At 35.7% G+C, this 144,179-nt stretch overlaps 6 protein-coding genes and 1 long non-coding RNA gene across 19 annotated transcripts in view; 4 read left to right on the top strand and 3 right to left on the bottom strand.

Annotated features, from left to right (window-relative positions):
• Window positions 1-36,106: 36,106 nt before the first annotated feature.
• Window positions 36,107-36,745, bottom strand: LOC115981198. The gene is made up of 2 exons (XM_031103363.1): window positions 36,272-36,745; window positions 36,107-36,145 (listed from the first exon to the last, which is right to left on the bottom strand). The coding sequence occupies exons 1-2, from the start codon at window positions 36,743-36,745 to the stop codon at window positions 36,107-36,109; spliced, it is 513 nt and encodes a 170-aa protein (XP_030959223.1).
• A 24,573-nt stretch (window positions 36,746-61,318) lies between these two features.
• Window positions 61,319-75,813, top strand: LOC115982609 (protein BONZAI 3-like). Of its 2 annotated transcripts, XM_031105252.1 has the most exons (16): window positions 61,319-61,837; window positions 66,972-67,019; window positions 68,274-68,422; window positions 68,541-68,589; window positions 69,508-69,564; window positions 71,061-71,240; window positions 71,335-71,469; window positions 71,585-71,646; window positions 71,768-71,864; window positions 71,959-72,073; window positions 72,205-72,281; window positions 72,907-73,044; window positions 73,780-73,944; window positions 74,121-74,234; window positions 74,368-74,464; window positions 75,076-75,813. In XM_031105252.1, exons 1-16 carry the CDS (start codon window positions 61,670-61,672, stop codon window positions 75,192-75,194), a joined length of 1,770 nt encoding a protein of 589 aa, XP_030961112.1. In that variant the 5' UTR covers window positions 61,319-61,669; the 3' UTR covers window positions 75,195-75,813. The 2 variants fall into 2 exon arrangements, with proteins under 2 accessions (XP_030961112.1, XP_030961113.1); XM_031105253.1 differs by lacking the exon at window positions 66,972-67,019.
• Window positions 75,814-94,365: 18,552 nt separating this feature from the next.
• On the top strand, window positions 94,366-107,069 carry LOC115982610 (protein BONZAI 3-like). Of its 3 annotated transcripts, XM_031105254.1 has the most exons (16): window positions 94,366-94,566; window positions 97,485-97,532; window positions 98,674-98,822; window positions 98,947-98,995; window positions 100,013-100,069; window positions 100,395-100,574; window positions 100,672-100,806; window positions 100,911-100,972; window positions 101,099-101,195; window positions 101,295-101,409; window positions 101,545-101,621; window positions 102,288-102,425; window positions 103,041-103,205; window positions 104,988-105,101; window positions 105,248-105,344; window positions 106,047-107,069. In XM_031105254.1, the coding sequence occupies exons 1-16, from the start codon at window positions 94,414-94,416 to the stop codon at window positions 106,163-106,165; spliced, it is 1,755 nt and encodes a 584-aa protein (XP_030961114.1). In that variant the 5' UTR covers window positions 94,366-94,413; the 3' UTR covers window positions 106,166-107,069. The 3 variants fall into 3 exon arrangements, with proteins under 3 accessions (XP_030961114.1, XP_030961115.1, XP_030961116.1); XM_031105255.1 differs by lacking the exon at window positions 97,485-97,532; XM_031105256.1 differs by lacking the exons at window positions 94,366-94,566; window positions 97,485-97,532; window positions 98,947-98,995 and having other exon boundaries at window positions 98,680-98,822.
• LOC115982611 lies at window positions 103,640-109,769 on the bottom strand. Its single transcript, XR_004089682.1, has 2 exons — window positions 109,468-109,769; window positions 103,640-104,182 (listed from the first exon to the last, which is right to left on the bottom strand). It is a non-coding gene; the product is annotated as an uncharacterized LOC115982611 (long non-coding RNA).
• Window positions 109,770-120,309: 10,540 nt separating this feature from the next.
• On the top strand, window positions 120,310-120,762 carry LOC115981197. Its single transcript, XM_031103362.1, has one exon. The coding sequence runs from the start codon at window positions 120,310-120,312 to the stop codon at window positions 120,760-120,762; it is 453 nt and encodes a 150-aa protein (XP_030959222.1).
• Window positions 120,763-121,407: 645 nt separating this feature from the next.
• LOC115979229 (polygalacturonase-1 non-catalytic subunit beta-like) lies at window positions 121,408-123,364 on the bottom strand. 3 transcript variants are annotated; one of them, XM_031101210.1, is made up of 3 exons: window positions 123,170-123,364; window positions 122,198-123,083; window positions 121,408-121,677 (listed from the first exon to the last, which is right to left on the bottom strand). In XM_031101210.1, exons 1-3 carry the CDS (start codon window positions 123,236-123,238, stop codon window positions 121,664-121,666), a joined length of 969 nt encoding a protein of 322 aa, XP_030957070.1. In that variant the 5' UTR covers window positions 123,239-123,364; the 3' UTR covers window positions 121,408-121,663. The 3 variants fall into 3 exon arrangements, with proteins under 3 accessions (XP_030957070.1, XP_030957068.1, XP_030957067.1); XM_031101208.1 differs by having other exon boundaries at window positions 122,088-123,083; window positions 123,170-123,363; XM_031101207.1 differs by lacking the exon at window positions 121,408-121,677 and having other exon boundaries at window positions 121,811-123,083; window positions 123,170-123,363.
• Window positions 123,365-142,465: 19,101 nt separating this feature from the next.
• Window positions 142,466-144,179, top strand: part of LOC115982606 (receptor-like protein EIX2) — an 11,532-nt gene continuing 9,818 nt past the window's right edge. For 7 of the 8 annotated variants that reach the window (XR_004089676.1, XR_004089674.1, XR_004089675.1 and 4 more), the window contains exon 1: window positions 142,466-144,179. This exon is cut by the window's right edge and continues 1,011 nt beyond it. Coding sequence is in view for 1 of the 8 variants with exons in the window: in XM_031105248.1 (XP_030961108.1) it covers window positions 142,562-144,179 (1,618 nt within the window). In the remaining 7 variants the exon portion in view is untranslated. The other variant, XR_004089679.1, reaches the window with a different exon arrangement.

Genomic DNA, 144,179 nt, shown 5'->3' with positions numbered 1-144,179 from the left:
TTAGGCACTGCAAATTGGGGGCTCCTCCGCGACCAATAAGAAAAGGCTTGCAGCCTCAAGAAAGGATCCAATGAAGGAAGGGATGGCACCACATCCTTAAAAACTGGAGGAATGTCCTGATCAAAACCAAATTGTCGGAGCACCCGGTGTGCTGAATAATGAGTATATTTTGGGCCACTTGAAGAAGGCACAGGAAGCCAGGAAGGGCTAACGCAAGCAAGGTAGGCCAGACTGCCCTCATCACCACGGCGCAAGTCAAAGGTATTACCTGTAGAAGATAAAAAAGAAGACAACACAGAATCACACGCAAAGCCAGGACCAAACTCACGAGGGGATCTCCAACATAAGCTCCCAGCTTGGTCAAACAACTCCACAAGATTGAGACCACCACCCTTCAAGCTGATCCAACGAAAAATAATGGGAAAGGCATCGGTAGAATTGCCACAAAGACCTTTCACTATGTCGGGGGATCCTTGGAACTTGTCTTTCACAAACTTCAAATTCCTGCACTTAGCCAAAGTAGCTGCAGAACGGTCCCACATGAAAATCTGAAGGATAGCACAGTGAAGAGACGAAGTGATCGCATAACAAGAGTCACCCTCAGCCTCATCTCCATGAAGCTGGTCTAATTGAGAATAGACATGACCCAAAAACAGAGGGGCCAAAGGATACTGGGTACCTCGAGCCAACTTGATTGCCAATGGAAAAAACGAAGACTTAACTCCGTACCCAGGGAACTCACTGAACAAAAATTTACTAAGCCAAAAAGCCAGGAAACCGGCCCACCTCACCTCCTTATCTTTTTCACGAGAGAGGGTCATCACCCATCTCCCCATCCTAGCAGGCTTACCACCAGAAGAAGCGGCGCGACCACCAAAATGGCCAAATAATTTCTCTTCTACCATGAGATCCTCACCAGAAAGGTCAATATCAAAGGGATTCTCTTCGCCAAACACCGGGAGGAGGAAGTTATTAACCACATCCTCCAAGGTGACTGTTAATTCACCAGTAGAAAAGAAAAAAGTATGAAGGGAAGGACACCAACGACGTACCAGATGCCTGAGCCCTTTGGCGTCTCTGAAGCCCTCAAGGTTTCTGGAAATAGCCACTGCCTTTAGGATACCGGCGCGCTCCAAACGACCCACAAATTCAGCATCAGACAGTTCTTTGTCTACCCATATAGGCCAGCCCTGAATCTTTCCTGGAACAAAATCAAAGAAAATAGGAACCGCCTCTCGGATTCCTTGTCTGATTTGGAGATCAAAAATCTCTCTAGGGTCAGGAACTTGGGCGGAACCAGCGAAACCCGCTTGACCAGAAAACATCCAAACGTGAGGGGATGGAGGAGCCTCACCATGAGATATATGAGGAAAAAATAAACTGAGAGAATACCAAGGATCCCGTAAAGGGAAGGCCGGACGTTCAGTAACCTCGTGAGAATCACTCGGAGCAGAACCAGAAGAACCTTCACCCTCAGAAGGACTGGGAGTACGCTCTCTCCTCTTTCGAAAAGAAGAAGAAGCCATCAAAAACAACACGCGCTCTGAGAAGAAAAAAAGATTGAAAGTGCGAAAGGGAGGAAGACCAGAGTAACGGAGAAGAAGAGAAAAAAGAAAGAGAAACACAAAGAGTGAAAAACTCAGAGAAGCAAAGTGATAAGGTGAAACGGCTGCAATAAAGGCGCAAATAGCAGTTGGGGAAAACAGTTTGTGGAAAGACGCGCCAGTTGCCATGAAATTTAATTTGAAGTGATCAGCAGTTATTAATGAGGGATAACGGGAAACGAGAAAAGTGGGTAGAGGAGTTTTACCTCAAATACCCAACTGCCACGTCCCGCATGAAGAGGAAATTGCGAAAGGTAATAATTATAAGGGAATGCAACACGCAAAAAGGAGGTAACTAAAAGCAGCAGAAAAGGGGCGGGATCCCAAGTAAAAAGGAAGGGAACCCAATAGAAGTCGAAGAAAAAGGGGGACACCATGAGAGTCCTGGGAAACCTAAATCACTCACGCGTGGGTTTCAGGCAACCCACGAGCTCGGGGGGCTAAATGTTGAGGTCTAAAAAGGGTCATAATAAAATAAGCCCAAAAGAAATGGAAGAGCAAGTCAAGCCCAAAAGAAAGAATCCAGGCTAAGCCCAAAGTAACAGGTACGGATGATCCATGGGGGATAAAAGGAAGGCCCAGAGGATCCTGAAGCCCAGAAAAGGAAAAAGCATCCCAAAGAAGAGACCACGGCAAAATGAAAAGAAGCAAGGATCCCCAAATCCCTTCAAGCACAAATAAAGAGGAAGAATGAGACAAATCGGTGGACAGAAGACAGGAAAAGAAAAAAACAAGAAGCACGAGCGACCTCTCATGGCACAGACAGCAAAAGGGCCTCGGAGAACCAGGACAGGGAAGAAGAATAGCAATGAATGACTTTCAAAAATGGCAGAACAGGATTCCGCCCAAATAGGAAAGAAAGGGAAAAGAGGAATACGCCAGAAATGGGGATGCCGAGAAGGGCATACCTCAGCACGTCCCAAAGAGGATGGCCGACCAGAAGCTTTCGAATGAATCAGAACCAAGAGAAGGAAAGAATGAGAGAAAACGGCAAAGGGACTTACCAAGGCAACAGGGACAGAACATGCTCTGTTTGCAAAAGAACAAAACAGGGGAACCCGGGACACCCAGAAAAACTCCATTATAAAAAGAGGGGGCGGGTTGTGAAGAAGGCAGCGAGAAAAAGAAAAAGAAACACAAAAAGAAGAAATTCTCTAGGAAGAACCATCAGAAAAATCCACCCAGAAAGAAAATACTAAGGGAAGAACAAAATACTGTTTCCCGATATCCTGTAAAGGCCACTAGTGCACATACTTGGATTCAACGGGAATCAAACTTTGCAAGTTTTGAAGGCTGAAATAGCCATTCAAGACTGCAATTTTTGAGCTTGATTGGACCTTGTATCACGTCCTAGTGAGCTTTCTGTAATCAAACAGACAATTTGTTAATAAAATACTGCTTTATAATTCCCAGGATCCCCACAGCACCTTTTCTTTATCGTTTTGCTAATCCTGTCTTTCTTCTGAATTTACGTTGTTAATATTTTTGGCATTCTACGATATCCTCGTTTGTCATTTTTTGTATGATGTCAGGAGTATTCTCTGCACCTACTTGACTCTTAAACAGCTCGTTAGCTGCGGTGAGTCAAGGCTTGGTCCACCAAATCCCTCTTCTTTTTTTCATTTAGGCCCGGGATCCTTGGGCCTGAGTATCCTGAAAAAAAGCACTCTCACAAGCCACTATTACACATACTCGGATTCAAAGAGAATCAAACTTTGCAAGTTTTTGAAGGCTGAAGTAGCCATTCAAGACTGTGATTTTTGAACTTGATTGAACCTTGTATCACGTCCTAGTGAGCTCTCTGTAATTTCATAGACAATGTATTAATGAAATATTCCTCATTAATCCCAGGATCCCCTTAGCACTTATTTTGTACCATTTTGCTAATCATGCTTCCTTCCTTTTTAATTTACCTTGTTGTTTTTTGGCATTCTTCAATACAAATGTCCTTGCTTGTCATTTTTTTTATTGTCAGGAGCATCCCCTGCATATCACTTGATTCTTAAACAGCTTGTTAGCTGCGGTGAGTCAAGACCCGATTCACCAAACCTTTTATTTAGGCCCGGGATCCTTGGGCCTAAGTGTCGTAAAAAAGGCACTCTCACATTTTGGCGACTCCGCTGGGGATTGGGCAAAGAAGAGGGAAGAAGCAATCCCTTTACAGAGTATGCCTCCAAGACAAAGAAACAGCAAAGGAACTAATGTGCCATCTACGACCTCTAACCCCGTAGGAGAAAACGAGGTAGCTTCCAGACGAGGAGGTGGGATACCCCTGGTAGAATAGGAGGTTGTGTCAGAACAAAAACACACAAGACAGGAACCAGACCTCATGGCCAGGATGACAGCAATGTTGAGGATCTGGAGCAAGAAGTTCGTATTCTCAAAGAAGGCAGGACATAGGAAATCAGAGACAATGTTCCCCCTATTGGTCACCAAGATGGAATGCAGCTAGAACGAGGGTCAGCAATGGGAGGAAGAGCCAACCCTCAGTACCTAACATTGGCAGATGTCAATGCCCTCCTGGAGCAAGAAAGGGAAAAACTCTCAGGGATCCCCAAGCAATTCTCTCGGGATCCCCCGTTCCCTCCAGAACTTCTTGGCAAATCATACCTTAAGGGGTACGAACCCCCAAAGTTCCATCCTTTCGATGGAAGAAATGGAAGTACTGTGGAACATGTGAGTAGGTTTATCCACACTATGGGCCCCGATGCAGGAGACAAAGAATTATGTCTAAGGGAATTTGCCAAATCCTTAGTGGATAAGGCGTACACTTGGTACACCACGCTGAGACCCGGGTCCATAAAAAACTAGGATGAGATGATGGAAAAATTCTGCGCCAAATATTATCCTGGTGAAGACAAGATCACTTTCCAGAACCTGCAAATGGTGAGGCAGAGACCTGGAGAGGATCCTGTCTAGTTCATTAAAAGACTTGAAGATGTGTCCTTAGACTGCTATGGGGACCACGAAGAGAAGGAGCTCGTGGAAACCTATGTAGCCAACATGCTTTTTGATTACAGGCTCAACCTTGAAAACCTATGTATCACACAGTTTGCTGACCTGCTACAGAGAACCAGAAGGACGGCACAAATCATGAGGACAAAAAGGCTACCCGTGTCCCAAGCTATGACAGCATCAGGAGGAGAAAAAAGGAAGAGACCAGATGGGAAGGTGTTCGAGGAACCACCAGTGATCCCATGTACAGCTGAAGAACTAAGCCATGTTTTAGATAAATGGATCGGAGATAGGGTTGTTAGGCCATTCATTGTGTCCAGACCACCAATTGAAGAAGTAAGGAAGAACCCTTTATTTTGCAGAATCCATAATTATGTCATGCACTCTACTAAGGATTGTTGGACTCTTCGCAGACTCTTCCACAAAAAGTTAAGAGAAGGAACCCTGAAACTCACTTAGAAGGAGCCAGAAGTGCAGAGGAACTCCTTGCCTAACCACAAAGGGAAAGGAGTGGTAGCAGTAGTAATACATGGGACCTCGGCAGAAGCAAGAGAATTTGAAGGATCCTTCCACCCGAGCACAGTCAGGACCCTCCAGAAGAATCCCAAGTTCAGGTCACTATTCAATCAATTAGGATTCAAACCAGAAGCAAGAAGAGTGGCCACAGAGTCTCTCATGAGCATAGTAGCAGATTCAGGGATGGAATGCTTTACAGCAGAGTCACATGCTAGTCGAGCTTTCCTGGAGACAACCAACGCAATAACCTTCACTGCTGAAGACATGGAGGTTGAGCACCCAGACTACCGTAGACCCTTTTATCTAATGGCTACCATAAACGGTGTTCAAGTCAGAAGAGCACTGGTGGACACGGGAGCATCGCTCAATCTCATAGCCTTGAGTACCCTGGAAGCTGTGGGCTTAGTTGACAGAAGGATCCTGGGGGCTCCCATCGAAATAACAAGATTTGGAGGATCAGTGGAATCAACAAAAGGATACGTGCAGGTAGCCTTAAGGTTAGGGCCAATAGTAGCCCTGACAAGGTTCCATGTGATTAATGCAGAAGTCTCTTATCATGTGTTGCTGGGACGCCCATGGCTTCACAAACATCGCCTTATTCCATCCACATTCCATCAATGCATTAAAGGGAGACTGAACGGGAGGCCTATAAGGATCCCAGCCAACCATAATCCTTTCAGCCAGGGAGAAGTGAACTTTGTAGAAACGATGTTCTATGATGAATTCGAGCCAGATGATGAGAGCCCCGCTCTAGGGACCCAAGGGGCACCCATCCTAGGAAAAGAAGAAGAAGGAAGGGGCACCTATGACCTGAGGGACCTTCTGGAAAGAAAAAGACAAAAATAGGAGCCCAGCTCTTCAGGATCCTGAGAATGTGTGGTGGTACGGGAACCCGGAGGGAGAATAATCTACCGTTTGTGAAGGTGCGCGGGACTCGAATGCATTATGCAGGAAGGTCCCGGACCACCAAGCTGCATGATGGCCTAAGAAGAAATTCCAGAAGAACTAGTTAAGGAGGCCCAGATTCAGCCCGAAGAAGAATTAAAGGAAATAGACTTGAGAACAGAACCGGGATCTCGAAAGCCTGTCTTCATTAGCAGTCAATTGATGGCTCAAGAAAGGGAACAAATAGTAACCTTTCTTCGAAAATACAAAGATGTGTTCACATGGACTTATGATGAGATGCTTGATTTTGACCCAGGATTGGTAGTCCATTCTTTTAATGTGGACCCAGGGATGAGGCCAGTAGTTCAACCGGTTAGGGTCTTCCACACTGAGGTAGAAGCTCAAATAGTTCAAGAGGTCAAAAAGTTGCTAACGACTGGTTTTATCAAACCCATCCAACACCCAAAATGGCTTTCCAACATTATACCTGTGAAGAAGAAAAATGTCAGATCTGTTGCTGTGTCGATTTTCGTAACTTGAATAAGGCATGCCCTAAAGATGAATTCCCCTTGCCCAATATCGACCTCCTTGTAGATTCAGCTATAGGAAGCTCAATGTTCTCATTTATGGATGGATATAGTGGGTACAATCAAATCCGCATGGCTGCTAAAGATGCAGAGAAGATGGCATTCAGAACTCCGATTGGGAACTTTTACTACACTGTAATGCCCTTTGGCCTAAAAAACGTGGGTGCTACATATCAGCGGACCATGATAGCCATTTTCCATAACATGATGCATGAGGAGATGGAAGATTATGTAGATGACATTGTGGTCAAGTCAAAGACTAGAACAGGACATCTCCAAGTACTTGAGCAAGTCTTTCAAAGATGCAGGAAATACAAGTTACGAATGAACCCCATGAAATGCGCCTTTGGAGTGTCTGCTGGAAAGTTCCTTGGGTTCCTGGTACATCACAAAGGCATAAGTGTGGATCTAGCTAAGGCCACAGCTATCGCCACAATGAGAAGATCAATTACTGTTAGGGAACTCAAAAGCTTCCTGGGAAGGGTCTCCTATATTAGGAGATTTGTGCCTGGTTTGGCCTTAACTACAGCAGGTCTATCCAAGCTGTTGAAAAAGGGGAATGATTTTACCTGGGGAACAGAGCAGCAAGAAGCTTTTCAAAGAATTCAGGGCATCATGAATAATCTGCCCACCCTCCAGGCACCAGTACATGGGCAACCTCTGCTGCTATACTTAGCATCAAACTCCCAGGCAATAGGAGTTTTGTTGGCACAAGAAGACGACCAAGGAAACGAGCAGCCTATATATTATGTAAGCAGGACACTGAAGGATACCGAGACCAGGTACCCTAGAATAGAGAAAGCCTGTCTAGTGATCATTTACGCGTCCCAAAGGCTAAAGAGGTACTTCTCAGCTCACCAAATCCTTTTCGTAATCAAGTCCCACCCCATAAAGGCATTCCTACACCAGTCCCTTCTCACGGGAAGAATAGCACAATGGCTAGTTTTGCTCTCTCAATATGATATAGGTATGAGAACTCCCAAGGCTGTCAAAAGCCAGGCCATAGCAGATTTGCTAGCTTAATTCCCAAGAAAGGAGGAAGGCTCGCTAAGCGAAGAAATCCCTAGTGAGGTAGCAGTAATGGAGATCCCAGGGAAGAAATGGACCATAAGGTTTGACGGGTCGGCTACAGCAACTTCAAATGGGATAGGAATTGTACTAAATTGTGAAAATGGGGATATCATGCCCTTGTCTTTCAAGCTTGGTTTCTCGTGCTCTAATAATGTAACCGAATATAAGGCATACTTAACCGGGTTGACTATAGCACTCAGCATAGGAGTGAAACATATGAGAGTGTTGGGAGATTCCAATCTTGTAGTCTCCCAAGTGAAAGGTGACTTCGCGTTACGGGAACAAAGCTTAGCAGCCTACAGAACTTAGGCACAAAGGCTAGAGTTGGAATTTAAGACCTTTAGCATAGAGTACACTCAAAGAAGTGAAAATAGGTTTGCTGATGCGCTCGCCACCCTGGGATCCCAAATACCATTTAATGGGAGAGATATGCTGATAAAAATAGGAAGGCAGGAACATTCTATTGTAAGGATCCTCCAAGGGATGTATCCCGGAGAGTCCAAACAGTGGGATTGGAGGAACGAAGTCAAAGAAAAAATGTAGGAGGCAGGGCCTAGAGGGAATATCAAAGTACTAATGGATTACACTCAGATAGAAGGAGAATTGTATAGAAGGCTACCAGGAGGAATATTGTCCAGATGTATCACCGAGAAAGAAGGAAAGTCAAAGCTAGAAGAATTACATGCCCAAGCACGTGGAATTGCAGAAAAGGTCAGCCTATATAGAAGGATGCAGCGCATGGGGTATTACTGGCCAAATATATACAAGGAAGCAACAATTATATAGGAGAAATGTTAGGAGTGTCATTTGGCAATAGATAAAGAAGAAAGTTACGCGGTGTTTATTACAGAAGATTGGCGGGTTCCTTTCATATGATACCTGGCTCAGGGGATCCTGCCAACCGACTAAAAACTAGCCCACAAGCTCAAGAGGCTAGCGGGCAGGTATTTCTTGCAAAACGACATCTTATTCAAAAAGGGATACCATAGGGATCCCCTAAGGTGTCTAGGACCAAAAGAAGCTAGAGAAGTTGTCAGGGAAGTACATTCTGGAGATTGTGGAAGTCACCCGGGGAATAGAAGGTTGTATAAGCAATTACTGTTGTTGGGATATTACTGGCCAACAATGAAAAGAGACTCTGAGGAGCTGGTCAAAACTTGTCATGCTTGCCAAGTCCTGGGAGATGCAATTCACACCCACCCAAATGTTCTACAGGATATGACGACACCATGGCCTTTTCACACTTGGGGGCTTGATCTCATAGGACCTATAAACCCTCCATCCAACGGTTACATATGGATCCTGGTATTCACCGAGTACTTTACAAAATGGGTAGAGGCCATCCCTTTGAAAAAGGCCACTGGAGCAGCCGTAGCTAATTTCATACGAAACCACATCATTACAAGGTTCGGGATCCCCAGAAGATTGATCAGTGACAACGGAACCCCATTTATAAACAAAGACATGAAGGGGTTAACTGAAGCATACCACATCAAGTATGGAAGATCTACCCCATACTACCCATAAGGAAACAGCCAAGCTGAAGCTACTAATAGGATAATGTTGAAGATCCTTAAGAAAATGAAGCATGAGTATGGAGGGAAATGGAATGATCATCTGGCAGATGTACTCTGGGCATGCAGGAGCTCTGTAAATACAGCCACAGGATTCTCCCCATTCTCCCTAGTCTATGGAACAGAGGCCATCAGCCCCGTGGAGTTAGTCATTCCTACACCAAGGGTAGTTCTGGAAGAAAGCCAAGGAGAAAGTGAGGACACAAACAATGAAAGGAGGCTAGTAGATCTGGAAGGGGTAGAAGAAGAAAGAGAGTTGGCCAAGAAAAGAAGCCAGAGGTACCAGCAAAGAATGACTAGAGCATATGCACAAGCAGTACGCCCAAGAATGTTCACTAAAGGGCAATTAGTACTAAGGATGGCGGAACACGTAAGGAGAAACCTACCAGGGCCTTCCAAGTTCACCCCAAAGTGGGAAAGACCCTACATCATTAGTGCAGCTCATGAGAGGGATATTATTACCTTACCAAAGAAGATGGGGCAGTCCTCACAGAACCCGTAAATGGGAAATGGCTGAAACAGTACTATGCATAAGGACGAGGGGATCCCGGTACATCAGGATCCTTTTACCAGCTTCACAATCTGCTAAGTGTTTTTTTTTTTTTTTTTATCTTTTTTATTTCGTTCAGCCTTTATCATGAATTCTGGTCTAAAATGATTTTGTTCAGGAACCTATGATAGATTGACACTTTGTGGTCAATACTGCACTAAATGATTTTCTTTGTTGCTTAAAAGATGACCATATTTTAATGAAGTTCCTTTTCTTCAATGTTTAAGTCTTTCTTTAAGCACTGCAAAGTCCTAGCTTGGATAGAAGGATACTGGAGTCAAAAAAAAAAAAAAAAAAAGGTATGTAATACCCTTTTACATATGGCCTAGGATTCATCTTACAGATAATTTAGATACCCCACAGATAGTTCCAAGTGCATAGGTCTAGGATCACAGGTAAAAAAAAAAAAAAATGCCCAAGGTACCTAGCCTAGCACTTGGCAAAAGAGGGGAACCTGTCAAAGTCCATGAACTGGGACCACATCAAAAATATATATAGGAAAAGATACCAGTGTACCCAGTTCAGTACTTGCATAATAGATCACCAGGTACCTAGACCAGAACTTACAGTGAAGCCTGTGGGAACCATGGTCCAAGACTCGGGAAAGAAAAGAGAAAAGTCACACATCAAAAAGAAAAGGAAAGAAAAGGCAATGTATCAAAGAGAAAGAAAGATTCATATACTAAGAAATTAGAAGCAGTTTTGAAACACAAGGAAAGAAAGAGGAAAGCAATGTTCAAAAAAAAAAAACTTATACAACCCCAAATTGTTTATATAAATCTGAAATAAGCTAAGGAATGAGGCCTGCCAACAGGGAGGCATCCGGAGGAATAATAGGCATAGTCGAAGCTGAAAGGATCCTCTGCCGCTTGACCCACAAATCTTGTAAAACCCTGTGAGCACGAGCCAAAACTTCCTCAGCAGTAGCTATCTCAATGTCTATGTTCTTGGATGATTGCCTCTGAAACAGCATATGAGCCAACAAACGCAAGTGATCCAACAAAAAGGACAAATTGAACTTGGCCTCCAAAAGGTCTTGGACCACCCTTCTCCACTGCAGAAGCTTTTCTTCAGACAAAGAATCTACAGAAGAATTCCTTAGGGAAACCAGCACAGCACATAGCAACTCCAACAAAATATTACCCAGAAAAACGCCTCCCCTGAAGCCACTGGTGAAATCCCCGTGACTCTTGAGCAGACTCTCTAGCAGCGGCAAGCCTTCAGCAGGAACAGAGAAGCGCAGAAAGCTACCATAAGAAGACCCAAAGGCATGGAAATGGCTGGCAGGAAGACTGTTAAATTCCAATAGGTCAAAGCGAGCTAGGAAGGGAGAAAGCCTTGAATTAAGATCTAAGGCAGCCACTCTCGAGGTGTCCCCCATCGTTGTGTCACCACTTGCAGAGACTGGAGGACTTGTAGCCTTTTGCTCTAGCTGAAGATCAGCTACTCGAACGGGTCTCACAATTCCTTCAGGGATAACAGGCTCAGAATCTTTAAAGCCTGTATCAATATTCAAAAAGAAAAAGAAAAGGAAGAACAGATTTAATCTTTTTTTTTTTTTTTTAAAAAAAAAAGAGAAGAGAAAGAAGAACAAACCAGTACCGGCTTCTTGAGGCAGAGCCTCTTCTCCCTGATCCCCTGATTTCCCCGAAGATTCTGGGAGAGAACATAAGGCAAGTTGAAGAAAGGGTGAAGAACCAATGGCAAAATGGCTAAAGGAAGGAAGAGATGCAGGGGGCTTCGCCATGTAAAAAAAAAAAAAGCGAAGAAAGACAAAGGGAAGGAAAGAAAGGAAAAGGAAACACAGTGGGAGCAGCTCGCACTCACCTTCTGAACTTTCTGATTCTAAGGAAAAGGCAACACTGGGAACAGACTTCTCACTGGCTTGACCTAAAAGGAAAAAGAAAAGAAGCAACTTAAAAAAAAAAATTGGAAAAGAAAATAGAGATGTAACGCTATTTCAAGGAAACATGGCTCACCTATTTGTTTGGATAAAGGAGTGTCTCCTAAAGCACCTTTATTTGACAATGATTGAGGAAACACAGTCCTGATGGGACTAGGAGTGCGTTCAAGATGGGAACTTTGAGATGAAGGGATCTTAGAGGCTTTGGGATCCTAAGAATCCTGGGAACCCTACATCGGTTGCCCGGTTTCCTCAGCCAAACCACCAATGGGGGGCTCCTCCCCCGTAATAGGAAAAGCAACAGAAAGAGTAGTAGCAGTCTCCTCTCCCAAAGTCTTGCCAGTCATAAGAGGAGACACCTCCACCTAAAGGAAAAAGAAGAGAAGCAGTGCCCAGTGAAAACAACGGGGTAATACTAACAACACAGTGCTAGAGCAGAAGGGAGAGAACATAAAAAAAAAAAGGCAAAAAACACATTTTGGTCCTTATATTTTGACTCGATTCCCGTTTTAGTCCCTAAGTTTTTTTTTTACCGCTTTTAGTCCATCTCCAGAAAAAAGGTTCCATTTTGGTCCCTACCGTTACATCATAAACGGATATTGCTGATGTGGCAAACAGCATTGATAGTCAATAATAAAATAATGTCTACAGTGCCACTGTTAGTTACTCCCGCCCTTACTAGTCACTTGCCACTCACGTGACGGTCCCTAACCAAACAAAACCCCAAATCAGTCAGATGAGATCTAATGGCAAACTCGCTGAAAATCCCTAATCTCTTACCTTACCCGTTGCTCATCACAAGATCGATCAAAGAACCCACAAATCGGCAAGCACAAAAATCCCACAAATCGGCAAGCACAAAAAACCCACAAATCGGCAAACTTCAGTGTGTTTGTGCTGAGCAGATTGCGAAAGTTGTATTTCTCTCCAACTCTCTCTCTCTTTAGTTATGTTATGAATGCCATTTTAAGTGCTGGGTAATCGTTCTGGGTTTGAATCTTAGTTTTTGGGTTTTGAGAATTTTGGAATTTTGAGATGTTGTGTTTTGTTATTGCTCTGGAATTTCAATCTATCTCTGTTTCTCTCTTGTTGTGTCTCACTTTCACTCTCTCTCTTCCTCTCTCCCTTTATAGCTTTTGTAGTGGACATAATACTGACCATGATAGTGGAATATTGTTTGGCTGTTGTGTGTTGCTTTTGTTATTTGCGTCTCCCTTTATAGCTTTTGTTTATCAGGGACCACATTATCAGGGATCACATTACTGACTGTATTTTTGTTGGCAATTGCATTGTTTGTCTGTATTATGTGTCACTATTGTTTATCAGGGACCACTATATTGACCTTTGATAAACCATGGAATCTTTGTGTTGGTATTTGCATTGATTGTCTATATTTGCACTGATTGTCTGTATTGTGTCTTGCTTTTCAAGAAGTGGCTGGGTCCATGTGATCCCTTTATCGGTATTATATGCTTTTTTTTATTAGCCTAACAAAGTATTATTAATATATGTTTTCATTTTCATTCTGTTTTCTTCCCGTGACTTGCATGTAGGATGAATGAGCTTTTTACTCTGCATGTCCACCATGGTGGGCATTTCATGTGGAACCCTCAAGCGTATGTGGGAGGGACAGTTGATATAGTGGATAACTGTGACCCAAATAGGTGGTCAAAAGTAGAGATTAAGAGTATATGTAGGGATTTTGGCTACTTTAAAGTAGATATGCTATGGTATAAAATGCCTGGTGTGGACCCAGAGCGATCAAATTTCCATCAGGTGGTTGATGATGATGATGCTACTATGTTCATGACTGACTTGGTGAAGGGATATGGGGAGATTCATGTCTTTGTGGAGCATCCAGTGCATAAACTAGTTGAGTTACCAATGGAGGATTTTGATCCCTTAGCTGCTGGAGTACCTGGTAGTGAAGTAGAACGTGTAGGTGTAGAGTTTTTGCTAGTGACAGAGTGCTTCAAAATGATAATGAAGAGTACAGACCTAATTTTTCACAATTTGGAGGCCATGATAATGCTGAATTTGTTAATGTTGACCATGGTGAGCCACATGAGGTAGATGATGAGGAATTTTGTGCTAGGAGGGCTGGCAAAGCACCAATTGTTGATGACCAAGTTGAGGAGAGTAGTGAGGGCAGTGAGGGTAGTGAGGATGAGAGGAGTGACTTAGAAGAAGAGCCAGAACCAGAAGTGCAACAAATGAATATTAGTGAAGATAGTCCTGATAGTTGGGACAATCAAGCTGAAAATGCTGAGGTTGAAAATGGGTGGTGGTGTCATGAATTTTGACTATGAGAGTGAGGAGTTGCTTAGCCTTGATGAATCATCATCAAGCAGTAAGGGTGATGATGATTCAAGTGATGATGACATCCCTGTTGCTGAGGTTGACAATTCTATTAGGAGCAGCAAATATCCAATCTTTAGGCCAGTAGCCAAAGCTGAGAACCTTAGGTTTGAAAATGATATGTTGTTCATCTCAGCTAAACAATTTAAAGATGCTATAATTGATTATGCAGTCCATGGTGGGTGAGGTATAAAATTTGTGAAAAATGACTTGGTGAGAGTGAGAGCTCGATGCCAGCCAGGGTGCAATTTTGTTGCCTACCTTGCAAAGGTGCCAAGGGAGAAGAGTTTTAGATTGAAAACACTGAACATGGAACACACATGCAGTAGAAGCTATAGAAATCCAAGGTGCACAGCATCATACATTGGGAAGAAGTTAGTGAAGGGGGTTAGGAGACAGCCTGGCATAAAGCTTAAGGATATTCAGGAGGCTGTGCATGAGAAGTATGTGGTTAACATAAGTGCAGGCAAGGCAAGTAGGGCTAGAGAGAGAGCTCAAGATGCTGTTGATGGGACCCACACTGCACAGTTCAACCAACTGTGGGAGTACTGTGATGAGTTGAGAAGGTGCAGTCTTGGGAGCACAATATTGATGAAGGTGCATACTTATGAGGATGGTGATTTGGCAGCTGAGCATGGATTGGCAACCGGGCTGCCATATTTTGAAAGAATCTACATCTGCCTTGAAGGTTGCAAGAAGGGCTTCTTAGCAGGGTGCAGGCCAATCATTAGTCTAGATGCATGCCATCTGAAGACCAAGATAGGTGGTCAGCTGATGTGTGCTATTGGCAGAGATCCCAATGATGAATACTTCCCATTCGCATATGCAGTAGTAGAGGCTGAAACAAAGGACTCTTAATTTATTACTTGCTGACATAGGAGATGACAAGCAATGGGTGTTCATATCTGACCAGCAGAAGGTATGATGGTAGCTTTATTGCTTGTTGAATTATTTGTAGTTAATGGTAGCTTCATTGCTTGCTGAATTAAATGATTGTGCTTTGCAGGGGTTGGTGAACACCTTTGTTGACAATCGGCCACAGTACGAGCACATGATCTGCTGCAGACATTTATACCAAAATTTGAGGAAAAATCATCCTGGTGTCATTATTAGAGACCTTTTTTGGAAAGCAGCCAAGGCTACCTATCGGCAAGCATTTGAGAGGGCAATGAATGAGCTAAAGGAGGTGGATGAAGATGCATTCAAATGGCTGCAATCTCAGTCAACAACTATCTGGGCTAGGCACATGTTCAAAAGTGATGGGCAGAGTGACACAGTCTTGAACAACATGTGTGAAAGTTTCAACAGCACGATAGTTAAGTTCAGGAGCAAACCTATAATCACCATGGTATGCATAATTCTCCCTTTCATGTGCATTATGATCCATAGACTTATGTAATTCATGAATGATTAATTCTCCCTTTCTCTCTATGTGTTTGCAGCTTGAGTGTATTAGGCTATATCTGATGACTAGATTTCAAGCAAACAGTGAAATGATTATGAAGGTGGAATCTGAGTTGTGTCCTAAGATAAGGAAGATGCTGTACAAGGAGAAGTTGGCATGCAGCAAGTGGATAGCATGTTGGGCTGGTCGTATGAAGTTTGAAATGAAGAATGGGCTTGAGAGTTTCATTGTGGACTTGGAAGAGAAGAAATACAGCTGTAGGAAGTGGGACATAGTTGGCATACCATGTTGCCATGCCATTTCTTGCATATTTTTCAACAGAGAAGATGCTGAAAAGTATGTCAATGCTTGCTACAAAAGGACTACCTACATTGATTGCTATGAACCCATTATAGAGCCCATCAATGGCCAGAATATGTGGGGTCCTAGTGGATTGCCACCTGCGCAACCCCCTATCAAGAGGAGACCTCATGGCAGGCCTAAGAAGAAGAGGGCACTGGAGCCTGATGAACCTAGAAGTCACAAAAAAAAAGAGGCCTAGGCATCTCAAAACAATGCAAGTTATGTAGGAAATTAGGACACAACAATAGGAGCTGCAAGGGAGAAGTAGGAGGGAACTCCTCCTTACCTGGGAGTGCATCCCAAGCCAGTAGACCACTAGAAGGGTAAGTATACACTTTGATTTAGATATCCTCATTGTTTTGTTTTTCAGTTGGCAAACTATTAATTGTTATTGTGCTTATGCTTGCAGGCAGCCAAGGATGCTCAGCCAACAGTACACAGGGCACAACCAAGCTCTAATGATGATGTGACCACAAGTGCACCTCCACCCCCCACTGATAACCAGTCCAATCGAAGACCAAAAAAAAGAGGAAGAGAAGTGCAGTCACTACTGAAACCTTGAATGCAAATGGGAATGCAGCAAGATATATGGCAGCAATGAGATCTGCTAAAAGATAGCAAACTGAAGCAGGACCTTTTTTTTTTTTGTTGTGCTATATGTTGAAGCACTCTTCATATATTTATGTAACTACTAGAACAATTGGCATATGTTTATGGGCTGACCAAACACTCTTCATATATTTATGTAACTGCTAGAACAATTGGCATATGTTTATGGGCTGACCAAATCCTTTTTTGTATGAATGTGCTTTGTCCCATATTTTGTAATTATTGTGGTACACCAAAAACTACCATTGGTGTTAAATATTTTGTAATTATTCTCCCATTGTTATGATGATTCAGCTTCCATTATTCAGATTTGCTTTGCTGGTTTGTAGCTTTGGTTTTTAAAATGCTTAAACTCAAATTTGCTGGTTTTTAGTTTTGCTGGGCAGTTTGGTGATTATGCAGATTTGGTAAGTTTTGGAGTTTAATGTGTTCGGAGTAGCCACTTTAATGTGTAATGATGTATGATGTATGAATAAATGTGTAATGATGTATGAATAAAGAGCTGCTGGTTTGGTAAGTTATGCAGAAATATGCAGGTTTGGTAAATTATGCAGGCTGTTGGTGATGCATGCAGGTTTGGTAAATTTTGCAGCCAGCTCCTTTAATACATAAAGAGCTGCCTCTTTTATTTTGCAACCAGTTGCTCTCTAAATTGCAGTATCAATTTGCAGTATCAAATTACTTTGTCAAATTGCTGTTTCCATTCAAAATTGCAGTGTCAAATTGTTGTGTCAAATTGCTATGTCAAATTGCTGTTTCCATTCAAAATTGCAGTGTCAAATTGACAGTTGATGCACAGTTAATATCACAAACTGCTTTGGCACAAACACTTAACAATAATGTAATAAATTGGTACACAAATCATAGACTGATTAAAAAGACCATATTCCATTGCTAAAGTCCTCGATTGCAAAGAGAATTACACCAAAAAATCAGGCCTTTTCCCACTACTACAAACCAACACATTCCAACACAAATTATGGCCTTTTTCCACTAATACATACACCAAAATTCAGGCCTTTTGCCACTAATACATACAACAAAATTCAGGCCTTTTTCCACTAACACCTACCCACCTAATGACCCATTCCCCCCCACCTATTTAGCCAACCAGAAGAAGCATCAAATAAAGTAGCATCCCACTTATCACCAGAGACAGCCCCAGGCAAATGAGCAGCCTCTTCTCTCTCTTCTTGTCGCCTACAATGGCAGCTTCAAGGGTCAAAATCTGTTGCCTCTGCTCCGGAATCAGCACCTTCCCATGCTCGCAGATTTCATCATCAAGCCACTGAAAAAATTTACACTTGCGTCCAACCTGACACCCAAGGACCAAATAAATGATGTTAAATGAACTACCAAAATCATGAAAAACAGTAACAAATAGTATTAGCAAATACTACCTTACCAGAAACTAAAATAGTATTAGCACAATGTTCTTGTATTAGCACAATGTTCTTGTATTAGCACAATTTATATTGTCAGCAACAAGCTGAGTTTTTTTTTTTTTTTTTTTTTTTTCTTTAAAATTTTTAAAATTTTTATTTATTTAAGAAAAGAAATTCTAGGTTTTTTTTTTTTTTTTTCCTTAAAATTTTTAAAATTTTTATTTATTTAAGAAAAGAAATTCTAGGTTAGACTTAGACTAAAGGGGATTACAAGATTGAAGCAAGATTGAAACGAAAATGAACTTGAAGTGCTTCCAAAGTTAAAAACCCAAAAATTTAAAAACATTACAAAGAGAGATACTACCTTACCCAGTAATTTGGACAACCATAGAACCTTCTTCCAAGGTTGTCAGATGTCCACGAAACGACCACAACGGGTCTCTCCGAGCAGAAGCATCGGGCTGGGCCCCTTTTCCTCAAGCTTCCACTCGATGACATCGAGCTTGAATCCATGGAAAGCAGTTGATTTGAAGATGGTTTTCGGCTGTGTGGTGAGCGAGGAGCAATTGATTTGAAGGTGTTTTTGAGTTCGTGACTGGTGAGGGACTTCAATCCGTGTGGTGACTGATGAGCGAGGAGCTGAGGAAATTTGGGGGTTAGGGATTTCTATTTGGGTGATTTGGGGTTTTGCTTGGTTAGGGACCGTCACGTGAGTGGTAAGTGACTAGTAAGGGCGGGAGTAACTAACAGTGGCACTGTAGACATTATTTTATTATTAACTATCAATGTCGTTTGCCACATCAGCAATATTCGTTTATGATGTAACGGTAGGGACCAAAATGGAACCGTTTTTTTGGAGAGGGACTAAAAGCGGTAAAAAAAAAACTTAGGGACTAAAACGGGAATCGGGTCAAAACGTAGGGACCAAAATGTGTTTTGCACCTAAAAAAAAAGGCACACATACCACGTCGTCACCAGAAGATTGGCTTTTGCCCTTTTTGTAATCAGACTTGCGTTTGGACTGCAAAGGAAACCACCACTCATCAGCAAAGAAGAAATAAGTGCAACAAGGTGAACAAGGGAAAAAGAGAGAAGAAGGAAAGAAGTCTTGCCCTTCTCTCTCTCTCTACAGATTCTCTGGAAGTCTGTTGCTTACTACGAGTACGCCCAGAGGGTTCTAAAGGAGGCTGGGATACAAAATCAGAGGATCCTAGGGAACCACGGACTGAAGCAGTCACAGGAACCTGGGAAAAAGAAGACTCTACCTTGGTCTTCTTCTGGGTCCTTGAAGCCAAAGGTTCCTCGACATCCTTGCCTTTCAGAGATGTCAAGTGTGTTTGAGATTTCCCAGTTTTTCTTCTTTTCGTCTCAGGACCTATCTTTGCACCCTTTGTGCTTTTTTCAACATCAACAGTTTTCATTTTTTCCGGTCTGACATCCTTACCTTTACTCGGAGCGGAGGCAACACCTATTGTCTCCACTGCACCTTTCTTGATGGGCACTCCAGGGGAAGTACCAATGACGAGACTATAACCCAGCCAAGTCTCAGGAAAATCTTGTGCATAAGTCACCCAACCTCCCCTGGAGGCATGCCATTCTGTGAATCCAGTCTTGCTACTTATAGCAGCAGAAACAACCCCAGCAGTAGGAAGGGATAAACACCTGTTAGATGTCGAAGCAGAAACAATACTAGGATTCGAAGCTTCCCGAACTATACCGGAGCCAACATAGTCAATAAAAGACTTCTGTACTCTTCTCCAATAACTAGTATAGCCACTAGAAGCAAGGACTCCTCTCTGGGAGCTGGGCACTGCAAATTGGGGGCTCCTCCGGGACCAATAAGGAAAGGCCTACAGCCTCAAAAAAGGATCCAAAGAAGGAAGGGATGACAACACATCCTTAAAAACTAGAGGAACATCCTGGTCAAAACCAAACTGTCGGAGCACCCGGTGTGCTGAATAATGGGTATATTTTGGGCCACTCGAAGAAGGCATAGGAAGCCAAGAGGGGCTAATGCAGGCAAGATAAGCCAGATTGCCCTCATCACCACGAAGCAAGTCAAAGGTATTACCTGTAGAAGATAAAAAAGAAGACAATACAGAATCACACACAAAGCCAGGGCCAAACTCACGAGGGGATCTCCAATGTAAGTTCCCTGCTTGGTCAAATAACTCCACAAGATTGAGGCCACCACCTTTCAAGCTAATCCAACGAAAAACAATGGGAAAAGCATCAGTTGAATTGCCACAAAGACCCTTCACTATGTCAGGGGATCCTTAGAATTTATCCTTCACAAATTTCAAATTCCTACACTTGGCCAAAGTAGCTGCAGAACGGTCCCACATGAAAATCTAAAGGATAGCACAGTGAAGAGATGAGGTAATCACATAACAAGAATCACCTTCAGTCTCATCTTTGTGAAGTTGGTCCAATTGAAAGTAAACATGACCTAAAAACAGAGGGGTCAAAGGATATTAGGTACCTCGAGCCAACTTGATCGCTAACGGAAAAAAGGAGGACTTAACTCCATACCCAGGGAACTCACTAAACAGGAACTTGATAAGCCAAAAAGCCAGAAAACCGGCCCACCTCACTTCCATATTTTTGTCACGAGAGAGGTTCATCACCCATCTCTCCATTCTAGCCGGCTTACTACCAGAAGAGGCAGCACGACCACCAAAATAACCAAACAGTTTTTCTTCTACCACGAGATCCTCCCCAGAAAGGTTAATATCAAAGGGGCTCTCGTCACCAAAAACTGGGAGGAGGAAGTTATTCACCACATCCTCCAAGGTAATCATCAATTCACCAACAGAAAAGAAAAAAGTATGAAGGGAAGGGCACCAACGACGTACCAGATGCCTAAGCCCTTTGGCATCTCTGAAGCCTTCAAGGTTTCTAGAAATAGCCACTGCCTTTAGGATACCAGCGCGCTCCAAGCGACCCACAAACTCAGCATCAGACAGTTCCTTGTCTACCCAGATAGGCCAGCCCTGGATTTTTCCCGGGACAAAACTGAAGAAGATAGGCACCGCCTCTTGAACTCCTTGCCTAATCTGAAGGTCAAAGATCTCTCTAGGGTCAGGAACCTGGGCGGAACCGTTGAAACCCGCTTGGCCAAAAAACATCCAAGCATGAGGAGATGGAGGAGCCTCGCCATGAGATACTTGAGGGAAAAATGGATTGAGAGAATACCAAGGATCCCGTAAAAGGAAGGCCGGACGTTCGGTAACCTCGCGAGAATCACTCGGAGCAGAACCAGAAGAACCCTCACCCTCAGAAGGACTGGGAGTACGCTCTCTCCTCTTTTAGGAAGAAGAAGAAGCCATTGGAACAATGCGTACAATGAGAAGAAAAGAGATTGAAAGTGCGAAAAGGGGGAAGACCAGAGTAACAGAGAAGAAAAGGAAAAAAAAGAGAAACCCAAGAATGAAAGACTCAGAGAAGCAATGTGATAAGGTGAAACGGCTATAATAAAGGCGCAAATAGCAGTTGGGGAAAACAATGTATGGAAAGACGCACCAGTTGCCAAAAAATTTAATTTGAAGGAAGGATTAATCAGCGGTTATTAATGAGAAGTAACGGGAAACGAGAAAAGTGGGTAGAAGAATTTTACCTCAAATACTCAACTGCCACGTCCCATGCAAAGAGGAAACTGCAAAAAGAATAATAAAGGAGCGCAACACACAAAAAGGAGGTGACCAAAAGCAGCAAAAAAGGGCTGGGATCCCCAATAAAAAGGAATGGAACCCGGTAGAAGTTTTTTTAAAAAAAAAAAAAAAAAGAGAAAAGGGAGGGGATCCTACGAAAATCTTAGAAAACCTGAATTACTCACGCATGGGCTTCAGGCAACCCACGAGCTCAGGGGGCTAAATGTTGAGGTCTAAAAAGGATCCTAATGAAAGAGGCCCAAAAGAATGAGTCAGGCCCAAAAAGAAGAATCAAGCTAAGTCCAAAGTAACAGATGCAGGAGAACCATGAAGGAATAAAAAGGCCCAGGAAGCTTGAAGCCCAGACGAAGAAGCATCCAAAAGATAAAAAAAGAGAGAAAGCCACGGCAAGGGATAAAAGGTCAGGATCCTCAGCAACCATCAAGAGGCGCAGATCCTTTCAAGCACAAAGGCAAAGGAAGACTAGGACAGCTCAAAAGAAAAAGAAAGAAGAAGAAAATAAGAAACAAAAAGCAAAAGAGCACAAGCACCAGTAGAAACCAGCGACCTCTCATGGCAAAAGACAGAAGAGAACCTCGGGGAACCAGAACAGGGAAGCACAAAAAAAAAAAAAGAGAATAATAACAAGCGGCTTTCAAGATTGGCAAAACAGGATTCCGCCCAAATGGGAAAAAAAAGGGAAAAGTGGAAACTGCCAAAAAAATGGGGATGCCGAGAAGGGCATACCTCAGCACGTCCCAAAAATTGTGATCGACCAGGAAACTTTCAAAAGATCAGAGCTGAAAGAAGGAAAGAATGAGAAAAACGGGAAATGGGACTTACCGAGTGATAGGAATTGAACGTGCTCTGTTCGCAAAAAAGCAAAACAGGGGAACCAACGGTTCCCCGGGAAGACCAAAACTCCATTATAAAAGGAAGGGATGGGTTATGAAGAGAGGGCAGCGAAAAACAGAGAGGAAAAGAAGAGATTTTCTAAAAGAAAACTATCAGTAAATTTGTAGTGAGAAGAAAGAAAACGCTAAAGGGAAAACGAACATTGCTTCCCAGTATCCTGTAAAAGCCACTATTGCACATACTCGGATTCAAAGAGAATCAAATTTTGCAAGTTTTTGAAGGCTGAAGTAGCCTTTCAAGACTGTAATTTTTGAACTTGGTTGAACCTTGTATCACGTCCTAGTGAGCTCTCTGTAATTTCATAGACAATTTATTAATGAAATATGCCTCATTAATCCCAGGATCCCCTTAGCACTTATTTTGTACCATTTTGCTAATCCTGCTTCTTTCCTTTTTAATTTACCTTGTTGTTTTTTGGCATTCTTCAATACAAATGTCCTTGCTTGTCATTTTTTTTATTGTTAGGAGCATCCCCTGCATATCACTTGATTCTTAAACAGCTTGTTAGTTGCGATGAGTCAAGACCCGGTTCACCAAACCTTTTATTTAGGCCCAAGATCCTTGGGCCTGAGTGTCGCAAAAAAGACACTCTCACAGAATGAATCGCATTTTTGCCTTGAGGAGATTTATGTGACTTGTGCATAACTTGGTTCGTAATCAGCCCCCATTTAGCTGCGGTGAACCAAGCCCAGTCCACCAAATTACAACTATTTGGTCCAGGATCCTTGGACTTGTGTGCTAAGAAAAAAAAACACTCTCACACTATTATAAACTTCCTTTACCTTACCCAGCTGATATATATTGATGAGAGTCAATCTAGCAACTATACAATTCAGTGGAAGAGTTTTAGAGGCACTTTTTCGGACAACAAACTAGCAAAGCCATTACCATCTTAAACTAAACTCTAAATATATGCTTCCCAAAAGAAAATTGCATCTTATCCCAAAAAAAAAAAAAAAAACTCTAAATATAAAGTTGGCTTTGTCAAGATAGCTGAATAAGGAATATATATATATATATATATATATACACACACACCCCACAATCCATTAATCTTTCTATGTGTGGTTTTGATGTCAATAGTACGCTTTGTTGTAACTCTTCCTCACACACCTCACTCCCGACTAATGTGTGGGATGCTCGAAGGAAAGATTTTGGGTCTGTTTCTTCAGTTTAATCAGGCGAAAATACCAAATCTTTGGTTTATTTAGCCAAAAAGAGAGTCATGCATGTGCGTTGACAAAGAAACAACTTTTATTATTATTATTATTATTATTTATTTTTGCTTCTGCTAAGATTGGTAATTGTCAGCCTTAGCTCATATATCTGGGGTAAGGTCGAAATGATATAAGATAAAAAAGATCTACAACCTAAGCATCATACCCTTATGAAAGTGATAGTGACTATTTCATAATAATATGGAGACGCAAGTCACGCAAAGAGAGAGAGAGAGAGAGAGAGAGAGAGAGAGAGAGAATGCTTTAGACTCTCTTTGTTTGCCATTTTGATGGGGGCTTTGATCAGTAGTGCCAGTGGTGGTATATAGTGGTGGAGGGATTGCAATAGTTTTGGCTGATATTGCTCCACACAGCTCAAACATGACTAGAGGGATCTTTGCTCAGTACAACCCCTTCTTTGTCTCCACCTATTGGTCCTATTCCCAGTTCATGAATGCACAGTTCTTCTACCCTCACTCTCTTTAACACCTATAATAACTCCCTCCCCCCAACAAAAAAAGCTGTAGGGAAATAACGACCCAAACCTATATCTATCTATATATATATATATGACACAATGCGAAAAATATCAAATTGCAAGTAAGAAGCACAAGAATAGTGATTGGATGTGAAAATCAAATAGGCTCTGAATTGTATACCAAAGCACATAACGATCAAACAGAAAAGAAAAGGCCAAATTGGGTTTCCCACGTTAAGAGGGAAGCAAACTTTGTCCCCCATTTTTGGGCCTTTTGGGCTTAAATTGTAACTGGGCGGGCCTGTTCCCATCTCCTGAGCCTCTGTTTCGGCAGTAGAAGATAGAGATGACTAAGGCCCTGTCTTTCCTTTGTATCTCCTTTCTGCAATAAAGTGTTTACCATGCATGTTGGTATCATCCTACCATAAATATTATTCAAAAACATACGCACCAAAACATAGATGGCATAAAACAAAAAAACAAAAAAAGTTTAATTAAGTAACCCAACAATTCAATTATTATTATTATTATTTTTTTTTAATGAAAAAGTATTAAGGATAGGAACCATCATAGATTTTAAGGGTCTGTTTGGTACATGTGTTTAAACACATATTTTCAGTTTTTAAACAATATTGTACGTATTTCTACACACTTTTTCACCCACATGTATTTGTAAAAAATACAAACAATGTTACTAGAATAACGTTAAATATTGTACGTATTTCTACATATTTTTCCACTCACACGTATTTCTAAAAAATACAAACAATGTTACTAGAATAACGTTATCAAATGGCTCCTAGGAGTTCAAGTAGTTGTGATAAGTATGAACTCTTACAATCTGTGGGCGGCCTCTTATCCTTATTCCTCAACAAAAGGAATTCAATTATTGATAGTTAAGTAGTGCATGTATATTCACCACCCCCCCACCAAAAAAAAGGGAAGAGAGTAGTGCATGTATCTACTATCGACCACTCTTCTCCAGGAACAACAAAGACTCGAAGGATTTCTTTATTTTTTTAGGTGTTAAATTATATTGATATAAGATCACTTTTAAATGGGCCATGGTTTAGACTATTTTTATTATACATTCTTCACAGTATATCACCTCAACATTTATATGAAAACATTATTAATTTTTTTGTATCACTGGGCTTATCTGTTTCATAATGGCTATTCCCTTCAATTACTAGCCTACTTGCCTGTAACACTGAAAAACAAATGTAATTGCCAATGCTATAAACTGAGTATCCAACTGATTTTATTTTGGCTTGTTAAGCGAGAAATTAAATTAGGCCGTTGGGCGTTGAATTTCTTCTCGACCCCTTCAGAGAAAAATTTTTCAACTTACTACGCGGTATTTCATAAATTATCCAAGTATAATTTTGAGCCCAAGACATATTTAATGAGTTGTGTTGAGAGAAAATTTAGTTAGAATTTGTTTGTTTGTTTAAACCCCTGAACATTCAAATTGTTTAGCCTAATCAATTAACTAAGTTAACACTTAGGTCTATTATTCAGATCTAAGTTAAACAGTAATAAATCATATCATGCAACACAGAAAAATAAATAAGACAACAATATTATTACCCAGGAAAACTAATGAAATTGTCCAGTTTTAAGGTAAAATATATGGGGAGGATTTAACCTGACCTATCCTCAAGGCAAACAAATCCACTAATAGAGAATTGAAGTTTTTACAAAAGATTTAACTCTAAGTCTATTGCTACCTCCAGTAGTAACTTATTGACACAATCATGTGCTAGCTCTGAATCCACGGACTCTTTTTCTTTTGGATTTGCAGCACACAAGCACTCACGCTTGTGACTTTGAGATCTCACTTAAAGGTTTAGCAACACAATCTCTCCAGTTTGTGACTCTAAGACCACCTTTGAAGGTTTAGATCATTGACAGTTGTTGTTCTTGTTACAGCAACTTCAAATCTACTGATTCTAATGGTATAAGAATAATTTCCGGTAGTGACTTTGAAAGAGAAAGGCACCATACCTTTTAGATCTCACAAGAACACCTTCAAAATCTTTTCAAAACGTGTCTTAGGGTTCCCTTTAAATACTATGTGAAATAGATCTGAAACCCTAATCACTTAATGGGCTTAATGAGCAGATGGACTTAATTAAAATTCTGCAGACCCGTATTTCAATTGGTTGAAGTTGTTTTTTGATCGGTCGAACCTGACATATTTCAAATTATTCTTTCTACCGTTTGTATGTTCTTGTGTTTTGACTTGTAACACCTTGAGCATTGTCTAACCAAACCTATAGACTTCAAGTTCTATATCTAGTCAAGTTTGTGCTTACGGTTTGCCAATTATTCTAAACTTTTAGAACCTAACAAAATCAAAATTAGATTTTGCATTTATTTCATACAAATTAAATTGTTTATATATATATATATATATTTGAACTAATAGTATATATATATTTTTTATACTTTTTCTATTTATATATTTTGTATGTGAAGATCTTGAATGTAACTAATTGTAATTGAGCTAAACAATTCCATGTACCTATTCCCATTCAATTTATGAGATATTATTGAACCGATTTTTTTATTTTTATTTTGTGTTGTATTTAGTAGAATTTCACTAATAGTAACAATGGATTGATATTATATATGTAGTGCCCAATAGTGATTTTCAAAATTATATTCATAACAAGAGTGTAATGAGAAATTTGGCATAACTAATATTATTTAAAATTGCAAGGAAAAATCATTTTAATATCTCCAAATGTCATTGTTGAACTAATGTCTTATATATTTAATAACCCAAATTAATATTAATAGCACCACTTCTAATCACCAATCATGTATGTAAGCACGAGTTATATACTAGTTTAAATAATATGTGATAATGATTTTATGAGTTGGCACATAATGGGTTGGAAAAGATTCTCCCACACCATTTGGAGAAAAACTTTCTTTTGTTCTCTAATTGCAAAAGATGGTGTTGGACTAATGCCCTAAAACCCAAATCCTTGAAGGCCCAGGGTGGCATAATTCACAGTTAGAAATCTCATTCTCACCAAAGCCAGCCCCACAAACTAATAATGTTTCTCCTTTGGGGAGTCTTTACCATCATTCATCATTGTGATAATGCAAGAACCCAAAGAGGTGTCCCTGCCAAAGACAATTACTAGTATAAACTTCCTTTACCTTACCCAGCTGGTATATACTGAGAGTGAATCTAGCAACTATACATTTCAGTGGAAGGGCCAAAATGGCCCATTAGCATTAATTTTTGAAATATTTAGCAACAGAGCACTGTTTCGGAAATAATTAGGGAAATACCACTTTTTCCGAAAACGCCGCTATAGGGCCCGAAAACGTCACTATAGGGCTTAAAAAACGCCACTATAGGGCCCCTTGAACCCGTTATGGGGACTTATAAAAAAATTTTTGCAGGGAAACGCCGCTATAGGTCCCAAAAACGTCACTATAGGGCTTAAAAACGCCACTATAGGGCCCCTTGAACCTGTTATGGGACTTATAAAAAAATTTTGCAGGAAAACGCCGCTATAGGGCCCAAAAACGTCACTATAGGGCTTAAAAACGCCACTATAGGGCCCCTTGAACCTGTTATGGGACTTATAAAAAAATTTTGTAGGAAAACGCCGCTATAGGGCCCGAAAAAGTGGTATTTCCCTAATTATTTCCGAAACAGTGCTCTGTTGCTAAATATTTCAAAAATTAATGCTAATGGGCCATTTTGGCCCAGTGGAAGAGTGCTAGTGGCACTTTTTTGGACAACAAACCAGCAAAGCCATTACCCACAAAGCCAGTCCAAAACCTTTTTTTTAGCCTACAATCCTTGTAAACGAGGACCTGGAGTTGGGTGAAATTGGGCTCACAAGATTAGCACCAAGGTCTACTGGATCTTTCATTAGAATGTTTAAATCTCCAGTTAAAGGCCCATGGAAATTGAAGCCTTAATACTGTTCCGAGGTGGTCTCAAAACAATACATGAGCCTCGAAAGGGAACCCACAAATCACAATCCTTGGGATTATCTCAGGTAGTTGATGAGAAGCGAAATTGACATACTCTCAACTGAGCCCAAAAAGGTCAATCCCTGACTATAACATGGCTCTTGATTGCTCTTAGCCTCTCATGCAAACTCAGTAGCAAAGTCAGTCAGTGGCAAACTGAATTAGATAAATCAAAGAGTACCAGTGCTCCCACCTCCCAGTAAGCTTGGAGACAAGGAAAATAAATAACACTGAATAAATATATCACAGCATTTAGGGTCTGTTTGGTAAGAGATTTCTAGTAACGTTGTTTAAATTTTATAAAAATACATCTGAGTGAAAAAGTGTGTAGAAATATGTTTTATAGTGTTTAAATAACAGTTTTCATTGCTTAAATACCGTTATCAAACAGGGGTATAGTGAAATGATACTCTCTTCTCTCATATTCATAGTGGATCTTATTACGAATTTAATGAACGGACACCATTATGAATGTAAGAGGAAAGAGCATCATTCTTCGTGCTTTGAAAGTATCTAAGAATTACTCTCTGGATCCTATTATGAATTTAATGAACGGACACCATTATGAATGTAAGATGAAAGAGCATCATTCTTCGTGCTCTGAAGGTATTTAAAAATTACTCTCTCAATTTAATGAACGGACACCATTATGAATGTAAGATGAAAGAGTATCATTCTTCGTGCTCTGAAAGTATCTAAGAAATTCTCTCTCTCTCTCTCTCTCTCTCTCTCTCTCTCTCTCTCTCTCTCTCTCTCTCTCTCTCTCTCTCTCGGTAGCTTTATTTCAAAAGTCACTAATGACCCTCCAAATAAACTAATGTAATCATCCTTATAATTTATATATATATATATATATACACACACAAGGCGGGTTAATGGGCCAATTTTATCTAGTGGAAGGGGGATGTACTACCCATGTGGTTCTTTTATTATCATTTTATTCACCAAAAAATTGGAAATTACAATTTTCCCATTATTATTTTTTCTTTTTAATATTAATAATTAATTGATTAATATCTCAACTTAATTAGCCAAAAAAAAAAAAGAGAGGCTAATATCGACAACCTTTGCCCCCAACCCTAAGTCTATTCTTAGTTGTGACCATTATGACCAAAGGTTGACTAACTAGTCCCTATAATTTGGTTTGAATTATCTAATTTTTGAAGGAAATTTACGAAATTGGTATTAGAATTTTGTTGTATTAAAAATCTATAGAATGACTTCCATTACTATTTTTTCACCAAAAATTTGGAACTTTCAATTTTCTCATTAGTCTTTCCTTTTATATATATATATATTTTTTATTGAAACTAATTGATATCTTTATGAGACAAAATGGAAAAAAAGAAAAGAAAAAAGAAGAATATAATATTAATGCACTTTGCCCCTAACCCAAGTATGTTCTTACTTCCTAGTTGTTACCAATACAGCCAAAGGTTGACTGACCAGTATCTTGAGTCTCCCTATAATTTTGATTGAATTGTCTAATTTTATAAAAATTTACGAATTTGGTATCAAAATTTTTTAGTGGCAAGAGTCTATAGAAAAAATCTTTTATTACCAGTTTTTTCACCCAAAAAAAATTGAACTTTCAGATTTCCCATTAGTTTTTCCTTTTTCTAATATTGGAAAATGATTAATATCCTTACCTAGTTAAAAAGAAAAAGGCTATTATCAATGCTCTTTGCCCCCAACCCTAAGTCTGCTCTTAGTTGGCACCATTATGGTTAAATTGACATCCACGAAAATTCATTTTATTGGCATTGACCTAAGAGTAGCCTTTTCTCCTTTGCCCCCAACCATAAGTCTATTCTTAGTTGTGACCATTCCGACCAAAGGTTGACTGACCAGTCCCTATAATTTGGTTTGAATTATCTAATTTTTGAAGAAAATTTACGAAATTGGTATTAGAATTTTGCTGTATTAAAAATCTATGGAATGACTTCCATTACTATTTTTTCACCAAAAATTTGGAACTTTCAATTTTCTCATTAGTCTTTCCTTTATATATATATATATATATATATATATTGAAACTAATTGATATCTTTATGAGACAAAATGGAAAAAAAGAAAAAAGAAAAAAAAGAAGATAATATTAATGCACTTTGCCCCTAACCCCAAGTATGTTCTTACTTCCTAGTTGTTACCGATACAGCCAAAGGTTGACTGACCAGTATCTTGAGTCTCCCTATAATTTTGATTGAATTGTCTCATTTTATAAAAATTTATGAATTTGGTATCAAAATTTTTTAGTGGCAAAAGTCTATAGAAAAAATCTTTAATTAACAGTTTTTTCACCAAAAAAAAAAAAAAAAAAATTGAACTTTCAAATTTCCCATTAGTTTTTCCTTTTTCTAATATTGGAAAATGATTAATATCATTACTTAGTTAAAAAGAAAAAGGCTATTATCAATGCTCTTTGCCCCAACCCTAAGTCTGTTCTTAGTTGGCACCATTATGGTTAAATTGACGTCCACGACAGTTCATTTTATTGACATTGACCTAATAGTAGCCTTTTCTCCTTTGCCCCCAACCCTAAGTCTATTCTTAGTTGTGACCATTACGACCAAAGGTTGACTGACCATTCCCTATAATTTGGTTTGAATTATCTAATTTTTGAAGGAAATTTACGAAATTGGTATTAGAATTTTGCTGTATTAAAAATCTATGGAATGACTTCCATTACCATTTTTTCACCAAAAATTTGGAACTTTCAATTTTCTCATTAGTCTTTCCTTATATATATATATATATATATTACTAATTGATATCTTTATGAGACATAAAGGAAAAAAAGAAAAAAAAAGAAAATATTAATGCACTTTGCCCTAACCCCAAGTATGTTCCTACTTCCTAGTTGTTACCGTTACAGCCAAAGGCTAACTGACCAGTATCTTGAGTCTCCCTATAATTTTGATTTTGGTATCAAAATTTTTTAGTGGCAAGAGTTTACAAAAAAACTCTTTTATACCAGTTTTTTCACCCAAAAAAAAAAAAAAAAAATTGAACTTTCAGATTTCCCATTAGTTTTTCCTTTTTCTAATATTGGAAAATGATTAATATCCTTACTTAGTTAAAAAGAAAAAGGCCATTATCAATGCTCTTTCCCCCAACCCTAAGTCTGTTCTTAGTTGGCGCCATTATGGTTAAATTGAAGCCCAGGACAGTTCATTTTATTGACATTGACCTAATAGTAGCCTTTTCTCTTTTTGGCGGTTCTACTCACCTATTAGTTATTTTAATTTAGCCTTTAGGTCGCCCTATTTGAGATCTGACCACAAACCCGCAACTCATTTGATCTCATACTTAATGAGTTAAGTTCGATTACTTGATGTGTTAGTTGGCTCTGATACCAAATAATACAAATCTATGAGCAGAACTCATCCTTGAAAATCGACTTATAAAGGGAGGGTGCCCAAGAGTTTATAGATACTTGATTAAGCTTATTCTTACTCCATGTGGAACACTAAGATTATAATAGTTTCTCACATCCCTATAATTTGGCTTGAATGATTTAATTGTGAAGGAAATTTACAAATTTGGTATCAAAACTTTGAAGTGGAAAAAAAATCTATTGAATAAATCTTGGGAAAAGAGAAAAGAAAAAAAAGGTTATTATGCTACAATTTTTCTTTTCATAAGTTGATATGGCCACCATTTTAATCCAATTGTCATACTTGGCCTTGATTCCAAAAGTATGAGAATTGAGAGGTTAAGTCGTCTAGTTCAATTTTTGATGAGGCAAGGTCTACATAGACCTCTCATATGAATTTCCACATGAATGGGGTGGAAGGTGAGGTGGAGAATTTAAGTGTTCATTTGGTATTGTAAGAAGCAGATTTTAATTGTAGAGTTTTTGTGAGATATACTCTTAACTAAAAAGTTATATAGCGTTTTGAGTGTTTGGTAAAATTACAAAGAATAATGCTTGAAAGTTTTTGATTTATAAGAGCATTCTTATCAAGGATTCTAAAAGATTTAGTATTACCATCTCAAAACCCAATTTTATAACATATAACACACCACTTTACTGCCATCAAAACTTCTATTTTTTTAACACTTCATTTAAAATATTCTTTCTTTATCATTTTTTATTCTTTTTTATTTTTCCTCTCTCTTTCTCTCTCCCTCTCCTCTATGTCTCTCTTTCACAACCCAACGCCGTCGGCCACCATATCCACCCACCCATTTCACAACCGCCACATCCACCCACCATCGCCGCAACCACAAAAAAAAAAAAAAAAAAAAAAAAAAAAAAAAAAAAAACAAAAAACAAAACCTCCACATCCAAAGCCACAAAATTAAAGAATCATCCAAATCAAAGAATCACAAAATCACAACAAAAGACCCAAAACAACCCCGATCAACCCACACCCAACACCCAAAGCCACCTCGATCAACCCACGAACCCAACCACCGAAATCAAGAACCCACCAAAATCAATCAAAACCACTGAAATTAAAACTCACCAATATCAAATCGCAAAACCCACTCACTGAACCACCGCAGAGACCCACCATGAACCACCGTAAAGATCCAAAATCCACGAAAAACCATCGCAGCCCAACCAAACCTAGCATCGCATCTCAGCCACACCCAAGACCCACAAACTCGAGATTCAGAGAGAAAGGGAAACAGAGAGGTGGAGAGAAAATGAAAGAAAGAGTAAGAAGGAGTGGACAGAGAGCATGATATCGGCGGCGGCATGTGATGGAGAGCACGAGCTCAGCGTGGGCATGTGATGGAAAGCACCAGAAGGAGAGAGGGATGGAGAGCACAAAAGAGAGTGAAAAGGAAAGTGAAAAGGAAGAAAGAAAGGAAAAAAAAAGGAGTGCGGAAAAGAGAGAGAGAGAAATTAATAAAAAATTTATAGCATTGTGCTACAGTGTGGTCTCAAAAATGAGAGCGCACTGTAGCAGTATTGTAAATTTTTTAGCATTTACAATCTTTGATGGGGCAAATTTTTGGGTTATAAATGCCAAAAAAAGCATCTTTTAGGATTTGCAATCCTTGATAAGAATGTTCTAAGCACGAATAATGAAACCTAGATTTCTTTCCTAAAAGTTCTAAATTTTATTATTAACCATAAAGTTGAAAGCACTTTGGCGATATTTTGGCAATTTATGCTTAGAGCTTTAAGGCTCTTAAGTATTTTAACATTCATTGAAAAACACTTAAAAGTCTTGTAGCTTAGTAACATTATGTGGTCTAATTATTTATGAAAAGAATTAGAGTTCAAATTCCTTATCTCTATTGCAATAATTAAATTATATATATATATATATATATATATATGTGTGTGTGTGTAGGGTTAAGGGCCCAAATCATATATTGGGCCTTTGGCCTTGGCCGAGAGCATGAGTAGTCTGAGGGCGAACGAATGGTAATGAATGGTTCAGACCCAGGACTTAATGAGCAAAATATGAATGGAAGGGTGGTTTGAGGAGGAATATCTCCTCAGACATGATAATACAGCTCAAATCTATAATCCAACAATCAAGGTCCAAAAGCTCTAGTGATAATGACGTGCATCATGAACATATCAGAAGGAGGGGAACCCAAAAATATCTAAAGGAAAGCTACTACCACCGCATTGAATGCATTGTAGCTACTTTTTTGGCCACATTTATGTGGAGAAGACCTCTGAACAGTGTTGCCTTGGCTACCACAACTCATAGAAAGTTAAAGAAGGTGTTTGATGGGATAGGTACTCAAATAAGAGCTTAGATGACCAACAAGTGTAGGATCAAAATGGTCCAAAGGGAGTTATATAATGTAGGAGACCTTCCATGAGGAAGAGATTAGAAAAATAGAGAAAGAATACTGTAGCAATCAAAATTGTACTTATACCCAACTGTTATTGATCTGTATGAGAAAAATACCTCCTTAGACAATGAATTCATGCAGCTCTATTTTCCTTGTTCTTGCTTGATCATCTTTTGAATCCATACTGGCTATTGTCAAATTTATTAGAGCATACTTCTTCAACCCACTCTCTACAAATTTATTGTATTAGACTCACTGGGCCAAGATCCCATACATCTTGGGCTTGGGCTGCTAAACGTGTCCCTACAATATATATATATATATATATATATATATAACCCTTGAATAGCAACACTAAATGGACTCTAAGACTCAATGGATGTATGAAGATAAGTTGAACTTTTTTTTTTTTTTTTTGAGAAGAAGGATAAGTTGAACCTCTTTTTCTGTTTTTTGTTTACAAAAGATGGAAAATTTTAAGAGGGAATGGCCATATTGGTCTATTTGTGAAACAATCCCAACTGTTAGCTATTTATTGAACGTGAAAGCAAAAAAAAAAAAAAAAAAAAAAAATGCAAAGAATAATAATAGTCCCATGCTTTTTATTATACACTCATTGACATTGTACATATATCTCCTTAGTAAACAATAAAATTTTATAAAAAATCATGTTTAAAAACGCGATTTCAAAAATTATGTGGTATTGCCATTTTAAACGTGACACAAATGTATATAATTTTCTGTGTAGATGTAGATCTCAAATTTTCAACCCTCCTAAAAAGAATACTTTGAATTTTCGGATGGCTATAACACTCATAAAATCATTGGTGTAAGAACTAAGAACAATGCCTAAGGGAAAAGGAGACCTTAATTACAAATATGAATTGTTACGCGCCATACGTGCATGCATCGCTAAAGGCCAGCCAAAGGCTATTTCTTGTATACGCGGGCAAAAGTCATTGACTGTCTGTATGAATATTTTTGTAGTTTTGGCTCCAACCCACAATTTCCCAAAGGTGATTATTTTTTTCAAAGTCTATTAGTTTTAAGGGAAAAATTAACTGAATACTAAGTACATTGGTTTAAATAGTGTTTTTTTTAAAAAAAATTTATGAAAAAATAATAATTAATTTTTTTGACAATTTTTTTATATTCCTTATAAAAATAATATCAAAACTTTTTAAAAATAATTCATTAATAAATGCCCTAATTTTAATTGTTTGGAAAGTTTGGTTAAATCAACGGTTTTGGGTGGTCCAATGGATAAAGGTTTGGTGTTGGTGGCATGGAGCTTTGTTGACTGAAATTTAGTGGCGCCACATGCAAGACGTGGTCCTTGCTTATCTTAGCTTTCTAGCCATCTTGGTGCATTCTCTTTTATTGATAAGATAGTACTTGAATTTATGATGTCAGTTTTATAATCATACTAACACAATAAAGCTTTCTTTTCAATGTACGTAGTTGCAAAGATCTAAATCATCTTTGGATGTCAAAAATTTTATCAGTTGGAGTCAGGACTTGGAGTTGGAATTAAGGAGGTGGCTCTGCTGTTGGTTGCATGCGGCAACTTTGGCCTCTAACTTTGCTTCATAGATGTTAAGGGTTTCTTCTTCTTCTTCTTCTTCTTCTTCTTCTTCTTTTTTTGATGTGTGTGTTTGCTGCTAGGTAAGGACAAAATTACTTTGTATAAATTTTTTTAAAAGGTCGAATTGTTTGTTTTGGTTAAAATTTGTTGGTTGGGATTAATGTTTTTTAGTTTTGCTTTTGGTATTTTTTGTTGTAGTGCTAAATTTTTGGGCTTGTATATTTTGTTTTAGATTTTAGATCTATAAATTTTTATTGCCTTTAAAAGGGGGAAAATGTTAAAGATACAAACCTTTTATAAATTAACAATGTGATAAATGGTTATTGGTAAGTAAAAAAATGATATAAGTTGTGGGTTCAAATACAAACTAATAAGAATTTGCTATCTCAATAGTTTGTAAAAATATTATAGAAAAATTTGTGGCTATATTATTACTCTTAAAAGAATCAATGGTATTGTTAGGGGGCCAAAGTATAATTTTTATAAAACAAATGCTAAAATTAATACCTATATATAAAATAATATTTATTAAAAAAAAATGGTGGGCATTGCCCTCCAAGTCCTAGCTTAGCTCTATCCCCGCTTGGAGCCCAAGATTAATATTTTTTATGCATTTTTTATATAAAGAAAACAGCTAAAATACCATTCACACCTAGTCAAAAATGGCAGCATTCATATGTCCTTGTGATGACATTAACTTTTGTTGATTATTATTATTATTTGGCTCAATGGATAAGTTCAATTCAAAGAAAACCAGAGATAAAGGCAACTCCAGAAATTATCTGTAAATTACACAATATAAGTCAATAGCTTAGACAAAATTGGCCTCTCCATCTCTTTTTTTTTTTTTTTTTTTTTTTTTTGAGAAACCTGCTTCATTATCATTAACCAACATAGGCCAAATAAACCTGAACAATACACTGAATGTTTGGTGATACATCTTCCATCCAGACTCTTAAATTGGGTGAGTTTATTGCCCATCTTGCTAAAGCATGAGCTACATTATTTCCTTGACGACGAACATGAGAAAAACTGTGATTAACAAAAGAGGAAGCTAAACATGTAGTGTCTTGAATCACATGCCCGTGTAAGGCTAAGGATAGATCAGTGCTACTTAACTCTCTGTAGATAGTATTTGAATCACCTTCAATGACAACTCTTGTAAAGCCAATCTCTAGAGCCAACTCAACTGCTTTCCTGGCTACCATCGCTTCCACTTGGGCCATCGTTGTTGGAAGAGGGATCAACTGTGATAGTGCAGCCATGACCGCACCTTCTGCATTACGAATGACCACTCCTATACTAGCTCGTCTTTGATCCGCAAAGGTCGCGCCATCATAATTAACCTTGTACACCTCTGGTTCTGGCGACTTCCATCTCATATGATTCCTGTGTTGTACTGTCCTTGTTGCTTGATGGAGACTTTGAAACTCTACTTTCCTTTCCTTGGACAGAGGGAGTATATGGTTTATAGGACACACAGCCTCCTTGAACTAGATTTGATTTTGTCGATTCTAGATGGTCCAGCCTGTGAACGCTAGGAGTTCAGCATCCTTCCTTTCCAAGAAAGCCTTCTGGAAGATTTCCTTGATATTGCATCCTTGCATAGATGCTAGCCAACTCCATTGAGCATTCAAGCTCCAAGCCACTTGCAAGTTAGAACAATAAAAAATAGCATGTGCACAATCTTCATCGTACACTCTACAATTCTCACAGAGGGCAGACGTGGTGATTTTGTTGCGAAACAAGTTCCACTTCGTTGGTAGAGCTTCTTTGCATGCTCGCCAAACAAAGTTTTTCACTTTACTCGACACCTGCATCCCCCATAAATTTCTCCAAAAACTTCGAATCAATAGCTGGTGTTTGTTGTGCATCAGAACTATCTTGTAACATTTTCTATCCCAATTGAACTGAGTACCGGCCTGATGGGGTAAATTGCCAAACAATTGCATCGACTTGGCTAGTGGAACTCAAGAGAATACTCTTGATGACTTCAGCTTCAGCTCTTTCAAAGACATGATCAACTACTTCATCTCCCCACTTCCTCTGGACCGGATCAATCGGTACCTCAACATATGAATGCTCTTGTCCAAATATCACTGGTGTGGTGATTCTGGCATTATGTCAAGCCAGTTGTCAGACCAAATCTTGATCTATTTGCCATCCCCTACTCTCCACAATGCTCCTTTTGCTATCACATCCCTGCCTACAAGGATACTTCTCCATGCATATGAAGCTAAAGGGGGGTCTATGGCCTCTAAGATCGATCCTCTAAGGAAGAATCTTGCCTTAAAAACTCTATGGAAAAGACAATTTTCATCATTGAGGAGTCACCACGCCAATTTAGGCAACATAGCCTCAATGAATGTCGTGAGATCCTTAAATCCCATACCCCCTTGATCTTTTATATTGGCGCAACTCATTCCACTTTACCCAATGGACTTTTCTTCGGTCTCCCCTTTGACCCCACCAAAACTTCCAAACAAGAGTCTCTAACTCATGAAACAAAGTAACCGAGAGTTTAAAACAGCTCATTGTATAAGTGGGTCTGGCTTGAATGACGGATCTTATTAACACCTCCCTTCCGGCTTGTGATAACAACTTTCCTTCCCAACCTTGTGGGTGCTTCCAAACTCTTTGCTTCAAGTGCTCAAAGCTTACCCTCTTGTTTCTCCCCACCATGGATGGCAAACCAAGATACTCTTCATAATTTTTCAAAGTGGACACTCCCAAATCATCCATGATTTTTTGTTGCATGTCAATGGGAGTGGACTTACTAAAAAAGAGCGCTGTTTTATCTCGATTTAATTTTTGCCCCGAAACTCTTTCATAAGAGGATAAAATCTCCAATACTTTTTGATAATCATTAGAAGTAGCCCTACAAAACAAGAGGTTATCATCTACAAAAAATAAGTGTGTTAGTTTCAAACCATTTCTATAAATAGATACCCCTTGGATGTCTCCATTGCTTGCTGCCTTGTGGATCATTCTATGAAGGCCCTTCGAACATAACAAAAAAAGGTAGGGTGATAACGGGTCACCTTGACGAATCCCCTTACTAGACTTTATGTTTCCACATGGCTCTTCATTAACCAAAAAAGAATAAGTTACCGAAGTAACACATTCCATAATTAGAGCAACCCACGGCTTATGAAAGCCCATTTGCACCATGACGTCTTTTAAAAAGGACCACTCAATACGATCATAAGCTTTGCTCATGTTGAGTTTGAGTGCCATATAGCCAGACTTCCCAGAATTGTGGTTCTTCATGTAGTGTAAGGTCTCATATGCTACTACAATATTGTTCGTAATGAGACGGCCTTTAATAAAGGCACTTTGATGTTCGTATATTATATAAGGCAGCACCTTCTTCAACCTATTAGCGAGCACCTTAGAGAATATTTTATACAACACATTACATAAAGAAATTGATCTAAACTCCGTTACCCTCTTCGGATTCTTTGTTTTTGGGATCAATGTCACAAAAGTATGATTTAAAGGACTAGGAAGGGAGCCAGAATTCAAAAAATTGAGAATAGAACCACTTACATCACCTTTTACCAAATCCCAAAAATTCTAGTAGAACAATGGGGGCATTCCATCCGGACCCGGTGCTTTTAAAGGAGCCATTTGCTTCAATGCATTGTCAATTTCCCAAGTTTGGAACTGACTGGTTATAATCCCATTCATTTCCTCGGTCACCACTCTAGGAATGGAGTCTATCTCAGCAGTCAATTCAATCAGATTAGATGAAGTGAGCAACTGTTTGTAGTAATCCAAGAACATGTCCAAAATCTAGCTTTGTTCAGTACACCACTCATCCATGTGATTCCAAATACTTGCTATCTGGTTCCATCTCTTCCTTTGGGTGGCTTTACAGTGAAAGAAACGTGTGTTTCAATCATCATCTTTCAGATATAATGTTCGAGACATTTGTCTCCACATCCTCTCCTTTTTCCCTATGAGCACATTAATCTCTTTCTGAATTTGCACAACCCGGAATTAGTTTCTAGTCTGTAATGCCAACTTCTCTTCCTGAGCCAACTCTTTTCTCTTCTTTTCCAACTCTTTTCTAACACTACCAAAGCATTTTTGGCTCTATCGAGTGAGTTCTTTGCCACGGTTTTCTATTTTCCTAAGCACATGGTGATCGTCACCTTTATCGTAGCTTGCTTCCCAAACGCCTTCTACAGTTTCCCCACACCCTTTATCTGCCAGCCACATTTCCTCAAATCTAAACGGCTTCTTCTTCTGCTGAAACTCCAAACCAGCTTGTTCAATCCATAGAGTTTATGATCCAAAGTCGTACTATCCACATGATGTACCCAAGTACCTAGAAAATTCGAAAACCATTTAGCCGTGGCTATAGCCCTGTCTAGTCTCTCCTAAATTGACACACCGGTACGATAATGTTTGCTCCACATAAATGGGAAACCTTTGAAACTCAAGTCCATGAAGTTGCACTCGTCCAACACCTCTTTAAAGAGCTGCATGAGCACGTGGTCACAACCTCCCCCCTGACTTCTCTGAATGTTTTATCACCTCATTGAAATCTCCAGCACATAACCAAGGTAATGAATTCTGCCCATTCAATCCATGTAGGAGATCCCAAGATTCATGCTGCTTATGTGTTTCAGGCTTGCCGTAGAATCCGGTGAAGCGCCAAGCAAAATCTGAACTTTTGTTGATGATAGCATCGATGTGGTTAAGTGACGAAGAAACAACTTCAACTTCAGTATCATTCCTCCAAAACAATACTAATCCACCTCCTCTAGTAATCCTTGGAACAACATGTTTGTGATCAAACCAAGTCCTTTCCTTCACATAATCTAGCCTAGCTTCGCCTGTCAATGTTTCAGCCAAGAACACTACAGAGGGAGCTTTTGCTTGCACCAATTCCAAAAGCTCTTGAACTGCAAGTTGGTTCCCAAGCACAACTCATTGCTTCTGGCGGGGCTGTGAACTAGCCTCCGCCAAGATAGGAAAATTCTCTTTATCATTACAAGAAACCAGAATTTTTTTGCTTGGTAACTCACTCTGATCAGTAAACATGGTGATCTAGCATTTCGAACCGATCTTATTGTCATTGGTAGCATGAATATTAGCATTAATAACAGGGGAATTATCAACTGGTCGGGGGAAGCGCTTCCATTTTGCTTGAAAAGTTGCATCAATATGCCCGGGTCTCTGAGAAGTGTTTGTTACATCTTGGAGAGGTGCATCATGACTCCCATGAGACGTGTGTATCAGTTTGTGGGCCTGTTGTGAACACCGATTTTCTTCTAAACCATTCCTTAGTTTTTCCAAGTCAAATAGTGGAGACGTTTCCTTATTTAGGACAGCTGTCTCGGCTTAGGCTAATTTAGAGGGGTTGACGTAAATACCAAGATCCTTGTCAATCTCCCTGATTTTCTATGAAAAATATTCTCCCATATTTTCACATTCCTGAAGAGACGAATTTGGCTTTCCAAGTTGAGACGTAGCATCACGAGCTTCGGGATTTGGAAATTCCATAAAATCCACCTCCATAGCAGAGGTTTCCATTTCAAAATTATTCATCGTTTCCAACAGCTTCGCCTGAGTATGGAATTACTTCCCTTCCCAGCGCCACCTTGTGGAAATATTCTCTGCTCTCCCCTCGTAAAAATCTGAAACATGTACGACATTCTTCTTGGATGGGCCGGTGTGGTTTGCACGTAACCAAGAACCAAACTGCTGAGATGAGATTTGTAGAGAACCCTTGCTTTCAATCCAGATATCATAGTCCTTATCACTGTGATTGAAGCAACCACACCAATAGCATATGTTAGGAAGGTGCTCGTACCTGAAATTAACCCAAACTTTCTTACCACCCTCCACCTTTATTACTCGACCCCTACACAGAGGTTGGTAGACATCCAGAGTGACTCGAACTCGCACATAGTTACCACCCTCACACTTTGAAGCTTCTGTTGAGCGATCCACCACCCCACTCGACTCGCAAAAGTCCTCTGCTATTGACTTAGACCTATAACTGATAGGAATATTATGGATTTGAACCCAAAAAGATACCTTATCAAAAGTCAGATCTTCAAGGGGAGTAAGCCTATTGTACAGTTGAAGTACTACCAATAATTTGTCAAAACTCCAAGGTTCCCTAGATAAGATACGATCCACATCCTCGCTATTGTCAAAACTGAACAAAACCTTGTGTGCAGCTTCATTGCTAACTGTGAATCCATTATCAACACACCATAAAGGCTTAAATGTCCTCGCCACTGCATCCATGTTGAGAGCTCGCCTTGTTAGAAAAAATGCTGCAATAAGGTGCTCTGTAGAACAGTGATCTCTCTTTATGCATATGTCATCACCTTCTCTTTCAGAAAGGGAGAGGCAATTCCAATGTTTCGTGAGATCATCCATGACCTAAATCTCAGAAAAGAAAAGAGAAAAGGATGGATGAGAGCCTAAAAAGATAAAGAAAAAACTGTTTCCCAATTCCCCAAAGAAAAGATAAAACCACTAGCCCTACACATAACATTGTCACGTGAAGGGAGATGAATCCTTACAAGAAGGAACGACAATTCTACAGCCTAAGAACAGATGGGAGCCACCTCTCTTAGCAACAGAGAAATAAATAATGTGAAGCTTTATCAAAAAATCGGCCTCTCCATCTTATTAGTTCTGTTAAATATATAACTCATAGAAAATGGTCAAGTAATGTGCATGTAACCACTTTACTGGAAAAAAAAAAAATATATATATATATATATATATTTTGCAAATAATACAAGCATAGCATATGCTCATTTTTTTTATATAAATTATAGTTAACAACCTCATGCTCAACAAAACAAAATTGATAGTATGACATATGGGATCATTTTACTACTAGCTGATCCACACTGTAGGGATCTTTTTAGTAATTTTTTTAAAATATCCAGATGTCAATAAATGAGAGATTGGAATTTCTTAATATTTATATAAAATATTATGAGAAGAGTATTTATATTTTATATAAGTTGATGGTATGTGGATTGCAATTTAGTGAATTACATACATTAATACACTCTTCATTAAGATATATGAGAATTAGATATATGAGAATTAATAACAAGTTATTCAAGTTAGGTATGACCTATTAGTCAAACAGATTATTAAATGAGTCATTTGTATTGACCTTTACATAACTTTTTAATTAAATAGGTTAAATGTATCGTATTGGGTCGACTTGTTTAATAAACTAGTCGTGTTAGGTGAGAGCTCAATTAGTATGAAAACACTAATGCTTGTTTAGACCCCTAATTTTAAATAACACGGCTTAATTGCTTTTACTCTAACTTATCTAAGTGCAAAACAAGGGTAAATGAAGCTCAATAACTGAAACTACTCTCTAAGCCATAACCACAAGCAAGCAATAATAAATATAAGGCTTAAAGAGTAAGGGAAAAGAAATACAAACACAAGATAATACCGAAACGTGTTATCGAAGAAGAAATCGAAAAACTCGACTAAAAACCTCTCCGCGACCCTTTAAGTCAAAATCGATCCACTAGTGAATAAGATAGAGTACAAGAATATCAAAAAGACCCTCCAAGCCTAATCTACCCAATGTACTTGAGCCCTCCAAGCTCCTACTATCAACAGACTTCTCGGAGTCTTGTCTTCACTAGTTATCCATATTCCACAATACCACCTGATTGCATTCGCCAAGCCTCACCAGCTTCTTTTGGCAAATCTCAAATGCTTCCCAAGCTCCAAAATATTCTCTACACTCTGAATAGGCATGGGTTGTGTTTGGGTACAAATCTTATCTTAAGGTATAAAAATGGGAAAGGGAAATGAGAAGAGACTACAAAATAATTCTCACTTAAAGATGAGTAGCTCTCTCTCTCTAAAAGGTGGGTGTGTTGTAGAAACCTCTCTAGGGGTTTTCTCTGAATAGCCTTTGTTCGGGGGCCTTTTTCGGTTGCTTGGCTACTTCTTGTCCGCTAGAGGGGTGACCTTACTAGGCCCAAGTTGTGTTTGGGGAGTTGCATCCAGAACTTAACATTGGGCCACATGGTCCAATGGCAACCGATGTACTTTTAAGCCTACAAAACCATTAAAGCCAAAGTCTAAGAATCATGATAATGGTTGAATAAATATATAATATGTGTTTGATATAATAATTTTGATTAGTAGTTGTAATAAAGTAATATGTATTTAAATGTGAAGTAATCATATACTCAATGATGTAAATTTAAAGATATGGAAGCAAAGTCACTTATCTTTTTATGGTTTGTAGCTCTAGCTATGTAGCATCAATGAGATAATAGTATTCCAGCAAAATGACTCCCGCCGTAAAGAGGCAGTTTGCCATGATAACTTCAATATTGAAGGGAAAAAATGAGTACAACTGGAGGGAGAGAGAGTATATCCAGCTATGTGTAGTGGTTGGTTAAGCTTGCCCTCTTATCATGCACTTAAACGAGTTTTCCCTTGACAATGCTCTTTTAGTTGTTGTGAAATTATGAATAGGATTGCCTTCCATGGGAGGGGCTTTTGTAAGATGTATTTGTGTGCCTTCTAAGAGAGATATATTTGTGCTTCTCATGAGAAGGGCTTTGATATAAGATCTTGGTGCCTTCTAGGAGAAGGACTTTAGTATTAGAAATTTATGTCTTCCATAAGAAGGGCTTTTATAAGAGAGGTGGAGAAGAGTATTGAGATGTATTTTTGGGTAGCAAAATAGTAGAATTTCATAATGAGAGAGTATAAGAGTGGAGCTTAGAAGAGTTGTAGTGTGTTATATGTAATGGTGTAGTAAATGTGTATGAGATTGTGTAAGAGAAGTGGAGAAAGAGATATTTAGAGATATGGGTAGCAAGATAGATGTATTTTCAGAATATGAAGAGTGTGATAATGAGTATAAGAAAGTAATGGTGTTGTAGTGTGTTTAGCAAAGCTACTGGGATTTTCTGTTTGAGAATATATGAGAGCTTATGAAGGGCATTTATGAGCTAAAGGCTAAAGAGTTTAGTTCATAATTTGGAAACTAAAAACTTAAAAGCTCAGAACTTCATTAAGAGCTTAAGAAGATTATCAGAGGGGGAGAGAATAGAGAAGTTTATGAAAGAGTTGTTCTTCTCTATTGGTGTGTGTTGGTGTGTTGATGAGGGTTGCTATTTATAGCTGAGTTTAAGAGGGTTTTTAGCAAATAATATCAGCCAAAATTTGTCCCATTCAGCAATAAATCTTCAGTGAATCCATCCTAACATTTGGCAAAAAATGGTATGTTTAGCTTTAAGGTGTTCTTGCTATTTTGGGTAAGAGCTGCTGGGGAAAGAGCAGTAGAAAAAGAAATATATTTTGGCAAGAAAAAGATAGTTACTTTAGTTGGGTTTGGTTTTTAGCCAAATGTGGAAAATCAGTAATGTTAAGGATGTTGGGTCAGCTGTCACAGCTGTCGTAAGATAGCTATTGCTTGGGACAGAAGCAGACGAGGTCGGATGTCAAGCTGCCGGGATTTGAGTATTAAATGACTGATGATATCACTTCTAGCCAGGTGTTAAGTGCTGAACACACTGCTGGTGTTCTGTTGGAAATATTTCCTTTTTTGGTGTTTGTGTTTTTGGTCCAAGATTCTATTACAACTCATTTTTAGTAAGTAATAGAAGGATTGGTTGAAAGTTAATGAAGTTTTAGAGATTTAGTTAAGGTCTCATTGTGTTGTGACTTAATCTTGGTGAGCAAGAAGAGCATTTAATGCTCTACTCTAGCAGCTGGTGGAGGAATATTTGGTCTAATTGTGGCAGAAAACAGTTGGATATTAGAGATATCATGAATATTTTATGTATTTGGAGATTAAAGATAGCCAATCAAATTAGGCCATGTGTTTGAATTGGATTTTAGCTAAAAGTAGTAATGTAGTTTGTGTAAAATAATAAAATGAAGTTTCTAAATTTGCATAGGAACAACTGGAGGTTGAATGAATATTAAAATTGAGTATTTGTCATATGATGAATATTAAGTTTTAGGAAAAGAAGAAATGGAGAGTTTTATCATGTTAACTGCTATGTGATAAGAAAGGTTTACCCATTACACATAGACTCGTCAGAGTTCAAGGAGTTGGAAAAAACATGCCAAGAAACATGTATTTTTATATCAACTTTAAACCACTAGAACTTTACTGAACATAACTCTTAGCCCTCCAAACCACGACTCCTAAAGTTTCCCCAAAAAGACTCACGAGCTTGGATCATAAGCCAAATATGAGATGACATACTTTGGGTTTTGTTGTCATTTTTGTGTAAATATGAGCTCTTACTGGAGAAGCTGCTTTTCATGAGTGTGAGAGAGGTAATATGAGCCGTAAGCTTTGATTCATTGCTTTAGCTCGATCCATATGTTGATGTTGATGATATCGTGGGGTTATGATCCCAATTGATGAAGAGGAAATGTGAACCATGAATCTGCCTCTTGAAGTAAGGATCTTGTGGGTCATGTGAGCCCAATCCATGTAGTTGAATGAGATATGAGCTTATTTTGGGTTTTAAAGAGATTTATCCAAAAAATCAATAATATGTTGATGTGGCGTGGGTTGCTAATGAAGTAGGGCCATGTGGGGTGAAAAAAGAGTCCTCAACAGCCTCCTTTCAATATTGTGATTAATGAGGAGTTTCGTGGGTCACTCGTGACTTGGCCTGAGTCATGAAGTGACTCGCGAAATATAGTCTGCCACTTGACTCTTTAGTTTCCAGCATGTGCTTTTAATGTGACTTTCGTGGTTTGCACTGCTCGCAAGACAAGTCACGAGATTAACTTCTTGAGCAATCCTTACCAATTTTATACTAAACTCAATACAATAAAATCCCACAAAATACAAGGAAATAAATTAATATAATTACAACACTTTTAGTTATGGAATAAGCCAACATAAATATTATGTGAAAAAGCATAACTTAACATTAGGATTGAGGATTCTTGACATATTTACTAAACAGGTTAGGTTTGAGTCAACCCATATAGTCGAATACTCATAGCTCGACACAACATGAATTCGACTACAAACATGAATTGCCACCCCTACCCAAAGATACAACCCGTCACTACGACTCAAAACCCACCACCACCCAATACTACTTTGAAAATAAAAAAATAAAAACCCCGAAATCAACACAAAACTCCCAAAAAAGAAGAAGAAGAGATAAATAAAAAATCAACCCAAAACTACCAAAATAAATGTTAACCCATCGGAAATTCTAATGACCCACAAAACCCAGCAACCCACAACCCATCAAATGACCCACAAAACCTATCACCACTAGGCCCGCCACCAATAAAGCCAATATATAGACCCTAGCAACCAAAAACCAACGTCGACCCACCTATCACTACCATAGGAGAGAAATGAGAATGAAGAGAATCCTTGAGAACAAAGCCACCATCGTGATGAGTGGCTTTAGGCGAAGCAAAAACTATGGTGAGGTTAGCACTTGGCGAGATCGATTGAAGGTGAAGATCACTATGGTGGAGATCGGCAACTTGTGTGTGTGTGTGTGTGTGTGTGTGTGTGAGAGAGAGAGAGAGAGAGAGAGAGAGAGAGAGAGAGAGAGATACGTGAGTGAGAGGAGTGAGAAAAATTAGAATAAATAATGAGAGGAGTGAGAAAAATTAGAATAAATAATGAGAGGAGTGAGAAAAAGAACAAAAAAACTATTTTATTTTTAGCATAGGTGTCCATACTATTCCAATTGGAATGATATTGTTCTTTCATGCCAAATTTATTAATATTTAAAACATTTGATGTAAGAGGTTTTTTGGTGTTTGTTGTGTTAAATATCAAATGTCAAATGTCAAATATTTAGTATTTAGCAAACCAAATGCTAGCGTACTCTAAAGCTAGCTAAATGGTTGTTGTATTGTATTCCAATTGTAAAACTTTTAACGTGTTAACAACTTGTCCTTGAAAAGTTAGCGACTACCTAGCTTGGGAAAATGGACATTTGTCCATAATTTACAAACTATGAAATTAAATACTCATGTTTTGAAACTATTTAGCAAAATGTTGCTGTTTTTGAAACTCGGTTTTAATAAAATTGAGTTACAGTTGGAACTCAATATTAACAATGTCAAGTTCTATGTGTATTTTGCCATTCACATTTTTTTGAAAATTTAAGTGGAACTCGACATTACTAATATTGAGTTCCACTTAAAACTATAAATTGGACTTGATTTTGAGAATATCGAGTTTTACATAAAACTCAATTTTATTAAAATCAAATTTCAAAAACAAAAGTATTTTGTTAAATAGTTTCAAAATAATGACATTTTGCTACATAGTTTGTAAATTATAGACAAATGCCCATTTTCCCCCACTAGCAAATAGATAGGCCCACTTTATTTTTGTCTCTATGTACTAGCCCAAGTAAAGGGACAAAATGGGCTTTTGCCCTTTTCCACAAAACTAATTAGTCTTTTGCCCTTCTTCTCAAACTAAATAGGGAAATGCCCCTCTTTTGAAACTCGACTTTCTCAAAATCGAGTTAAAAAAAAAAAAAAATTCTAAAGCCCTATAGTGACGTTTTTAAGGACCTATAGTGACGTTTGAAGAACCTATAGTGGCGTTTTATAACTTGATATTCACAAAATCGAGTTATAGGCAATTTTATTGCCTATAACTCGATTTTATGAATATCAATTTACGAAACGCCACTATAGGTCCTTAAAAACGTCACTATAGGTCCTTAAAAACGTCACTATAGGGTTTAACTCGATTTTGAGAAAGTCGAGTTTCAAAAGAGGGGCATTTCCTTATTTAGTTTGGGAAGAAGGGCAAAAGGCTAATTAGTTTTGTGGAAAAGGGCAGAAGCCCATTTTGTCCCAAGTAAAGAGTGAAGACAGTTTGCTGACAAGAGAATGATGACAAAAAGCCTTCAATATCATTCACGATCTCCACACTGTTCCAAACTCACTTGTTGAACAGGATTTCATACTGCTTCCATAGTTTTTGTTTTTGATAGTGTTAAAATTTCAGGTGAAGAAGAAAAAATAGTAAGAAACAGAAGCATAAGAAAATAAGAGATCAGAGGAGACACAGAATTACGTGGAAATCACATATATCTTATCTCCCTCAAATGCAACTTGGTTTCACGCTTCTTTTTGAGCATTTACTAAGTGCTAACGCCTCAGTTGCCTCTGCTGACCCCTTCCCCTTAGCAATGTAGCAGTTCCTTGCTAAATAGCCATGCATGCATGGATGCAAGTACGTCAAACGTCTGCTAAGTTTCATAGTTATGCCAAACTATTTAATGAAAGATTTTTGTTCTACGGCATGCAGCTTTGTTTTGCCTGAATATGCGCGCAAAGGCCTCATACTCAGAAATTTTGTGGCGACAAATGGCGGCTATAAAACTTCTTTGTTGCCATACAAGACATACGTGGTCCTTGCCTATCTTAGCTTTCTAGCCATATTGGTGCATCCTCTTTTATTGATAACGTATTACTTGAACTTATGATGTCAATTTTATTATAATTATTTATTATCATACTAACACAATGATGCTTTCTTGTTAATGAAGTTGCAAAGATCTGTAGGTTTCAATTAGTTTAATTGATAAATTCTTTGATAGTTGAATAAGAGAGTTGAAATTCAATCTCTGTCTACACTAAAAATCGATTAGTATCTTACTCTACAATAAAGAGCTATTATCAGAAGCGGGCACTATAGGTTAAAACTTTAAAAAAACAAAAGGTTGCCAAGATCTAAGTCAATATTGGACATCAAAATTTGTTATCAGTTGAAGCGCCCACAATTAATATTTTTGATGAATTTTTATTTAAGAAAACAGATAAAATATCATTCACACCTAGTCAAAAATGACAGCGTTCATATGTCCTTGTGGTGACATTAATTTTTTCTGATTAGTATCATTTGGCTCGATGGATAAGCTCAATTCAAAGAAAACCAAAGACAAAGGCAACTCTAGAAATTATCAGTAAATTATGCATCCGTCAATAACACAGACAAAATTCAACTCAATCTTTACGGTGACGGCAATAGGAATTTTTTTTAAGGTGGTCATTAAAAAATTTAATAAATAAAACTTTATATATAGACAAAAAAAAAAATACACAAATATATAAAATCTTACAATTTTCTTTTACGGATTTTTTTTATTTTGAAATCATTACATAATAATCTCATTATCAAAATGTTGCAAATTACATATCCAAAAAAAATTTAGTTAAATGAAATTTTTCTTAGATTTTTTTCTTTTTGTTGGTGAGAACCTAACATATTGGTAAAAAGACCAAAGTTAAATGACAAAATTTGGTTACAAACTTAGATGTAGCTTAAAAAAATTAATATGTACAATTAAGGCTACAACTCTCACTAAACAAATTAACATGGCTACATATTTTGAAAATCTAATCCTTGAATTACATGGATTTTTATATTCTTAAAATGCATGTTAAATTTTATGCCAATCAAATGTTATTTACAAGTTAATCTATAAAATTATTTTTTATGAATAATTTTAGATTAATAAAACTCAAAATTTAAAATTTTGATTAATGACATAATTATTGTCATTAAAACTTTGCAATTAAGTATGGATGATATAAGAAGAAAATGTAATCTAATGGTGACTTCGTTAAAATTCACATCTAATAAAAAAAAAATATTAAATGGAGTTGTAACCTTAATCTACAATCAAGTTTGTTGTCAAACTTTGTCCAAAGTGTAGTTATGTTGGGCCTAAAAAAATTTAGGGTGGTCACAATTTTTTTGAAGGATAAAAAAATTAAAAGTTTTTAAAATTTTTTATATAATAATAATAATTTTTTCCAAATCATGGTGGTCCCATGACCACCCTGAACCCAATGTGGAGCTGCCCCTGCCTCTCCATGTTAAATGAGTCAATTTGAATAATTCTACCTCGTGGTTAACAATACAAAATTGATAGTAGGACATATGGGATCAATTTACAGCTAACTAATCCAAACTCTAAGATCTTTTTACTCAATTTTTAAAAATATATCTAAATTTTTTTATAAAATATTATGAGAATAGCTAGTATTTATATTTTATATAAGTTGATGGTACGTGGATCGCTACTTAGTGAATTACATATATTATTAATACACTATATATATATATATATATATATAAAACTAATAAGCTTGCCACTTTTAATCTGCTATCTAGTTGTCAAAGCATATATAATTTCCAGATAAAATTAGTAGAAGTAATAAAATATAATACATAGAACAGTAGAGAAAAAAATGTAATCAACCCTAACAAATTAATTTGTCATAGGTTCATGCAAAATATTTGGGACCAAGGCTTAGCTGTTGTTGTGTTGTATTCCTATTCTAAAACTTTTAATATATTAACCAGTCGTCCTTGAAAAGCTAGCAACTGCCTAGCCAATAGATAGTCCCATTTTATTTCTGTCTCAACGTACTAACTCAACCGAAGAGTGAAGACATCTTGCTGACAAAGAATGATGACAAAAAGCCTCCAATATCATTCACTCTCCTCACTGTTCCAAACTCATGACTTGTTGAACAGGATCTCTTCCCACTTCCATAAGTGTTTTTTTGATAGTGTTAAAATTAAAGGTGAAGGAGAAAAACAGTGAAAAGAAATGGAAGCATAAGGAAAGAGATCAGAGGAGACATGCAAAGAATTACGTGGAAAGCACATATATCTTATCATCTCCCTCAAATAAAACTTGGTTTCCCTCTTCTTTCTCGGCATTTACTAAGTGCTTATGCCTCAGTTGCCTCTGCTGAATTAGTTATAACTTTCTTTGTCATTACCTTTACTCCTTCCCCTTACCAGTTCCTTGCTGGATATAGCCATGCATGCATCCATGCAAGTACATCAAACGTCTGGTAAGCTTCATGGTTATGCCAAATTTTTTCATGCAAGAGTTTTGTTCTAACTTTACCATGAAGTCCCTTAAATTTAGGGGCCGAGCTACACTTAGCAATGCCCCCCTCCCTGCCCCCCAAAAAATAATTTTTAAAACTTCGTAATGTGTGTATATTTTGCAATTTTTAATAAAAATATTAGACTTTAAAATCAGTAGTTGGCCTGCCTCTCCAAAAAATAAGAGCAGGCCCTACAAAAAATAATTGAACAGCTAATAGTTGGGTTCCAAAAAAAAAAAAAAAAAAAAAGAGTTGTTAATAGCAACAAACTATATATCCACTTTATAACAAAAAAAAAGTACTGCTTGTTTTCAGTTCTTTCCTTTCTTCGTTGGTAAGTTTTGGTTGTTGAGTTCAAATAATACGTTTTTAATAAAAGTAATTTTCTCTTAGAGTTATCTTATTTTATTTGGGACTAAGTCTTTTCATTTTTTTTGGTTAAATTTTAAATTATTTCTCAATTTAGTCAGAAGATATTAAATGAAAAAAAAAAAAAAAAAAAAAAAAAAAAAAACCTACACTATGGAAATGTAATGTTAGGGGTAACAATACTTAAAAAGAAATCTTGTCTTGCATGTGCACATATACACACATTTATAATTTTTTTTTTTTTTCAATTTGGGACTATGTATTTTATTGTTATTGTTGTTACTAAGTGTCCAATTTTTTTTCCATTGCTTGATTTAGACTAAAAATGTTGAATGAAAAAAAAAAAGAGGATATTTAATGTTGGGTGTGATATTACTCCAAAAATGAGAGATTTTAAAAAATTACAAATAAATAACAGTAGTACACTTTTGTACATATTGATGGCAAAGTAGACAATTTTTATATACTCATTAAAGTTTATATATAGACAGAGAGAGCTGTATAAATTTATGTATATATGAATATGTAATTCGCAATTCAGCCCCTCAAACTAAAATTTCTGTTTACAATTAACCAAACTTTGAGAAGATTTTACATTTTCTGATCTCCTTCTATATTTTTCTCAAGAATTCCAGCTATTAGAATTTTTGACCATTATAGAAAACTAATGTTGTTATTTCGAAAACTTAATTAGCAATGAATTCAACACGGTATCTAATAATGAAATGTAAATCTCGTTGTAGTTATTGGAGTCAAGGCCAAATTCCCTTTGGTATCTTCTTTCTTTAGGGAATTTTGCATTTATTTAACTCAAAAATGATATAGAATGACTCATAGAAAAGAAAAAGGGACTTTTTTCTTTTGGGACTTTAAAGTCTTTAATTATTTGTTATATTATTTGTTCACTCAATTGATTTGTCTCTTCAGGTCCAAATTCCACTCACGTAAACTTACATGCAAATCTAATGCTATCTTGCTAGCTAAAAGTATGACTTTTAAATTCATTAAAAAAAAGGGACAATCAAAAAAGACATTTGGAAAACTTTTATTCGAAGACTGTCTAGAATCTCTAATGGGATACGATCATTACTAAGAAACTTCTTTATAGGGTTGGAATTCATTTATATTATGTACCTATTTACATCCATCTGTAAATGTGTGTATATATATGTTTATTGAGTTTTACTAATGCGTGCTCTTAAGGCATATATTAGTAAACTATTTTAGAAAATTTTTTATGAAAAGTGATTAACTATTTTTTTTTTACAGATTTTTCAATTTTTCATAAAAACTTTTCTAAAATGGATAATTAATATATGTCATAAGGGCATATATTAACTGGACCCTATATATCTACACACGCACAAAATATGTTTGTTACTTTATGTCAATTTTACAAACCATTTTTTTTTTTTTATAAGGTTATTAACTGAATTTTGGTTGTTACTCGTTAGAGATATTGACTAATAGTACTTGTACTATTGTACCAAAGACTTCTTACGCAAATTTTTACTTGGACTACAACTTCACACCTTAATTACGAGTTTTTTAATGGTAAAGCAAAGATGATAATTCTCCACCTTCAAGAAGCCCAAATTGGAGTCCTAGTCATTTTCTTCATCTTCCGCACCTCCATGAATTTTTTAACTTTCATGATTTCATCTCATTTGTGATCTTATTATCATTGTTATTATTATTATTGTCATATGTGTGTATCTATGTATATATGTATGACCCACTCATCGCTGCACTAAATAATTTTCAAACATCAACTTCAATATTTGCTTCTCCAAATGTCAAACACAAAGACAAATTTGTTAGTTTTGACATGTGTATGATGAGATTTTTCAAATAAGATCAGTGGTACTATATATTAGTCTATGAAGATTTATGCATCTAATCTAACTAGATGTGTCTGTCATTCCAAATCTTACTTATATATGGTTGTTTTAGTATGTTAGTATGAAATACTAAATAAAAACAAAAATATAGACTATCAATTGAATTAATAAATAAAAGGAAGAAAAAAAAATCAGCAACCATAATATAAATAAATAGAAATTAAGGTTAATAGAAATGAAAAAGGAAATAAGAGAAGAAATGGAGGAGTGGAAAGATTAAGGAACACTTTCACTATGAGTGATAAGGTAAGTAAAAAATACAAGGAGAGATGGAGAAAGACTAACAAAAGGAGACTTGAGGGGCTAGTCAATTTCATTTGAAGGGGCCAATTCTAACAAATATTCTTCAGGGCTTGTTCATATATCTTGAAAAATCTATTGCGTGCTAGTGTTCCTGGAACCATAATTTTCCAACTATTTTAAAGCGATTTTTGAGTTGTTTTGAGGAATGTAAGATTCTAAATTACGATTTTGATAACTTGGATCCAAACATTCAACGCTAGAGGAAGTTCACAGCAAATCAAATTAGATTTATAAACCATTTCTATGTGGAATTTCAAGGTTGTGGAATTCCTCATTCATATATATATATATATATGGTTGGGTTCCAGTCATACTTAGTGTAATTCTAAACAATGTTACACCATCTAATATTTTTTAATTAGATGTGAATTTTGATAAATTCACTACTGGATTACATTATCTTCGTATATTCTCCATGTTTACAAAATTTAAAAATGATCAAAGATTAATAGTCATATTATCGAACAATTGTTTAAATTCAAGTTTTTGAAATTTAAAATAATGTATAAAAGATGAATTTATGGATCGAATGGTAAATTATATCTGTTAGGTTCCAAAAGTTTAGAACAATTGGCAAACCGTGAACACAAACTTGTCTAGATATAGATCCTAGAATCTATAGGTATTATTAGACAATGCTCAAGGTGTTACAAGTCAAGATTCAAGAATATACAAGTTGCAGAAAAAAGAGTTCAGAATCTGCCTAGTTTGACCGATAAAAAGACAGGCTCGACCGATGAATCTGCAGAATTTTAAGTTCAGTCCAATAGTGGTTCAAGCCCAAAAAGGATTAGGGTTTTAGATCTACTTCTTCTAGTATATAAAGGAAAACCTAGGCACATTTTATTATAACTTTGGCGGTGCTTTTGTGAGATCTAAAAGGTTCTATGCCTTCCTCTATCAAAGTCACTACTAGATATCACTCATATCTTTAGAACCGATAGATCTGAAAGTTGCTACATGAAGATCAACAATAGTTGAAGATTTAAACCTTCAAGGGTAGTCTTGGAGTCACAAATAGGAGAGTTTGTGTTGCTGAACCTTTGAATGGAATCTCAAAGTTACAAGTGTGGGTGCTTATGTTGTAAAGGCAAAGGAAATAAGTAGTTCATGGACTCGGGGCTATCATGGGTTCGTGGTAGTAAGTTTTACGTGTAGTAATAATAGGATATTTGTGGTTTAAGTCTTATTGTAAACTTTAATTCTTTCTAGTGAATTTGCTTTCTATCTTAAGGATAGCTAGGTTAAATCCTCCCCAGATTTTTTACTGGTTTGGTTTTCTTGGGTGATCATATCATTATATTCTTTATTTTCGTTACTTTACATGATATGACTTTATTATTTTAACCTAAATCTGAATAATAAACCTAAGTATTCACTTGGTTAATTAATTAGGATAAACAATCTGGTTTATAGGAATTTAAAAACCCAACAATATTTGATTGACATGAAAATTGGCATATATGTTAAGAACATAAAAAACATGTAATTCAATGATTGGATTTTCAAAATATGAACTTAATAACAAGTTAATGGAGGTGTGACATTGTTTAAAGTTATACTAAATATAACTTGAACCCAACCTCTCTCTCTCTCTCTCTCTCTCTCTCTCTCTCTCTCTATATATATATATATATATATATATATATAACAGAAAAACAAGAGTGAGTGGGTTTAGGTTATCCACTTTAGATTTAGTGTGAGAAAAATCCTAAAACCTTGAAATTTTAATTGAATACAAACCAATTTGTTGGCCAAAAACAACACAGATTGAGTTGGAATTCAATTCTTAATACTATATGAGTTCATTTAGGTTTTAATTAGGTAAAGGAAACAAGAATCAATCACCCTAATATTAAGCTGGTTAGCTTTGAGGTTGATATCATACCAACCCAAATTAACCTAACCAAAGTTGCAGTTAGATAACACATAGCTCTCATAGTTTTTGAGCTTAATTAAAATGTTATAAACAACAAATTCCAATAGAACCAGTGGTATTAACTATTAATACACTTGATAAACTTTTGTCTTTATTGGTACTAGCTTGTAACCCCATGCGTATGCATGAATATACTTAAAAATATACAATAAGATGCATAATATAATTCCTATATATATAATTGATAGTAATTTTTATATTTTGTTAATTCTTAAATAAATTTTGTAAGGATATTATTTGGTATAAAATGTAAATTGTTCATGTTTTTTTTTAATTATTATTATGAAGCACTTTTTTTTTTTTTTTTTAATGATTCATTTATTCTAGATTCCTTGGTTTTTGTACTTAATAACTCACTTGGATGAATATTTATAATGTGATCCCACATTTGATTCTAAAATTAAGAAATAAAACTCTTTAAGAATAAATAATTTAGGACACATAGCGCAAAATTAAAACTTTATTTTGGAATTCTAATTTGAATCTCTTTCAACTTCACCTATAATTATATATATAGATTACATGTAATATACCGTTAATTGGACTCCCATCATCAAATAGATGTATAACAAATAAAATTTGCATGAGATACTTCTTGTCCATGGTATCTAAATTAATGGGAATGTGGTACAGAACCTAAATGTCCAAGAATATGTAAGTATATCCACATTTAGTAATCGTTTGGATCTCATGTCCAGCATCCACGTTTACAGTTTTGCCTTTTTTTTTTTTTTTTTATCAGTGCCTCTTGCACTATTCATGGGACATGAACAGTGCATTAAGGCAAATAAATAGTGTTTGGGGAAGTGAATAGTAACCTAATTTTATTTATTTATTATTGTTAACAGCAATAAGTTTTCAGTTTTAGACAAAATAAGCGGTATCCAAACACACTCTTAGTTTGATAAGAAATTTGATAAGATTTTTAGGAATGTGCTACATTAGGTTTATTTTTAAGAACCTTTTACATACATATATATATATATATATATATTATTCTCTCAAAAATATCCTTAGATTTATATATATAATTTCACTCAGTTTTATAAATATTATATATTAAGTGTCTTACCTATCACCTTTATGTTGCTTTTTTTTACAAATAATAGTAAGAAGAAAATATAAGCTGAGTTAAGTAAAATATCCTAAAATCATAGTCTAACATTAGCATCTATAAGACTAAATTAATTATTTCAATTTTTTAAAGGTTTATCTTGATTGGCTTATCAATCAAAGTTTTTTGTGTGGATATATATACACACACAAAGTTGAATACATAACATATACTAACTTTTATTTTAATTAAAAAGAGTATTTTTTTCTTAAAAAAATAAAATAAAAGTTAGAAAGAGTATTAAATTGGATATAAATCTATAATTATTACTTAAAATAGAGAAAACATAATCTTTTCCAGATATGAAAATGTACTAGGAATGTCAAATTTTTCGCCTTGCTTGACCTAAACTTACCTCCTGCGAAATTTTCTTGTCTCAAAAAAAGGCATGGCGTGGATGGGTTTTGCCGCGTGACCCGCCTTGTCTTCCCCCACCTCAGCATGAGTGGACATATATATATATATATAACAAAACTTAGATACAGCACCTTAGATTTCCCTTTTGAAATTAAGCCACTTGTCAAGTTAAAAAAATAAAATAAATGACATTAAAAATGCTCTTTCTTTTTTCTCCTTTGACCCGTGGCAAACCCAATGGTTTACGCTTCAGATCTCTCAAACTTCTCACCCTCAATCTTACAAGCATCGATGGCTTTAGATCTCTCAAACTTCTCACCATCAATCTTAGAAGCATCGATGGCTTTAGATCTCTCAAAAAAATCTCATAAGAACTCAATGGCTTCAAATGGGATTTGGAGCTCTATACCAACTAATGACCTTTTTGGATTGCTCCTTCCCTTTAAGTGGCTCTATTGATCTTTATTGTTTCTTCAAAAGACATCTCAATGCTCTGCGCCTCTGCCTATAGAAGAATAACCTCTCTTAGAAAACTCCAAATCTTAACAGAGTGTTGGTTTAGGGTTAATTTTTATATTTTAATAGATATGGATTGAAGAAGATTAAAGCTAGACATAATTGCATGAACAGCAAAATCTTCTATGCAAATAGCTTCCGTAAATCATAGTGTATGAGGGCTTGAATCATATTACAGTTTCTTGAAAGCAATAGCAGTTGATGGTTGACAATAGCAAGAGCTAGCCTTGTTTATGATTGTCCTCAGCAAAAATTTCCAGCCCCTTTGTCCTTCTTTTGCTTGATTTTGATGAGAAGTCCTGAACCCATCGGGTGTTTCTGAAATTGGGGTGAGAAGTTTGAGAGATCTAAACTGTGAAGCCATTGGATTTTCTTGCGGGTTAGGCAAAAAGGAAGAAGAAGAAAGAAAGATGTGTACAATTTCAACGCCGTTTGCATTTCTTTTTCTTTTTTTTTCTTTTTTTATAAATTTCACTGGTGGCTTAATTTCAAGAGGTGAACCTAAGCTACTGTATCTAAGGAGTTGTATCTAAGTTTTGTTCATACATATATATATATATATATATGTAATTTAATGTTTTTATATATGTTCTATTTACAATTAAATTCTTTTATATATTCTACTGTCATCTTTAAGACACGTCATTCTAAAAAAAAAAAAAAATCTTTTAGACACACGATACTCATTCCATTCATTTCCTTTTCATTTTTTTTCCCTCATTCGTATCTTATCAATAACAGTCACCTACTTATAAATAAATAAATAAATAAATAAAAAACCACCTCTATAATTAATTAGGGATAATAAATACTTCCATCATGCACACTACCCTTCTCCAATCCCACATTAACCTTTCCCATCATAAAAAAAATACGAGGTGGTAATGGAAAATCCATGATCTGATTCTGAATTTCTGATCCCACCTAGTCTGATTGTCATCCTACACATTACCATATATACAAAGACAGAACACTAAATATGAGAGATTGGACCATTAACAAGATATAAATAATTTTTCTCAAAAAAAAAAAAAAAGAATAATTAAGAAAGGATATTGAAACTTTATTCTATTTAAGTAGTAACGCTAGTATTAAGAATGTTTTGAATATCATTTAGGACCATTTTGATTTGTCCATTGGAACTAAACATCTTGATGCTAGCCTATTTCAATGTATTGTTTCAAAATCAAATGGTATTATATATGTTATGAAATTTATATACCTAAGCCTGGATCACATGATATTATATCATATCAAATTATTAATTCAAAGTCAAATAATGCACATTCTTAATTAATATCATAGTTACATAATATAAATATATATATAAAATGTCATATGTAAGTAAAGAAAAATATATTAATGAATAAAAAACTGTCATATGTGAGTAGAGAAAAAAAAAAAAACTCATTTGTTAAAATAAAATAATAATAAAATGTTATATATGAGTGAAGCAATAAAAAATTGGTTTAGGAAAAAAAATAACAATTTGTTACATATGGACCAAAAGCATAATACATGATAGAATTTAGTGGAATAGATTGAAATGAATGGAACGTCATGAAAATTTAAAATAAGATGTAATAGACGGGTGATTTGTAGTTTTGGTTAATTAATTGGAATGAAAAATTATATTTGTATTGGGGGTAATTATTGAGTACTCATGAAGTATTATAAATGCGTTTTTTCCCTTTCACATAATTATGGGTTACACTAATTAAATTTATGGTGAGATCCACAATTCATGGGAAAATTATGGTGGATCTCAGAGTACACATTTGTGGTAGAGGAAGAAGTACATATTTATGGTACTCTATGAGTATTCAATAATTTTACTTGTATTGGAAGGAGCAAAATGAGATTCATATTTTCTTTTTGCTAAACAAATGAGATTCATATTATATATTAACTTTTACACACATATTATATCACAATTGTTTTATCTAACTAGTGTTGGCCGCACGTGCTGCCCTAGTAGTGAGAAAATTAATATAGATTTTGTGTGTGAAACTGTGAATTTTGGCTCACCTAATTTGACTATATTAAAAAAATAGTCTAAGAATATAACAAAATATCATAATATTTTCACAATATCTTCATTTTTAGGATCTGAATAGATATATTTTTTATTTTATTTGAGAGAAATGCTACATTCATAATATTTTTAGAACAAATTCTAAATGACAAGTTATTATTGGTTTTAAACTGATAACATTGTTATTGTTATTCTCAAAACATTTATTTTCAATTATGATTGGTCACAGTCTCATATTTTATTATTTTATTTCGACTTGTAAGAAATTGATATTTCAATATTTGTAAAAATATTGTGAAATTTGTTGTGCCAATATAATAATATATATGTCAGCTTACATAAATATTTAAAAGAAAAAAAAAACACAAACCGATTACTGGGCAAAAAAAAAAAAACTTTAGTCACGGTAGAAATTAATGTTAAAATATTGTGGACTTAGCATTTTTTTTATTTGATCTATAAGAAACTGAGATTTCAACAATTGTGAAAATATTGTGTTAATAATAATTGTTGTAACATTTTTTCAAAACATTTATTTTTAGTTGTGGTTAGTCACAGGCTCATATTTTATTTCGACTTGTAAGAAATTGACACATCAATAATTGTGAAAATATTATGAAATTTGTTGTGTCAGTATAATAATATATATGTCAGCTTACATAAATATTTCAAAGAAAAAAAATACAAACCAATTACTAGGAAAAAAAAAAAACTTTAGGCATTGTAGCTACGGTGCTAGTTGAATATACTAAAAGCACTATAGCTCCAGTGCTATCCATCAATAATAGCTTACTTATGATTTATTGTGAAATTAATGTTAAAATGTTGTATATTTAGCGTTTTTTTTATTTGATATATAAGAAACTGAGATCTTAACAATTGTAAAAATATTGTGATAACAATAAGTGTTGTAACATTTTTTTCAAAACATTTATTTTCAATTGTGGTTGGTCACAGTTTTTTTTTTTTGTTTAATTTCGATTTGTAGAAATTGATACCTCAGTTATTGTGAAAATATTGTGAAATTTGTTGTGTAAGTATAACAATATATATGCCAGTTTATATAAATATTTAAAAGAAAAAAATACAAACTGATTACTGGTAAAAAAAAAAACTTTAATCACGGTAGAAATTATGCTAAAATGTTGTGGACTTAGCATTTTTTTATTTGATTTATAAAAAACTGAGATCTCAAAAATTGTAAAAATATTGTGATAATAATAAATGTTGTAATATTTTTTAAAAATATTTATTTTTAATTGTGATTGGTTACAGTCTCATATTTTATTATTTTATTTCAACTTATAAGAAATTAATACATCAATAATTTTAAAAATATTATGAAATTTATTATATCAGTATAATAATATAAATGTTAGCTTAAATCAATATTTAAAAGAAAAAAAACACAACCCGGTTACTTAAAAAAAAAAAAAAAAAACCTTTAAGTACTGTAACTTTAATGCCAATTAAATAAGCAAAAGGGTTGAAAAATAAAAGCTCACGAAACTAAAGTTCCCCTGTATTGGGAACACGCGTGGAATGGAATTGATAAGTTCATGGTTCGGATCTTAAGACCATTTGAATTCAACAGAAAAGAAACTTCGAAGCTTCAATCCATGTTGGCTTTTGCAACGAAACTCCTTGTTGAATTCCCTCCAAAGTTTCTAATCAAAACAAGAGAAAAACACGGTTCTTCCCTATACTCTCTCTCTATATATATCGAGATTACATAACAATCCACAATTCACAATCGGGGTCGGAGAAACTTCATCAAATCACGTTTTATCTGTTACGTCTGTTACATCCAAACGCGTAATAAGATTTCTTAGTTTCAGTCAGTTTCAGAGAGAGAGAAAGAAAGAAAGAATGGGGAATTGCTTTTCCGATGTGGAGGGAGGCAAGCAAGCAGTGGGTGGGGCCCAACAGAGGCCCAACAGTATTGCCACCACCAACAACAACAATGGCGGACACAACGACGCCGTTGAGTTCTTCTTCAGGTCTCGTGGCATTCAGCCTCTCTTCACTCAAATCGAGGTAATATATGTCAAATGCAAAGTACAAAAAAGACAAAGCCAGAAACTTTTTCATTATTTCGTTATGCTTTTATATGTATAACTATATCAAAATTTCCATTACATAAACACACAAAACCATATTTTGTATGCGTACGGGTTGTGTTACTCTTTATTCTGTACCCCAATTTGGGTCAAAAGTCAGTCCAACTCGGTCAATTCCTATAGTCATTCAAAATTTTGGGTCTTTTTTTAGTTTTGTTTTGTATGTAAACTGTGTCAATTTTAATGTTCACTCGGAAAATACTTGGTCCGGAGTACGGTGAAATCGTGCTCTTTCCTTTCACATTCATGAGGAACCTTAATATGAATTTAATGAGTGGACCTTATCATGATTGTGAGAGAAGGGAGTATCATTCATCATGTTCTTGGAATATCAAAGAATTACTCGTGTTTTCCTAATCCCCACATTGGGTCAAACTCCCAGAATTTTTTTTTTTTTTTTTAAGATTTTAGTGTGCCTTATGTTTGTAACTTTGTCGATTTTAATGTTTACTGTATTAGTGCTTGCTGGTACTACTTTTATATATATGAATTTATTGCTTTGTTGATTTGGGAATTATCTATTCCTCTTTTTCAAATACATTTTTTACATATATGGCTTATTATAATTATTTTTTGAGGTTCCTTATTGTTCTGTTTGGTTGTTGAGAAAAAGTTCTGGACGTGAAGATTACAATCGTACTTCTTTTTAAGAAAAAGAAGCCAATGGGACCAATTATTATAGTATGATGTTATAATTATTTTTTATGGGAATTGCTATTACAGCTTGGACTTTGGATGCTGAAAAAAAAATTACAGGGGTTGAGATTGTTTATAATTTCCTACAAATTGTAGGCGGACTGAAATTTTGATATACTATACAGTCTATACTTTTGATACATTTATCTTTTTTTATTTTTTGATAAGTTAATAACTTCATTGAAAAATAAGTGAGGAAATACAATGAATAAAACAAGGCACACAAGTAGAACTTTAGACACAAGTATCTTGAATAATGGTTAATTCCACAGTGAATTAGAGCATGAGACATTGCTTTGGCATGTCCTGAAAGATGCATCCTGGGGATTACTTAGGATGAAAGTCTCATACTTTTTTTTTTTTGATAAGTAATAAGATATATTGATAAAAAGGAACACCCAAGTGCACCGGAAGTGAACAAGGGAGAGGAAATCAAATACAAAAATTGCAAGAGTCTAGGAAAACAATAAAAGAAGGGAAAGATTTATTTTGCAAAGCAAACAACCAATCCCTTAAAGTTCTAAAAAAGAGAAGCTTGAGGTCCGGAATAGATCTCTCAGAATCTTCAAAACATCTACTATTCCTCTCCCTCCAAAGGCACCACAATAAGCAATGAGGAATGATAGACCAAATAAAACCATTTCGATGACGACCAAAGCTGCCTTGCCAACAACGCAGCAGCCCCAAAACAGAGTGTGGCATAACCCAAGAAACTCCAAAAAGACCCAAAACCATAGACCATAGATCCGAAGCAAAAGGACAATGAAGGAATAGATGGTCAATCGATTCACCATTTCTTTTACACATGTAGCACCAATCCAAAATCCATACCTTCCTTTTACGTAAATTATCAATCGTCAAGCATTTCCCTAAGGCAGCAGTCCAAACAAAGAAAGCAACTCTAGAGGAAATCTTCTGCTTCCAAATACTTTTCCAAGGAAAACCAAAGAAGGCGGAGCCAGCTAAAATTCTATAATAATCACTAACCAAGAAACCCTTAACTTTGCTAGGAATCCAACACATTTTATCCTCACCTAGCCCCCTTATAGAAGAACCATAAATGGTTTCCAAGAAATCAGACATAGCCTCTAGATCCCGAGCATGCACACCCTAACGAATCTCACATCCCAAAAGCGGACACCATTGGTGGACATCATAAGCTCAGCCACACTAGCATCCTTATTCCTGCAAAATCTGAACAAGTCCGGATATCTAATAGCAAGAGAAGTCTCTGCACACCACCGGTCCTGCCAAAACTTCACTCTAGACCCATCACCAATATCATATAAAATATGGCGAGAGAAGGAAGGCCATCCCTGATGGATGTTTTTCCATAAACCAACACCATAAGGGCCATTCATAGCTCTGGTACACCAGCCCCCCCACATACATCCATATTTTATTTCTATCACTTGCCTCCAAAGGGCATCTTCCTCAATCCCGAATCTCCAAAGCCACTTTCCAAGCAAAGTTTCATTGAAGAGTCTAATCTTCCTTATCCCTAAGCCACCCGAAGAAATAGGAGAACAAACAGTAGCCCATTTAACCAAATGAATTTTAGGATCATCTCCAAAACTGCCCCATAAGAAATTCCGTTGGAGCCTCTCAATTCGGTTAGCCACACTAGCAGGAATAGGAAATAGAGATAGAAAATAAGTGGGTAAATTAGAAAGGGTGCTTTTGATTAGGGTGACTCTACCTCCCTTGGATAAATATAAGCATTTCCAACCCGCCAATCTCCTCTCCATTTTCTCCGGAATTGGATTCCAAATAGTCTTATCCTTGAATTTAGCACCCAAAGGAAGACCAAGATATTTCATTGGGAGAGAGCCCTGCTTGCAGCCAAGAACAACCAAGAAAAGGTCTATATGATTGACTACCCCAACTAGAACCAATTCTGACTTGCCTAGGTTAATCTTTAGGCCTGACACCGCCTCAAACTAGATAAGAATCATACGAAGAATCAAAATCTGATCTAAATCAGCCTCACAAAAGATTAGAGTATCATCCGCAAAAAGGAGATGAGACACCGCCTTGGATCTTCCCTCCAAGTTACCCACACTGAAACTTGACATGCGACCTTCATGAACAGCTTTATCCAACATTCTTCCAAGAGCTTCCATCACCAAGACAAACAACAAAGGAGACAACGGATCACCTTGCCTCAAGCCTCTAGTGCTACCAAAGAACCCACAAGGAGGGCCATTAATCAAGATGGAGAAACGGACAGAGGATAGACAAAAGAGAATCCATTGTCTCCATTTGGTAGAGAAACCACTTCTTTCTAACATCTGCAGCAGAAAATTCCAGTTTACATGGTCAAAGGCCTTCTCAACATCCAACTTACAAATCAGCCCCGGCATCCCAGACTTCAATCTACTGTCAAGACATTCATTAGCAATAAGAACAGGGTCAAGGATTTGTCTGTCCCTCACAAAAGCATTCTGAGAAGCTGAGATTAAATCCCCCATCACCGAGCGGAGACGATTAGCCAAGACTTTAGCAATAATTTTATAAACCCCTCCAACCAAACTAATGGGCCGAAAATCTCCAATCTCATTAGCCGCATGTTTTTTAGGAATGAGAGTAATAAAAGTTGCATTTAAAAGAGTGTGACAATTCTTTGGGAGAAACTACATTGGATTCTAGCTCTAGATCTTGGTCTTTGATTTCATGACAAGAGTTATTTGATTGAGGAATTATATATATATATATATATATGTATGTATGTATGTATACACACACACATGTTACCTGATTATTACAATCGATGTTTCTTTGAAAACAATAGTATTGAGAACAATAATAACATAAATATGGTTAATCTTTATTATAATTAAAATATTTATTGTTCAGGAAAAGTTCACTAGTGATGCTACTTTTGTTGCTATAGTTGTTGCTTAAATAAATCCAAGGATTTAACTTGATCTTAAAAGATTTTTGGAATCTCCGTTGTTGGACTTAAAACAAAATGACAGTTTTTTTTATTCATTTGACTGTTTTGTGTACAAAGACATATTTGATAAATTAATTATCATTGCATAGTGGAGGAGATTTGTACTATTTCAATGGTGTTAAAAGTTTCATTTCCCTTAGTTCTTTTCAAGCTCTTAGTTTATCTTAATAAGTGGACCATGTAGGACATGCAGGGCAATGTTGACTTTGTATTTTGTTCTTAATATGGTGATCAATATGCAGTGCACTGTTTGGCCAATGAACAATTTCTCAGAATTTGAGAATTGATTGTGTAGTAGGGCTTCCACCAAGTTCCAATGCTTCACAACAAGGAACCTTTTCTCTATGAATGTTAGGTTTTTTGAAAATGTAGGTGTCTGCATGCTTTGTATGGTTAGTAACTTGTTGCCACCAAGGTCCACATCAATGAGCCCACCTGACCTCCTCCTAAAAGTTGCACTACAAAATGATCCCCCAAGGGGAACACTAGCAAGATTCCCATTTGTTGGTTCCAATTTAAGAATGGAACATTAGACAAAACCATTGATTCAAAATTCTTTTTATTTTGGTGTAGAAAAATGTATATCTATATTCATTTGCTTATATTCAGGACCACTAGATGCTTTTATTTGATTTTTCTTATTGATGTGTACTTTGTTGCAAGTCCTATTGGGGTCAACAGTTTGGAATTTTCCTTGTATATATAATTATCATGTCAAAATTGCTAGCCAATTCATGAAACCTAAAAGCGACTTATGATGGTCTTTTAATTATCTACTTCAATTAGTAACTAACTTCATAAATTTGATGTTGTGGTGCAAATTGCTAATCAAGCTATATATTTATGAAATATTAGTAAACTTGGACACTAAAGAAGCTCTGTGAAGCAACTATTTTGCATTTTAACATACAAGAGTAAAAGTATTAATCTCATTTTAGTCCAATGAGTTTTGGCTCAAATGACATTTCCCTCTTTCATAAGAATGGGATAGAGGATAAGATTGTTGGTTTAGGACCAATTGGGTGCGTGTAACTTGTCAATCAAAAGAAATTTTATCTTAATTTAGGTTTAAGTAATTGAAGTCCTCTATTTTCGAAAAGGATGAGTTGTCCTACCTTTTTTTCATCTCTAACAGATGGGTATTGTGGAGTTCGTTGGTTCACCCTTTCACTATATATGGGTGGCATTTTATAAAGCTCCGAAGCAGTAATACTGTCTTATATAATTTAACTCAAGATAGGACATTAGTCTTGTGTACATTACCATTGGAATTGTTATTCAATCTACATTAATGGCTCTTCTTTTTTTCATGACTTTTCATATTATTCTATGTGGTTTGCCCCTTTTTGGTTTCTCATTATGTATTCATGCATTCTTGTGTTTCAATTTTATGTTGTAGTTATCTCTATCTGCATCTAACTTGCTTGACCGTGACATCACCTCAAAGGTATTCCTCTCTATACCTATAACCACATTTGATAGTGAGTTTATTAAGGGTATACTATAATTTTCCAATTTGCTAATATTTTGGTAATTTACTATGGCTTTGTTTGTTTTAGCTTAAAATTCCAGCTTATTTTTAAACAGAAATATGCCAATGAAAATGTCATCCAAACACTATCCAACCTCCTTTCGTTTTAGTATGAAATTTGAGCTTCTTTGTTTTCATCTTCCCTTCAAATTTCTAATATGTGACAGTTTGGGAAGTTATTATCTAAATGAGATTTCTTGTTGGGGTAGATTTGTCAGAATAATAAATTTTGCACTTAGGAAGAAAGTATCTTATCAAGTACTTCATAATAAGTCTCACCACACTCAAGCAAAATACACAATGGAGTTCTCAATTAAAGAGGAGTTTTATTGATAATTAAAACAGTACATATCCTTTGCTACACACACCGCATCGCTCTTCACTTCTACTCTTGCTTATTATTTCACTTGCATTTTCATACTCCTGCAATCAATGCCAAGCCTTAGATAGTATACATGAAAGACTAAAATTACACACTACATTCTAAAACAAAACGAGACAAGCAATAATAGCCTATTACCTAAAAGTAAAAGAAAGACACATTACATACTTGTTTCGAGCTAAACTTGTTACACCTTTTGATAGTCAAGGACAACAACTCACCTACTAAAGTGAGAAATTTTCTCTTTCATTTTTTTAGTTTACCAATCAAACTAAGCTAGTAAGGATATGCAAGCTTAATAAATAACACATGCAAAATGCTTTAAAACAAATCATCGGCCTATTGCTAGGGTGGGAGTATGGTGTTGGGTACAGCTACCTATCACTAAATAACAGATGTAAACTTACTAGCATTCATGGGTTTGAGTCAGGGAATCGGGCTCTCCAAAAAAATGGGGATAAGGCTGCCTACCAATCACTTCTCTCAAACCCTGTAAAAATGGGTGAGTTGTGCTATGGGTATGACTTGTAGTCCTTGGTTCCTACTTGGGATATGTCAAAATTACACGTGCCATAAGTAGTGTTTATGTCAGACAAGCACTTCTTTGTATACTCTTGGATATGTAACAAGCTGAACTGTTATGTTGGCTGTTTCTGATAATGATTCTCATATATTTGAGGGTCTTGAATTTGTCAATCCACAGCAGTTTGTTTATGTGACGTGCATGCATGTCATGATCAGGCTTGTCTTACTATGCTTTTTGCTAAAATATACTTTATTTCATTCAGAGTGATCCAATGGCTGTGGTGTATGCAAAGAAAAGAGATGGAAAACTAGAGGAGTTAGGTCGCACTGAGGTTGTATTGAATAGTTTGAATCCTGCATGGATAGAAAAAGTTACAGTTGCATTCCAGTTCGAGATTGTGCAGCCATTGGTGTAAGCTTTACAAATTTCTTTAAGTGCTTATCTTTGTGTAGATAATCCTGTTTTACTATAAGTGATTTTCTAATTTAACTGGATGGCTTGTGTTTGCCTTTATTTTTCTTGGCGCCAGATTTCATGTATATGATGTGGATTCAAAATATCATAATGTACTTGTGAAGGTATATATTAGTTTTAGCTCTTTTAAGTATTTATTATTTTAATTCATGTTTTGTAGCTTATGTTCAATTATTTGCATTGTTAATAAATTACACACAAAAAAGTGTACATGCTCAGTGTTCTTGTTGCATTTCTGCCAATCTTTAAGTTCTAAATATTGCACTTCGCAAGATAAAACTCTTATCAACATTTGTAATATGTGAAATGTGTATTGATTTGACTAGATCACACTATAAATTGTAGGTATACTAAGCACTAAAATTGTCAATACATGGTGAAAAACATTGAAGTGGAAATAAAAGTAATTAGTGAACAATTATAAACAAATGTTTGATGCCAATTGTGTGATATGTCTTAAATAATCTCAGGAAAAAATTATTTTGATAGTAGCTATACATGTGACTATGCATGGTGTAATTGTATGGGAAATCACTTGCTGGAAATTATTATGAAACTTTTTTTTTTAGTGTGTTGCATTTAGCTCTTTCAAAAATAATTAAACTAGATTTGTTGCTTCTGTCAATTTGGCCATGATACAGGAAAAAAGTAATATAACAAATAAGAAATGAAAGTAAAGGGCAATTTAGTTTAAACTCTAAAGCCCTCCATGTAATATTGGTGATGTTTATAATTTTCTTAATAATCTTTTACTCCATGGTTGTAATTTTGGTAACTGTACAAAGCATGGAATGCAAATTTTTTTGACAAAAAACCAAATTTGATTGGTTAACCATATCAATTATGAATTAATTGATACTTTTGAAAGATCGTGACAATTTAAACCATATTCAGATGTGAGCAAAGAAGGTAACTCATAAGGATTATATTTTTAATTTGTTATCATTTCATCTAGAATAATCTAACAAATTTAGTTGATGATGAAGTCTTTATTTTAAAAGTTTATTTCTGTTGCCTTGCAGACGCTAAAATTGAATGATCAAGACTTTCTTGGTGAGGCTACTTGTGTTCTATCTGAGGTATATCGCCTTGGGTTCAGTTGGGCTCATTGAAATTATATAAAGCATATATATCGTGCTGGTGCAATTTGAGTAAAAGTTTGTGTTAATTTTGAGTGTTTTATTCTTAAAAATTTCAAGGGTAGAAAGACAAATGTGAGAGCCACTTCACTATAATGTTATTTTAAGATTTTGTGCATCATAGTTTAGATTGCCACTGATGCAGTTAAAAATTAGGGGAAATTAAACTTTGCCCACCTATGGTTTGCTCGAAAAACACTTTGCCTACCTGTGATTTAAAAATTAACACTTTACCCACCTGAGGTTAGTTCCGTTTGTCTCCTGTTACCCACCTCAGTTAAAAACAAGGGTAAATTTTTATTTTTGTTACCCTTTTATTTCTCTCTCTTCTCAAAACATTGAAAAACTAAAAAATCAAGGGAAAATGTGATCTAAAAGCTAGGTTTTGTACAAATTAAAATCTAAATTTTACATCTTTTTTTCATGTATCAACTTTTAAATTTTCTATTTTAACAAAAATGTATTGTATTACTTAATTTTATTGAATACTAAAAAAAATGTCTTGGAGAGGGAGAGTGTATTTTATAGTATTAATGGTGATAGAAAATTAGAAATAGGACTTTTATTTAATTTATTAAGCTGGGAAAAATAAGGGGAGTGAAAGATAGAGAAGGCACTCAAGGCAGCAAAGAATGAAACAGTAGCACTTGGTATAAAATTGTTCAATTCAAAGTGCATTAGAGTATTGACCTTTGAGAGATGTAAAATTGGAAGTAGCTCCATAGCTCCACATGTTACCAACTCACAGTCACGCTGACAAGGACAAGAAGCTGGTCATTGGACGAATTTAGACATGAGAAGGAATTGTCCACTCAGTTGAGGCTATTTGGAGGGGATGGTGGTCAGGAATTTTCTGAAGACATTGAGCTCTTGGGCTTTGGGAATGCAGATTCTGAAGAAAGATTAAGTGGTATTTTTGATGGTGTCTTTCAATGGGAATAGAAACTGATGGCTCAACATCCAGTGTTGTGGAGTACACTCTTTTCCAAAAATTGTTCAATTCAATTTTTAATGTGTTAAAATAGAAATCTAAAAGTTGATACATGAAAAGAAGATGTAAAAGTTAAGTTTTAATTTTTACAAAACCTAGCTTTTAGATTTCTTTTCCCTTGATTTTTTAGTTTTTTTTTTTTTTTTTTTTTTTTTTTTTTTTAATGTTTTGAGAGGAGAGAGACATATTTATCCTTATTTTTAATTGAGGTGGGTAACGGGAACAAACGGAGCTAACTTCAGGTGGGTAAAGTGTCAATTTTTAAACCACAGATAAGCAAAGTGTTTTTCGGGCAAACTACAGGTGGGCAAAGTGTAATTTCCCCTAAAAATTATGTTTCAAATGTAACTAGTGGCTTAAATTCTTTTAGAATGATTTGGTCAACATGTACTAAACTTTGGTGTTTGTTTTTCATCCATTTTCTCTCTTTCTATTTTCATGGCAGATAGTGGCTAAACAAACTCAGAGTTTAACCCTAAATCTCAATAACAAAAATGGGCATACGAGCTTAAGGAACTTAGGGGCACTCACTATCCATGCAGAGGAAACAGTTTCTTCGAGGAGTTGTGTTGAGATGGTAGTCCATTGTTCCCACTTGGATAACAAGGACCTATTCTCTAAAAGTGTATGTATTCACAAAGCAGATACCTTAAAATTTCTTGTTTAAGCATACATATTCTTGATTGTGTTTGTTTCTTAAGTTTCTTCATTTATTTTAGGATCCTTTCTTAAGAATATCTAGAATTGTTGAGAGTGGAGGCTCTGTTCCAATATGCAAAACTGAAGTGGTGAAGGACAATTTGAATCCAATTTGGAAACCCCTATGCCTGAGCATACAGCAGTTTGGAAGTAAGGTATGCTTGTCGATTTTTGATTCTTGGTTTCCTATTAGATTATGGTTATAGGATGTTTTGTAATTTTGATAATTAATGAAGACTCACATGGCATATGCAATTTCACTTGCTACAGGATAACCCATTAATTATCGAGTGCTTTGATTTCAATAGTAGTGGCAATCATGTGCTTATTGGGTAAGCTAAAATTTATTGTTGTCCGGATTAGTTTTAGTTTTTGTTTATTTTCACTTTTCAGTTTTCACAATTTAGTCTCTGGTACTAAAAAAAGGTATTTATTTTAAAATTACCTCATCAGTAAGCTCCAGAAGTCTATGGCAGACTTGGAAAAACTTCATATAGAAAGAAGTGGTGCAAATCTCACCTTGCCATCTTCTCATCATGGTCATGAGAAGGTACTTATTCATACTTGCATTTATATTTTTTTAAATACTTCATGTTAATTTTTTTGTTTAAATTTTTACATTACTTACTAATTTATCAATATAGGTTTTGAAGGGACAACTGTTTGTGGATCAATTTTGTGAAAAGCAACAGTACAGTTTTCTGGATTACATTTCCAGTGGATTTGAGCTTAACTTTATGGTTGCTGTTGACTTTACAGGTAAAATATATCCCATTCTAGGGGAGTTATATAGTTTTTTATTTTATTTTTTGGGTTCTCTTTTTCCTAGTTCAAAATGTTTTGGTTGATGACTGATTTATGCTTTGAATGTTCAATATCTCTTTCTTTAGCCTCAAATGGAAATCCTTGGAATCCAGATTCTTTACACTACATTGATCCTTCTGGCCGGTTGAATTCTTATCAACGGGTAAGACTGTGCATCCTCTAGTGCTCTCAATAGGGTTGTTGCTTTTCTTTGTCTTGTGTGTGTGTGTGTATTTTTTTTTTTTTTTTTTTTCTAAACATTAGATACAACAGATCCTTCCCCCGCACACCCCCCCATACAGTTTTAATCCTATATGGGTTCATGAGTTATATTTTCCTAACACACGCCAAAAGAAGAAGAAAAGACACAAAATAACCTGTAAATTGCTTGTAGAACAAGGAAAAATAGCTTTTACATTGAATTGGTCCAAAAAGAGGTGCACAAAAACAACCTGGGAAAGAAAAAATAACTTTTACATTGAATTTGTTGATAGCAATGTCTATATGATCAAGCAGCTATCTTTTGTTTGTCATGACTCAATATGATCAAGCAACTTGTTTTTCATATCAAGGTTGCAGGTTCTTTTACTCTCAACTAAACACAGAACATGTTAGAGAAATTAAAAAAAAAAAAAAACCATACATGGAACATGTTTGAGATTGTGGATTGTGTAAAAAAAGTTTCTTTGTTTTGAAATTTTTGTTAGGGTTCTTCTGTTTGCATATACTTAAAATAAATCTTCATTGATTGATGAAGTCATTGTATGCTAAATTAAGAAAACTTGCAGGCTATAATGGAGGTTGGGGAGGTCATTCAGTTTTATGATTCCAATAGGCGCTTTCCTGCTTGGGGCTTTGGAGGAAGAACAATTGATGGTACCACATCACATTGTTTTAACTTGAATGGAAGTACAGGTGCCTTTGAGGTGAGAGGAGCTGACTTTGTAATGCTTTGTTTGTTTAATCTTTGAAGAATCCGACTTGGCTGGCATATTGCCTAACTGTTTTCACACAACTCTCTCTCTTTCTCTGTAATCCTCTTGCAATTTTTATTGGAAACCCCTAAATTTTTATAAAAGTGAAATCTATGCTTATCCATGTCTTCTTATTCTTACTGTTATTATCTCATATTTCCTTTCTTTTTCTCAAATATAATTAATTATTTATTTATAATTTTGTTGAATAGCATTTGAAACCTAGGTCTGTCACCATTGATGTTTTACCTTCTTCTATTACCTCTAAATCACAAACATTTTCAACCAAACATGAAAGGTTCTGAACCCTATTTACAACAAACAAAAATACATTCAAAATCCCCAAATACATTAATTTTATCATCAAAAGGTTTGAGAAAGTCTCAGATGCCCTTAAAAAGAAGTCCATGAGAACGGTGCAAATTAAATAGATTTGAGTTATCTCACCTAATAAAATTTGGAACATTATATGGTTTGCATCATAAGATTAAATGTCTGTTGTAAAGGATTACAAGTAAATGGTACCATAGGATTCATATCATTCTTTGTAAGTTAATAACTATTGAGTATAAGTTGTTCATATATTTCTAAACACTGCATTTCATACTCTTATGTAACATCCAGTTTCTTTCTTTGTTTCTTTCTTTTTAATAGATGAATTAATCAAATTATTTTATTTATTAATAGGTTGAAGGAGTTGAAGGCATCATGGCTGCTTATGCAAGGGCTATCCATAATGTTGCCTTGGCAGGACCTACTTTATTTGGCCCAGTGATTAACACAGCTGCACAAATTGCTGGCCAATCCATCTCATACAACAGCAGCAAATACTTTGTCTTGCTCATTATAACGGTAAAGAGAATGTTGAATCAAATTTATTTTGTTTGTGATAAATTACTATTTTTATTGAAGCAGATGAGACACTTTATGTACACATGATTTATACACAAAGCTCTCCTAAAGAGAATTTTGCCTTTATTTGATGCCTCTTTAAATTAATTTTTCAATAAAAATTGTCATCTTTCTAGGATGGAGTCGTTACAGACCTGCAAGAAACAAAAGATGCTCTGGTCAGGGCATCCGATTTGCCTCTATCTATCCTTATTGTTGGAGTGGGAGGTGCAGATTTTAGAGAAATGGAGGTATAATGTTTTCCTAAGTTGATGTCTTTTATACCCTTTTATGCATTATTTTAATTATCCAGTAAAAATGGTGGAATTTTAGCTTTTAGAATTTTCGCTTGAATGACTGTAATGTATCTTAATTTTTGGGCAGGTTCTTGATGCTGACAATGGAAGACGGTTAGAGAGCTCTACGGGTCGTGTGGCTACACGTGACATCGTGCAGTTTGTTCCAATGCGAGATGTGCATAGTGAGTACATAATGGCACTTGTCTGTACAAAATTTTTGTGGTTATATCTAAAAGAATCCACTAACTGTAATTTTGTATTCAAAACTATCCCAGTTAGATAATTATTCTAGAAAAAATGGAATGAACATTTGGTTAGTTCTGCCAGTCAAATAACTATTGATCGGTGGGGTGATGGAAGGACAAAAGGGTGTGTGTGAACTTCGAAACTGTGTTTAACAAAAACGTTGCACGGATTGCCGTTGCCATTGTTGTTTTGATCCACAATTTTTGGCTAGATTGTCTGTACTCATTAGACATGTTATAGTTAGAAAATGAGATCATGGTTTTAATCTAGTGCAAATGTGCGCTCCGCAAGCTGATTTGCTAAGCCTGACCGGACCAAGCTTGACCAAGCCCTACAAATTCTAAAACTGCTTGGCTCCCTTGCAACCTTTAAACCATTTCTATGATCTTCCCTCTTGACTTTTTTTATCATCTGTTTGATTCTATTATCTGTTTTATCAATTGGAATTGATCATATCCTTATTTTTTCAACTTCTTGTACTTGTTCTTTATTTGGCCTGAGCTTCTTCATTGTGTTTCATCTAACAAATTAGTTGTGGTTTGTACAGGTGGGCAGATTTCTGTGGTTCAGGCTCTATTGGAAGAGCTACCTGGACAGTTTTTGACATACATGCGGAGTAGAGATATCAAGCCAAGCCCTCTCCATGCAGCCTCAACTTCTACTTGACTAACATTTACCAAGTACACAAGATTTATAAATATGCTGATTTTGCTCACATCAATTGAAAAAAATTTAGGTCTGAACCAATCACAAGTTAACTTACCTTAGAGGAGCTCTCTATAAACAAATTTTTTAGGTATGAACCACTAACAAGTTGAATTTCCTGAAAGAATTTCTTTATATCATCCTAAAAGAAAATGTACAGATTTTTTAACCCAAAAAAAAAAAAAAAAAATCTTTATCTTGTATAGGTAGAATTTAAACTTTATTCAAGTTCAACCTATGTTTTAAGTAAACAAAGCAATGAAAAAGAAGTTAGTTTTGCAAGGAGAAAGTGTCTTTTGGTCTACATGCTAGTCCCATGGAGTAGAACTCTCACAAGGATTTGTAGCACCCATCCGTAAGGAAGGTGTTGTCACGTTGTGGGCTCACGTGTATGTGATCTGGCGATAATTTTTGGTGTAGCAGTTTTTGGCCCTAAATAAGGATCTAGGTTCACTACATTATGAGGAGTACAAAAATTTTACATTAAATCAATATCAAATTGGGAAGCTGTTAACAAAAGGAATAATGTACTGCTGTTGAAGTATTTCACTATTTGTGTTGTGTGAGCGTTGTATAGTGACATTCCTCCAAAAAGCCTTGTTACATTGTATTATTATGTTTTTAGAAATGCTTCAATTTTTATATTACAAAGAATTTAAAGGATTCTTTTTTGAATGATTTCAAATGTTTTGTGAATTCCAGAATGTCTACCATGGGATGACTCTCTTGAGTGCCACTTGATGTGAATACTCTTACACGTAAATATGATAATATGTCACTGGATCATGGTTTGGGCAAAGTAGGGATGGCCATACCCATTGGGTAATGGATATCCAACCCTACCCAATCCAATTATTCTAGGTAATACCTAGTTCATAATGGGTAGAAGGTAATTGGGTAGGGTTTGGATATTATCCAAATATTTTGGGTAGGGTTTGAAAATTTGGAATTCTTGAGTGACTTTTGAGTTGGGTGTAAGGAGTTTTAGAGCTGTTAAAGTGTTAAATTTTGTGATGTATATAGTTGATTATGGATTTTGGTTGGTAATGGATTATGTTAGAACCTTGATGTATATTTTAATTTCTTGTTTGAATCGATATGCTTATATAATAAGAAAATTAGTACAATTAACATTCCATAATATATATCAAATTTTCAGAATCAAGGAAAATTACAAATAAATTGTACGATTCCTTCTAGACAGCTAGTTAAAAGCACCATGCTTTGAGCACCACCCTTTTAACTTATATCCTTTTCATGGTTTCTTCTTCGTTATTCAAAGATGATCCATGCAATAATTTATCTCCTTGCCAATGTTAAAATTATCTGACTTCTTTGATTACAATCTTAAAAAGATTCGGATAGGCAATTTATGTATATTATTTCTTAAAATTTTCATTTACTGCATCTTTTCTAGTATTTATCTGGGTGCAGAGGTCCTATTTTTGAAGTCCTATAATAATCCTCCTGTTCGTGTAAATGTGTAGCCTGTGCTTTCCATCTCTGTCTAAATATAAATTACATCTTGAAACAATACAGAAGAGGTCCTAATTGCATGAAATTAGGTGATCTTCAGCAAAAATAGGACACTGCTATAAGTAGGAAGAGCTTTTTAACTGATTCTTTCATGTGCTTAGCACAAGTGATTAATGACCATATTATCAAGCTGTTTATGCAAATAAGCAGTACCAAGTTACAAGCCTAGATAACTTTCCTAGAGAAAGATTCTAGATCTGATTATGATTAAAATGCGGTTTATATTTAAGAAGAAAATTGTTGCACCCATAGCTGAAGTCCACTGTTTCACTAGAAACCTGACTATGACTGAAGACCTTTGCAGAATAAGATAAGATAGAGGTTTCAGACTAATCCTAGTGGGGTAAGTGACAAAATCCCAATGTGCAAACAACTGTAATTCACTAGTTCTAGAGCTAGGCGTATTTAGATCCTATGCCTGGGTTTCAGGTATTTTCTTGATTTTAATGTAGCATTGTTATCTAAGCTGGCCTGGTGGAGTTTGAATAACAAAGATAACCAGTGAACTCAAGTTCTAAAAGCAAAATACAGAGTAAGAGAAAATTGGCTTTGGGCTGAACCTGTGAAAAATGCGTCTTGGTCATGGAAGAGCTTAGGGACTGCTAAAGCTATACTCATAGCTTGAGCTTGCAAGATGATACATTGTTGGGAGAATACCTGGCCCTAATATGGGAGGATGAGTGGGTCCCGGACCTACCAAATTTTAAACCAGTGTCTAAGTCACATGATAACAGAAACTCTTGTCTTGTAGTATCTCAATTACTTAGGCAAGATCAATTTGGTTGGGATGAAGAGAAGCTAAATTCCTTATTTGATGAGCTATCAGCTAAGGCCATCCAAAGGCTTCCAGTAAGACCAAGAGAGCTACTAGGTATTGGGCCAACACTCCAAATGGTAAACATTCAGTCAAAGCAGTGTACTGGAACAGAATTGAGCATATAGGAAGAAATTGGACAAGTGATTCAAAAGCTTCCAAAATACATGACAGGTTCAAGATGTTACTATGGAGAGTTGCCGTAAATATATTGCCAACAAAGGATAAAATTCAAAGTTTCAAGCCTGATATTGACACAACATGTCCTGTCTGTGGAGTTACAAATGAAACTCCATTGCACTTGTTTGTCCAGTGCCAATTTGCAAAAGCCATCTGGTTTAGTAACAACTGAAGCATAAGACCAGATTAGTGGAATTTAAGCTCCACTGCTCATCTATTATCCAAATATTTTACCCATTATTACCCATTTAACTAATTAGATCTAACTCAAACCCAACTCAACCAAATTATTATGGGTAAACCTCAACTCACCTAATTACCCAATAATCAAAATTACCAAATTGCCCCTAAAACTTGAAAGTGACCAAAGTATTCCTAAAATCCTCTAAAATTGCTGAAATCCACTCCAAACCTAAAAAATAACCGAAATACCCTCGAAACCTAAAAATTATCAAAATATCTCCAAAACATAGAAAATGACCAAAACACCCCCAAAACATAAAGATAGACCAAAATACCTTTGAAACCTGAAAAATGACCAAAATACCCCTGAAAATAAAAAATTACCAAAATATCCCCTAAACCTAAAAAATAACAAAAAGGCCCCTATAATCTAAAAAATGACTGAAATACCCTTAGAATCTAAAAAAATGATCAAAATAACCCCAAAACCTAAAAAATTACCAAAATTCATTCAAAACCTACAAAATGACTGAAATATTCTTAGAACTTTTAATTTGACGAACATACCCTCGAAATATCCAAAATACTTCAAACCTCTATTTTGGTAATTTAAGAGGTCAAAGATGTATTTTGGTCATCTTAAAGGTTTAGGGGTATTTTGGTCACTTCAAAGGTTTCAAGGGTATTTTGGTCATTTTAGATATTTTCTGGGGGTATTTGGTCATTTTAGACGTTTAGAGCTATTTTGGTCAATATATAGGTTTTGGGATATTTTTGGTAATTTTAGAGGTTTGGGGTTATTTTTGGTCATTTTAAAGGTTTTAGGCGTATTTGGTCACTTTAAAAGTTTAGGGCTATTTTGGTCATTTTTTAGGTTTAGGGTGCATTTTTCCCATCATATAGGTTTTAGGGGAATTTTTGTCATTTTATAGATTTCGGGAGTATTTTGGTCATTTTATAGGTTTTGGGAGTATTTTTGTCATTTTTTAGTTTTACGGGATATTTCGGTCAATTTTTAGGTTTCTAGGGTATTTTGGTAATTTTTAAGTTTCAGGGGTATTCAGTAAGTTTTTAGGTTTTAGGGATATTTCATTCATTTTTTAGGTTTAAGGGTTATTTCGGTCATTTTTAGGTTTTGGGGGTATTTTGGTAATTTTTAAGTTTTAGGGGTATTTTAGTTAGTTTTTAGGTTTTGGAGGTATTTTTGTCATTTTTTAGGTTTAGGGGGTATTTTGATAATTTTTTGTTTTAGGAAGGGTATTTTAGTCAAATTTTAGGTTTTAGGGGGTATTTCAGTCATTTTTTTAGGTTTAAGGGGTATTTTGGTAATTTTTGGGTTTCGGGGGTATTTTGGACATTTTTAGGTTTCGTGAGTACTTTGGTCATTTTTTAGGTTTCAGGGGTATTTTGGTATTTTTAAGTGGTTTTTGAGCATATTTGGTGATTTTGGGGGTATTTTGGTCAGTTTAGATATTTCTTGGGTATTTTGATCATTTTAGAGATTTTGAGATATTTTGGTCATTTTAGTGGTTTTTGAGCATAATTGGTGATTTTAGAGATATCAGGGGTATTTTGGCGATTTTAGAGGTTTCATGGGTATTTTGCTCATTTTAAAGATTTTGAGGATATTTTGGTCTTTTTAGTGGTTTTTGAGCATATTTGGTGATTTTATAACAATTGGGTTTGGGTAAGGTATGGATATCCATGGATAAACAAACCGGGTAACAATTGAGTATGGATGCTAATAGGGTAAAGTAATCGGGTATCCATGGATAAATTAATTGGGTGGATATGGGTATACCCTACCCATACCCTACCTATGGCCATCCCTAATAAGCAAAGTTGGGAGCTAGTCATCGGTCGTCACTTGAATTGGGTCTAATAGCCATTATTTTGACACCTATGTAGAGGTTAAATCACCAAACTTAAGTCTTTTGAAGTTAGAATACGAACTTGGGAATGTGTTAAGCAACTATGCACACCTAACTTAAAGGACTAGCCTCCACTTGTACTGCTTAGCCATTTTCTAGCGAGGTCCCACTAAGTTGGTTCCCTTCTAAGCATGTAAAATTTTCACACACACATATATATGGGATTCAATACATAAACCACAGGTCAAAGATCAATCACTTAGAGGTGGGTGTCCTAATTTTAGGGCTTCATTTATAAAACCCTAATTGGAAATTTTCAATTTCAAAGTTGCTCAGACATCACCTTGACCAGCACCACATGTGAATCACTTTTATTTAAAGAAAACCAATGAAAAAAAGCAGAAATTTGGGGTTTCTCTGAGGCATATGCTTAGGTAGGGACTAGAGTAGTATACACACGACACAATGCTTCAAGATGCACACACAATGGAGGGCTACGTGCATGCATTTGTAACTCTAATTTCTATATCTCCACTATCTTAACATGCAATTACTTCTAAACTAGGAGCGAAAAGAAAGCAGAGAAATAAAAATAAATTAAACCTAAGATTTCAAAGTGAAGAAAGAAAACAAAGTACATGATTTTTTTTAATTAAAAAAGAAAAGAAAAAAAGGAACTTATATTAACTGCTTGAAGATCCTCTTGAATCTTGATCATTTGAGCAAAGCCAACTAGCCAAGGCATAGAATGTACAAAATGCGGTTACATGTGAATATCAGATAACAACATTCTTGTTTTGAAAGCTTCACTTTTTGCATTGAGCTCCAACCCTAGTACTTCCATTAGTTGAACTTTGACTTTGACCCTTTTAAGATTTCTTTTCTAAATAAAAGTGCTTTGACTTTTCAGATTGCTATAATACTCATAAAATCATGGATGTAGAACAAAGCCCAAGGGACAAGGAGACCTTAATTAGTTAATTATATATATTAATTAAAAGCTTAGTTGGTTCTGTCTATTGTTTATATGGCTTGCTTTTAGGTAAACAAAACGAAAAGTAATAAGCATCCCGTGCAAATTACTCATGCCTAACCATGCTATATAGTTTGAATTGATATGAGTATAACCTTTTTTTTTTTTTTTGTTGTTGTTTTTTTGGCTGAGTGATTGATACGCGCATTTTGCTGGTGCCTAAGCTCTCTTGTATACATATGCGGAGAAAAGTCATTGTTTGATTTGCATTGACTATGAATATTTGTAAGCCCACTCAACTCACGACTGACGGCTCAAACCCCAAACTAAAGCTTGGGTAATGTTTATTGAAGATGCACCTAAAATGCCGCCTACAAACTTTATAAAAAAATGCGGAAACATACTACAAATTTTATTACATATAAAACTATAAATTGATTTGGCACTTAAATTGACTTTTTATGATTGGTAACATATGAGTTTGTAAGTCAATTTAGTAAAATTTGTAGTACATTTAACACTATACTTAATTACATTTAGCACTTTATTGTTGCCATACAAGATGTGATCCAAGTGCATTTTTTTTTTCTTTTTTGAAAATTGTGAATTCACACAATTTCATGATTTCACATTTTAATTCATGTGACAGTACATGTATGGTGAGTGTGTACTAAGGAGTGCGTGACTATCATTACTCTTTATTTCTTTATGGATACTATATGACTTGAGCTTATGCATTAGTTTTATAATAATTAATATTTATTACCAAGCCAAAATTTTAATATTGTTTTTTAGTGTATTATTTAAGGGTAAAAGAATTTGTCAATATGTATATATATATTTTGGATAATTCAATAGTTATAATAGAAAAGGGAAGATTTTGGACCCTAGAGATATCATGAACATAAATGAGCCAACTAGTCGAATTACAAGAATCTTAACAAAAATTCATTAATTGAATGAGTTGGAACCCAAACTTCAAAAAGAACTTATTATTATATACGTGGTGACAAAACCAATTGGAGGGAATCGTTTTTCAAAAACGTAATTCTATTATATTTTCAATTCAAAGAAAACTAGAGAAGTGGAGACAAAGCCAACTTCAGAAATTATCCAGCACTTGCAAAATATTAATATAGCTTTGACAAAATAGCTGCCTGTATTGGACTTGTATTACAATTATTATTTAAAAAAAAAAATTATATCTTAAGTTGTATTTTTTTAATAGAAAAATTCTCTTTTAAAACTAGTAGAAAATAATTTGTTATTTGGGATCGTAGATGTCATCATAAATTCATATTATGTTGTTATATCTTTCATGTCACTTAATAATTATGGACATTTTATAATAAAAAATTATAGATATAAAACCACTTAATTGTAACATTATTTTTTTTTTATATAACATTATAGTTATAATGTTATAATGTTATGACATTATAACTTAATTATAACATTATAGTTACAACTTACAAACATTTGAACATTGTATTTACAGATATATCTCTTTCTTTCTCACATACATATATATATATATATATATTAAGAATACAAATCTCAACAAACATGAGATTGAGATTTCTTCATAATTCGTGAAAGAAATATTATGGAAATAGTATTGATATTTTATGTAATTTGATGGTGGATCACTATAAGTGAGCTATGTATAAATTAAACTAATATTTATTAATTTTACATTTATACAATTCTTTATGAAAAAAGTGTCAATCAAGAAACATGGTAGAATCTTATATAAATGATACACATGGATAGAATCTTATAAATCGTCACGTAATGAGTTAAAAAAAGATAGCTTTAAATTAGTTTGAAACCAAACTTTATTCATGCAATAATTGGTCATTTTGCTTATTTTGGTGCTTTTATAGATTCTTTTATCGATAATGGTACTTGTTTATTTTGTGGATGATCCTTATATCAAACATATGAGATTTGGACACACTTATAATAATAAAATGATTTTTTATTAAAGACAATGAGATAATACGTCAACTTACTACATGTAATAGGGGTTTAAGTTATAACTAAATAGTATTGGCATTATTATGGTTCCCCCATATATGCGGATCGAACCCTACATATCTTTCCTCCACTTTCTACCTACTATAATGATAATAATAATAATAATAATTTACTAAAAAGTACGCTTCACAACAAAATGAGTAGTTGAAAAATCCATTGCTATCCAAATGCTATTTATTTTTATTCCCTATCTGTCCCCTTTATCTAATTATAAATATTTGTTATCTTTTTTTTCTTTTCTTTTTTCCTGGTAAATATATGATATTTTATTTTTGAAGAGGACAGTAATTTTTGCTTCACCTTCACATACCTCCCTGAATGCGTTCCACAATTCTTTCTCTGTATTTATTTAAGTGCTAATGTCTTAGTTGCCTCGATCAACAAAATTAGTCACAACTTTCTTTGCCGTTGCCTCTACTTCTACGTTGCTCGCTGAAATTCCTTGCTAAATAGCCATGCATTTCTTATGAATTTAACAAAGCCTGCATCATAGCAAGTTTTTTTTATACCTCACACGTACGTAAGCTTCATGGCTATGCCAAATTTTTTCATAAAAATTTTTTGTTCTAACTTTACGATGAAACCCTCAAATTAAACCCAACTATAAGAAGAATTGACACTTTTCTCTCCTTGCTTCTTCTCAGCTATTAGAATTTATGAACGATCAATAAACTTAGCAATCAACCTCAGATTTTAAAACTTAATTATAATGTTGGTTGTTATTTTTTTTAGAAAAATGCTAACGAGTGCCTTTAAGGCACTGGTTAAGAATCCAGTTAAAGAAAGTTTTTATAGGAAAAAAAAAAAAACAATTAATGTTTTGACAGCTTTTTTCATTTCCTATAAAAGTGATATCAAAACTTTCCTGAAATAGATTATTAACAAGTGCCTAAGGGCTCTCGTTAGCAAGGCCCTTTTTTTTATTAAAGACTTTGGAATGTGTAATATAACACACTATTATATTGAAATATGGATCTCGACTCGTCATACGTAGTTGCTAGAGTAAATGATATAGAATGACTTCAGAGAAGAGAAAAGGGAAAAATATGTTAACTTTAATTGTTGTATTACTTGTCCACTCAACTGACTTGGCTTAAACCTTCTCGAAAAAAAAAAAAAAAAAAAAAAAAAAAAAAAAAAAAAAAAAGAAAAAAGACTTGGCTTAAAAAGAAAAAAAAACAACAAAAATAAAAAGAAGAAGAAGGCTGACTTAGCTCTGTTTCCCTTAAAAAAAATTAAAAAAAAAAGAAAAAGAAAAGAATAAAAAGACCTGGCCTTTCTGGTCCAAATTCCTCTAATGCTATCTTGCTAAGACTTTTCTTTTGGAATAATTAAATAGTTACAAGACCACTGGGAGAAATTTTTTTTTTTGGTGGAAAAGCGGGAGGTTTTATTAAAACATTGAGTTCATACAACACCTACAACTGTACTGGGGTTACAAAGCCGAATTTACCCCAGACCAAATAAGTCCCTCACATATGGTACATATACAAAAGTGGGACATTCATTATAGACGGTCATCCTATTACGGAGATGGGTCCCCCGCTTTGCTAGCACATCTGCACATCCATTTGCCTCACGGAACACGTGATGCATGTGCACTTCCCATTCTTGCTCCAAAAGGTTCCTGCAATCACAGATCAAGGGCAAAATATTAGTGGGATAATTTAAATTTGAACTTGTTAGCTAGTTTAGGACCACTTTGGAGTCTAGTTCCAGATGAAGGCTCTTTACTCCCATATTCCATGCCATTGCCAGTCCTTGTCTCACTGCCTCCAACTCAGCTATATTGTTTGTTGCAATGCCCACATGTATAGAGAATCCTGCAATCCATTGGCCCTGGTGATCTCGAAGAACACCCCCTGCTCTAGCCAGTCTTGGGTTGTCGAGTGCACTGCCATTAGTGTTGAGTTTAAGAAAGGGGTGGGGGGGGGGGGTTTGCCAATTGATAATCTGAGGTATCAGATCCAAGGGTCGCTTGGTGGTACCGGCAAGGAAATGAAATTCAATCGCCGCTTGAACAGAGGAATAGATTAGGCTATGCTGGGATCAGGATTTGTTTGAAAATATTCTTTCATTCCTTGCTAACCAAAAGTTTCCAACAGGTGAAGGGAAAATAGACCTACCAAGGGGGGTGGTGGGGTAAGGAGGTTCTATCCACCGTAGCATTATATCTCAACCAGTCTTGAAGCGACCACTGGAAAAAAAACAAGGGCAGGATACCTGGGGATTGGTGCCATACCTCTTTTGCCCAAGGGCAGTCCCGGAGAATGTGAATAGTCGTTTCAAGAGAGTGGCATCTGGGACAGCGAGTATCCGTATTTGAACAACCAAATGAGAGGTATGTTTTGGTGGGGAGGTGGTCCCGCATAGCCTTCCAAAGATAGATTTGGATCTTTTTGGGACAAGGGGATACCCATATCCATTGCCAAAAGGCTTTGTTCCAAGGAACCTGATGGCGCTGAAAAAGGAATTTAGGCACGGATTTGACTGAACACGTGCCTTTGTTGTAGGGCCATAGAAAAGAGTCAGTAAGGCTAGCAAAGCGGGCTACCAAAATGCCTTGAATAAGGTCCTGGAGTTGGGTGGGGAGGGGAAGATTTAGAAAGTCGAAAAACCACTCCTGGTTTGACCAAAGAGAGTTGACACCGCGGTCGTCCTCCTAGGGGAGGAGAGGACCCTCAATGTAGTTCCTTAGGGATCCGTTAGGAAGTCAATGGTCTTGCCAAACTCGTATGGACCTTCCATCCCCTATAATCCATCTCATGCCTTCAAGAAGAAGCTTGGCCCCAAGAGAGATAGCGGTCCAAATGTGAGAGCCTCTTGAAGTTCAGGGGGTGTTAAACATAGTAGCATGGGGGAAATATTTTGCTTTTAGGACCCTGGCCCAGAGCGCCATGGAATTGGAATAGAGGCGCCAGGCCTGGTTCATGAGAATAGCTTTGTTTCTATGCCGGGTAGATGACATATCCAATCCTCCAGCCTCTTTGGGGAGCGTGACAGTTTCCCAGTTGACGGTGTGGCAACTCCGGTGTTGATCAGTGTCTCCCCAAAGGAAGTGACAGCTCATTTTGTCTATTTGGTGGCAAACTTTTTTTGGGAGAAGCGTGGTTTGCATGGCATAAAGCGAGACAGAGGCTACTGAAGCTTTGATGAGGGTGGCTTTTCCGGCCATCGAAAGATACCTAGCTTGCCATCCTTCAATTCTCTTACGGATATTATCCACCAGATATTGATAGGAGCTAGCTGTTCGACGGGTGGTAAAAATGGGTGTTCCAAGCTAGGTTCCTATGCGGTCCGTGGTAGGGAGGCCAAGGATACCTGCCACTTGATCTTTTATTCGCCTAGAGGTTCGGGGAGAGAACCAAGTTTTAGATTTGGTAGCACTTATGAGCTGACCTGACATCGTACAAAAATCCATCATGAGTCTACTAAGGTTTTTACAATCCCTAGCTGTGGCTCTTGTAAACAAGAAAATGTCATCAGCAAAAAATAGGTGCGATAGGCGGACCCCAGTTCAAAAGTTTATTGGGTGGATAAGTTTATCTCGAACAGCCTCATTAAGCTTGATGGACAGTCTCTCCAAACAAAGAATAAACATGTAGGGGGAGAGAGAGTCACCCTGTCGGATGCCTCGGCTGGGCACCACTTCCGGGAGAGGGTATTCGTTCCAAAGAATGTGGAATCTCGTAGAAGAAATCATATTCATGATGAGAGTAATAAGATTAAGAGGCACCTGAAAGTATTCAAGGGTGTCCCGGATAAAAGGCCACTCAAGACAATCATAAGCTTGTTCAAGATCCAGTTTAAGAGCAACGTATCCTATCCGACCCCGTCGGGATATAAAAGTTTGAATAACCACCTGGACAATGATGATATTATCGCTCATGCGACGGCCAGGCATAAAACCCGCTTGACAAGGATTGATGACTTCTCCTATAAAGGGTTTGAGTCGATGGACAATGATACGAGAAAGTAATTTGTAGAGAGTATTATAGAGACTGATAGGACGAAATTGCGTGATCGCCTCAGGATGAGCCACTTTCGGAATCAGGACCAAGTTTGTGTTCCCCTAGCTAGGAGGGATAGTGAGATGCTCAAAAATTTCTTGAATAACTTGAATGATGCTCGGACCCAAACTAGACCAAGTTGATTGGAAAAAGAGAACATGAAAGCCATCTGGTCTAGGGGCCTTTAAGGGGGGGGGAGAGCCTGTAGGGTCTGGAGAATTTCATCCGGTTGGGGAATCCTGGTAAGAAGCTGAGCGTGAGTATGAAAGGGACTATTAGGACAATATCTTCTCTCATTACCAGGGATGGTGCGGTAATATGATGATGAGGCCTGGAACAAAATTTTGAAGGCATTGTGAATGTGCTGGGTTAGAGTCTCTCCAATGACCCATAATCCTGTGCCATCCTTTAACGTTATCACTCGTAAGTGACTGCGATGTTGGATGGTTTTGATGTGAAAATATTTGGTATTGACATCTCCATAGTTTAACCACATGATGCGAGATTTGAGGCGCCAATATAAATATTCTTGGTGGAGAACATTATTGTACTCCTAGGTGAGCTAACTTTCGAGGGAGTGCAAATATGCAGAGGGTTTCCTAGCTAAGGCCATTTGGATACCTCTAAGTCTGGCTACCAAGTGGTTTTTCTGATGAAATACATTTCCAAAATGAGTTTTATTCTAGGATCGAATGGTTTCCGTTGACGCTTCTAGGCGCCTAGGGAACCTAGACAAGGAGGAGGAAGCAGTAGGGATAAGTTCCAATGCTTGCCAGTTGTCCTCTACCAGGGATGGGAATGAGGGATCAATTAACCACATTTGCTCGAATCTGAAGGGTTTGGGGAGTTTAGGCTCAGCTGGGTCAGTATTCAGCAATATAGTGTAATGTCAGACTTAACCCTAGGGAGATGGTGAATTTCAACGGTAGGAAAGAGCAAAGTCCAATCGACATTGCCCAGACCTCTATCTAACTGCTCCTTTATGATGGTCTGCCAAATCAGGCTCTTGTTGGTCCACGTGAATCGGGGGCCATGAAAACCTAGGTCTATGAGCCCACATTTATCTAAGCAGTTTCTAAAAGCCGCAATGCGGGTTTTATTTACAGGAAGACCTCCACTTTTTTCATCCTCTGAAATCATATCATTAAAATCTCCTAGAAGGATCCATAGAAGAGATATACTTCCAGCAAGATTTTCTAAGTAATCCCAAAACGGTTTCTGCTTATTAAAATGAAGAGAAGCGTACATAGCAGTAAGTAAAAAAGAAATGGGTGGCGAAGGTACTTTCACAAGAGCGTGAATATTATGATCACTACAAGTGATAATTTCAACACTGAAGGAAGGGCCTTCATTCCAAAGCAGCTAGATTCCGCCAGAGAAACCAGTCGGGTCCACATGACAAAAGTGAGAGTACGGGAGCGTGTCTATTACCCCTTAAGCCCTAGCTTCAGCAATGCGGGGCTCAATGATAATCAGGATATTAGGGCGGTGCCTATGGTGGAGCTTATAGGCATGGGCACGAAACATCTCATTTCCGGCGCCTTGACAATTCCATGTAATCATCTTCATGGTTGTGGCTGAGTGGATCAGGGGCTCATTCGGGGCTTCCCATGTCAAGGGAGTCCTCGCTGTCGTCAGAGAGAGAACTTGCTTCCTCGCTGTGGTGGTTATGATGTGATACAGTGCTTCCACATCACGGAGCCTGGCCCAGTGCATGTCGGACACGACGAATGGTAGGCTGCAGTTTGAGAACATGACTATGTAAAGGTTGGGTTCATCTTCCCGCATAGCGATGTTTATTTTGCCTTGATCCAGGAAGTGAAAAATGGCTGTGGGCAGTATGTCCGGTGAGTCTACATTGGAGGAGCTCACCTGAATGTTCCTCTACCTGACCGGTGAAGCTTGTGTCCTCCTTGCTTGGGTGTGGTAAGGATGGTTGGACCTGTTGACTCGGACATGGGAACGATGGCTGCGGTGGGGGTTGGAGTGGGGAGATGGGTCGAGTCTTAGAGGCAGGCTCGGAGTTTGAGTTGCTTGGTTCCAGTTCATGGCTGTCCGCGGATGAATCGGTATCCGGACATAGCTCACTGTCCCTTTGAGAGTTTGTTCTAGTGATAAGCCGCTCCACAGCTTTCCTAGGTTCTCCATCTCTTGCTCGTAGGCTTGGAGAGGAGGGGAGTGGTTGTGCATGAGTGGTATGTTTGAGAAGGGTGGGGTGTCTTGAGGTGTTGGTGTGAGTCGAAGGTCAGGATCCATTGGCGTGGGAGAGGTTGAAGCTTGGTCCGATGTGGGAGCCATCGTTTTGATTTGTGTCTTGAGAGATTAGGTCGGATAGTGGAGTAGGAATTATATCATTCCCGTGTTGCACGGTGTGGTCTATGGGGGCTTATTGATGTTCATTCCGGTTGGCCATGCATGAGGATTGCATGGTGTTCACAGCCACATCATTCGCATGGAATGGTAGTCGTGGACAGCCGGCAAGTTCATGTTCTTGCATGGCCTGCTTCTTCAACTCACGTGGTTGCCTATTTGGTTCATTTATTCTTTTTAATGCCACCTCTTCACGGTTAAAACCAGGTGTCTTGTGTGCGTTATTTGGCTCAAGTCTTTTCACTGTCTCGGTGAAATGAGTGCTTTGCTTCGGTGCGTGATCCGTTGATGGTGGACCACATGGAAGAAAGCCTGGGTAATTTTCGGTCAAGTTGTTTTTGTGTTGTTGCATGACTTCATTCGAGCGTCCACGTGCTCTGGAACGGTGATTCTGGATCGTTTTCCAAGGGGTAGCCACATAGGTGGGTTCAGACGAAGGAACAGTTAGAGTGTGGGGTGCATTTTCGTGAGGAAGCATAGTAGTTAGGCATGTCAATCTTTCTGTGCATTGTGTTTCCCTGAGGCCGATTCGACCGCAGTTGTAACAAAGCATGGGGAGGTTCTCGTAGACAATGTCCTGCCAAAATGATCCTATTTTCACACGTTTGGGTAGCGGGTTGGCTATATTTATTTGGACACACACTCTTGCGAATCTTCCTCGAATGGCTGCACTAGTGATGGCATCCACTTTGAATAGCTTTCCTAATTTTTTGCCCGCGTGTTTGAGAAATTCTAGGTGGTAATATTCAATGGGTAATTGTTCTAGACGAATCCAAACTGCCGTAGTTGATATTTTGGCAGTTTGCGGATGAAAATCCGCTTCCTAGGCTTGCACATGCAGGTAGTTGTCTCCCACAAACCATGGTCCATCCATGAGAGCATGTTGGTAATCTTTAAGCACATCAAAACGCATAATGAAATACCCATAACCAAGATCAATTAAATGCGTCTTACCTGTGGGGCGCCAAATACCGGCTAACCTGGTTTAGAGTGCCCGATATCCCAGTGGTCTGCCCATAACTTTGAGGATAACGCTCGTTTTCAACGGTCCCGCTAGCTGGTTCTTCAATTCTGGAGTGAGTTGGATTTCCCAGGTATCTTCAGTGTGTTCCTCTTCATTTCCGGGTTGGTTGTCTTCAGTTTGTACCTGCTGCTCCACGGTCCCTTCCTGGTTGGGGTGCTTGTCATTGTCTTCTTCGCCCACTTCATGTCGTACTTCTTGCATATTGGCATCTTGGATCACCTCTGCATATGTCTTTTTGTGTGAGTTGTCGCATAGGTAAATATTTTCAGGATCATCAGGGTCATGAGGTAGAGCCAGGGAAGATGAGTTTTCTCTAGACATGTTTCCCATCCGCTTACCGTTTAACAATTGGTTTTTTCCACTGGGAGAAATTCAAATTAGGGTTCTTCTAATAAAAGAGACCATGTTATGTTGTTAAATTATAAGACTTTTGACACTAAAATATGACTATTAAATTTATTAGAAAATGAATAATAAGAAAAGATTTTTGAAAACTTTTATTTGAAGCATCAAACAAAATTAAAATTATTGATTCTAAAATGCATTAGAAAATATATATACTTTTAATAAAAGAAAAAGAAAAAGAAAAAGAATTGGGGTGGCATCCATCCGTCTACGCTTGGGTCCTGGCACCTTGATCCCTATCTCCATTATCATCCCTATACTGCTATACTAGACAGCCCTTTACTTATCCAAAAAAGAAAAAGAAAAAGGAAAAATAATAAATAGTATAGGACATTAACAGTACAATAAATACATTTTAAATAAACAAATTTTTTAAAGTATCTTAACATTAATTTTTTTCTATAAAAATAAAATGTTCCATTAATGGGTATCCTTAGAGCATTCACATTATCTTTCCAAAATTTTAGTTAAACTAACCCCAAAAGCTCTACTTTTACTATTTTAATAAATAGACACATTCATCAGCCTCAATATTTATTTTTCTACTTCTTTTTTAGACCCACCAACTACACATCAAATCAAGGGAGTCAATCTCGTACCTGAAACTGTATCAGTTTGATCAGTGGAACAGTATATTTTAGTACCGGTCAATACCGGTGTACCGTTTTAATTTTACCGTTATTTATTATTTTTATAAATATATATTTATATATTACAATAAATATAAAAGTTTACCGTAAAACAATACATTAATTTAGAACAAATTATTCATAATTTTAGACTTTAGCATCAATTAAAAGAAAAAATATATATAAAAAATAGAAAGCTTAATTGTTCATTGCATACTAAGAAAACAAATAATATTAATAAGTTACAATATTTACCACAAGCAAAAAGTGAAGAAATGAAAAAAAAGAAAAAAAGAAAAGAAAGAAAGATGGACATGTGATGACCAAGGTTGTCAATTCCGTACCGTACCGTACCGGCTGATATGATCAGAATTTTTCATACTGAAACCATCATCTGTATAGAAACTGCTGTGATTCGTACCACCTTAGATACTGGGTCGTACTAGTCTGCTCCGTCATTTCGGGATATTCCAGGCATTTCAACCGGTAAACAGGTTTCAAATCGATACAAACAAGAAGAAAAATGAAAAAGAAAAGGAAGAAGAAGATGAGAAAAATGGGTCTATGACTCACTAACTTGGTGCTTAATGACTGAGATATGTGCTCCAAATCTTTCTAATTTTTTACCTTCTATACCCTTTTCTAATCTAGATCCCATTCCTCTCCATTGTAGCTGCCACTACAACTTCTTTATTCTCCTCCTCCTCCTTCTTCTTCTTCTTTTTTCCTGTGTCTTTGGTTTATTCATTGCTAATGCACTACAACTGTGTGCTTTTAGATTTGTGTCTTTCAAATTTTCTTATCTAACTATGTAGTCAATGATGTTAGATGGTTAGGTGGAAGTGGTGTGGCAATTTAATGCACTTACCATATATCTTTTGCTATTTTAGAGCAAGGAAGTCAATACCGTATAAGAGGTTGCACTGGTTTGGCCAGCGGTACGATAAATTTCGGGTATCGGTTAATACCGGTATACCGTTTTGGGTTTATCGCAATTTCATATATTTAATATATATATATATATATATACACACACATACAAAATCTCTATTTACCATAAAACATTACTTCAAAAATCTCTGTTTACTATAAAACATTATTTCAATTGTTCATTACATATAAAGAAAAAAAAGACTTTGTTAACAGATGCTGGCTAGCACTTGTTAATGAACCAACTGTGGTTCATTTATGATCTATCACAAATCCCACTGCATAGAAAATTGATAAAATTTTACTTTTCAGTTGTGGTTTATTACAAAATGATTTGATTTTTACCATCTAAACTGACACACATTTAATACATATTCAGTTTTTTCCACATCCTTAAAAATCGTGAATAATTTATTTTAAATTTTATAACATTAGGAAAAAAAAATTTACAATATAAAAATAGAAAACTTAATTATTTAATGCATACAAATAAAACTAAAAAGTTGCTACTTTAAAAAAAAAAAAAGGTTTTATTGATGTGATGCAATTAATGCATCACATAACGTGGGGCTCAAAACTGAAAAAGAAGTAAAGGCTGAACCATTCAGCCCATCTTTTATTAAAAAAACATAAGTTTTCAACATTTCCAAGGCTAGTAACCTGTAAAAGGGCTTAGGAAATTTCAAATACGATACAAAACAAAGAAAGAGAAACCACATAGCAGTGGAGAAGAAATCAGCAAAAAAGAGAAGAAATCAGAGCAGTGGAGAAGGACAACAGACGAGAAGAAGGAAAAAAAAAAGAAAAAAAAAAAAAGAAAGGAAGACGAAGATCTAATCGGCAATGTCAATTTGGTGGCAGCTTGCTGCACTGGGGTTTGTTCAAATCATGCATTTCTTCTATTTTTCCTTTTAGTTTTTGTACCAGCCGAATTTCTCTTTTCCGGCCGAAACGTCCGGTATAATTTGTGCATGAGAGAGAGATGAGAGAGAAGGAAATAGAACAAAACCCAACAACTACTTCCCAACATCCACCCTGCAAAAACCCAAAACCTCATGCAACCACCCATCAACGTTGATGAAAATCCAGCCAACCACCACATCCACCATAACCAACCACCGATTGATGTTGATCAATCCATGAGAGAGAGAATAAATGGTAGTTTGTTGAAACTGATGCGTGGGTTTTTTGTGGGGGGTTTTAGTATATTTTTAATCATAGACTAGTCTGTTGAGACTATTGCAAATGCTTTTCAAAACAATTATTAACAAATTATTTTAAAAAAATTTTAACACCACTTTATGTGAAATATAAAAAACCATCAACACACTTAATTATATTTAACAAAATATTTCCCAAACCAATTCTGTCATCATACTACGAAGTAAAAAAAGGGTATTCAAACTTATATTCCGTTCACGATTGAAACTGCTCAATATTTTTACCAATCAAAATGGTGCAAGAGGTGAGTGATGAGATTGATACTCTATATCATCAGCATATGCCACGCACACACACGTACGTAATATGCCTTTTGGTCTTTCAAGAATACTTTAATGGATTTTACCAAAGTTCTTTCTTAGCAATTTCTCTTCATTTTCTATTCCTTTTATATTTAAAAAAAAAAAAAAAAATCTTCTCCCTTCCGTTTATATTAGTATTTATATCTCTGGCCTTTCTCGTGAATTCTTGTTTTTTTTTTGAGAAAAACTCTTTCGCAATTTCAAATTCCAACAGCATACGCTTCTCCCATAAATAGAAATCAAGGAAAAAGAGTCAACTTCATAATTTCTATTTGAAAAACACGCGTTGTTGATTTCAGCGTGCGAAATAAGACCCTGCCAATAAATTGAATACTCTACAACTATTACTAGTATATATTCAACTAAAAGACTACTACTACACAAAACCAAAACACCTTTTCCTGGAATTCCCTTTAAATTTCCAAATTTCCAATCAAACAGTAAAGACAATTACTCTCTCCCCTATATATATATATATATATATATATTGATATACACATAACAAGCATAAATCAGAATCTGTAACCTCCAAACGCGTAAAATATTTCACCTATGGCTGCGTGACATAAAATTGTTTTTGAATTTTTATAGACTCAGAGAGAGAAAAAAAGAAAAAAAAAAGAAAAGAAAAAGAGAATTAGAATAGTTTCAGTTTTTACTTTTTAGGGTTTCACAGAAGAGAGAGAGAGAGAATGGGAAATTGCTTTTCAGATTTGGAGGGAGGAAAGCAGGCCGTGGGTGGGGCCCAACAGAGGCCCACTAGCGCCAACGATGGTGGTCACAACGACGCCGTTGACTTCTTCTACAGGTCCCGCGGCCTTCAACCTCTATTCACTCAAATTGAGGTATTATATCAATATTTGATGTGTATGTGTACCAATTGTGTTATTCTTTATTCTATATCCCACAATGGGTCAGAGTCTAATTTAGTTAATTCCCTGAATTATTTATTTTACTTGCTCTTTTCTTTTTTTTCTTTTTTCTTTTTTAATTTTAGTTAGATTTACTAGTGCTTATTGTGTTTGTAATAATTGTGTCAATTTTAATGTTTAGTGTAATGCTTAGTAGAACACACTTTGCCACATGAACTGTAATCGTGTTTTTGATTTTAACCTGGGTTAAAATCATGAAAAAATGTGTACCAAGTGTGCAATAGCAATAGCAAGTGTGTAATAAGATTTTCAGATAAGAAGGAGAATAGTTTTTAATGTGTATTTTGGTCTAGCTTGCTTTTAAGGGGAAAAAAAACCTAAAAGAGAAGGTACACTTTTTTAAAGCCTCACTTTTTTATTTAGGTAGGAATAGGATCATGCTTTTTTTTTTTTTAAAGCAAAATAAACCAATAGAACAAGTTAGTATAGTATGTTATTAGATTATTATCTATGGTAATTGCTATTCGAATTTCGATACTGAAGGGACAAGATTTACCGGGCTTGAGATTGTTTTCAATTTCCTACAAATTATAGGTGGACTGAAATTTTAATATACAATACTTTTGACTCGAATATCTTGAATGATGGTTTATTTAATTCCACAGTGAATTAGAACATGAGACACTGCTTTGACATGTAGTGGAGGTTGCATCCTGGGGATTTCTTTGGCTGAGAGTTTCATACTTAAGGGGATGACAAATCTTTGGGAGAGAACTACACTGTATTCTTGTTGTAGAACTCAGTATCTGATTTTGTCATGAGAATTTTTTGACTCATGAATTATATACATGTTACCTGATTTTTGACGAGAACAGTATGATTCACGAATTAGATACATGTTACCTGATTATTAATTTATTACATTGGATGTTGCTTTGAAAACAATAGTATTGAGAAAAAGAATAACATAAATATGGTTATTCTTATAAGTGAAATATTTCTTGTTCTGGAAAAGTTCTCTAATGATACTAATTTATTGCTATCATTGTTACTCAAATAAATGTGTGGCATGTAACTCAGTCATAAAATATTTTTGGAATGTTCACTATTGGACCTAACAAAGAAATAATAATAATAATTTTGTATTCATTTGTGTGTTTTGTGTTGTACAAAGACAAATCTAATTAATTATCATCGCATAGTGGAGGGAATTTTTCTTATTTCAATGGTGTTTTACCTTAGGACACGTTTGGTACACTATAATAGATCCTGTAATAGAATAGCTATTCATTATGAATAATCATTCAATTGCTTGGGTGTGTTTTTATTACAAGGAATGGTTCATTTGGAATGACTATTCTTTAAAACAAAGAATAATTATTCCTTACCAAAATAAGTGTAATTGCTAGTCCTTAACCTACTTAATAATTATGAAATATAAATTTCCCAAAAAGCTCCAAGTCACTGTGCTCTTCCTCACCAATAGCCATGTATCCTTTCCCCATTTCCTCTTTCTCTCTACCATTGTTTTGCATGGTTTCCTTCTTGAGTCTTGATCGATAAGCATTTTTCCCCCCTTTTCCCATTGTTCTACCAAAATCGCACTTCATGAGGTTTTATTGTTTTCAATTTCTAGAAAATTCATTGTTTTAAATTTCTTTTAATTCTCCATTTCAACTAGGAAGAATGCTAGCACCAATCAACTATTCCCAGAAAAGCAACACACTCTCCCCCTCTTTCTTTGGTGCGAACATGTAACATGGAGATATTATCTTTCTTTTTTTTTTTTTGTTTAATTTTATATTTATAAAAATATTAAGTTTGACAATAAACAACAATATTAATTCTATATTCTTTTTACAGTCATAGATAATAGAATGTTGAGCAAGATTCAGAAATTACTTAAAAAAAAAAAAAAAGAAGAAGAAGGAAAGCAAGATTCACAAAAAGTGTAAATATATAATTCATTTTAAAAAGGGTACTTTAGGAAAATTTTCTAATATGATGCCATCCCACAGTTCTATGCCTATGTTATCACCAAACTGATGAATATGAATAATCATTAAATTTCATCTACTTTTATTCCTTGTAATGGTTATTCCTATTACAATGTAATCACTGTTATAGTATACCAAACGTGTGTTCTTGTCAAGCTTGGAGTTTATGTATTGCACTATGGCCAGGGCATGCAAGCTAGAGAAGTGCTATTAACATGGTGATCCATTATGTACTGCACTTTGGCATGTCATCTATGAACAGTTTCTAATAATTTGAGAATAGATAGTGTAGTTAGGTTTCCATTGTGTTCCGTTGCTTCACAGCAACAGATCTTTTTCATGCATGTTAATTTTTTTGAAGATGTTGGTGTCTGCAAGTTCTTTATATGGTTGAGTTACCATGTTTCTACCTTAGGTCCACATCAATGAGCCCACCTGAATTCTTTTTAAAGTTGCACTACAAAATGCTCCCCCAAGGGGAACATTATCAAGATTCGCATTTTGTGGTGCCAGTTCAAAGATGGAGCATCAGAAAAAAGCATTGATTCCAAAAGTTTGTTTGTTGTGTGTAATATTGTATATCTATATTCATTTGCTTGTATTGAAGTACCTTTATTCTATCTCCAACTAATGGATATCACATAGTGTGTTGGTTCACCCCTTCACCATATATGAGTGACATTTTATAAAGCTCCTAAGCAATCATGCATCTTGATATAATTTAACTCAAGATAGGATCATTAGTATTGTGTATCTTGACATTGGAATTGATATTCAATTTACGTCAATGGCTCTTTTGTTTTGTCTTTTCGTTTCATATTATTCTATATGTTAGCCCTTTGTGATTTTTCATTATGTATTTATGCATTTTTATGTTTCAATTCTATGCTGCAGTTATCTCTATCAGCATCTAATTTGCTTGATCGTGATATCACTTCAAAGGTATTCATCTCTATAGATAACATTATTTGATAATGAGATAATTACAGGGTTATGCAATAATTTCCCAATGTGCTAAATATTTTGGTAATTTACTAGGGCCTTTTTGTTTTTACTTTATAATGCCAGCATATTATTACCATCAGTTTATGTACAACTTTTTAAAACTTCACTCTTTTTTGGATTCAATTTTACTTTTACATAACCTATTTATTTATTTTTTTAAAATTTGCCAACCAAAATAAGCTCATCCAAACATTGTGCACCCTCCTTTTGTTTTAGTGTGATATTTGAGTCAATTTGTCTTCATGTGCCCATCATATTTCCTATACTCGACTAGGTTTGAGAAGTAATGATTTGAATCACACTTTGTTGAGATTTTTCATAGTGGAAGTTTTTTAGAATAATAAATTTTGCAATTAGGAATAATGTATCTTATCAAATATTATGTAATAAGTCTTCATTTGCTACACGCACCATACCACTGTTCACTTCCTCTTTTGTTTCTTATTTCACTTGCATTTTTGTACCCTTGCAAATGATGGGAGTCCTTATATAGAATGAAATACCAACCAATACTAGTATTCAAAACTAAGGAAACAAGAAATAGAAACCTATCACCTATAAGTAAAAGAAAGACACATTACATACACCTTTCAAGCCAACTTGTTTCATCTTTTGATAATCAAAGACAACAACTCACCTACCAAAGCGAGAAATGGTTTTATCTTATTTGTAGTCTACCATTCATCCTAAGCTAGTAAGGATATGCCATACTAAATAACACATGCAAAATGCTTTAAAACAAATGGCTATTGCTAGATTGGGAGTTTTTAGCAGTGGGTAGAGTTCCTATTACTAAATAACACATGGAAGTTAACTATAATTTGTGGGCTCAAGTTTGGAATTTGGCCTCTCCAAAAAAAAAAAAATTGGCTGCCTAGCAACCACCTCTCTCAAATGACATTTTCTTATGGGGATGATCCCATACTTAAGGAGGTTTGCTGTTTCTAATAAATGTTCTCATATATCTAAAGGTCTTAAGTTTGACAATCCTTAGCAGTTTTTTTATGTGCTTGTATGACATGCATGCATGCCATGGTCTTACTATGGTTTTTGCTAATATATACTTTATTTCATTCAGAGTGATCCCATGGCTTTGGTGTATGCAAAGAAAATAGATGGTAAACTAGAGGAGTTAGGTCGCACTGAGGTTGTACTGAATAGTTTGAATCCTGCATGGATAGAAAAAGTTACAGTTGCATTCCAGTTCGAGATCGTGCAACCATTGGTGTAAGCTTTACAAATTGCTTTAAGTACTTATCTTTGTTTAGTTATATCTTGATTTGCTATAGGTGATGTTTTAAATTGACTAGTTGGCTCATGTTTGCCTTTTTTTTTTTTTTTTTGGCTCCAGATTTCATGTGTATGATGTGGATACAAAATATCATAATATACCTGTGAAGGTCTATATATCAGTTTCTGCACTTTAATATCCATTACTGTAATTCATGTTATTTAGGTTGTGTTTGTTCAATTATTTTTCTTTGTTAATAAATTACATACATAAAAGTGTACATGCTAAGTTTTCTTGCAGCATCTCTGCCAATCTTCAAGTTCTGAATAATGCAATTTGCAAGATAAAACTTTTAACCACATTTTTGAGATTTAATGTAAGAAATGTGTATTCACAAGATCACACTATATTTTTGCGGGTATGCTAAACACTAAATTTGTCAATCCATGTTAAAAAACATTGAAGTGGAAACAAAAGTTATTAGTGAACAATTATAAACGAATATTTGATACCAAATGTGTTATATATCTTAGACAATCTCAGCGAAAGTCAATTTGACAATAGGCATAGATGCGATTGTGCATGGTATAATTGTATGGGAAAGCACTTGCTCAAAATTATTATGAAATGAATTTTGTGTGTGTGTGTGTGTGTGTGTGTGTGTTGCATTTACTACTTTCAAAATAATTAAATTGGATTTGTTGCCGGTGCCAATTTGTCTTTGATACAGTAAAGAGGTTATATAACAAATAAGAAATGAAAGTAATTCATCAAAAAAAAAAAAAAAATGAAAGTAGGGGACAATTTAGTTGAAACTCAATTTGAAGCCCTCCAAGTAATATTTGTGATGTTTATATTTTTTTTAATAGTTGTTAAATCCATGGTTGTAATTATGGTAATTTGTACCAAGCATGGAATGCATATTTTATCACGCTAGAAATACTATTTACTAGGAGCAATTACACAAAAAGAGCCAAATTTGGTTGGTTAACCATATCCATTATGAATTGATAGATACTTTTAAAGATTGTTACAATTTAATCATATACAGATATGAGAAAATAAGGCAACAACTTAAAAAGGATTATATAAATTTTAATTTGTTATCACCTCATCCAAAATAATCTAACAGATTTAGTTGATGATGAAGTTTTTTGTTTGAAAATTTATTTTGGTTGCCTTGTAGATGCTAAAATTGAAGGATCAAGAATTTCTTGGAGAGGCCACTTGTGTTCTATCGGAGGTATATCCCTTTGTCTTCAATTGGGCTCATTGAAATTATATAATGTATATGCCTCAAGCTGGTGAAATTTGAGTATAAAGTTGTTTTAATTTTCAGTATATTCTTAAAAATTTCAAAGGCAGAATGAAAATTTGGAGAGCTACTTCACTATGTTAATGTTATTTTAAGATTTTGAGCATCGTATTTTAGACCACCACTAATGCAATTAAAAAATACATTTCAAATGTAATTAGTGGCTTAATTCTTTCAGAGTAATTTGGTTTCCATATACTATAACTTTGGTATTTGTTTTTCCTCCTATTCTTTATGTCTATTCTCATGGCAGGTAGTGACTAACCAAACTCGGAGTTTAACCCTAAATCTCCATATCAAAAATGGGCATACGGGCTTGAGGAACTTTGGGGCACTCACTATCCATGCAGAGGAAACAGTTGCTTCGAGGAGTTGTGTTGAGATGATAGTCCATTGTTCCCACTTGGATAACAAGGACCTATTCTCTAAAAGTGTATGTATTTGCAAAGCAGATACCTTAATGTTTAATGTTACTTAAGCATACATATTCTTAATTGTGTTTATTTTATAAATTTCTTCATTTATTTTAGGATCCTTTTTTAAGAATATCTAGAATCGTTGAGACCGGAGGTTCTGTTCCAATATTCAAGACTGAAGTGGTGAACAACAATTTGAATCCAATTTGGAAACCCCTATGCCTGAGTGTACAACAGTTTGGAAGTAAGGTAAGCTTGTCGATTTATAATTCTTGGTTTATAATTATAGGATGTTTTGTTATTTTGATAATTATTGAAGATTCACTTGGCATATGCAATTTGACTTGCTACAGGATAACCCATTAATTATTGAGTGCTTTGATTTCAATAGCAGTGGCAATCATGTGCTTATTGGGTAAGTTAAATTTATCGATGTCCATATTTGTTATGTATTATTTTCACTTTTCACATTTTGTTTGTTTTCAGTTTTCACGATTTAGTCTCTGTTACTAAAAGATGATATTGATCTTAAAATAATCAGTAAGCTCCAAAAGTCAGTGGCAGACTTGGAAAAACTTCATAAAGAAAGAAGTGGTGCAAATCTCACCTTACCATCTTCTCATCGTGGTCATGATAAGGTACTTATTCATACTTGTAATTATTATTATTTTTTTTAAATAAAATATTTTTAGTCTTTGTGTTTAAATTTGGATTTTCTTTCTAATTGATCAATATAGCTTTTGAAGGGACAGCTGTTTGTGAATCAATTTTATGAAAAGCAACAGTATAGCTTTCTGGATTACATTTCTAGTGGATTTGAGCTTAACTTTATGGTTGCTGTTGACTTTACAGGTAAAATATTTAACATTCTAGAGGAGTTATATGGTTTTATTTTATATGTGTGGATTTTTTTGGTTCTCTTTTCCTCGGTTTAAATGTTTTGGCTAATGACTTATTTATACTTTGAATATTCATTATATTTTTTAGCCTCAAATGGAAATCCTCGAAATCCAGATTCTTTACACTACATTGATCCATCTGGTCGGTTGAATTCTTATCAACGGGTAAGGCTGTGTCCTTTGGTACTCCCAAGAGGGTGGTTGCTTTTCTCTGGCACTTGTATGTTTGTATTTTTCTAAACATTAGGTGCAAGAGATCCTTGGACTGAATGGCATATCTTTCCCTATGCAGTTTTAATCTTGTATGGGTTCTTGAGGCACAAAACAACTTGGAAAATTGCTTTTAGAATAAGAAAACTTAGCTTTTAAATTGAATTGGTCAATGCAAATGTTTGTAAATTGTTGTCTTTTATGTCTGCCATGACTTAATATTATTAAAGCTAATTGTTTTACATATCAAACTTCGCTTGCTGGTGCGTTTACTCCTAGTCCTAACTAAAGCAGAACATAAGCATTTAGGTAATTGCTTAGTGGTAATGGCTCCCTTTATGGTGCCTCATATCTATGGTTCAAAGCTCACCCTCATCCTCACCCTCTCACTATCTACTTTTCCAAAAAAAAAAAAAAAAAAAAATCCTTAATGCAGAACATGTAAGAGCTATATAATAGAGAAAAAACCATATGTTGAACATGTCTTAGAAAGTGACATTTGTATAAAGTAAGTTTTGTATTTCTGAAATTTTTGTTAGGGGGTCTTCTGTTAGCATATACTTCAAAGAAATCGTCATTGATTGATGAAGCAATTGTCTACTTAATATATTAAACTTGCAGGCTATATTGGAGGTTGGGGAGGTCATTCAGTTTTATGATTCTGATAGGCATTTTCCTGCTTGGGGCTTTGGAGGAAGAACATGTGATGGGACCACATCGCATTGTTTTAACTTGAATGGAAGTGCAGGTGCCTTTGAGGTGAGAGGAACTGACTTTATAATGCTTTGATTTGCTTAATCTTTGAAGAATCTGGCTGTCATATTGTTTGAAAATATTTATATTTATCTTCTTTATACTGCACACACGCCTCTCTCTCTCTCTCTCTCTCTCTCTCTCTCTCTCTCTCTCTCTCTCTCTCTCTCCTTTTACTACTTTTAATAGATTGTTTGCTTAGGATTTCCCGTTTTCTACATCACCATCGTTTTCAACCAATCCTTTTTTTTAATTTATTTTATTTTATTTTATTTTTAAAAGTTCAAAACCCCACTTACAACTAACAACACATTCAAAAACCCCAAATACTGAGTTTTGTCCTCAAAAGATTTGAGGAAGTTCAGAGGCCCTTGATGTAAATTAAATGGATTGAGTTATCACCTAATACACTTTGGAACATCATATGTTTTGCATCATAACCAGAGGATTAGATATCTTAGAAAATGATTGATGGTACCATAAGATGCATCTCTCATGTGTTGTAACTAAACGACTATCGAGTAAAAGTTGATAAGATTCTGATCACTACATTAAATTATTTAAGTAACCGCAAGTTTTTTTTTTGGGATGAATTATTTAATTTCTTTTATTTATCAATAGGTTGAAGGAGTTGAGGGCATTATGGCTGCTTATTCAAGTGCTCTACATAATGTTGCTCTGGCAGGACCCACTTTATTTGGCCAAGTGATCAACAAAGCTGCACAAATTGCTGGCCAGTCCATCTCCTACAACAGCAACAAGTACTTTGTTTTGCTCATTATTACGGTAAAGAGAATGTCTACTTTTTTTTTTCTTTTTTTTTTTCCAAAGGAAATGATAGTAGACTTTATTTATTGAAATTCACATTGTATAATGGGAAAGAGAAAAAGGGGCATGTTCTAACCAAATAGAGGCCGACTCATTCTCTTTTGCAACACTAGCAAGAGATAGAGCAGCACAATTACATTCTAGAGGAACACTAACAAAAAGATGTAGTACGAAAGCTTTAATAAATAATGGAAATATCCTCTAAAATCCAAGCAATTCTAGAGGACAGCTTAGCCTAAGAACTTTCAAGGAGGGTAGTAAGGTTGAAGAACAGCCTTAATAGTGGAAATTTGAGCTTTTCTATTACATACCTTCACAAATCTCTTTTTTGAAGTCATTGGATCATCTTTGTCAATACCAATTTGAGTTTGGAACGTTATCAACAACATACATCTCACAATTTTCATCTTCTATATTAGTTACTTTTGATGAGGCAATCCAATTCCCATCAGCTAGTTCCAAATTTTGTAAAGTTATGGACCGACCCCAATCCACTACAAAAGTCTTATCATTATCTCTACCCGTATCACAACTCTCTTGTAAAGTTAACTTATCCAAAAATTCCCCTCTTATCTTTATTGATACACTTCTCTGAGTCAGTTACAAGGTTTGAATTTGAATTAGGTGGTCTTACTTTCAAATCAGATGAGCTGTTATCCCCTTGAGTGTAGGGATCAACCTCCGAAGCCATTGTACCCTTGTCATCCTGAAAAACCTGGTGGACCATTGCCTGTGCTGCTAGGACCTTAGCTTTGTGTGTATCCAGCGGGTTCAACTTAGTCATTGGCAAAACCAGTTCCAAATCATCCCCAGAAAAAATTGCATCTTTGTCTACCTCCCGATTGTTTGGCATTGTGGTTTCACATCGGGAATGAAGATTATGTCGTGCAAAGCCTTGGACTTTTTGCCTCAGTGCCATTGCTTGCAGCCAATATCTGGTTTGAATATTAAAAACACGAATTTAAAACTAAGCATTGTGGAATTTCACATCACTGGGATGTATCAGGATGTAGAAGAAGATGTCATAGTTTCTGGAACCTTTTCAGAAAGGATGAGACGTTTATTAAAAGACTAGGGGCCTTTGGCTATAATCTCCTCCATATCATTCTCCTTCTCAAAAATGGCCACAAACGTCTGACAGTAGCTTTAAAAGCTTCCTTAGTGTAATCCTTATTGATCTGAAGTTTTGCTAGCACATCAAATTGAGCTTGCTTCTAGGAGTAAACCACTTCCTTTGATCTAACCACCATTTCACCCCCCCTCCTGTTGCAATAACGGAACATCTTCCACATTTCCTCCAATTCTGATTCCATCAAATAACACCAGAAGAAAACTATCCACTAGAATAAATTACCCCAGTCGCAGAGAAGGACTCAAAAGAAATCAATAATAAAAAAAAAAAACAAAAAAAAAACCCATACCACAGTGGCTGACCAGACCCGGAAAGGTTAGAATCTTGTAGGCAAACAACAAGCTTGAGGCTTCTACGTGCTCTAGGCTATAGAGAGACGCAGAGGGAACAAGAAGTTTTAATAACATGGTTAATAAAAGGAAAAGAAAAATTAGAGAATGTCTACTTCAGCTGATTTTATTTATTATAAATTACAACTTTCATTGAAAAGGAGAGGTTTTATGTACAAGGATGTATACACGAAGCTCTCCAATAAAAATATTACTTTATTTAATCTCTCTTTCCATCAATTTTTCATTTTTTAATTAAATAAAATGTCATTTTTCTAGGATGGAGTCCTTACAGACCTACAAGAAACAAAAGACGCTCTGGTCAGGGCATCTGATCTTCCACTATCAATTCTCATAGTAGGAGTGGGAGGTGCTGATTTTACGCAAATGGAGGTATACTCTTGTTTTCCTAATATAATGGCCTTTTAGCTGTTACTCTTTTGATTGCTTTATTTCAATTATTTTGTACAATGAATGGTGGATATTTAGCTTTTAGAATTTCCACTTGAATGACTGTAATATTTCTTAATTTTTGGCAGGTGCTTGATGCTGACAATGGAAGACGATTAGAAAGCTCTACAAGTCGTGTGGCAACACGTGACATTGTACAATTTGTTCCAATGCGAGAAGTACATAGTGAGTGCACAATGACACTTGTTTGTCTCAACAAAACTTTTGTTATTACATCTAAAAGCATCCACTAACAGTAATTGTGCATTCACAAGTTTCTCCCTGTTGGTAGTATGTCCTAAAAGCATGCTAAATTTGTGGGTCAAAGTTTTAGAAGATTTGTTGTAGCCAATAAATTTTGGACCAAATGACACTTTCTCTCTCTGTATGCATGGGATAGTGGGTAAGTATGGGTTTGAATTTCCCTAGCAAAAAAGCCTTAGATGACTGCTTACTCATATGTGAACTTTGAAAATGTATTAAACAAAGACGTTCCATGGATTGTCGTTGCCACTGCTGTCTTGATCCTGTATTTGTCTATATTGTTGTTAACAGTCTAATACACTTTGCAACCACCTTTTTCCAATACCCATTGGACATGTTATAGGTAGAAAATGGGGTCATGGTTTCAATCTAGTGTGAATGCATACTCAGCAAGCTGATTTCTATGTATCTTACTTCTTGATGTTTTTTATCATCTATTTGAGCCTCTTATCTGTTTTATCAATTGGAATTTGATGATTTCCTTATTTGTTCTATTATCTGTTTTATCAATTGGAATTGTTGATTTCCTTATTTGTTCATTTTGTTGTACTTCTTGTATTTTTTTTTTTTTTTTTTAAATGAGCTACTCTGTTTCATCTAATAAATTAGTTATGGTCTATACAGTTGGAGAGATTTCTATGGTTCAGGCTCTATTGGAAGAGCTACCTGGACAGTTTTTGACATACATGCGGGGTAGAGATATCAAGCCACGCCCTCTCCATGTAGCCCCAACGTCTGCTTGAGAACATTTTCCAGGTCCACAAGATGTACAAACATGCTGATTTTGCTCACAACAACTAAAAGTTTTAAAAGGTCTGAACCACTAATAGGTCTACTTACCTAAAAGGAGCTTGTTATTTTTTTTTTTAGGCTTGAAGATTGAACCACTAACGGGTTGACTTGCTCGTAAAGATCTCTTTATTTCATCCTAATAGAAAAAAGTACAGTTGTTTTTTTCTTAGAACTTTATCTTGTCTAAGGATAATTATACTTTTATTTAGCCTTTTATTTTTAAGTAAAATAAACCATTGAAAAATTTTTATAATAAACAATTTAGTCTTGTAAAGGTAAAAGTATCCCTTGGACTATACCTCGTTTCATAGAGTAGGTCTCACACAAGGATGTGGGATCTGTACTTGTGAAGTTCACATATCTGTGATTGTGAGATGCCTATTTTATTTGGAGATACTTTTGGTCTTGCAAGGGCTGTAAATGGGGATTTGGGTTCACTCATCCTTAAGGAAGGTGTCAATGCCATGGTGTGGGCCTTCATGTTTGTGAGAGGCCCACTATTAAGAGTTAAGTTTTAGTGTGAGAGAGCTTAAATAGGGATTTGGGTTTCACTATTCTTATGGAAGGGGTTATTTCATTATGGAGGTACAAACGTAAAACATTAAATTGATATATGGTTGGGTTGTTGTTGGCAGAAGGGAAAGTGTGTTGTAGATATACAAGGAAAAGAGAAAGTGTGTTTGTACCTCCATAATGAAATAAAACCTTCCATAAGAATAGCCAAACCCAAATCCCTATTTAGGGTCTCTCACACTAAAAACATTAAATTGATATATGGTTGGGTTGTTGTTGGTAGAAGGGAAAGTGTGTTGTAGATAAACAAGGAAAAGAGAAAGCAGTGCTCGTGCCCCTCGCGCGCGCCTGGGGGGGGGGGGGGGGGGGGGGGGGTGGGAATGCGAAGACTAATCGTTTAAGTAAGAAGATTGGGTAAAAACTTGGGATATTGTTAGGCATCTAATCCCAATTAATTTGATGGGTTGGCCTCTACTTGTACTACTTAGCCATTTTTTAATATGAGTCTCATTGAGTTGGTTTCCTCTTAAGCATGTTTAATTAAAATTTGAAATTTGAAAATAAATACATTCAACATGGCTTAAAGAGTTGTTATTTACAGGGTGAATGTCCTAATTTTATTTCTGAATCTTAGGTCCTACATATAAAGTTATCAAACTCAAGATCTCCTATTTTGATACTATTGGTATGAGTTAGAGATCCTACCATATGTTTTTCACTCCTTCAAGATAAGCAAGGATGAGTACAAAATGCATTAAGTTGTCTATGAAATTACAAGATTCACATGATTTCTTGGACTGCATAAAAGTGATTATCCAAAAACAGTAGTACATAAAAGAAGACATTTTACATAATGTTATGATGGATAATAAAACAAGATCGATTCATGCATTATTGCCTTTGTGACAATGAGAATGCGACTACGAATATCACAAGGGATAAGAGAAGGATCCCACAAGGTGGACCTTTGCAATAAGCTGCCAGCTTTGCCGTATAACAGCAAAAGTAAAATGTTACTTGTGGGGACACTAATGTTCCCAGTCATATCAATCTTCATTTATAGTCCATCTACGAAAAATATCTTCTTCTATTTTTATCTTTTTCATATTGTCCATCAACTATGCTATAGTTTCTTCTCAAAAAAAAAAAAAAAAAAAAAAAAACTATGCTATAGTTTGTAAATTTGACCTACCAAGTACATAATCAATCGTGAAGATTTTTGTAAATCTATTGATATATTTCCATATTATAAGTACTCGGTGTTCAAGGTGGAAGGGTTCAAGTTGTAAGAGTTAACACGTTTCCTCAAAACAAGATATTCAAATCAATTAAAAATATAATGTCTGCTGCTTCATCTCAAATAAACTGAATACTGGGAAATAGATAGAAACTTTTGTCAAGAGTACATACAACTAGTAAAATTCCAAAATACAAATTTCAAAGTCATATAAAAATATCATTGTTCACAGTAAACAAATTTCGTAAGTTTGGAAACAAGAATTAAGTTCATTTCAAACTAATAAATACATGGATGAAAGTAATTACCAATCATATAATAATTTTTTCATTGGACCTTGAAAATAATACCAATGTTTAAAAAAATTTCATATACTAAAAAGTTATGACTACAGTCATATTATATCCCTATGACTAGATTCGAATCACATAGGCTAGAGATCTCTGAAGGAACTTGTTCTATACCAATGTATATCTCCATTAGCGGGGTCCAAAGCAGTGGTGGAGCTAGGATTTTATTTTAGGAGGGAAGATTAAAAAGAACAGCAATAATTGCATACTATGTGTACAAAACACATAACTGAAATCGTGCTCATGATTTTGAATTATAATTGAAAAAATATCAAAATGAACTTTGGCTATAGATGACTTTGGTTAGAACTAACAAAAGTTATAAATCACCTTTGGAAATGATGCGACTTTAAGCACATCTTAAAAACTAGTAAGGATTTCCTCTAGAAACTTCAAATTCAAAACTTCAGAGAGCTAAGGGAGCTAGCGTGAAACTCCCCTGTTTCATGACTTTAAAACAGAGTGTATTTCCCAACTATTGAAACTTTGCAGCAATAGTAACTTGTTGACCCATAAAACCCATGGATTAGCTAACTGAGATTCCCTCAAAAAATTAGTTTTCAATTATTGTAAAACACCAAAAGTGCCGTAAGACTTCTAATAATTAAAAAAAAAAAAAAAAACTATCGTGAGTCCATAATTAAGTTATCAGTTTTTTTTTTTTTTTTCAAATAATATGTAAAACTTATCTTTTCTTAGCAAAATAAATTGTAATACTTATCTCTTGACTCTTGGTTAAAAAGAGCAAACTAATCAAAAAATCTGGCAAGGGGGGGCCAAAATAAGCGTTAGACTATTATATTAAAGGAGTTTGAGGGAAGGTCATCCGGGTGGGCGTTTACCACAAAAGGGTTCTAACAACCAACAATGAAATGAAGAGCAAGAGCGGAGTAAATAACATTATAACAACTCAAAAACCATAAGAAGGAAGAGTATACCTGAAACCCATCTTCCATTTCTTTCTCTGTGGTATTTACACTTCCATTCTTGTACACAAAACACACACCATCACAGAGAGTCGCAGCACATACATTCTATTTCTAAGCTGTGCCATAGATTGCTCCTTTGTCATGTCTATACTAGTTTTGCATGCCTAAATGACCTCTCTGTTACAAGCTCACAAACACAAAACATAAAAGACCAAGTGGCTTACCCTCTGTCAAACGCATGTTCATCCACCGCTACGGCTTTGTCCCCGCTTTCACAAATCTTCAGCCCACGCGCTGTGTAGGTCCTTCCTAGGCACTAGATCGTAGAGTGGCGGAGATGGGAGTTCTTTTGTTTCGCTTTTGAGAGCGAGATGAGACCAATTCAGTCTTGGGAGTAAGGACTGAGGCGGTGGAGAGTGGTGATTGTTGTGTGGAGTGTAAACATCTCATTTTATACCCTTTACGACTTGAGCTCCTATTCTCCAATGACGACATCGCTCGTAGGCCCAAGGTTGATTTAAAATATCTCACCTTATGTAATGTAAAATGCATTATGTATCCTTAATTTTTTTTTTTTTTAATTTACTAAATTTAAAACACTTTCAAATAACAAATATAGATAGTTGTGGTAGGCCTTTTTTTGCGGCTTGAGTTGGATTGCTCCTGCCATACTACGGCCCTATAATTCTAGGGTAGGAAAGTTGGGATTGACCTAATTGAAACACACCTTAAGCCAACTTGTGCGCAAGTTAGAGCCTCGACAAGAATCTTGAGTGTGTCATGTGCCCACGGCAAGAAATACTATTACAAAACGTTATTGCAGGAAAAACATAAAGCAACAAGATAACTAAAACACTTCAACTAAAATATTTTCTACTAACAATGATAATGCATGAACAATTCACAAAGGAGAAATATGATAACATGATTACAGTAGGAATAGATTAATAGTAGAAAAAAGTTACGCTAGTCCTTGACTAACCATGGCAAAAGAAAAGAAGATTAGTCTACTAAAAGTATGGACTTGACTCTTTGGCAGATTCAAGTCCAAGAAGGGAACCATTCTCCAATGTAGGTAACCTTAGAGGAGAATCCTGTTGTAGAAGTTACTCACTTTGGAAAATGGACCTAAGTGGTTTGATCTCAGATTCTTAACTTGTTAAAGAGTGGGCTATTGAGAGGGAGAGAAGTGGGTAGCCTATTGGTGCATGCTTTTACTCCTATCACTCATATTTTTCTTCCTCACTCTTGGTTTCCTTGTTTTTTTTCTTTTCCATTGTAGTTCCCTTTTCCTCCCTGTTTCTCATTGTTCTTTAAAGTGCACATCCATGGCCTTTTATACTGTTTGTCGTGATAAGATTTACCATTTTTACCCCTTAACTACTTTTGGCCTGTTGTGGGTGTCCTTTCAGGACTACCCACTGGTTTGCCAATTGCCCAACCACCACCACTACACTGTGTTGACCGTGCCATGCCTCATTCCAGACAAAAGTGATTTTGTTTTGTTTTTTTCCTTCCCTTGGCACTCCCATCTGGATAAGGGCTGGGCTTTTCTCTTACCAACCGCTGTAGCATGCATCTAGTGATTTTAGCTCATGTTTGCCTCTTTTGGGTGGGATGTCATCTCAATAGGACATTTACCCCAAAAAAGCTTAAGCAGGAACCCCAAAATAGGCTCCCCCATCTCCCCAATGCCAGACCACACCCTCTCTTCCCTCTAACCCGTGACTCACCTCCCTTGTATTGGCTAGGTACAAGTAGGTGGTGTCTGAGCCTTGTGTGCGTGCTCTACTTCCATATGAGTCCATTGCTTTTCTGGCGTTCATGCGTTTGCCATTGCCTACAGGTTTGTTTGACTCTGCTGCATGCTTTGGTGCTTGTTTAATTCTTGTGGCGTGGATGAGTTCTTGGGTCTTCATTCTTTGCATCTCATTTCTTCTTTGGTTTGAGCATTGCATGAGTGTGGGCTTTCTCTTCTTTAATTCGGCCCATGTCTCCTTTCATCCTTTGTTCGTGGGCTGACTGGTGCTCCTCCATTAACACAAATTGCAAATGTGAGTATAAGATAGTGTCAAAGATAGAGTGAGAGTGAGAATGAGAGTGATTACAGTGAGAGACGAGAAAAAGAGTAAGAGAAGAAGAGGAGTCATGGAGCTGAGTTTTTTCTAGTGCATTATTAGTGTTGGCGAGTTTGTTGGGTTATAGTACGTGGATATTTATAGGAAAATCGTATAAGAATACTAGAGCTATAAAGAAATCAAGTAGTACATAAAAGTGACTATCAAAAAACAGTATTACATAAAGAAGATATTTTACGTAATGTTATGGTGATGCGCGGCTTTAATTTTTTTTGTTCAGGAAGTTTTTTTTTTTTTTGAGAAAACCTTAAGATCTGCAGACAAAACTGTTTTTTTAGCTAAACTATGAGCTAATCTATTCTCATCCCACCTAACATGTTGGAACATACAGCATCTTAAAACGATTCCAAGTCTTTTAGTCTCATCAATAATATGGCCAAACAACAGAGGACAAGGACCATTTTGCTTCAAGGCTTGAATAATAGAAAGACAGTCGCCTTTTACAATAATATTGAATAAACTCATCTCCCTTGCAAAGACCACAGCCCTACGAGCCGCCAAAGCTTCAGCCATCTCAGCTGACTACACCTTACCCAGATTTTGACATAGTGCCGCAATAGCTTGCCCAGCATGATCTCGACAAACCACACCAATACCTACTAAACCCAATTCCTCACAAAAAGTGGCATCAAAATTTACTTTGAAACAATCATCAGGCGGAGGAGACCAGCGGACCATAGGTCGAGGAATAGACACACCATGCTCCTGAGGATTCACGTTCCAAAATTCATCAGCCAACCTTCGAGCATGATCACCCAGTTCATGAAGCTGCCAAGAAGGCTGATGCTCCCGCATTCGATTACAACGCTGCCATAAAAACCATGCCACAATAGCAAACATAGCTACCCTCCTAGTTGACCCAACATTGAAAACTTCCTCCAATAATTCATAGAAGGTTCAGCACTTCTTCTGAACCAATGAACGAAAATCTAGGAGTGACACCTATACCGACCTCGCCTGATCACAGATCCGTAAACAATGTATAAGCGACTCCATGTGCTCTCCACAACCATCACATTCCTTGCCAACAAGGATATGCTGAGCTTTTAAGTTTTGTTTCATGGGCAAAGCATCCTTAGTAGCACGCCAAATAAAGTTCCAAATCTTATTAGGCACCCTCATTTTCCAAATTTTCTTCCAAATCAACCCATTGCTACCCAAAATTGATGAGCTTGGCAGAAGACTAGGATCGGCAGAGACAAGCATACGATAAGCACTCTTAACATTGTAATCCCCATCACTGGTCAAAGGCCAGATCAGAGTGTCTTCTCCCCCATCTCCACATAATTGAATCCTCCTTACCAAATCTGCCTCCCATGGAATCAAACAACTCTCAAGATGACCTGAATCCCAAACTCGTGTATCAGGGAAGTACAAATCACAAACCCGATGAAATGAAGAATCAGCTCTTGGAGAGATAATCTTGCTGTGATTAAGGTCAGGCAACCACCTATGTCACCACACATCAATTGAATTTCCATCACCAACCCTCCAAATAGCCCCTTTCTCAATGACTCCTCGTGCTTGAAGAATACTCCGCCATGCATAAGAACATTTAGGGTGAACAGCGGCCTTAAGTATATTACCATGCGGAAAATACTTAGCGCTAAAAACTTTAAAAAGAAGGGAGTCTCTATTATGAAAAGCCACACCTGTTTTGCTAACAAAGCATTATTAAACTTTTGGAAATCCCGAAACCCCTTGCCACCAATTGATTTTGAAGAACAAAGAGAACTCCATTTAACCAAAAGAATTTTCTTTGCATCACCATGACCCCACCAAAATTTTTGAACCATGGCTTCATTATCTTTACAAAGACAAACCGAAACCTTGAACACACTCATCGAATAAACAGGGATAGATTGGACTTAATCATAATCTCTCGGCCAACTTGGGATAACAACTTTTCCCTCCACCCTTGCATATGACTCCATATTCTTTCCCTGATTTGAGTAAAGCACGCCATCCTATTCCTTCCAACAAACGAAGGCAAACCTAAATACTTCTCATAAACATCTAGGGCCACTTTGATGGCTTCTTGAGTTGCTTCATCTGTATTCCTACTAAAATAGAGAGTGGTCTTCTCCTTATTAATCACTTGGCCTGACGCAATCTCATAATAAGCTAAAAGCTCTTGAATTTTATTGCACTCATCTAAAGTAGACCTGCAAAAGATTAACCAATCATCTGCAAAAAATAGATGAGTTAGTTTAGGCCCATTTATGCAAAGTGAGAAACCCTGTATTTCGCCATTCATAGCAGCACCTCGTAAGAGGGCATTCAACCCCTCAGCATAGAAAAGGAACAATTAAGGGGAAAGAGGATCTCCTTGTCTTAACCCCCGAGATGAAACTATCATACCCTTTGGCTCCCCATTCACAAGGATAGAATATGAGACAGTGGTAATACATTCCATAATCAAAGCTACCCAAGTACACAAAAAGCCCATCTTAAGAAGAATTTTTTCTAGAAAAACCCATTCCACCCTGTCATATGCCTTGCTCATATCTAATTTCATAGCCATAAAACCTTTCTTTCCTGTACAACTAGTCTTCATATGATGCAAAGATTCAAAGGCAATTAAAATATTATCAGTGATCAATCTATCAACAATAAAAGTGCTCTGGTCTCAGATATAATGGAATTAAGAATGGGCTTGAGGTGATTAGCAATTGTCTTACTGATAATCTTGTAAATCACATTGCACAAACTTATAGGCCAAAAATCTAAGATCCTCTCAGGATTAGGAACTTTGGGAATCAAAGTAATAAAGGTATGGTTAATAGATTTAAGGATAGACCTTGAATTTAAACAAGATAAAACAGCCTGAGCAACATCCATACCGATATCAATCTAATAAGTCTAGTAAAATAGAGGCAGCATACCATCTGGGCTAAGGGCTTTTAGCAGGGCCATTTTCTTGATTGCTACTCCCACCTCCTCACTAGTAAAAAGGCCTTACCAGATCTGCTCTCATAGGCTCAGTGACCACAGCATCGACCCCATCCAAAACCCTATCAAGCTCTTGTGGATTTGAGGAAGTAAACAGATGAGTATAAAAATCAGTAATGATAGCCGAAAAAACCTCCTCATCCTCCTACAAAGCTCCATTCCCATCACACAACCCCTTAATAAAATTCTTCCTCTTCTTTTGAGTAGCAATCCCATGAAAAAACTTGGTGTTTTGATCACCATTCTTCAACCATTGAACCCTGGACCCTTGTTGCCACATCTTCTCCTCTTTATCATAAAGTGCATTCAAATCCTTCTTAATCTTAATAACCTCCTCATGCTCCCCAGTCCTAACCGAAACCTCTTCAGCCTGCCACAGTTGATCCTTTGCTTGCTTTATCTGCTGCTTCACATTGCCAAAATGGACTTGACTCCAGGTCTTAACCTTTTCTTACACTGTTTAAGTTTAGTGGCTACCACGAACATGGGAGTACCAGTAGGAGCACAATCCTAAGCCCTTGCCACCACCTCCTTGCACTCAGGATCTGAAATCGACATTGCTTCAAATTGGAGAGGCTTTCTGAGCCACTTTTCTTGGCCAAGTTCAGAGTGATTGCTCGTAACCACGAGCCAAATTGTTGATCACTACCCTGCCATGAACCCTTCCTATTGAACAGTCCCTATCTCCGTGAGTAAGACGGCCACACCAATAACAGAGGTTTGGCAACCACTTATACTTGAAACTTACCCAACCTTCCACTCCACTACTCAGCCCGATCTTTCTACCTCTACCTAATAGCTTTGTGATATCAATCCGCACTCAAACTCTCACAAAGTGACTGCTTTCATAGTCTTCCTTCGCCGCCCCCATGTTTAGGACTTCCCCTGCTACCGAAACAATGTCTGCCACTCGCAACTTCAAGCTTCTGATAGAGAGATCATGTACCTGAGTCCAAAAACATGCACTATCAAAATTCAGTCCCTTTTGTTAGGACATATATGATTTGATGTTAGGAACATATGTCAATATTTTATATAATTGGCTAATCCTTTAACAAAACACACTTTACTTGTAATTTGTAGATCTAGGATGTGTTTAATGTTTCAAAAAATAAGGTTTCAAGTTCAAGTGTTAAAGCCATGCAAGTCTGTCCAAGAATCAAGTGAAAAAGTGCAGGATTTTAAAGCTCGACAGTTAGCATCTATCAAGTTTTAAAAAGCTGTGAAGCCCGAAACTCGACAACTAGCTCGATAGATACCCTATCTGCTGAGGTTTATGAAGTTCAATTTTTCAAGCTATTTTTCATCCAATCCGTGAGTGCGTGTTTAGACTTTCTTTTCTCACAATCCTAAACATATATAAGGATTGTTTAAGGGCCGTCACAGCTGATGCAACTAAATGCAAAACTTTTTCACAAGCATATTGCGAACCGGAGACATATGCCCTAGTTCATCTTTTTCTTGAAGAAATTGTTGTGTTTGTACACCGTAGGGTTTTGTGACCAAGGGAATTCTTGATCTTCATCGTGTGATGAACTAAAGAACTTTGCAACCAACATTTTTCTCAAGTTGGTGATTAAGTCGCGTACTGAGATTCGCGCAATTAGTTAATCATGTACTGGGAGCCGTGTATGGAAAAGGAGAGATTGTCACTATAGAATAAGTCTAATTAGGTATTGGGGCAAAGGTTCAACTGTAGATTAGTATAAGGTACTGAGATTTCATTACTTATAACCACTTGTTTTGATAATAGTGGATTCTCAGGAGTGGTGACTTTAAAATCATTTGGTGGGGTTTTTGCCATGTAAGTTTTCCCCATTCGTAAACAAATCACTATGTCAATTTAATTTCTGCTGCATACTTAGTTTAATTGGTGATTTGTTTGTGCTGCTGTGTACATTGCATGTTAATTTGTTTAATTGATAATTTTGGCTAATCAATCAATTAATTTATCACAAGTGGTCAATACATTCTTGGCCTATCACCTTCAGCTCTATTTGATGTTCAATTCTCTTCAAAGCAACCAAATTCTTGTCAAATGACCACGGCTCTCCCGCAAGCACTCTGTCAACATCGCTTTGCTCCAAGAAGATAAACATTAATACATGATGATCACCCATATCACGTGCTTTGAAGCCCTTCTTAGTGTGCCACAATATTTTGAACGTGCGAATGATGGCCTCAATATTCAACACTCTACCTGTAAAAAACCTTGTTGCTAGGAGAAACTTCCCTTCAAGAATAGTGTTGGAGTTAGGAATAGTTCGGAGAGCAAGTTTATTTATTTATTTTACTTAATGAAGTAGAAATTTTTACAGTAATGCTATTGATGCAGCATTTTCATAATAAAATCTAAGTAACGAGTTGTTAAAAGAATGTAAAAAAGTGACATTAGTTGTAAGTCTAGATAAAAACCAATTACAGCATATCACTTAACTTTTATTGTAAAATTATTATAGAAATATTGTAAGAGTAGCACTAAGATAATTATATTTAAGCTTATTTCAGCTGGATTCAAACAAAATTTTGGTGTAGGGAGTTCAAATTTTTTATTTAGAAGTCAAAAAAAACTTATATATAAAAATATATATTTATTTATTGTTTTTTTTCCCCCTTTTTGGCCAGGCTCAAATCACCTGGCTGTAGCGCTTCCCATTTGATGATCAATAATAAAGCAAGATCGATTCATGCACTATTGCCTAGTGGTGACAACGAGACAGACAGTGATTAAGAATATCACATGGGGATAAGAGAAGGTGGGCCTTTGCAAAAAGCTATGTTCTCTAATTGTCGATCAAAACACTACGTAAAATATCTTCTTTTCTTTTTATCTTTTTCTTATTGTTCACAGTAAACAAATTTCGTAAGTTAATTTGGAAACAATAATTAAGTTCATTTCAAACTAATAATAAATACATGGTTGAAAGTAATTGACAATCATATAATAATTTTTTCACAGGACCTTGGAAATAATACCAATGTTTTAAAAAATTAGCGGGGTTCAAAGTATAGTCAAACTGTAATCATTTATATTCAAAACAAATTAATTTTCATTGTAGTTATATTCAAAATCATATTTGATACTTTAGTTCAAAAATGAAAACAATCTTAATTATTTTCATTCAAAGCATTAAGTATTTTCACTAAACTTGTCACAAGTTTGATCCTCGTTTTAAGAACGTAAACACTTCTAAATAAAAATAATTTAATAAAATTTCAATCATTCAAAGTTTAGGAAATAATGATTTTTATCTTTAAAGAAACTTCTTTTGAATAAATATCAATAATTTCATAATGAGAAACATTCGACTATTTCATTAAAAAATATTAATACATGTTTTAAGTAAAATATCACTAATTGAGAGAAGGGTCACTGACCTCCAATAGGCTCACCAAAATAACCAAATTTCAAGTTTATGACACCTTAAATTCAACCAAATTAATTCACTAACCACTAAACTTGAAAAAAGTTTACTTTCATACCAATTTGAAGGAAACTTCCTTCAACGTTGGAGGAAGTTTTTCCCCTAAAAATCCTCAACAAAGAAAGTACCAAAATTATTTTGCTTCTAGAAACTAAGGAAATACTACCCTAAAAAATTGATTAAAAAAATTCTGAATACTTACATCCGCCTATAAAAAGTTTATAATATTTTAAACTCAAGTTACTTTTCTTAATTCTTGTTTAAATAAACATCAGCTAAAAATCTTGTCACCTTTTGGTATTTCATACAAAAAAGTCTATGGTAAAAAAAAAACCCTCCATTTCCTTTTATAAAATTATCAAAAAAAAAAAAAAAAAATCGCCCAATACCCACATCACGACAAAGGTCAGGTCTTAAAAGCAATGATGATATAAAGTGAGAAAAAATTGAAAAATAGAGGAAAAAAGTGAAGTTTTAAAATACTGTACATAAAATTTAAAAATTAATGCTAATAATTGATGCCAAACACATATTAAATTTCTACTCGAATGAGGGACATTCCCTAATTTCATTTTTTGAAGTTCATAAAAAAAACAAAAAGGTATCCATCAAACAAACATGGTGAACTCAATCAACCAGATGTCATGTCATTGCCAATTCAATTTATATAGGCATGTATGGGTATGATGTTTGTATATCGTGATACCATTTCATCATCTTTTTTGTTTGATCTATTTTGAAAGGTACAAGGTGCATTATATATCTTGTTCCCTTTCTTTATATTGTTTTTTAGTGCTTTGTTCTTTTTATTATCAGCCATCGATGTTGATAATTTTTTTAAAGCAGAAAATATCCTACAATTGATGTTACATATAAACTCTTTCGTTATAGAAAAATCATGTATCAATATTTGTAAATGGAAGAATATATAGTTTCTTATACAAACACAATTGTGGGGACCAGTTAATTAGGAAGTATTGTTAAAGCAGTATTAATTGGGTCTATGGCCCAATCCGAGGATGTTAGACCATCCGAGGAGGCCCATATAAGGTCATAAGGGGACTGAAATGGAGGGAGGAGTAGAGACAATGTGAGATAGGGCCCAATAACCGTCCGAGGATAAAAACCTTCTCGACAACATGTGTCCGAGGTGAATTTGAGTGCATTATCATCGCAGACTTACTTCGAGGTTACATCATAACTAAGGGTAGGATATTGGACCAGGGATAAGAATAAAAAGGTAAACAAATATCTTCTAAGGCTCCTATCTCTGCATTAATTGCCTCTCAACCAACTCTCTGGTCGCATTAATGTGGAAGTGATGCCTGAACAGTGATCAAGCAGCCTTACAGCTACTGGATGATAGTTCTAGGAAGAGTTGGATGGGATAGGAAGGAATCCCCTGAATCTAACCTACACGTGTGTGGTAAGGATGACACCAAGACTGCAGTATATAACGTAGAAAAATACATTAGGGAGGGGCTGGTACAATTTTATTTAGAAGAAGACCATATGAAACAAACTACTTAAGCTATGGCAAAAATAGATTTCTAATGATACTTGTGTTAAACTGTCTTGGAATGTTAAATCTAATCACTTTTCTTCTAGGATAGATCTAGTTCTTTTGCCCACGCTCTACAAATTTATTGTTTGGGTCGTTAGCGTTTGAGCCCAATTTGATTGTGGGGCCAATACAATTTCAGTCCTTACAATTGGCGCCATCTGTGGGAAGAGCTTGATCTAGGCCAAAGGAAATTCAATTACAACGTTTACGATGGAGGAAGCAGGTCCACACCAGGCAGCAGCAGGGCCGCACCAGATAGACGCTGACCAACACCAAGCAGAGTCAAGGGGTTCTCAGTGTGGCAATCCGCACCAGAGCCTCGAAGAGAGAGAGGGCCGTGAAGGAAGTGTGCGTACAACTCATACCAGCAAAAGTCAGTCTCGAGGGAAGAGTCATGTCTCCCATGTAAAGAATGACAGAGACATGCAACGTGAAATTGACGAGTTGAAAAAAGAGTTGTGTCATGCTCGGCGAAGATGTTCCTTGCCTAGCTTCGAACCGTCCTCTGAGGAGACAGATGGTGCTAGTTATAGACGGAGATCCAAAACTCCACCTAGCGAGACTTTTTCCTATGAAGAGGAGCATCACCACTGACGTTGGTACCAAAGTCCGCCTAGCGGAGGTTTAGGGAACAACGCCATAAACAAAGCGCTAAGCCAAGTCTCCAAATCACCCTTCACTAGGAATATAAAGGATGCGAGTCTTCTTCGACGATTTCATCAGCCTACATTCACCCTATAATATGGTCGAACAGACCCGGTTGAACACGTAAGCCATTTCAGCCAAAGGATGGCTATCTACTCCAAAGATGAGGCCTTGATGTATAAGGTCTTTCCCTCAAGCTTGGGCTCGGTGGTGATGAGATAGTTCAACGGTTTGAGGGCTAATTCTATCAATTCCTTTAAAAAACTCACCCGGGCTTTTGGCCCTCGCTTTATTACTTACAGTAGGGTTCCTCGGCCTTTGGGGTCTTTGTTGTCTATGTCCATGCAAGAGGGTGAGACTCTTAAAACTTATTCGGATAGATACTGGGAAATGTTTAACGAGATAGAGGGAGAGCATGATGATGTGGCTATAAGTACTTTTAAGGCCGGTCTTCCAACCGAGCATGATTTGAGAAAATCTCTAATTGGTAAACCTGTTACTAGTGTACACCAATTGATTGATCGGATTGATAAGTACAGGAGAGTAGAAGAAGACCAACTGCAGGGAAAAGGAAAGGCTAAAGTAATCCCTCAGGAGAAGAGGGATTTCAGGTCGGACTGGTACAACAACAACCGACCTTGGAAAGACTTTGTTGGGCAGTCAGGTTTTGCCAACACCCAGGCAGTTAATGCTGTGTTTCGGGAGCCGGTGCAACAGGTACTATGGAAGATCAAGAATGAACCATTTTTTAAATGGCCAAACAAGATGGCAGAAGAGTCTACGAGATGCAACTAGAATCTTTATTGCCACTATCATCAAGACCATGAACACACAACTGAGGATTGCAGGAATTTATGGGACCATTTGGAACAACTAGTCCGAGAAGGGAAGTTGAAGCAACTCTTGCACCATTCCAGTGGTCGAGTAAGCCAAGTAGGCTCGGAGATGCGGGGAGATGCTTCTTCATATGCCGCATGTCCTCTTCCTCTTTGCTCACATTGGTAAGGTATTGCATTGATTTGGTTCTTGGAGTGCCTTCAAAACTTGGGTTTTGGATTTATTTTGTCAAAAAGGTATGTAAGTTTTTTATCAGGTTTAATGTTAACAGAATTAAAGAACTCACAATCTAGAAAAAAATTAAAAAAAAAAAATAGAAAAGTGATTGTATTAGGTTTATGTGGAACCAATAATATGAAAGAAAAAGAATTTTCTAAACCTTTATTTTGAATAAAATTACTTATTTTCATTCAATTTCAATCGTTTTCAAGTCATACCTCTTTTAAGCCAAGACATAAACCTTTAAGCAAAATAAATATTTTTAATTTTTGCTCCAAAAAAATAATAACTATTTTTAATTTTTATTTACTTACCCCGTGCATCGTACGGGTTAGCGACTAGTAGTAAATATAGACAAAGTCCATATATTACAAGCTTTATACATAATTATACTAGCCTAGGAGTAGCTAGACCTTAGACTTTCCGTAAATACACAAAACACATAGATGAACGGCAAGTACAAATTACACATAAACCATCAACACATTTATCAGCTGTACATTAATATGTGTTGGATTGAGGTCTGCAAAGCTCTACACAAAATACATAGATGAAAGGCAGATTCAAAACACACATAATTAAACTATTAGCACATTTATTTGCTTTACATCATACATGCTGGATCAAAGCTTGCAAAGCTCTAGTGATCTGCTCCTGCAGTAAAAAAATAATAATAATGCATTAATATCTCAACTTGTTTTTCTAGTCATTTCTTTAACATTTTAATCTTTATAATTTAAACAAAATTAATTAAAAAAATAGTAAAAAGCAGTGTTTTTCATTGGCCATCCAATTATTTAAGTAACCTTGAAAAGGTCATCAAAACTCAAATTATATAGTATAATAAGCATCTTCCAGACGTAAAATAAATCCATAACTATTTTTCCTATTAGTAGCAAAATACATATGGTAAATTAGAGTATTTTTGTACAAGCTATTGCAAAACTATGTTTTGAGTTGAAAATGAGCATTTATAAAAACGTTATGAATAGTACTATTACGAAATGGAGTTTTGGGGTTTTAAAAACTCTTTTTTAAGCTTCCAAAGTGCCTAACGAAACGACCCTTAATCAACTTGATGTCTTGTCGACCAAGGTCTGTAAGGGCTAGTTAGAAACTGTCCAGATTAGATCATTCTCGAAAACCCAGTGGCAAGCCCTGATCTGACCAGGACCTGATGCTATAGTCAATTCAGCATGATTCGGGTTTGAATTCGACGTGTGCATGTGACAGCTGGCAACACCATGATTGATCTTAGCCTTCGAATTCGGATCCAGTATATCCACTTCGTAGACTCGAACCTTTGGGACCGAATGGCAGGAATAGAGTAGATACGGGAACAAGGTTTGATGACAAGAGACTATTTGCGTGACTTTGCCACCGTTGATCCCTTTGATTGATCCAATCATTATATTCTTCTTTGACCCTTTAACATTCTCAGTTGATCGAACAGCAATGTTTCGACCCAAGATCGAGATTGCAAAGTCAATCATATCCTCAGCTGAGCCCACGCACCGCTTGGTCTCGCCTAGGCTCGGAGCCTTCTCGCACTCACTCAACGACTTCACTATCGTAGTTTCCATAGTAGAATTATCATCCGCATGAAAAATCTTCTTTATTTCAGAAATCTTAGAGGTCGAAAATGGTAATTTTGACGAAATGGACCGAGGCAAAAACGACCTTTCAGGCATTTTGTCCTCAATATCCGGCATTGGCATCACCTTCCCTTTCTTTAACATCGATTCTTGAAAGAAAATACAGCACCATGATCTAATGTTGGGACCGCTGGCACGGGATATGAGTTCTTGACGAGTAGGGGATGAATCGGCGAAGCACAAAAGGTTGGCGATGGGGCAGATGGCGGGGAACTGAGAGGAGAGAGCATTCTGGGCTGCAAGTTTGGACAATCTTTCTGCGTCGACCGCGCTCAATGGGGACGCTTTGGATAGGAGAAAGGTTGGGTTGGCGTGATTGTTTTTGACCTCTTTGTTCCAATACCGAATCAGATTGGCTTTTGGGGTGTACAAGTTTTCACCAGCGGAAGCAGAGGCGGACCCAACCTGCATTGACACAAAAGGAAAACATTGAGAATGTGAGAATAGGAGAATGTCAAAGATAGAGCAAGAGTGAGAGTGAGAGTGCTTACAGTGAGAGACGAGAAAAAAAGTAAGAGAAGGAGAGGAGTCATGGGGCTGATCAGTTTTTTTGTGTGCATTATTATGTTTTTGTAGAGGGAAAGGGGAAAGTGAGTTTAGTGTTAGCGAGTTTGTTGGTTTATAGTAGGTCGATATTTATAGGAAAATCATACAAGAATACCAGAACTATAAAAAATCAAGTAGTACATAAATGTGATTATCAAAAAACAGTAGTACGTAAAAGAAGATATATATATATATATATATGTTATGATAGAAAAATAAAACAAAATCGATTCGTGCATTATTGCCTAGTGGTGACAACGAGATTGTGATTAAGAACATCACAAGGGATAAGAGAAGGATGTCACAAGGTGGACCTTTGCAAAAAGCTGCCAGTACTAGGTATGCCGTACAACAGCAAAGGTAGATGTTACTTGTCGGGACACTACGCAAAATATCGTCTTTTATTTTTATCTTCTTCTTATTGTCCATTAACTATGCCATTGCTTCTTCTAAAAAGAAAAAAACAATGCCATTGTTAGTAAAATTTGAGCTGCTATGTACATAATCAAGAGTTTTGTAATTTAATTAATTAGCATCTTTCCATGCAATAAATGCTTGTATGTCTAAGAGAGAAAGGTTAAAGCTACCGGAATTACAGCATGTAATACTTTCTAACTAGGATAATAACCATAAACATGAAAAAAATAAATAAATAAATTAATTAATGTATATATAAACTTTACCCTTCAATGAGCAGGGCCCTATTAAAAACTATAAATATCCTCAAAACATGATTACAGAAATTATTCAAATCTATTAAAATTATAATGTTTGCTTCATCTCAAATAAACTAAATACTAGGAAATACATATAAACTTTTGTCAAGAATACTTACAACTAGTGAAAAGGTATACAAATACAAATTTCAAAGTCACTGAACAACAAATAATAAAAGTAAAGCACAAGAGTAAGGGAAGAGAGATGCAAATACAAGATAACACGTCGATATGTTGACGAAGAGGAAACCGAAGAACTCGGCGAAAAACCTCTGCGCCGCCCTCCAAGCGGTAAATCGATCCACTAGATAATAAGTTGGAATATACGAATAGCAAGAGACTCTCCAAGCCTAACCTATACAATGTACCTAAGCCCTTCAAGCTCCTACTCCAATAAGGTTTCTCGGAACCGTGTCTTGTCTAGCTTTCCGGATCCCGTAATATGCTCGATTGCATCTGCCAAGCCTCATCGGCTTCTTTTGGCTAAACCCCTAAACTTCCTAAGCTCCAAAACACTCACTACACTTTGAAACGGTGTGGTTTGTGTTTGGATACAAATCTCCTCTCAAGGTATGTCAATGGGAGAGGGAAAGAGAAGAGGCTGCAATGATTTCTCACTAAGGATGAGTAGCTCTTTCTCAAAAAGATGGGTGTGTGTGTTATAGAAAACCTATCTAGGGTTTTTCTCTCTGAAATGACCTTATTTATATTTGTGGGTAATGAGGGTATATATAGTATGGGTGAAGGGTACGAAAAGCACACTTAAAAACCTCCAGGCAGAGAGTCTCGCGAGTATCTCGCAGGAAGGCCTTACCCGCGAAATACTTGCGAAATTGACAGCCTCGCACGACTCTTTAGCTTCCAGTCATGTGCTTCTCACATGCTATTTTCGCGGGAACCTTTCTCGCGAACTTCTCGCGAGCTAGTCGCGAAATGCACTGATCTTCATTTAAGCTTGAGTCTTCACCAACTTAATATTAAACCCAATACAATAAAATCCCACAAAATACAAAGAATACAATTAAAGCAATTACAACACTTTTTGTCATGGAATAAAGCCAACATAAAACATAGTTGTAAATCACAACTTTACACATTTATTCTACGATCTTTGGTTTTTGTACTTAATAACTCAAATGGATGAATATTTATGATGTGGTCCCACATTTGATTCTAAAATCAAGAAATAAAACTCTTTAAGAATAAATAATTTAGGACACATGGCGTAAAATTAGAACTCTAATTTGGAATTCTAATTTGAGTTTCTCTCAGCTTCACCTATTATTATATATATAGATATATAGATTATATATGAAAATAGATTAAAAGGGACACTTGGCATCAAATTAGACTAAAATTAGAAATTAATTTGAATTAGATTTAAATTCTTTTGGTCTTAAAAAAAATAAAGTTGTAATAATGCCTTGGACCTCTTGGTTTTCACAGTGGTGTAAAATTCCAGTACCAAAATTCAAACAATCAAAATTGGATATTTTACATAAAATTAGAATTAAATATATGATTGGGTTTCTTATGGTTTTTTTATTATTGGATTTCTTGTATTTTGTACTAAATAACACACTTGATAGTTGGCACAAAAATAAAAAAAGTTTGAATGGGATATGTGACACAAGGGTCAAGCGGCTTAGGTCCAGTGTCCAGTAGTACTGGACCTGTTGAGATGATGACATGTGTCCACTTTTGAACACGTGTCACCATCTGACCAAGTCCAGTGCACTGGATGCATTAAACCTAAACCAAGTCTGTGACACAAAATTAGACAATAATTAAAACCCAATTTGAAATCTCTGAGACTTGGACCTAGTCATAGCGGGATATAGCATATAGTCATAACTTTTTAGTAAATATATGTAATTTTTTAAAACATTGGTATTATTTACAAGGTCCAATGAAAAAATTATTATACGATTGTCAATTGCTTTCAAACATGTAATTATTATTCTGAAATGAACTTAATTATTGTTTCCAAACCTATGAAATTCGTTTTTTTTTTTTTTTTTTGGTTGCTGTTGTTGTTGTTGTTAACAATGATGTTTCTATAAGGCCTATACAAAGTTGGACTTACTTCTACCCCAGAAGAATCAAGACTAAGCTTGGTAGATGAACTTACTTGTTTAATTTGAAGATCCAAGAAAAATGTAAGTTCTCCCACCATACTCCTTTCGAATTCCTTCTTCACTTCTTCAAAAAACTCTATAGAACATGTGTCTATAGTGGCTCTAAACACTATATCATCAACATACACTTGAGCTACAAAGAGACAGTTCTCATATTTCTTCACAAACAATGTCCGGTCGGCATACCCTCTTTGAAATCCTCTATCCAAGAGATAATTTGTAAGCCAATTATACCATGCTCTAGGTGCTTGTTTCAATCCATATAGTGCCTTCTTCAATCTCAAAACATGATCCAGGAAGTGAGGATCTTGGAAACCTTTGGGTTGTTCAACAAAGACTTCTTCATTAAGAAACCCATTGAGAAAGGCACATTTCACATCCATTTGGTAGAGTTTGAAGTCCATAATACATGCAATGGATGACTCAAGTCTAGCCACTGGGGCAAAGGATTCATCAAAATCTACTTCTTCCACTTGAGTGTAACCTTGAGCCACTACCCAAGACTTATTTCTTATTATCTCATCATCCTCATCGGTCTTATTTATGAAAATCCACTTAGTGCCAATGACATGAGTGTCTTTGGGCCTTAGAACAAGTCCCATACGTCATTCCTCACAAAATTGATTCAGTTCTTCATGCATTAAATCCATCCAATTCTCATCTTAAAGAGCTTCTTCTACCTGTTTTGGCTCAAATTTAGTAAGGTAGCAATGATAAGTCACATGGTTTGCAACAAGTGTGCTTCCTTTTCTAATATGAAGATCTTCATCTAGAGAATCGATAATGTTACTTTCTTGATGATTTTTAACCACTGTAGATGATGGCTTCTTTAAGGTGGACACTTCATCATTCCAGGAGATAGAAGGATGAATTTTCGGAGGGGTGAGAGGGCTTGGGGATCTAGACAATGATCTTGTCTCCATTCTAGAGTTCACGGGAGTAGATTCTCTTTTTGGTGAATGTTCTTCCACTTCAACACCTTGGGCTTTAATCTCAATGATAGCTTCTTTGGAGCTTGTTCCTTCCTTGCTATCATCATTTGCTACGTTTTTTACAGCATCATCAATAACCACATTGATGGACTCCATCACCATTTTTGTTCTCTTGTTGAAGACTCTATATGCTCAGCTATTGGTTGAGTACCCGAGAAAGACACCTTCATCACTCTTTGCATCAAATTTTCCAAGTTTCTCCCGATCATTTAGTATGTAACACTTACTCCCAAAGACTCGAAAGTATTTCACTTTTGGCTTCTTCCTATTCCAAAATTCATATGTAGTCTTCTTTGTTCCCGCTTGGAAGAATATTTTATTGCCAGCGTGTCATGAGGTGTTCACGATTTCCCCCCAAAATTTTTGAGGAATTTGTTTGTTGAGTAGCATAACTCTTGCCATTTCTTGAATCACCCGGTTCTTCCTTTCAACCACCCCATTTTGTTGAGAAGTTTTGGGAGCTGAAAACTCTTTCTTGATCCCATTCTTCTCACAATGAGACTCAAATTTTGCATTCTCAAACTCCTTGCCATGGTCACTTCTTATCTTGACAATTGGTACACCTTTCTCATTTTGAAGGTTCTTACAAAGAGTCTCCATCTTCTCACATGCTTCCAATTTCTCTCTAAGAAATTCCACCCATGTGTATCTTGAGAAATCATCGACAATGACCATAATATACCATTTTCCTCCTAAGCTTTCCATTCTTGTGGGTCCCATTAAATCAACATGGAGAAGCTTTAAGCAACGTGATGTAAAGATCACATTCACCTTTGTTTGTTTTCCCATTTGAAAAGTGCCACAAATGGTCTTCTCCACCTTCCCAAATTTTGGGAGTCCCACAACAACTTCAAGTTTGGACACTTTTGCCGCTTGTTTGAAGTGATGCTCAAGAGATTTGCCTTAAACCCTAAGCATATTTAAGTAATTTTTTAGTTTACGAGGTCATTTCGGTCATTTTTTAGGTTTCAGTGTCATTAAGTTATATTTTAGGTTCTAAGGGTCTTCTAGTAATTTTAAAGGGTTTCAAAAGTATTTTGGTCATTTTCAAGTGTTATGGGGTATTTTTGGTCATTGTTTTAGGTTTTTGGGTTATTTTGATCTTTTTTTTTTTTAATGTTTTAGAGTAATTTTGGACATTTTTTTAGGTTTTAGGATCATTCGGTCTTTTTTAGGTTCTAAAGGTATTTTGATCATTTTTTAGGTTCTAAGGGTATTCCGGTAATTGTTGAAATTTTTAGGTGTATTTTTGCCATTCTCAAGTTTAATGAGGTATTTTGATCATTTTATAGGTTTCAAGAGAATTTCAAAAAATTTCAAGGTTTTAGGGTCATTTCGGTAATTTTTTAGGTTTAAGGTGCATTACGGTCATTTTTTAGGTTTACGGGAATCGCTTTTGCTTTATTTTCCTCTGGCTACTAAGATGTTTCAGTTCGCCAGGTTGTCTCTTGCCTGCCCATGGATTCAGCAGCAGTTCGAAAGGTTGACCTATTCGGGAATCTCCGGATCTACGCTTATTTTCAACTCCCTGAAGCATTTTGTCGCTTACTACGCCCTTCCTCATCTCTGGGTGCCTAGGTATCCACCGTAAGCCTTTCCTCGTTTGAACCTCGCCCTTAACTTTAAGGCTATGCCATCCTAAGGTGCTACTAAATGGAAGGATCTTATCAACGTCCATGAATGAGAAATCATAGATCGAACTGCCGAATCGGAAAAATTGGGTGCTATCATATAGCTTTGTATCGGCTAAGTTCACGAGTTGGAGATAAGCGGACTCGAACCACTGACATCCGCCACAGGGTAAACTGCCGCCTCTATGGTAAAATCAGTCGAGGGTCATTTAGGCAATTTTCTTTGTATCTAAGGGTATTTTGATTATTTTTTAGGTTTAGAGGATATTTCAGTCATTTTTTAGATTTTAGGGTCATTGCGGTCATTTTTTAGGTTTTAAGGATATCCCAATAATTTTTGAGAGTTTCGTTGTTACTTTAGGTAATTTTTTAATTGTTAGAATGCGTTTTGGTAATTTTTGTATATTTAAGGGTATGTCGGAATTTTAGAGACTTTAGGAGTATTTTTGTTATATATATTCTTCAATTATTAGGTAACTTGGTGGGGTTGGTTTGGGTTGGCTACGCCCATATGTAATGTTGGTACGACTTAATGTGATGATGGAACTGTCAAATGTGACAAAAGAACTGTCACATTGTGTAGTTCCAAAAGAATAATGTGAGGATGAAACCATCAAATGTGAGAAAAAAGTAAGGGAACCACTGAATGTGACAAAAGAATTGTCACATGTGATATTGGAACCGTCAAATGTGATTAAAAAGTAAGGGAACCACCAAATGTGATAAAGAACTGTCACATGTGATGTTGGAATTGCACAATATGAGGATGAAATCGTTAAATATGAGAAAAAAGTAAGGGAACCACCAAATGTGACAAAAGAACTGTCACATGTCAGGTTGGAACTACATAATATGAGGATGAAACCGTCAAATATGAGAAAAAAGTAAGGAAACCACCCAATGTGAGAAAAGAATTGTCACATGTGATGTTAGAACTGTACAATATGAGGATGGAACTAGCACATGTGAGAAAAAAGTAAGAGAACCACCCAATGTGACAAAAGAACTGTCACGTGTTGTTGGAATCACACAATGTGAGGATGGAACTGTCAAATGTGAGAAAAAAAAAAGAAAGGGAACCACGAAGTGAGAAAAAAACTGTCACATGTGATGTTGGAACTGTACAATGTGAGGATGAAACCATAAAATTTGAGAAAAAAGTAAGAGAACCACCAAATGTGAGAAAAGAACTCTCACGTTTGATGTTGAAACTGCATAATGTGAAGATAGAACCGTCAAGTGTGAGAAACAAATAAGGGAATCACCTAATGTGACAAAAGAACTATCACATGTGATGTTGGAACCACACATTGTGAGGATGAAATCGTCAAATGTGAGAAAAAAAGTAAGAGAACTACCAAATGTAAGAAAAAATTGTCACATGTGATGTTGGAGCTGCACAATGTGAAGATGGAACCGTCAAATGTGAGAAAAGAACTGTCACATGTGATGTTGGAGTTGCACAATGTGAGAATGGAACCGTCAAATGTGAGAAAAAAGTAAGGGAACTACCAAATGTGAGAAAAGAACTGTCACATGTGATGTTAGAACTACAAAATGTGAAGATGGAATCGTCAAGTGTGAGAAAAAAAATAAGGGAACCATCCAATGTGACAAAAGAACTGTCACATATGAAGTTGGAACTGCATAATGTGAGGATGGAACCGTAAAATGTGAAAAAAAAAAAGTAAGGGAACCACTAAATGTGACAAAAGAACTGCCACATGTGATATTAAAACTGCACAATGTGAGGATGAAACCGTCAAATGTGAGAAAAAAGTAAGGGAACCACCAAATGTGAGAAAAGAATTGTCACATGTGATGTTAGAACTGCACAATGTGAGGATAGAACTGTCAAGTGTGAGAAAAAAGTAAAGGAACCACCCAATGTGACAAAAGAACTGACACATGTGATGTTGGAATTGCACAATGTGAGGATGAAACCATCAAATGTGAGAAAAAAAATAAGGGAACCGCACAATGTGAGAAAAGAACTGTCGCATGTGATGTTGGAACTGCAAAATGTGAGGATGAAACCATCAAATGTGAGAAAAAAGTAAGGGAACCACCAAATATGAGAAAATAACTATCACATGTGATGTTGGAACTGTATAATGTGAGGATGGAACCTTCAAATATGAGAAAAAAGTAACCTAGTATAGCAGGTTACCTACTAGTGGGTACCTTATCCCTTTTTTTGGGGTACCATAGAATTACCCAAATTAGAGATTTTTTTTACGAGCAAAAAATGTAGAATTTTAAACATTCATAATAAAAATTAAAAACTGTTGCCTGGTGGTAATCTATATATATTATATATAAAACCGAAACTTTTGAAACTTCTACAATTTTCCACGTCAGCATACTATTAAAATAATAATAATAATAATAAAACTTTTCTAAACCCTAAACCCAATGCTCTGCTTATCTATATTAAATAAAAAACGACTAGAGAGAGAGAGAGAGAGATAAAGAATAGAGAGCATTTGTGACTTGATAGAAATTTGATAAGATGCAGAGAGTGTTGGAGAGAGAAACCTGAGGGAGGCCTCTTCACTACTATTAGACCAATCTCCCTTCATCTTCCGGTTCCACACAGTTGTTTGTAAGTTTCAGTTTCATGTTTTGTTCTATTCTATTTTGTTTTTTATTTTTATTTATTTGGCTTGATATCTGGGTTATTAGACAAGAAGGTAATGGAGCAAACATAGGCCACGAAGGGAAAAGAAATTTCAAATCCACAATGTTTCTACTCTCTCTCTCTGTGAATCTTTTTATTATTTACCTTTTTTTTTTTTGGTTTTTGATCTTAGTTTCATATTCTAGGGTTTTTAGGTTTATTGTGTTTATGCGATCAAAATTTGGGTAGTCTTGATTGATTTATAATCTGGGTTTGCTTTCATTTGAATAAAAAATGGGAAATTTCGTTGTTTTTGTTGGGCACTTTGGGTTTTAATCTATGACTTATTATCTAATTTTTGTTTTCCTCCTTCCTGTTTTGATTTTTTTAGTCAAAGATATATCTACTAATTTCAATTTTTGCTTAATTTCAGATTGTTACTAAGGGGTTTTGTGTTTTCTTTTTAGGCTAACTTTATAATCTACTTGATAATTTAATGTGCTTTTGATTTTAATCCTATCAAGGAGTTTCTCTACTTGAAAAAAGGGTCAAAATTAATGAAGATTTGATTGGCTGGTTTACAATCTGGGCGATTTGGGTTTTATATCTATGAATCATTATCTGATTTTTTATTTTACTCCTCCCTGATTGGATTGTTTTAGTCAAAGTTGAATTACTTAATTTGATTATAGCTTAATTTTTTATTGTTATTCAAGAGTTTTCAGGTTTTGTTTAGGCCACAAAGGGAATGAGTTGCCCACAACTCATTCCCCAACAGGTATTTCTCTTGAAAAAAACAATTGTGGTATTTTCACGCTATGTGAAGTCCTTGCTTTTTATGAATACAGGTATATGATATTTAGTGCTTCCTCTAACTTTATAGAGCCTACATATAAACCATTCACCAACTGAACACTTCTCCTAACTTGTGTGAAATCCACCTGTTAGGGGATTGAGTGAGTTTGGATGATACCATGGTGTTATATTAATTAACAACAAATTTGAAACAATAACCTTTGTTTTGACGCTAAGAAGAAATGTAAGCCTTTTGTTGTAAAATTAGTCTTTGTCACATTCTAGAGTTGGTCATGATAAATACCTATAAGCCAATACTTTTAGTTGTAGAGAAATTATGAATCTATTGACTATCGAACTATTTGACTAAGGAAAATAACATTAAACCTGATAATGGATTCTTCTTTGCATGTTTCCCTCATTAGGCACATCTCTTAGGCTTGCTTAGTTGCCCATGAATCAAAACGATTCATATTTTGTATAATACTGCATTCACAAATTGTCACTATAGTGGATATAATGACTTGTTTGTGTTTTTTGATATGGATTTTAGCAAAAATATTTTTAATTTTGTTAGAGAAAATTGGAACATGTTTGAATTCAAAAATGGCTTGAGAGTGAGGCTATGATTAGCTATTGTCTTGCCCTATATGTATATAAGCATGCAAGGCTGTGTGTGTATTTTTCTCATTGGGAAGAATTAATTCCATTAAATGTCTTTCTTATATATGGAGGTTATTTTTTTTTTTTTAAATTGTAGGTTTGGAGATGTGTCATAGTAAGCATTCTTTGGCAATGATGTTGTTGAGTTGGGGGGTTGCCATTTTTCGTCATTTGGAGTTTTTAAAATGGTTAGTGATGTTTTTAATATAATTTTAGGATTTTCCCTCTTACATTTTTTCTTTATTTGGCCATTGGGTTTACTAATCTATTTAAATTGTGTTCTTTTAATTTAGGGTTTTCTGAGCCAAGTTTGATCTTATCGAAATAAAAAAAAAAAAAAAAAAATTTGAGCAAGGTATGCTTCTTTAGTTTTAGATATTAATTTCTACGTGTCAGTGTCTTTTAATTACTATTTTATTTGTATATTTAGCTACTATAGTTTCTTTTCTTTTCTTTTTTTCTTTTTTGGGTTTCTTTGTTGCATGTTATATAATTTATTTGGAGTTTGATATTAGAATTCATGTTTGTTTTATAAAATTTTAACTTTATATTAAAATCTATATATTTATTTCTGGAGCCTAATTGATTTAGTTTTGCATATAATTCTAAACATAAAAGCTAATTAGGATTAGATGTAGTTTATAATTGAACATAAGGGTAGGATTTAGAGGTCAGGCTTGGTGCAATAATAAGTACCTTCCACAAAACAAGTCACTATGGTAGTTGGAAATACTATAGTATGGCTCATATTGTTTTAGTTTCAAGCAGTCACAAATCACATAAACCCCAAAAATATTTTGGATTCCATTTTTTTTTTTGGCAAAATATTTTTTGTTGCGAACAATATACTCCTATGAAACTGAAGCTCCAGTTGCTTCCAATTTTTTCTTCATTGGGATAAGTATTCATTTCTCTTTTGAAAATTGAGACTGCTAAGTTTTTGTTAGAAATGTTGTTTTAGATGGAGGCAAATAAACCTAAGTTTGAAAGAATTCACACTGGAAGTCTAATTCGGATTTGTTATTGGCTTCTCACAAGAGTTTGATAGAATTCCTAAATAGTGTTCATATGGCATGATTTGTTTTCCCACATAAATTAGTTCCTAAATCATCAACAACTGAATATAGAGAAGAAACAAAAGAAAGTATGAATGAAGTGGGGAAATGTTATTGATTCATCTCTGTTTCTTTCTCTTTTCTTTTCTTTGCCTTGCTTTTTGTTCATATCTCCTTTTTTACTTTTGCTCCCATGCCTTGCTGCTTGCATTGTTGTATATGTTCTTGCTGTTTTGTTCTATTGGTTTTTGAGAGTGAATGGGAAAAGGAACTGCCTTTGCTGGGTTTTTTGGTTCAATAAGAAAAAGGAGGAAGCTTTATATGTTTTTGGTCATGCTTTCTTCGGGTTTCTTTGAGAGGTTTGTCTGACTGCTGTGGGGAATCATTGGTGGTCTCAGCCCTCTTGGATTTGTGAGAGAGGAGGGAACTTTTTGTATTTTTGGGTTAGGAAAGGGTTTTGTTTATGGAGTTTTGGAGGGCTGGAACAGTGGTACATTTTGTATTTGTTATGTTACATTTTCTTTTCTTTTCTATCTCATTTGTCTGTATTGAATTGTGCTTAAAAACAACCAATGCTATTGCCCATTGTACCTAGATAGATAAATCACTTTGTTGTATACTGCAGAATATAAGTAGCAAGATAGAGTTACAAAGAATTGCCTCTTTTTGTAAAATATGTTACTATCTAATTTTATAAAGAACATTTTTCTACCATTGAGTTGGCTTATCAAACTTGGAATATATATAGTTTGTTTTAAATCTAACCCACATATGTAAAGGGTTTGTGATGTTTCCTTCCTTAGAGGTATAGAGTATGTGTATGTACACTTTACATGAAACTGTAATTTGTGTATAAATTTTTTTTACTATTAATAGAAATTTTTCTGTTGCGATTGTTTAAATCTGAGCCATGAAAACAAGTTAGAGTAAAAAGTGAAGAAGAGGGTTAATTGTTTTTAATAATTTGATAATTCAAGAAGAGGGTGTTTGAACCTAACCAATATAGCTATAATGTTATATAGATTTTGTAGATATTCTTAGTTCACTATGAGATTTTAGTAGCATAATAGTGTTCAATACAAAAAATTATATCATTAAAAAAAGTTTAAAATATTATAAAACTATAGATTTACAACTAAAAATGATGTTATATCTCTTTTCTTCTTTTTATTTTTTTAATTTTTTTTTAATTTCAGTATAATGTTAATTTATGGAGTATGCTACACAATGATTGCACTCTATCAATAGACCTAAAAACACTTATATATATGACATATAATAGAATAAAAGAAAGATTAAATCTATTTTTCAATATCTTTCGCCTGCATCGCACGGTTTAACCACTAGTGGTGATAAAACCTATGAATAAAAAAGGTAAAACACTTACCAACCTATATTTCACGTCTCCCAAGAGTCCCTACTAGACTTTTGCTATTGTCACACGCCTTTTCAACTTTACAGCTCACATATTATATCAATTTACTTCCACACAATCTTATTCTTATCTTCCTCTTTCTTTTTTAGAGTTTCAAATTTTTAGATCCAGCGATTCCAGCCTCCTCCATATCTCAGTTCGAACTCTTTATTTTAGTTCGAACTTTCAGGCTCTCAACCTCGTTTTGGAGCACCAAAGAATCTCTATTTTCAGTGACGGTGGAGATGTGGCTTTTTTTTTTTTTTTTCTCTCTCTCTCGAATTTTTTAAATTCAAAACATTTATAGGCTGATATCAATTTTCCGGTCAAAAGAAGGAATCGGGTGAACCTCAAAACCGGAAACGGTTCTCAAAACCGTGCGGTCTGATCTCGGCTAGGATGGTTTCATGCTTTTCTCTCGTATAGAGGTTCTCGAGGTTAAAAGAACTAGAATTGGGAGGGGTTCACGGTTAACAGGGTCGGACAGTACGGTCTGGCATGGGTTTGAAAACTATGCACATGATATTTTACTCAATCCTAACTTCCACACAAGTCTCCACAACATGAATCTCTGGCCTTACATGAAAATTACGCCCTACTGTCGAAAATATTGCATAATGAATTAATGGTCAACAAGTCACCCAAAAAAAAAAAAAAACAGTTATTAACAAGTCAAATTTTTGATGATTTTGACATTGATGAAAAATCTCTACTCGGTTATATGAAAGATGATCGCTAAATGAATCCAACACTACATCTTATCACCTGTGTGTGGTGAGCATGGATCTTTGCTCTTTGGGGGTTTGGCTTAAAGTCTATGTCATCACTAACTCAATTATGTCATTAAGAGCACAAACACATGATATTTTATTCAATCATGACTTCCACACAAATGTCCAAAACATGAATCTCTAGCCTTACATGAAAATTATACCCCACAGCGGAAAATATTGCATAATGGATTAATGGTCAACAATTCACCAAAAAAAAAAAAACAAAAGTTATTGACAAGTCAAATTTTTGATGATTTTGATATTGATGAAAAATCTCTACACAGTTACATAAAAGATGGTCATTAAATGAATCCAACACTACATCTTATCACTTTTGTGTGGTGAGCATGGATCTTTGCTTATTGGGGGTTCGGCTTAAAGTCTTTGTTAACACTAAGACAATCATGTCATTAAGAGCACAAACACATGATAATTTATTCAATCATGACTTCCACACAAATGTCCAAAACATGAATCTCTAGCCTTACATGAAAATTATGCCTCATAGCGGAAAATATTGCATGATGGATTAATGGTCAACAATTCACCTAACAAAAAATCAAAAGTTATTAACAAGTCAAATTTTTGATGATTTTGATATTGACGAAAAATCTCTACACAGTTACATAAAAAATGGTCGTTAAATGAATCCAACACTACATCATATCACTTTTGTGTGGTGAGCATGGATCTTTGCTTATTGGGGGTTCGGCTTAAAGTCTTTGTTGACACTAAGACAATCATTTCATTAAGAGCAAAACACATGATATTTTATTCAATCATGACTTCCACACAAATGTCCAAAACATGAATCTCTAGCCTTACATGAAAATTATGCCCCACAGTGGAAAATATTGCATGATGGATTAATGGTCAGCAATTCACCCAACAAAAAAACAAAAGTTATCGACAAGTCAAATTTTTGATGATTTTTATAATGAAGAAAAATCTCTACACAGTTACATGAAAGATGGTCGTTAAATGAATCCAACACTACATCTTATGACTCTTTTGTGGTGAGCATGGATCTTTGCTCATTCGGGGTTTGGCTTAAAGTCTTTGTCAACACTAAGACAATCATGTTAGTAAGAGCACAAACATATGATATTTTATTCAATCATGACTTCCACACAAATGTCCACAACGTGAATCTCTAGCCTTACATGAAAATTATGCCCCACGGCGGAAAATATTGCATAATGGATTAATGGTAAACAATTCACCCAACAAAAAAACAAAAATTATTGACAAGTCCAATTTTTGATGATTTTGATATTGATGAAAAATCTCTACACAGTTACATGAAAGATGGTCGTTAAATGAATCCAACACTACATCTTATCACTTTTGTGTGGTGATCATGGATCTTTGCTCATTGGGGGTTTGGCTTAAAGTCATTGTTAACACTAAGACAATCATATCATTAAGAGCACAAACACATGATATTTTATTCAATCATGACTTCCACACAAATATCCAAAACATTAATCTCAAGCCTTATAGGAAAATTATGCCCCACAGTGGAAAATATTGCATAATCGATTAATGGTCAACAATTCACCCAACAAAAAAAAAAGTTATTGACAAGTCAAGTTTTTGAAGATTTTTATATTGACGAAAAATCTCTACACAGTTACATGAAAGATGGTCGTTAAATGAATCCAACACTACATCTTATCACTTTTGTGTGGTGAGCATGGATCTTTGCTCATTGGGGATTTGGCTTAAAGTCTTTGTTAACACTAAGACAATCATGTCATTAAGAGGACCAACACATGATATTCTATTCAATCATGACTTCCACACAAATGTCCAAAACATGAATCTCTAGCCTTACATGAAAATTATGCCCCATAGCGGAAAATATTGCATAATGGATTAATGGTCAACAATTCACCCAACAAAAAAACAAAAAGTTATTGACAAGTCAATTTTTTGTTGATTTTGATATTGATGAAAAATATCTACACATTTACATGAAAGATGGTCGTTAAATGAATCCAACACTACATCTTATCACTTTTGTGTGGTGAGCATGGATCTTTGCTCATTGGGGGTTTGGCTTAAAGTCTTTGTTAACACTAAGACAATCATATCATTAAGAGCACAAACACATGATATTTTATTCAATCATGACTTCCACACAAATGTCCAAAACATTAATCTCTAGCCTAACATGAAAATTATGCCCTACAGCGGAAAATATTGCATAATGGATTAATGGTCAACAATTCACCCAACAAAAAAAAAAGTTATTGACAAGTCAAGTTTTTGAAGATTTTTATATTGACGAAAAATCTCTACACAGTTACATGAAAGATGGTCGTTAAATGAATCTAACACTACATCTTATCACTTTTGTGTGGTGAGCATGGATCTTTGCTCATTGGGGATTTGGCTTAAAGTCTTTGTTAACACTAAGACAATCATGTCATTAAGAGCACCAACACATGATATTCTATTCAATCATGACTTCCACACAAATGTCCAAAACATGAATCTCTAGCCTTATATGAAAATTATGCCCCACAGCGGAAAATATTGCATAATGGATTAATGGTCAACAATTCACCCAACAAAAAAACAAAAAGTTATTGACAAGTCAATTTTTTGTTGATTTTGATATTGATGAAAAATATCTACACATTTACATGAAAGATGGTCGTTAAATGAATCCAACACTACATCTTATCACTTTTGTGTGGTGAGCATGGATCTTTGCTCATTGGGGGTTTGGCTTAAAGTCTTTGTTAACACTAAGACAATCATATCATTAAGAGCACAAACACATGATATTTTATTCAATCATGACTTCCACACAAATGTCCAAAACATTAATCTCTAGCCTAACATGAAAATTATGCCCTACAGCGGAAAATATTGCATAATGGATTAATGGTCAACAATTCACCCAACAAAAAAAAAGTTATTGACAAGTCAAGTTTTTGAAGATTTTTATATTGACGAAAAATCTCTACACAGTTACATGAAAGATGGTCGTTAAATGAATCTAACACTACATCTTATCACTTTTGTGTGGTGAGCATGGATCTTTGCTCATTGGGGATTTGGCTTAAAGTCTTTGTTAACACTAAGACAATCATGTCATTAAGAGCACCAACACATGATATTCTATTCAATCATGACTTCCACACAAATGTCCAAAACATGAATCTCTAGCCTTACATGAAAATTATACCCCACAGCGGAAAATATTGCATAATGGATTAATGGTCAACAATTCACCCAACAAAAAAACAAAAAGTTATTGACAAGTCAATTTTTTGTTGATTTTGATATTGATGAAAAATATCTACACATTTACATGAAAGATGGTCGTTAAATGAATCCAACACTACATCTTATCACTTTTGTGTGGTGAGCATGGGTCTTTGCTCATTGGGGGTTTGGCTTAAAGTCTTTGTTAACACTAAGACAATCATATCATTAAGAGCACAAACACATGATATTTTATTCAATCATGACTTCCACACAAATGTCCAAAACATTAATCTCTAGTCTTACATGAAAATTATGCCCTACAGCGGAAAATATTGCTTAATGGATTAATGGTCAACAATTCACCCAACAAAAAAACAAAAGTTATTGACAAGTCAATTTTTTGTTGATTTTGATATTGATGAAAAATATCTACACATTTACATGAAAGATGGTCGTTAAATGAATCCAACACTACATCTTATCACTTTTGTGTGGTGAGCATGGATCTTTGCTCATTGGGAGTTTGGCTTAAAGTCTTTGTTAACACTAAGACAATCATATCATTAAGAGCACAAACACATGATATTTTATTCAATCATGACTTCCACACAAATTTCCAAAAGATTAATCTCTAGCCTTACATGAAAATTATGCCCCACAGTGGAAAATATTGCATAATGGATTAATGGTCAACAATTCCCCCAACAAAAAAACAAAAGTTATTGACAAGTCAAATTTTTGATGATTTTGATATTGATGAAAAATCTCTACACAGTTACATGAAAGATGGTCGTTAAATGAATCCAACACTACATCTTATCACTTGTGTGTGGTGAGCATGGATCTTTGCTCTTTGGTGGGTTTGGCTTAAAGTCTATGTTATCACTTAGTCGATCATGTCATTAAGAACACAACCACATGATATTTAATCAATCATGACTTCCACACAAATGTCCACAGCATGAATCTCTGGCCTCACATGCAAATTATGCCCCACAGCGGAAAACTTTGCGTAATGGATTAATGGTCAACAAGTCACCCAACAAAAAAACAAAAGTTATTAACAAGTCAAATTTTTTTCGATTTTGATATTGATTAAAAATCTCTATGCAATGACATGAAAGATTGTCGATAAATGAATCTAACAGAACATCTTATCACTAAGCCAATCATGTCATTAAGAGCACAAACACATGATATTTTACTCAGTCATGACTTCCACACAAATGTCCACAACATGAATCTCTGGCCATACATGAAAATCATGCCCTACAATGGAAAATATTGCATAATGGATTATTGGTCAACAAGTCACCCAACAAAAAAACAAAAGTTATTGACAAGTCAAATTTTTGATGATTTTTATATTGTTGAAAAATATCTACCCAGTTACATGAAAGATGGTCTTTAATTAAATCCAACACTACATCTTATCACTTGTGTGTGGTGAGCGTGGATCTTTCCTCTCTGGTGGGTTTGGCTTAAAGTCTATGTTATCACTAAATCAATCATGTCATTAAGAGCACAAGCACATGATATTTTACTCAATCATGACTTCCACACAAATGTCCACAATATAAATCTCTGGCTTTACATGAAAATTATGCCCCACAGCAGAAAATATTTAATAATGGATTAATGGTCAACAAGTCACCCAACAAAAAAATAAAAGTTATTAACAAGTCAAATATTTGATGATTTTGATATTGATGAAAAATCTCTATGCAGTTACATTAAAGATGGTCGTTAAATGAATCCAACACAACATCTTATCACTTGTGTGTAGTGAGCATGGATCTTTGCTCTTTGGGGGTTTGGCTTAAAGTCTATGTTATCACTAAGTCTATCATGTCAATAAGAGCACAAACACATGATATTTTACTCAATCATGACTTCCACACAAGTGTCCACAACAAGAATCTCTGGCCTTACATGAAAATTATGCTGCACATTGGAAAATATTGTATAATGTACTAATGCTCAACAAGTCACCCAACAAAAAAAAAAAAAAAAAAAAGTGATTAACAAGTCAGAATTTTGATGATTTTGATATTGTTGAAAAATATCCTTGTGGTTACGTCAAATATGGTCATTAAATGAATCCAACACTATATCTTATCACTTGTGTGTGGTAGGCATTGATCTTTGATCTTTGGGGGTTTGGCTTAAAGTCTATGTTATCACTTAGTCAGTCATGTCATTAAGAGCATAAACACATGATATTTTACTCAATCATGACTTCCACACAAGTGTCCACAACATGAATCTCTGGCCTTGCATGAAAATTATGCTACACGGTGGAAAATATTGTATAATGGACTAATGGTCAACAAGTCACCCAACAAAAAAAAAAAGAAAAACAAAATATGTTAGTGAGTCAAATTCTTGATAATTTTGATATTGTTGAAAAATATCTACGCGGTTACGTGAGAGATAGTCTCTAAATGAATCCAACACTACATTTCATCACTTGTGTGTGGTGAGCATTTATATTTAGGGGTTTGGCCTAAAGCATATATTATCACTAATTTAATCATCTCATTAAAAGCATATTCTTGGTTTTCTACTCAATCATGAGTCTTAAGTTCTTGACAAATTTCCTTAACTTGAATTTATGGCCTTAGATCAAAATTATGCCACATAGTGGATTATATTGCATAATGGATTAATGGTCAACAAGTTAGTCTACCAAAAAACAAAAGATATCAATAATTAAAATTATTATTGATTTTGATATTGATGAAAAAATCTCTACGATACATGAAAGACCATCACTACATCTCATTTCTTATGTGTGGTGAGCATTAACTGATGGGGGTTTGGCTTAAAACTTATATTATTACTAATTTAATCATTTCATTGAGAGCATATACACATCATATTTTACTCAATAATGAGCCTTAGGTTTCAAAAAAATTTCCTCAACATGAATTTTTGGCCCTACATGAATATTATGTCACATGGTGAAAAATATTGCATAATAGATTAATGGTCTGCAAGTCACCCAATAAAAAAAAGTCAATAATTCAAATTCAAGATGATTATGATATTGATGGAAAATCTCTACATTGTTATGAGAAAGACAGTTCTCAAATGAACCTAACACCTCATCTCATCACTTGTGTATGGTTAGTATTGATCCTTGTGGGTTTGGCTTAAAATACTATAAAACACTAGTCAACAAGTCAAGGTTTTTATTAAAATAATATAATTATAAGAAAAATGAGAAAGGGCTTGAAGAATCACTATATAATATGAAGAGCTAATTTCTATATACTCACTTCAACTTTTCTTCCTTCAAACTTTTCCTCCGTTACTATGGGTGCCTCTTTTGCAACTCTTCATGTGCTTTTCTTAATATGGTTCTTTCCCATTGCCTTCAGTTTAAGCCTCTTCTTCTTCAAAGCAGAGTCAAACTCAAATGTCTCTTGCAATGAAAAAGACAAGCAAGCCCTTCTAACTCTCAAACGTGCTTTCACTGATCATGAGCACGTCCTCTCATCCTGGTCTGACCATAAAGATTGCTGTCTATGGGACAGAGTTTTCTGTGACAAGAAAATTGGCCGAGTCTCTGAGCTCCACCTCAATCATTCGAGGTTAGGTGGTGAGATTAGTGGTTCGTTGCTTCAATTAGAGCATTTGAATTACTTGGATTTGAGTTACAATGACTTTAATTGTACTCGTATTCCAATTTTCCTTGGTTCAATGTTCAGTCTCACACATCTTGACCTCTCAAGAGCTAACTTCAGTGGACTCATTCCTCATCAGCTTGGGAACCTTTCAAGCCTTCGCTATCTGTCTCTTAGAAATAATTCTGACCTCTATGTAGATAACCTTCATTGGATGTCTGGTCTCTCTGCCATTCAATACCTTAACCTCGGCTACTCTGACCTTCATAGAGAAGTTGATTGGCTTCAAATAATGAGTAAGTTCCCATCTCTTTCGGAGCTAGACTTGTATAATTGTCAGCTTGATAGCCTGAATCCATCTCTTGGATTTGTCAATTTCACGTCTCTTCAAGTCCTTGATCTTTCTAAAAATCATTTCAATCATGAGATACCTAATTGGTTCTCTAATCTCAGTACAAGCCTCTTAAGGCTTGACCTGTACAACAGTTCTTTGAAAGGCAATATACTGCCTAGCATTTTCAATTTAGAGAAATTAGAATATCTTGATCTTGGACTTAATTCTTTAAATGGTCCTATACCTTCTTCCTTTGGGAATTTATCTCGTATGAGAGTATTATTACTAGACCACAATCAATTGAATGGCACCATTCCAAAGAGTCTTGGGCTTCTCTCTAGGTTAGAGAATTTGTATGTCGGAAAAAATTCTTTAACAGGTATAGTAGATGAAGGGCATTTCAGAAAACTCTCAAAATTAAAGGAACTTGATATGTCTGAAGCAGGTTTGTCCTTTAATGTCAATTCCAATTGGGTTCCCCCCTTCCAACTAGAATATGCCTACATCAGCTCAATTAAGATAGGTCCTAATTTTCCTTCATGGCTACAATCACAAAGATTCCTCAGTGTTTTAGAGATGTCCATGTCAGGAATTTCAGGCAAAGTTCCGGGTTGGTTCTGGAATTGGACTTCAAACATTACAGTTATCAATCTCTCTAACAACCGCATAGAATGTGATGTATCAGACATTTTTTTGAGTCATACTGTCAAAGAGCTCAATATAGCTAACAACTCATTTTATGGACCCATTTCTACTTTCTTATGCCAAAAGAAAATTAGAAAGAATAAATTAGAGGTTTTAGACACATCAAACAATCTCTTATCAGGAGAACTTTCTCACTGCTGGAAGTATTGGCAGTCTTTGATCCATCTTAACTTAGGTAGCAATAATCTAGTAGGTAGAATTCCCTACTCCATGGGGGCTTTAGTTAACCTCCAATCATTGTGTTTACAAAATAATAGCATCTATGGAG

The sequence above is a fragment of the Quercus lobata genome, chromosome 3 (genome assembly GCF_001633185.2).
Source record: "Quercus lobata isolate SW786 chromosome 3, ValleyOak3.0 Primary Assembly, whole genome shotgun sequence".
Taxonomy (NCBI): domain Eukaryota; kingdom Viridiplantae; phylum Streptophyta; class Magnoliopsida; order Fagales; family Fagaceae; genus Quercus; species Quercus lobata.
This window is presented reverse-complemented; position numbering and strand designations above follow the sequence as displayed.

Bases quoted from the DNA above. Each gene is read 5' to 3' on its own strand.
- LOC115979229 (XM_031101208.1), bottom strand. From the start codon at position 123,238: ATGCACACAAAAAAACTGATCAGCCCCATGACTCCTCTCCTTCTCTTA. The intron at 123,084-123,169 runs GTAAGCACTCTC...GTGTCAATGCAG, and splicing joins TTTTTTTCTCGTCTCTCACT to GTTGGGTCCGCCTCTGCTTC.
- LOC115981198 (XM_031103363.1), bottom strand. From the start codon at position 36,745: ATGAGATGGAAGTCGCCAGAACCAGAGGTGTACAAGGTTAATTATGAT. The intron at 36,146-36,271 runs GTTTATTTGGCC...TGTAATTTACAG, and splicing joins ACATTCAGTGTATTGTTCAG to ATAATTTCTGGAGTTGCCTT.
- LOC115982609 (XM_031105252.1), top strand. From the start codon at position 61,670: ATGGGGAATTGCTTTTCCGATGTGGAGGGAGGCAAGCAAGCAGTGGGT. The intron at 72,074-72,204 runs GTAAAATATATC...CTCTTTCTTTAG, and splicing joins GGTTGCTGTTGACTTTACAG to CCTCAAATGGAAATCCTTGG. The intron at 72,282-72,906 runs GTAAGACTGTGC...GAAAACTTGCAG, and splicing joins GGTTGAATTCTTATCAACGG to GCTATAATGGAGGTTGGGGA.
- LOC115982610 (XM_031105254.1), top strand. From the start codon at position 94,414: ATGGGAAATTGCTTTTCAGATTTGGAGGGAGGAAAGCAGGCCGTGGGT. The intron at 94,567-97,484 runs GTATTATATCAA...TCTATGCTGCAG, and splicing joins CTCTATTCACTCAAATTGAG to TTATCTCTATCAGCATCTAA. The intron at 97,533-98,673 runs GTATTCATCTCT...TATTTCATTCAG, and splicing joins ATCGTGATATCACTTCAAAG to AGTGATCCCATGGCTTTGGT.
- LOC115981197 (XM_031103362.1), top strand. From the start codon at position 120,310: ATGCAAGAGGGTGAGACTCTTAAAACTTATTCGGATAGATACTGGGAA.